This window comes from Mauremys reevesii, linkage group 4, assembly GCF_016161935.1.
Source record: "Mauremys reevesii isolate NIE-2019 linkage group 4, ASM1616193v1, whole genome shotgun sequence".
In the NCBI taxonomy this organism is placed as follows: Eukaryota; Metazoa; Chordata; order Testudines; family Geoemydidae; genus Mauremys; species Mauremys reevesii.
In genome coordinates this window covers 13,355,660-13,499,838 of record NC_052626.1, presented here as the reverse complement: position 1 = coordinate 13,499,838, position 144,179 = coordinate 13,355,660, and the positions used below count along the sequence as shown (strand labels likewise).

The window sequence follows — 144,179 nt, the reverse complement described above, 5'->3', positions numbered from 1 at the left end:
CCAATTATAAAAAAAACCCCGACACCTTGATTTAAAAAAGAGTATTAAATAGGAAACCAAAGGTCAAGTGTTAAAAATCAGATGATTAACTTTCCATTTATGTGGATTAGTGGTAAATTAGCTATTAAAAAGCATATGGTATGGTGACATTGTAATTACGGTGTAACCACACAGTATCAGAAAGTGTAATGGATTTATCATTGGTTATTGACAAAGTAAACTCTTATACACTGCTGGATCATCTTGAAGACTGGGTTGAGGTTTCTGGGACACCATAATGTTGGTCTGAAGCTTATTTTTATGCCACCAGACTTGGGGAGTTAATTTGCCCTTTCTTTTCTTTTTAAGTGGCAAAAGAAATATGCCACATGTTTCGAATGATTATCCAGCAGAACTGTAGGAATTATTATCTAGGTTACACTAATGACTAGAGACCCCCAACTGATTTTGGACCCACATTGTACTAGGCACCGTAAGATTTAGTCCCTGTCCCGAAGACTTTACAATCAAGGCGGACAAAGGATGGGCTTGATGCTAAGCACCCTGAACTTCCAATGAGCATTGAGGGCACTGGAGACATCTCAAAAACATTCATCATCTTGCTGGATCAAACCCAGTGGGCTAACTGAAAATAAATGATTTATCTGCTAGCTGCCCAACAGTTGCAGTGAAAAAATGCCACGACTTAAATATTTGCAATTCCCAAATCATGCAAAATAAAATCCAGAAACTAAGAAAACCAAGATCCACACCTGCTTTCTTTAGGATACCTGGGAAGCACATTGTGCGTCAAATTCAGATTGGCCTATTTCCACTAAATCAATGTTACTCAATGACAAATAATGCTTTGAGCAGAGTTGTCATCATGAACTAAGCTGGGAGAAATTTATAAAACTTGAAAAACAGTAGCTTTCAAAGTGTTGAATGTTCTTTCAAGTGTATGTCAGTCCTGGAAGATGGTGAAAAAACAAATCTGATGAGGGAAGGAGAGATCAGTGGCGAGAAGGAAATGTGATTTGAGGGATTGAAATAACCCTTAATATCAGCTAACGATAAATCGTGACACCGATATGGCACGCTGCTCCTTGTCATGTACAGAGCTGGCTACCAGTCAGATCAAACCCTGCCTAGGTACGCTGATGATGGGTGCTTTCCAGATAGAGTTAGGTAGACTCACAGCATAGTGGAACGTGCCCCTGTATTAAAAATGTCCCATTGTACCACAATGGTGCAACACAGTAGGCCATCTTCTCAACTGGTGTAAATCAGCATGGCACCATGTAAGTCAATGGAACTATGCCTGTTTACAGAGGACCTGGCCCTATTTTTATGTGTAAAAACCACCTGCAGTAGGTTACTTTTATTGTTGTTGACAGAGTCAGACAAACTGCTTCTAGCAGCTGTTGCGGGATGTGAAAAGAAGGCTGTCCATGTGGCTCCACTAATCTTATCTGAGAGATCTTGTGTTTGGTAGCAGTTCTTACAGATTGTCACTGGCAGGTCATTTAAGGCCTGGTGTTGTGTTATTGAAGTCAGTGGACTTAAATGGCGTAGGATCAAGCCTTTAATCCTTAGCAACAATATAATAATTGATGAGAACAATCACTGTGCACATAGTGGCACAGGTGTGCACAGCACATGACAACCCTCCCCCACTTCTCCTTCCCCCCAACCCCGCAAACTAAACAAAAACCACAGGGCTGGATTCTGCCCTCACTCACTCTCCATGCAGGCCTGCCAAAATCAGTGAGATTGAGTGAGGTCTACCTACAGGTAGTGTTTGGCCTACAGTTTAGCCCCATGGTTCGCAACCTCTTCCACGCCTTGACCCGATGACACAAATGAAAATAGTTTTGAGCAATGTGCCCACCCCTTCCCATCTAGACATAAAGCAAGGGACACCTGCTTGTGACTCCCAGTTTGGGAACCCCTTTCTAGGGATGCTTCCAATATAAACTGACCAGGCTCAGTCCATCAGTTATATAATGTGCAATGAGGTATGGAGCAGAGGGGTGTGGGCTTTATGTGGAGATTTGACGCGTGAGGATGAGGACACCTGGCACGCATGAGAAGAGAGGCATCGTGCTAAGAAAAGGAACAGAATCCAGAGCGGAAGGAGGCAACAAAAGAAAAGTGAGAACTGAGGACTGAGCTAGAGCACACACCCTAAAACGGAGGGCTGCTCATTTCAGCTCTGTTGTTTTCCTTTATCTCCCAGGCCTTCCTGCTTAAGTGGTCTTTCCCTGGTGCACACTGCCTCCTGTGGAAGGCTAGCTAATGAATGGAATTATTGCAGTTAGGCAAGGAGTCCAGCTCTCCAACTGCTTCTCCTGCTTACTGTCAGTAGCTAGATACAACTGATTGCCACCACTAAAGCAACTTAGATGGGGAATAATCTAAGGAATGACTAAAATCCAGCTCCTCAAATAGCAGAGGTGTTAGTTGTATAGTATTTATTTAGCTTCTGTTTTGCTTATGATGTGATTCGAGTGTATGAATTACTACACTGTATTGCTCGGGAATGCCAGGGCTTTTAGTCAGTTCTTCATTTTTGACCTGAGCATGCCAAGGCTGTCTCTCTTTGCTTGTGAAATAGATTGCAGTCAAGCTTGGTGCCACTCCAGTTTGACAAGCCATGTGGAATGTGACTGCTCTATTAATGCTGATCTCCACATCACAGGGGTTTGCAGACTAAAAGAGTAGTACTGGTATTTTGATGTCTCCCAATATCTACTGTTAAGAATTTAAGGACATTCAGAGCATCAGTTATCAGAGATAAGCATGTAATTTTGTTTTGTTTTTTGCATTGCTAGTCTCCTCAATCCCAATCTGCACGGATGCAGAAGTCACATTGAAGTTTATCTCCTTGTCTGTCCTCTGGTGACAAATACAACTCCTCAAGCACTATAACTGTTTTAACATGGAGTCACAGACAGTCCTCTTGGGCACTCCAGTCTATCTTGCCACCCAGGCAAGGCTACCTTTGTGATAGATGGTCCCTTACACCAAAAATCACAACAGTGTTCAGGCTTGGGGATCCCTTGCTTATGCTTAGAAATGTTGCACTCTCCAAATTCCAAGCAGCACAATGATGACAATTTCTTCTTGACAGGGATTTTTATCCCCTTCCCCTAGAGTTCAAGCTGTGATGGGACAAACCTCTTCTTCCTGGGTGGTGAGGAAAAACAATCAACAAAGTCCTTTGTCCACTGATAGTCCACAATGGTTTGACTTGTGTCTATAGGCTTTCTTTTGTTGGGCAGGAGATACCATCTCTTGTGATAAACTGCTATTTCACACGTGGTAGTGCTTCTCTCCTGACTGTGTGTGTGGGGTGGGGGTGGCGGGGTAGTGTTCCACTTCCATAGCAAACACTTTTATAGTTACAAGTACTCGAAACAATCACTCTGCATCTGACCTCTCAGTCATCATTCTCAAAGGAAACCTGCCCAACACCCTCAAAAGATGAACCTGGAAGCATAAATTCATAACTTTGCTAGACTCTAAAAATCATGGAGTAAATACAGACCCTGGATTGATGGCTTATTACAACAATCTCTAACTTACTAACAACCCCCCGTCCCCTTCTTTCCCTTTTATGACTGGAGGGGCCACTTCACTTTTTCCACATCAGTGTCCTGGTGCCAGTTAATAAATTTAGATCCTGCTGAACAAATGGAAGCACTGTGGGGCCCTCTTTTTTTATTTTTATTTATTTTATTGCACATCGCTGAGCACACTGCTGGCATTTAACAAATACAGAATAGTTTAGGTTTGAAGATAGGGCTCGAACCCGATCCCACTGAAATCAACAGCAAAGTTCCGAACGAGTTCTCTGGGATGAGGAATAATTCCCTTAATTAAGTTTGTCCTGTATGGATCTGGGGATATTTCCCAGTTCTGTCTCAGACTTTCTGTCTGCCCATGGGCAAGCCATTGGCTTGTCTACACCGCGCAGCTTTTAGCAACAAGGCTGTGGCGACACTGGGGGGTGTCCATTCTATGCATCCGATGAAGTGGGCTGTAGCCCACGAAAGCTTATGCTGAAATAAATTTGTTAGCCTCTAAGGTGCCACAAGTACTCCTGTTCTTTTTGCGGATACAGACTAACATGGCTGCTACTCTGAAAAATGTAAGATATGCAACTTCAGCTATGGGAATAGTGTAGCTGAAGTCGACGTATCTTATTTCGACTTACCTCCCGTCCTCACGGCGCAGGATCGACGGCGGCGGCTCCCCCATCGACTCCACTACCGCCGCTCACTCTGGTGGAGTTCCGGAGTCGATGGGAGCGCATTCGGACATTGATATAGCGCGTCTAGATGAGACACGCTATATTGATCCCCGATAAATCGATTGCTACCCACTGATCTGGCAGGTAGTCTGGACATACCCTAAAGGTTAGTGTATGTAGCATCACTCACATCAGGGATCCAGGTCACAACTGTCCCTTTAAAAACAAAAAACCCCACAACTCTCTACTGACATGATCCATCTTGTCCCACTGACCTTGTCTTTCTCCTCTCTTCCTGCTCCCTCCCTTTGTCTGGCAGCATCTTCCTCCCTGGCCCTTCGCAGAGTGTGGAGGTTGACTGTGCAAGAGCCCTCTCCACAGGAGCTCCTGCCCTCAGGAACGGCCTTTGTGTACATCTCTGCCCCATAGACCCTCCATCTGCTTTTCGAATCCCATCTGAAAGCATGTCCTTTCCTCGTTCCTTATGCTGGCCGAACTGAGCTCCCTCTCCACTCATTGTTCATTTTGCCTTTGTGATGGTCTCCTCTAACCCTGTAATGCAGTGTGAGATATAGTTTGTAAGAAATGTGTGGAAACTTGGAGCAGCATGAAGGCTGCTCTTAAAAAAACAACCAGACAAACAACCCCCCAGAACCCCTGATACCACCTGGAACTACTCCCAAGTGCTGACCTCTTGGTGGAGAGAGCTGGAGCACAGGCTGCTGTGGCCATACTAACTCCCAGCTTTCCCCACCGTGCCAGGAGGTGGTGTAGGAGCAGCTCTCTCCAGCTGGGGCACCGTGGATATCTTCCAGGCCTTTAATGTTAAGATACATTTTTATTTATTCATGGTGACTAACGCTTCCTATTGTACCTGTCAGAGGACTGGGCTGAGGACAGAAGCATTTATAAGGATGCCACTCTCACATGAACTCATTAATTGAGACATACTTTGAAAAGCAATTGAAGAATACATGGTCTTGGGGTTAAGACCCTGGCATTAGAAGCAGAAGATCTGAGTTCAGCACTTAGTTCTGCCCCACACTACCTGTGGGGCTTTGTACAAGTCATTTATACATTTCTCTGCCTCCAATTCCCCACCTTTAAAATGAGGATGAGGACACTTCCCCTACCTTGCCAGAGTGTTGTGGGGATACAATCATTAGTATCTGAAACCTTACAAACACTCATCAAGACGTCTATCCAGCCCTACAATAGTAAAGACAATACAGCATTGTTCAGATGCTCAAATGGAAGCCAGTTCCTAAAGTACGACGATAAAGATTAAACATTCACTCACTTTAGAGCTTTAATTACGAGCACATTTTCACTGCAAGAGGCCCACCCGGTCTTGCTCACCTCACTCAATGGAATGTTTAGGTACAGTTACAAAAAGCCCTGCACTGTCCTCAACCAGCACAGCTGAATTCATGCTGAAATGGCCTATCAGAGTGAAATGACTTAGGACCGCAGTCAGACTCGAACACAACGGGCCTGATTCCCATTTATTCTAAGGCCCCTCTGCGCTGCCAGAGTGGTGTACGTGGGTCTTATGTAACTGGGAATTCAGGCCAGTATGGGCATCCAAATCCCATTTGCCCAACCTTGTGGAAGCTAAGCAATTCCTTTATAAAAGAGATTGTATTTCAAACATCAGCATCTGGCATTATGCTGTAGCTTTAGATTTTTAGTTATTTAGATTTTTGAAGTGGTCTGATAATGGAGCTTACTAGCACTGGAACATCTTTCTGCTATTTCCATATTATATTTGAGTCTGATTTTCAAAAATGCTGCACACCCGGAGTTCAAACTGGAAGATACTAAGCGCATCTGAAAATCAGACCCAGATTTCTGCAGCAATTAAGTTTAGCGTGTCAGAGTTGAGGTTACTTTTCCTGTACTGTATCATACTAATAAAGCAACAGACGTTTGATTGATAATGATCACTTCTTAGACTGCGAAAAGCTAACAGTTGACCTTTTCTTAGCTAACTGTTTACCTCTTAAATGTACACAATAATCCAGATTTTGCTCTACTTTCATTATGTTTACTGAGTATGCACATGACATAATTTAAACAAGCTTATCTTACTCAAGGGGAAAAACATTCCTACAACAGTTTAGGTAAAACAAGCAATTATTCTGTTACTAAGTGTAATTACTGCCTAATGATTTGCGTTGATTAATAGGACAATCAACATCTGCTCCTACTAATAGGGATTAGTAAGCCCAAGCTTTTTCTTACATCAGAAGGTATGTTTTTTCCACTATAAAGATTTATTTTATTCAGGCTCATCTCCAAACAGAAACAAATCTTTGCGCTGTCTTGTCTAAGAAATGTAATAAAGAGAGGATACTATATCTTTCAAACAACACTTCCTAGAAATCTTTACATGCTCCTCCATTTATAAATATGTATTTTCACGAAGCAAAGCAAATACTTTAATTTTCAACTGTCATTAATTAAAACAGTTACCTATAACAGGAGCAGGAACTATAGCAGATCAAATTAAAATTACTGACATACAATTTTAAATTGTTTATATTTTTAATAGAAGGGTTAGAAGAAAGAACTATTTTGGAATTGACATTTGATATTACTTTACTACTAATTATTATTAGATACTTTTTCTACCTACTTAGGAAATGAGGGAATGGAATTTCTAGAGATATTTGACATTTTTCAAAAGCTCCTTTTTAGTTTCATTTTCTTCCTGTGCTACTTTGAATAATAACAAAATACAAGTCTACAAGGCTAATCATTCTTCACTGCCACTCATCTTCTATTGATCCTAAAGACTCTCAGATGGAGGGTAGTTAGATTCGAGTGCTAATCCAATCGGATAACAGACATCCCCATATGGTTAGTCACCAGCTTTGCCATAAGCCAATCAATAATCACTTTGATGAATAAAAATAAGATTTTTTTTTGTGTGTGTGTGGAAGGTTAGTGGCTGATCACTAGGACTCTGACAGAGACAATCAAAGTACTGGGCAATATCTAGATGTTATTTGTTGGACTTTTCAGTTTCTGCTGTGTCCACATGAACACTGTTCATACAACTTCTTGTGAAAAGACTTCTGACTGCCCGGGAGATTTTACAGATACAGGAACTGAGTTAGCTTGGGCCACACAGAGTCTAGCATCTTGCTTTTAAAGAAAAGGACTGAATACTTCATATAATCAGAATTGCTTAAATATTTATATGTTAAAAAAGGGAAGTGTCCCTTAGGAATCTACATAACCATAAGCCATTGAACCCAGAAAGTTTGAGATTTATTTTTGAACCTCTGGAAGATGGATGCTGCAACAATGAAGAGTTAACGCATAGTAAAGTATTCATAAAGCTCACAGATTTTTCACCTGCAGATCTGACATCCAAATGTACCATTTGAGCTGGGTCAAAACACCGAAGAGAGTCTAGGAATACTCACATTTTAAAATACATTTGCTCTAGACATGCTAATGTCCCTTTACATTTGCTTTCTGTGAGCGTTCATGTGATTTCAGTTTTGCCGCCTTGAATGTTCACAGAACGTGAACTTCAAAGTTATATGTGCAAGTCCTGTATTCACTGAAAATGTATTTCAGATTCTCCTGCATGAGAATTCATGCTGGAAATGTTTATGTGCTCATCCAATAAAAGGAACAGGAACAGAGATTGTCTCACCAATCACAGCTAACCAGCACCTCTCCAGGAGCAAAGACTGAATATCTACAGAGACCTGTCCAGGATTAGGCCATACATTAACAAAAATAAAAATAAAATTAGTATGGTAAATAATTTCAGATACTTAATAAATTCAAGGAACTCAATCTGCTTGTCCACATTCAGGCAGCAGAAAAAGAGGCTGAATTAACTGGTTGGATACATTACCTGTTACAAATTATTTGCTCAGCTTTTCATGCCATTGTTCCTTGTAGGTCTACATGTGTGTTTAGACAGATTGTCCTCTTTCATAAATCTGTGTCAGTCACAGGCTTAGGATCTTCCAATTACTTCCATACCCTTTTCCTTTTAGAATGTGGTTTAAGCAGCACAATTCCCCCTACTCCCAGTCACAAGGGTACAGTACTGGTGTTATTTCTGCATTTGAGAGTTGGAGCTGCCAGGTTATGTGGTCTCTGTGCAGGCATTTTATTAATATGTTAGATTTTCAAACCAGGACAGGTGATTTAGCCACATATCAAAGGCACATCTTAGCCTGCCACATGCTGATAGATATGGAGCTAAAACCTCTGCACTGCTTTGAGAACCTTAACCTACATAATTATTATTGGTTTCAGAGTAGCAGCCGTGTTAGTCTGAATCAGCAAAAAGAACAGGAGTACTTGTGGCACCTTAGAGACTAACAAATTTATTTGAGCATAAGCTTTTGTGGGCTACAGCCCACTTCATCGGATGCATAGACTGGAACATACAGCAAGAAGATATTTATACATACAGAGAACATGAAAAGGTGGAAGTACCTATACCAACTGTAAGAGGCTAATTAATTAAGAGAAGCTATTATCAGCAGGGGAGAAAAACTTTTGAAGTGATAATCAAGATGGCCCATTTTGGACAGTTGACACGAATAATACACATATTATTATTTATGTGTATTGTGGTAATGCCTAGGAGTCCCAACCATGGACCGGGACCCCATTGTGCTAGGGGCTGTACAAACTAAAAGAACAAAAAAGACTGCCCCTGCTCCAAAGAGCTTGAACATGTTTGCCAAGTCTCATTCACACAAGAATGGCCACACTGGTTGCATTGCAATATAGTAATAAAAGAACATTCAGAATGTGTAACCTCACATCAGCATCTACATATACTTTCCCCAAGCAAGTCTCCAAATAGAGGTTCTCAGTGTTGGAGGTACACAGATCTCTGGACACATTTGCAAAGGATTTGTGAGTGTGTATAGTTTGCAACAAGCTGCGATAATGTTTCAATATGACTCAAAAGGGAAGAGTCCCACATGATCAAACCACACTGCTCCCTGAAGCATCTAGGTGCTCCTGGTAGCTCACCCATCCAACTAATGACCATGCCTACTCGTGCTTAGGTGACAAAATCTGATAGGATCTTAGCACCAGCTGGTTACAGGTTACAAAACAAGATTCAGCTGTGGTAGCATGCATGAAACACAGCACGTTCAGCTACTGGATGAGATCTGTTCTAATAAATGTTCTTCTGCAGGCCCTACATCACTGGTTTGCAGTGAGTTAAACTTAGTATTGTTCTACTTTATTTTCTTCTTAAACCCACTTTCTGGTCAATCTTGACAGCAGTTTGAAGTGGTCTCTTGTTAACAAATGGCACAGAGGAAGGTAATTCATAGAGAAATGCTACAAGTATTAAAAGCTGTGGAACCCCCACATGACAATAGAGTTACTCTTCCATGCACCCTCTGCAACATAATGGCACAGACAAGAAGTCCCAATATTTCCTTCCTCACTTACACTCCATCTTTTACCACAGCCATTTCCTTTAACAGATCGGTGAGTGGCAGTCACTATTTACATGTTTAATATTGAAAAGCATTTCTTAATTAATTGTTCTGAAAAGGATACCTCCATGCCCCTAGGTCAAGGGAACAAGTCTCTTTTTCCCGCTAGCTGACTTTCTTCCCAATTGTCTTTTTTTCTTCCTATGAAAAAGCTAATAGAGAATGTCCTTCTATTGAAGGAGCTATTCAGAAAAGTTGACACTGCTAATCAAAATTCTCGCTTTGTCATTAAACACCACACCAAGAATAGCAATATTCACATTCAGCGTGAAGGCATAAGAACATGTACAGGTATTTAATTCAATAAGTTCCATAACAATCACTGCTTATACCTACATAAAGGAAATATTCTGTATGTGGAAAATTGGCTCATGGGGGGATAATTTAGAGGGAGTATAGAAACACAGACTGTTTGTAAACTGGAGTTGAGGAGCTGAAAAGGTAAGAATGGACCTATACATGAGGCAAGGGTATAGATCTCTGTATAGTAGTTCTACAGCAGAATACAGCCCTCCATTTTCCCATCCACTGAATAGGTGGCCAAACTTACTGACGCTCCGAGCCACATACAACAATCTTCAGAAGTTCAAGAGCTGGGCTGCATCTGCCGGGACTCGGGGCTTCAGCCCTGCAGGAGGCACCTGCCAGGGCTTCAGCCTCACTCCTGCTGAAGCTCCGAGCCCTGGCAGGTGCACCCCACAGAACTTGAAGCCCCAAGACCTCCTGCCCCATTGGGCAGAAGTCCTGAGGACCCCCTTCCTCGCTGGGCAGAAGCCCCTACCCAACCCCGCTGCAAGGCAGAGGTCCCAAGCTCCCCCCGCCTAGTCTAGTAGGTGGAGAACAGGGGTGGGGGTCTCCACGAGCTGCACTTTAATGGTAAAAGAGCCACATGTGGCTCGCGAGCCACAGTTTGGCCACTCTTGGATATGCCATCAGTCAGCTCATTTTCTTAACTAATACATGTCTACTGGAGCCATGAAGCTCATTGCTTCTGGTAGTGAGAAGGTTTGCCAATGGGAAAAACAAGTTCAAAAGATCCATTTTAAGATTCATACAGTTAATTTTCCTTCCACAGCTGAGATGTGAGAGTACATGTAGTAGGCAGTCTAGGCTGAGGAGGAATGGGAAAAAGTTGAATGGCCTACCTGATAGTCTTTCTGTTTGCCCCAAGATTTGCAGCAATCAGCTATACAAATGGGTTACACAAATTAACACATACTGTGGCATCCAGTTCTGAGAAACAGGGACGGAGCTGCAAACACTCACTGAAGCAAGTTTAAAATATAGACATACCATGCCAAGATAGATGTGGAGCACTGTAACACACACACACACACACACACACACACACACACACACACACACACACACACACACACACACACACACACACACACACACACACACACACACACACACACACACACACACACACACACACACACACACACACACACACACACGATCTGGAGGAGGGACTCAAAACATTTGTAACCACAAAATGAATACTTAACAGAGCCCCTTGCAGCTTGAAAAGAAGCCCACCAACCCACCATTTGCAGATGGTCCCTTGCATCAGGGCCGCCCAGAGGATTCCGGGGGCCCGGGGTCTTCGGCGGCGGGGTGCCCTTCTGTTCCGGGACCCTCCGCCGAAGTGCCCCGAACCCCCCGCCGCCGAATTACCGCCGAAGCGGGACCCGCCGCCGAAGCGCAGCCCGGTCTTCAGCGGTAATTCGGCGGAGGGGGGCTCCTGCCGCGGGTCTTCGGGGCACTTCGGCAGCGGGTCCGGAAGGGAAGGGCCCCCCGCCACCGAATTACCGCCGAAGACCGAGCTGCACTTTGGCGGCGGGTCCCGCTCCGTCTTCGGCGGTAATTTGCCAGCGGGGGAGTCCTTCTGCCCCGGAGCGGAAGGACCCCCCCGCCTGCGAAGACCAGAAGCGGCAGAAGCTCCTGCGCCCGCCCCGCAAGAGTTTGCCGGGCACCCGGAGTGAGTGAGGGACCCTGCTCCAGGGGCCCCGAAAAACTCTGGTGGGGGCCCCTGTGGGGCTTGGGGCCTGGGTCAAATTGCCCCTCTTGCCCCCCCATCTGGGCGGCCCTGCCTTGCATACCTAGGAACCTAAGGAAGCCTGTATACCAGGGGCAACTGTCTTCATTGCAAAGAACCAGGACTCAGCTACTGAAGTAAGGGAGATTCTTTATTAAGGCTGCTGGACCTAGACAGACCTTCTGGTTTTACCTGCTTGCTAGTTTGGGGCTGCTTATTACATTGTATCACTGCCCTATCCCAAGGTGCTGATGTTTGTCTAGAGAAAGTCATCCGAGCAGCAATAGCTAATTACATTTTCTTCCTGGCACATTATTTTTCAGGCTATTCTACCTAAAAGTTCACCTGTTCCCTAGCTTCAGTAGTTCTTCAGGCCCCACCTCCATCTGTGCTTCTGGGGGATCTTCTTTGTAAGCCAGTTCCTGTGATGTAAATTGATATGACCTCATCCTTCCCAAGTAAGAGGTTTTGGCTCATGCTCACAGGTCCAAGGCAGTTGTTGTAGCAGGGGCGACCATGCTTTTGAGGGCTAGAAAGATACAAGCAGGCCAGAGACAGATGAAATGGAGAAGGCTAAAACCAGGGCTGGCTTAACTGATTGTGGGCCCTGGTGCCTGGACCATAGCCATGCCCCCCACTCCACCCTGAGGCCCCGCCCCCAAGCGCTGCCCCAAGGCCCTGCCCCCCACTCCACCCCGAGGCCCCACCCCTGCTTGGCCTCTTCCCCCCCGAGGTCCCACTCTTCACTCGCATGGGAGGAGGGAGTGGAGAGGAGCGAGCAGCGGGTGGCGGGAGGGAGAGGAAAGAAGCGAGCAATGGCCAGGCCTCAGGGGAAAGAGGCTGAGCGAGGGCAGGGGTGGAGGCATGGTCCAGGTGCCAGGCCCCTTCTGAGTGTGGGCTCAGCGCCACGGCATCACTGGCCCCATTGTAAACCCGGTCCTGGCTAAAAACAAGCAGCTGTGATAGGCCTACCACACATCTATATTCTTATTTTGTTCCCTTTAATCTGCCAAGCTGATCTATGTGAAACTATGGACAAGCCTTGTCAGATAGCATCACCCTACATTGATTAGTAGCTGTGGCACAAAGAATTCTAGAAGAATAAGGTGAAGCCACCGAGATTTCTGAGGAGGAAGTTGCTACTACCCCATCAAAGAATAGGTCAAAGCCAGCCAAGAGGTCAGTCAACATTAGCAGCACTCCAGGCACAAAACATGGTGTGCTTGTTTACCATGCGTTTCACTATTTTTTTGCCTTAGCAGATGAAGTTCTATGTGGCCAATTAGATACGATGACAGAGTAATTCAGGGAGTGTGGCAGTGAGCAGATAGAAATGAAGCTCGAAAATGTTTCACAATCCATCACTTGCTATGCTCCAAATGAAAGGGTTCTGCAGGGTGCAGGGGCATGCTGGGTGTATTTCATATCTTCAGAGATACTTATGTCCACCAAATCTACCTACCTCAAATGTTAAGTCCTAGAACCATCACGTTTAGAAATGCTGAGTGTCCCAGGTCCAGGATGTCTCATAGAATCATAGAATATTAGGGTTGGAAGAGACCTCAGGAGGTCATCTAGTCCAACCCCGTGCTCAAAGCAGACCCAACACCAAATAATTCATCCCAGCCAGGGCTTTGTCAAGCCAGGCCTTAAAAACCTCTAAGGATGGAGATTCCACCACTTCCCTAGGTAACCCATTCCAGTGCTTCACCACCCTCCGAGTGAAATAGTGTTTCCTAATATCCAACCTAGACCTTCCCCACTGCAACTTGAGACCATAGCTCCTTGTTCTGTCATCTGGCACCACTGAGAACAGCCTAGCTCCATCCTCTTTGGATAGTTGAAGGCTGCTCTCAAATCCCCCCACTCTTCTCTCTTCAGACTAAATAAACCCAGTTCTCCCAGCCTCTCTTCATAAATCATGTGCCCCAGCCTCCTTATTATTTTTGTTGCCCTCTGCTGGACTCTCTCCAATTTGTCCACATCCTTTCTGTAGTGAAGGGTCCAAAACTGGATGTAATACTCCAGATGTGGCCTCACCTGTGCCGAATAGAGGGGAATAATCACTTCCCTTGATCAGCTGGCAATGCTCCTACTCATTCAGCCCACTATGCCATTAGTCTTCTTGGCAACAAGGGCACACGGCTGACTCATATCCAGCTTCTCGTCCACTGTAATCCCCAGGTCCTCTTCTGCAGAACTGCCACTTAGCCAGTCAGTACCCAATCTGTAGCAGTGCATGGGATTCTTCCATCCTAAGTGCAGGACTCTGCAGTCTCATGGGTGACTCAATGGCGTTCTACAGAACCATGCCAAAAAGGATTGGTTCCTGGGCCTGGTTATACAGTTAAAGCTCCACGTGTACAAGTTTTACAAATCGTAGAGTCTTACAGCCAAATTCTATTTTTAGAGATATGCAGGCACAACTCCCATTGATGTTCGTGTGTGTAGCTGAGTGAGTTTGGACACAAGTGTGAAAACGAAGACGTCATTAGATGCACCAATTGCCATCCAGTCTGCGGTGTCAGTACTTTAAACAATAGGCTGTGTCATATGATAGCGGTAAAGAATCACGTAAGGATTCACTTTCTTCAGATGCTGAACATGGAACCTGATTGGAATAAAGAAAACAATATTATCCCTAAAGGTGGACTCTCTCTGCTTCACTTAGAACCTCCATCAGCTCCTGCCTTGCCTGGCTTTCCTGCTACAAGGCTAAAGAAACAGTACACAAATCTTCACAGACTGTAAGGGCAAAGCACTTCTCTGCAGCCTACATTGCATCTCTCAATCCCTTATTTACACGTACAGACTTTATTATATATTCTGCACTCACTCCACACAAGTGGAAAAGTTCATGTATGTATCGAGAGCAGAATTGAAATATCCTAGTGCAGGCGAGAAAGGAGAAATCTTCACTCACATATCACGCACTACACTCAGAGAGAGGGGGAGATTCATTCTGCTCACATGTATTCTGGTAGTAAGGGATGTGTTCATTATATTTCCTAATTATTATATCTAATTCCTTTCTTAGGGACAGAAAATGTAGAGTTAATAAGATGTCAACAGACAAGGAGTATAAAGTAATTGCCCATTACACTATGAATGTGTGACAATCATTGGCCGGAGGAAAAGAAGTCTAATTGAATGAAAATTCTTGATGGTTTCATTATGCTTCTACTAAGAAGAGGCCATTACCCTCAATCCAAATAAAGGACTGGCGTCTCTGTGCATTTATACTGGTGCAAATTAGAGGTAGCGCCACTGAGGTTACCCTGGTGTAAAGCTGATATAAATGAGATCAGCATGAGGCACATATATGTATTGGCCAGTACAGAATGCAAACTTTTATAACCAGTGCGGCCGTGAAGGAAAGATTAAACGAAAATGAAAGCTTAGCTGAATAAAAACTAGAGTTCTAAGCAGCGCTTGTGGGAAGTGGACAGGGAATTGTAGGCAATGCAAATTAAGTGCCAGATTCTGCTCTCTAGTACACGGCTGTAAATCCAGAGTAATTCCACTGAATCCGATGCAGTTATGTATTGCGATATAGCTCTCCTCTTCCAAATCATCCGAAACACAGCTGCTAACATCACGTTCTTTGCTTGCCAAAAGGCTCACTTCACCCTCCTCTTTGAATCCCACACTGACTCCCACCGCCCGCTCTGCAGCATCACATTCAAGCTTCTTGTCCTTGTCATCAACGCCCTGCATAATTCCACACCTCTCCACTGATCTGGTGTAGTCTCTACTCATGCTGCTCCCTCACCCACTCCACTAGGGAAAGTCTCCGTGTCCCCTTTATCTGCTTCTCTCAATACTTCCCGTGCTCCCTCTTGTGTCACTACTCATGCCCTTCCTGAGCTGCTCTGCAAAGTTATCACCCTCAAGTATTTTTATTTCATTTTATTTCCTCTTCATCAACAGGCTCTCAAAGAAACCAGTTGACACACCCATCCACTTAGCAATTTTATCCTCTCAGCACACAAGAGTAAGAATTGTTGCTGCTTCATGCGATGCATTAACATCATTGAGTATTTGCATAACCTCAGTGATGTGTCCTTGGTTTTTCCTTCCCGACATTTTTTTAACCGTCTTCATGTTGTTTCTAAAATTGGTTGTACACCTTTTGGAGCGGGGATTTTAATGTTTTAGCTGTGTATGTCTTTCATCTTTATTTGGGAGGCACCTCACACAAGTTTGGGGGCCTTTATTTTAAATAGTAGTAGTAGCAGTAGAGTAATTGAAGATTAAACTTGGTCCTAAGACGGTGTATGTTAGGGAAAGCTGCTACCACCATATATTATTAAGGTTGCCCAATGCTTTATGATAAGACCCTGTCTTCAACTGCTTATAATTTTGCCAAACTTTAATTCATTGGGCTGAAATTCTCTATTCTGGATGTCTGCAGCAGGCTGAAGGTTTGGGGGTTTTGTTTGGGAAAATTTCAACCAAAACAGTTCAGCCATTTCCAAGCATGAGGTTGGGGGAAAATGGGTTGCGTTGTCCATGTTAAAAAATTCTCGAGAGCTTTGCATTTAACAGCTCTAGCTCCTCCATGCTTTAGAACAGGGACTTGAATTTGGCAAGAGGTTGCTGGCTTTTGAGTCAGGGATGGGTCTCTTGCTGGCCCCATGAGTATCTGCCCAAATGTGGCCACATCTTTGAAAAAATAGCAGTTCCCACACACAGGGCCAGCTCCAGACCCCAGCGCGCCAAGCGCGCGCTTGGGGCGGCGTCCCAGCAGGAGGGCAGCAGGCGGCTCCGGTGGACCTCCCACATGCATGCCTGCGGAAGGTCCTCTGGGACCGCGGCTCTGGTAGACCTCCCGCAGACGTGCCTAGAGCGCCTCCCACGGCGTGCCGCCCTGCTTGGGGCGGCGGAAATGCTAGAGCCGCCCCTGCCCACACACTCAGTAGAGACGTCGATTTTAGCAGCTAAAATCTCCAAAGATTTTGTCCTCACTGAGCATGCTTGAACCTCTCACATCTTCGTGTCAGTCCTGGGCATGCGACACCCCTACAGAGCATGTTCCAACCCACAGCTACAGGGCACAGAAGGACTTTCCCTATAATGACTGTGCCTGCCTAACAAGATGTTGTTAAACACTGTAAGGAACGTGACAAACATCAGAGGAAAGGAATTAGCACCTGGAATACAGATGAAGCATCTGACTGGACTCTCACATCGGTGTAAATCAGGAGTAAATCCATTTGAATTCTGTAGTCCAAACTTTCAAAGCTGGGCACCTAAAATTAGGCTCCTAAGTGTGGGATTTTCAAAAGCATCTGGCTTTTAATAGGAATTGGGTGCCTAAATCCTTTATGGGTTCTTGAAAAAATCCTCTCCACCATAATTACCTTCCTAAATTAGAAGTGGCTTGCTGCTCTCGTTGATTTCAATTTGTGAGTGCTCAGCACTTTTGAAAAAACAGGCTTTTGTGCATGTGTGTTGAGGGAGGGAGGGGCTAAATCTGGATTTAGAACCCTAATTTTAGGCACCCAGGTTTGAAAATTTTGGCCCGGGGGGGGTCACTCTGGGGTAAATGCAATCAGACTCATGCCCAAACCATGGGAAAAAAAGAAAATCAGAAAGATCTTTTCAAGCAAGGTTACATCAATTTCTGCAAAAGCTTCAAAAGATTTTTGCAAGGCAATGATTAATGATCAGTGCTGCTAGGTCTTTAGCAGATGCAAAGGGAATATTGATATAATCCTATTAATGCATTGCACTCATTATACCTACTTATGTCAATTAGCTGAGCATTTTAGCAGAAAGGTGAATTTAAGAAATACATTTTTAAAAAAGCCCATGCAGATTTCTAGTGCAAAAATCAACTCTTAACAACCCCCAAACATCAAGGTCCATTAATGAACTTAATCTGACACTAATATTGTATAATTATATTAAGATGTCACAACTAATTTAATGACATAATAGCTCCCTGCTCCATAAACAACCACAAGTTTGGTTACATTTCTAAAGAATTTCATTACTAAATAGGAAAAGGTGACTTTGCTACTTTTAGTTTTCGATCATCATCATTTTATATTGTCTGTTGTTACCATTTTTCTACTGGCTGTTTTTTTGTTCTGAAATAAAAAATTTCAAATCATTTAAGGAGCAATTGAACGTTTACACTAACAAAAGTTAGAGACCATTTCTTAGTGCACCTAAAAGAACTGTGTAAGCTTTGTCATTTTTCTTCAGGAAATGCAGTCTAGAAGCAGTTGGTAAACAGTACATGGAACCCAGTGACATACCATTTGATGTGTGAACCCTGGAAGATCAGTCAGATAACCTTGATGATGAAATGTGTACATTTTATTCTTCACCAGCTTGTATCTTGAGTAGTCACTTACATGCATGCACAGTGGGTGTAAAATGATACTATTCTGATCATTCACTTTGCAGGACTGTCTCTTACTCCATGTCAGTACAATGGGATCCTGATCTCAGCTGGAGTGTCTAAGTGCTTCTGCAATAAATATTACATTAAAAAAAAAACTACGTTAAAAGAAAATGCAGGTTGCAAAATCAAGCACTGAAATGTTAGGAAATGCCGGAGCATAGGCCGCCCGTGCAACCTTAAATCAGTCCTCAGGGCATTGGCAAAAAGTGTATTTTTCCCTAATCTCATGCTCAGAAATGCCCAAACCATTTTTGCTGAAGCTTTCCAAAACAAATCAGCCTGAGGCTGACCTCCAGCATGGAAAATTTCAGCCTTAATGGTCAGGGGTGGCTCTAGGATTTGCGCCGCCCCAAGCAGGGCAGCACGCCGTGGGGGGCGCTCTGGCGGTCGCCGGTCCCGCGGCTCCAGTGGACCTCCTGCAGACGTGCCTGCGGAGGGTCCACTGGTCCCGCGGCTCCGGTGGACCTCCCCCAGGCATGCCTGCGGATGATCTACCGGAGCCGCGGGACCAGCGGACCCTCTGCAGGCATGCCTGCGGGAGGTCCACCGGAGCTGCCTGCCGCCCTCCCGTGGGACGCCACCCCAAGCGCGCGCTTGGCACGCTGGGGTCTGGAGCCGGCCCTGTTAATGGTTAAAGTTTGGCAGAGTTATAAGCAACAGAAAACAAGGTCTTATATTTATGTAGCTGAAATGTACTGGGTGTTTTATCGGGTTCTTAAAAGTCAGCATCCTGCCTCAAAGAACCTACAGTTTAAGGTTCCAGCCCAGTGTCAGGATTTGCTACCACCCAAAAGCCCCTATTTCACTTTTATCAGTTTTCAGGACAAATTACTGTCTTGCTGGCATCTCTGTGATGGCATAGTAGCAGGTGAGCGCAGGGGTTACATCAGGTTGACACACAATGAGATTTTTAAAAACGTTCTCGCCCCGATGTGGGTTTAATAAATACTTTATCCCTGTTATTTTCATGCTGCCATTTTCACCAGAATACGTTTTTTACCTCCTATGCACTAGAGATTAAGAAAAACATTCCTAATTTTTCTGTTGCAAAATTTTCCCCCTACAGTTGTTATGCTATAAACCAAAATGATTTCTAAATGCAACCTTGAATGCCACTAGTTAATGATGGGCCCAAATCACCCCCGAATCCATAATTTATTAATATGTGATATAAAGATAACTTAAGGAAGAATTCCTGAGGTACAGAACAGCCTCCACTTTAAGTGGCTCTAGGGTAGTTCAGGAGATTAAATAGATGTCATTCTCTACAATTTATAATTCTAAGTCAAATTGGTTTGTTCAGTTAACTATGAAAAAAATACATTAAGCACTAATGACTGGCTAAGCAATTCTGAATTGGTCAGTCACAAGCATGTGAGACTGTGGCAGGAGAGGAGTTGGACAATTTTTGCTTCATTAATAATACATCTTTCTTATTCGCAATTTCTACCCCTAGTGCATTAAATTTATGTCACACCTTAAGAATTAGAGTCCCAACTTTAATGCATTCATATTTAATTGTGAGTATATATTGGTGTTCTGAAAATAAAAGGAACATTAAATACAGGAGGGCATGAGTACCAGACTACTTTACAAGCAGTACCTTATATAGAACAAATTTGACAAAGATCTACAGGAGAAGCCATTCCAGATTCTGTACTGTTCATGTGTATTTAGTGTTTGCAAAGCAGGGGAAACTACTGTTGTCTACATGACAAGTTAGTGTGTGGCAAGCCAAGGTCTGAATCTACAGAGCACCAACTTGCCCTCCAGTAACGTCCCATGTGGATGCTGCTACAGCACCGTGCGAGTCCTGAACTCTGGGACTTCAGTGTGCTCTGGCAGTATCCACACAGGGTGTTACTGCGTGGCAACCTGGTGCACTGTAGATTCAGACCCTGGCTTGTCCCACAGTAACTTGCCATGTGGACAAGCCATTAGTAACCCTATCTGTACACAACACTTTCCATCCATTGATCGCAAAGTGCTTTACTGGGTGGGTATTAGCAGCCATTTTACAGATGGGGAAACTGAGCAAGAGAAAGATCAAGTGACCTGCCCCCAACATTGCACAGGAAGTTGATCAGGAAAAGGAAGTGAGGAAGGATGCTTCAGAGATTAGGTCACGAGCTTCGGTTTTTGTCTTTGTGGGACCTTGAGTAAGTCAGTTAGTCTTTGTGTGTCTGTTCCCATCTGTACAATGGGGCTCATAGCACTGCCCTATGTCACAGGGGCGAGGTGAGGTACTCAGATAATACAATGAGAGGGGCCATATAGCTACTTAGGACAGCCAGACTCCAAGCCAGGAATTGAATGCGGGTCTTGTGGCCCAATTCGTGTCAGATCATTTCCTGGCCTGGACAAGCTTGCTCAGGAAACCATGCAAGAATTCCAGCGCTCAGTCTGATCTTGTTCTCAGTGAGACGAATGACTGAACTGCTCCCCTTTGACTTCTGTGGGACCAGGACTGGGCTTTCTGTCAGCCACAGCGGTAACCACAGGACCTGATCCTGAGCTCTTTGGTTAGGTCTCAAACTTTGGTCCTTTACTCCCAAATATTTCATGTTTTTCCAGGCCTGTGCTACATATTTTGCCAGCAAAGACAACTTGTATGCTTAGTAGATAGGCTTGGTCTATATTAATGGCCTTTATGTGGGAACAGCTACACCTTGTTGAAGATGTCTCCACAGACTGGTCTGTGAAAGTGAAAGTGCAGTTTGGTTAGAGCCACTTCTTCTCCCATCCTTAATCGTCTTTCCTCATCCTATGTTGCCTCCTCTTCTTTGCCGTCTCGTTTCATTCTCCACCTCCCTCTCCCATTCCCTGGCAGGAATGGCTACTTGCGAACCAGCTGATTCAGCAAAGGACCCGCAAAAACTAGCAACAGCTGCAATTCTAACAGTCAGCAGATTTAAACTCAAGAGAAAGCTTCCAAGAGGTGGGGTCGGGGTTGTCTGAAGACACTACAGACAACTGTGCCAGGAATATGGAATGTATCCACATGGCCTGTCTCACCCATACATGGCTGCCCCATGCACGCAAGAGGCGGGAGGTCATTTCATTTCACCGTGAGAAATAGGACTCTTCCTTGCAGTGTTAAGGCTACGTTCCCTGGCATGCAATGTCCCCCTTTCCCACCCAAAGCTAGCGCAAGTTAGCTCTGGGGCGTGGGGACGATTTGGGAGTTAGACGGGAAACCCACCCACTGTAAAACAGAGGCAGGTGCTGCTCCAACTTACAGGCTTGAATGTGGTAGGGTGACCAGATAGTAAGTGTGAAAAATCGGGACGGGAGTGGGGGTATTAGGTGCCTTATAAGAAAAAGCCCCAAATATTGGGACTGTCCCTATAAAATTGGGACATCTAGTCACCCTAAATCGTGGCCACCACCTCCTTGAGTGCCCTGCACAGTGCTCTGGGGGCATGAGATCAGTACGAATGTCAGTCCAGTGGGTCCTCCAGAAGCCTCCTCCACACCCGACTGTTGCTGTAGGCGCTGGGGTGCACAGTGGGTATGCACACTACCCTGTGTAGCTTCTCTGCTCAGTGGTTCCCTCACGCAGAGCTTTCCCCAGACCATTCCCAGCAGAATGAATTCTCCCCCCATATTCAGTGTCAGTATACATTGCACATAGTAACTGAAGAACAGCGCTTCATCTGTCTATTATCTCATGGCATAAAATATACCAACTCTTCCTATATCACAGAAGGAATAGAAGTACCTTTCCTAAGGGTCCTGGGGACTTTTCATGGCAAATCAGTCATGTAAATAGTACAGCTGTCATTAGAGGAAATTCCAAGGGAAGGAAGCATGTACAAACCACGCACTCTGATTAATGCCCCGCACTCAGAGCGATATTCTTATTCTTCTTTATACTGTATTATCGTAGCACTGAAGAGCCTTAGTCGTGAATCAGAACCCCATCGTGCTGAGTGCTGTACAAAACACAGACCAAAGCCAGTCCCTGCCCCAAGGAACTTACCACCTCAGTATAAGACAAGAGAAAAGGGAAGAATACGGGCAGACTGACAGGGAAGTGACCAGTAAAACAGTTTTGGTCAGCATGACTGGTAGTGGGCTCAGCACACCAGCAGCCTAACTCTTGTCAGGTTTTTTGTAGGCTTCACAGCAAAGGATATTCTGCTCTCAGTTATACCTGTGCAACCCCCAATGAGGCTGCACAGATGTAGCTAAAGGAAGAATATGGTTTGAGTCCTCTAGGTCACACACAATTAATTAAACTTCCAAGCATATTTGAAAACTATGCTGGTATAATACAGCAAGACATCGAACATTTACTGGAAATCTGCATGTGCACCACGTAGAAAAGAGTTTCAAATTTCCCGTCTACACCCTCATTCTAAACTAGCATGTACTATACGCCGTAGCTGTAAATGAAAGAACCGTTTTCCATGTTATAACATCGGATGATATCAGGCAGTAAGCAACATACAGTTCTCTCCATCCTTTTGAAATCCAAAAAATGTGTCTGAAAAATGCCACTTTGACTAATGCAATCACTCAGATACAGACAATACTCCACATGTGTGGCATAAATCCAGCTCAACTTTCCCAGGTGACTCCAGAGGGACTAGTCACCCCAATAAAGAGAGTAGGATCTAATACCACATACGAATGTGAAGGTATCAAAAGAGGTCTTGATTTGTTCTAAATGAACCTCTCTGAAAAACGTTTATGGATGTCATCAAGTCCATCCTCCCCTCACTCCCCCACCCCCCGGGGAATGGCAGGACCCAGTAAACCTAGACCCTCCCTGACAGGAGTTTGTCCAACTTGATCTGAGAAACCTCCAGGGATGGAGATTCCACAACCTCTCTTGGAAGCCTATTCCAGAAGTTAAGTACTCTTGTAGTTGGAAAGTTTTTCCTAATATCTAACCTAAATCTCCCTTGCTGCAGATTAAGCCAATTACTTCTTTTCCTACTTTCAGTGGCTATCAAGAGCAATCGATCACCATCCTTTTTATAAAAGCCTTTCACATATTTGAAGACTCTTAGCAGGTTCCCTGTAGGAGGGTGGTTACCCTGCTCCTCCCCTGAAGGGCTTAAAACAGCCCTGGGAGAGGGCTGTGGCAGGGTAAAGGCGGGGCTGATTGGGAAAGTAGCCACAGCTCTAGCCAGTGCAGTCAGGGCACAGCTGGCCCTTATAAGAGGGCTGTGGGCCAGAAGGACAAAGAGGACTCTCTCTCTGGCCTTTTGGAGAGAGAAGGACCTGACTGCCTGGGAAGCTGAGAAGGTGCTGTATCAACCAGGCAAGGTACTAACAAACTTCAACAGGACTTTATTTTTAAAGTGGAAACCGCTTTAACAAGCTGCTGCTGCACCCTCTGTAACTCTCACTCTGCCTCCTCAACTCCTCCCCGCTCCTTCCTGTTTCCTGTCCTTTCAGACTCCCAACAGCCAGTGCTCCCAGTTCTAATAATTACAAGCAACATCTAAACACTACATTCCCTCCTCTCTTAAGAAACTCTCCCAATTAAAATAAACATTGTTGTTCTAACCACAGGAACAAATAGGAAACAAGACACTATACTATTGGCAGAAATATTACACTGAAAACACTGTAGATACTACATAACATAGTCTCTAGTCCAGACAGGTGGTCGTCTGGGTCTGACAGGCCGTCTCTCAAGCCCCGGTTCTAATGCAATGTCTTGTTGTGTTGATATTATGGTGAAGTCATCCAATGCAGACTGGGGGTACGTCCAGACTACCCGCCGTATCGGTGGGTAGCAATCGATTTCTCGGGGATTGATATATCGTGTCTCATTTAGACGCGATATATCGATCCCCGATCGCGCTCCTGTCGACTCCGGAACTCCACCAACCCGAACGGCGGTAGCGGAGTCGACATGGGGAGCCGTGGACATCGATCCTGCGCCATGAGGACGGTAGGTAATTCGATCTAAGATACTTTGACTTCAGCTACGTTATTCACGTAGCTGAAGTTGCGTATCTTAGATCGATTTCCCCCCGTAGTGTAGACCAGCCCTAAGTGTTGGCATAATCTCCTCTTGGTGCACAGGCAAGTGCAAGATAAGAAGCATTCCATACCCGTCCATCAGAAAGTCGATAGGTGTAAGGTCCCTTCTTCTCTATGATTTTAAGAGGAGCTGTGAATTTATGGTTCCCTTTGCGTAAAATTCCAGATTTTCATATTCTAATGAAGGAACCACATTCAAACTTTGGTTCCTTAGCACCCTGCTGCTTGTCTGTGAAAGCCTTATACTTTGCTTGGTTCTGTTCAACTGTTTTTCTCACATCATCCTCGGTTGGGGCCTCAGGTAATGCCTTTAACAATCCAGCACTGTTCAGTTTAGTATTCACCTATTTCCCATGCAGTAACTCTGTGGGTGATCTTTGCATTGTGGCATGTCACGTAGCCCGGTATGCTTGCAAGAAATCAGTAGTGAAGGGTATTCACAATCGCCCTTCCAGTTTAGCCGTTTGCAAACTCTCTTTCAAACTTCTGTTAAACCGTTCGATTTCCCCATTGGCTTGAGGGTAATATAGGGATGACCTTCTGTGTAAAATGTTCCTCTCTGCTAGAAAAGTTTCAAACTCCAGTGAAGTAAATTGACGACCATTATCTGAAACCAGTTCTTTGGGGTTACCTTCCCTGCTAAAAACTGAAGAGAGGAACTTAATTACCGTAGCAGAAGAGATTTGCGATGTAACGCTACCTCAGGCCATTTACTGAAATAGTCTAGTAAAGTGATGGCATAATGACAGTCAATTGGAGCAGTATCAAAGGGTTCTACAATGTCAATCGCCACTTTTTCCCATGCAGATTCAGGAAGAGGAACAGGCTGTAATGGAGGGGTACATGCCACTGCTGTCTTATCATGCATTTGGCAAGTGACACAGGATTTTATGAGTGCTTCAGTCTGAGAGTCTATCCCTGGCCACCAATACAGATCCCATAGTCGTTTGGTTCTGACAATTCCTCAATGAGTATTGTGTGCCAGGTGTCTGAGTTTTGACAGTAATTCTTCTGGCACAAGTAGCCGGTGTGTACCTCGTAGCACACAGCCATCGAGCAAAGAAAGTTCATCCCAAACTCTAAAATAAGACAGCAAAACTGGGTCAAGGTTTTTAGGGTCCCTGGGCCATCTCTTTGTCAGAAGTTCCCATAGTTTTTGTTGAATTGGACACGCTGAACAACTGAGCAGCTTGAAATTGTTCTCTTGTAACTGCAGTAAGAGTGCTTCTAATAAGCACAACTACTACATCTTCATCCTCCGGTGGACCGTCTGGTGAAGGCAAAGGCAGGCGAGAAAGGCAATCAGCTACCACATTTTTGTTTCCAGGCTTATATTCCAGTTCATAACTGAAAGAGAGTAGTCTTGCAGACCATCTAGCCATACAATATCCTGCTCTTCCCAGTCCTTTCGTGGTGAGCAACGTCGTCAAAGGGCTGTGGTCTGGGTGCAACTTGAACGTGCGGCCACAGGTAAGTTCTCCATTTTTCAGTAGCCCAGACACAAGCAAGTGCTTCATTTTCGACTGTAGAATATTTTCTCTCCGCATTACTTAGTGTCCTTGAAGCAAATGCAACAGTCCTCTCTGTGTTGTCCTCATGAAGTTGTGTGAGGAAAGCCCCAAGTCCATAATCAGAAGCATCAGTAATTACAACTGTGGGCAATGCAGGACTGAATGGTGCAAGTACTGGACTATGTGCAATCAAGTCTTTCACTGTTTTGAAACTAGCTTGTGCATCCGTTGTCCACACTAAGGTTGAACTTCTCCTTAGTAATTCTCATAACGGTTCAATGACAGAAGCATAATTAGGAATGAATTTTACATACCAGGAGGTAAGACCCAAGAAGGAACGTAAGGTTTGCAAATCTGTTGGAAGAGGAGCATTTGAAATAGCCAGGATATGATCTGGATCAGGTTTTAGTCCAGCCTGTGAAATTGTATGCCCCAAGGAAAGGAGAGTTCAGTTTGTCTAAATTTGCATTTGGACGTATTGAGCTTGAGGCCTGCTTTGCTGATGCAGTTTAGTACAGACTGCAGGTTATTGTCATGCTCCTCAGTAGTATTTCCAAACACGATAATATCATCCAAAGAGCACTGAACTCCATGTTGATTCTTCAGAATCAATGACATCATTTTTGGAAGGCACTTGGGGCTGATACGAGACCATATGGAACATGTTTAAAATGAAATAGTCTTTCATGTGTAATAAATGTTGTGAGGTCTCTGCTGTCTTCATGCAACATAACCTGGTGATATGTGCTCGGCAAATCAAGAGTAGAAAACATCTTTGCTCCACAGAGTTCTGCAAACACTTCTTCTATGCGAGGAAGAGGACGGCTGTCAATCACAATAGCTTTATTTGGCTCCCCTAAGTCCACATAAAGGCAAATGCCTCCACCCTTCTTCTGCGTCACCACTACAGGTGAAACCTATTCTGAGGAGTTAACTTGTTCAAAAGGACATTATTGAAGAGATTTTCTAAGTTCCTCTGAAACAGCTTCCCTGACTGAAAATGGTAAGCACCATAATTTCTGTCGTACAGGCATCACATTATTCCGCATTTTAACTTTATGCAGAAACCCATAAGCACAGCCGAGTTTCTCCTCAACCTGGTGTTGGGTCCCAGCTGAAACTGGTGTGTGTACCGCAAGAGTGTTTTGCTGAGGAAGATCAATTCATCCATTAACTACCCTGAGATTTAAAGCAGCCAATAAATCTCTGCCAAGGATAGGAGTGCCTTCGTGGACAATGTAGAACTCTGCAGTTACACAGCAATCACCAAAAGTAACTATTGCTGGCAGGCAGCCACGTACTGGAATATGGTTTTTCAAATAGCACACCAACTGAAGTTTGGGTTCAGTAAGAGGCACATCTTTAAAGTAATGCAAATAGATGGAATCAGGTAGTATAGATACTGCTGAGCCAGTGTCCAACATTAGCTGAATAGAGTGTGATTTGCCTGAGGGTCTGGCGGAAATGTTTACAGTGCACTTTCTGTTCTGGAATATGTGCAGTAGTGGGTTTGTCCACGCTCAGCACAGTAACATCGGGTATTGTAACTGCAAGCACCTGTTGATTGAACTGGCTACTGCGACATACTTTAGCAAAATGCCCAATTTTTTTGCAATAATTGCACTGAGCTACTTTTGCTGGCCATCCTGTGTAGCTTGCAAGGTGTTGTGGGGATCCACAGCGAAAGCTTTTACTGTATTTTGAATTTGCTGATTCAGTGGCTTTTCATTAGTTTTCTTCCTGCAATTGTTTGTCTGCAGCGATAGTGAACTTTTCTGCAAAGGAGTCACAGCCTGGACTGTGCCTTCTGTATCCCTGCTCATTATTTTGGCTTCAGCTGTAGCTGACTCCATCTGAGTAGCAATGGTTATTGCTTTTTCTAGGGTAAGTTGTGGTTCTAGAAGTGAGCGTTCTCTTACGTGAAGCATGGTTGTTTTCTCAATGAGCTGGTCACTAATCATCTCATCTGCCATATTTCCAAAGTCACAACTTACAATCAGACTCCTCAGGGAAGCAATATACTGCATTATAGTCTCCCCTGGTTTCTGCTCACGCTGGTGAAATCTGTAGTGATTAGCTACTACATTCACTTTTGGCACAAAAAAGTTCTGTAATGCAGTGAGTGCAGTCTCATATTTATCATTTGCAAGGGGAAAAGTGTAAAATATACGCTGCCCTTCTGCTCCAAGGCAGTGGATTAGCAGAACACACTTTTTTACTTCTGAAATCTCTGTAGCACTGACTGCAAGCAGATAAGTCTCAAACATATGGATCCAGGCAGTAAAAGCAATTGGAGGCTCACCTGGGCTTTGCAGAAAGGGTGCAGGTGGGTTCAGAGGCAGACGATCCCATCTTCAGTACCAAAATGTTGTATCAACCAGGCAAGGCACTAGCAAACTTCAACAGGACTTTATTTTTAAAGTGGAAACCTCTTTACCAAGCTGCTGCTGCACCCTCTGTAACTTTCACTCTGCCTCCTCAACTCCTCCCCCCTCCTTCCTGTTTCCTGTCCTTTCAGACTCCCAACAGCCAGTGCTCCCAGTTCTAATAATTTCAAGCAACATCTAAACACCACAGAAGGGTACCTGAGGTGGAGCAGTGCTGGGGAAGGGCAGAGGGAGCTGGGGAGCTCCAGCCTAGCAAAGCCCCAGGCTGCAGGCCTAGTAAGGGCCCACAAAGGGGTACTGGGGCTGCAGGGAGGAAGCCCAGAGATAGGCAGAGGCAGCTGGTCCAACCCCCCCTTGCTGATGATGAGTGGTTTATAGATTGCAGTCCTCCCCAGGGAGCGAGGGTTAGATGGTGACTGGTAGTAGCCACTGAGACAAGGTGGGGATAGAGGGTTGGGGGTTCCCCTGGGTGGGGAGACCCAGATTGGGGGTTACCACTGGGGGCAGAACCCTGACAGAGGGGCACCGGGGTCCAGGATGGACACGGGGGCGAGCGGCGGGTGAGACCTGCAGAGGACGCTCTGGGCTGGAAGAGCTAATTCCCAGGACGACCAGCAGGAGGCGCTGTGCCGGTGAGTCATCGCCACATTCCCCCTCCATCTTTTTTTCTCAAAACTAAAGATGTCCAGTTTTAAACCTTTCCTCATAGATCAGGTTTTCCAAAGCTTTTATCATTTTTATAGCTCTCTGGACTCTAATTTGTCCACATCTTTCTTAAAGTTTGGTGTCCAGAATTGGACACAGTACTGCAACTGAGGTCTCTCCAGTGCCATGTAAAGTGGGACAATTGCTTCCCATGTCTCACCTATTACACTCCTGTTAATACACCCCAGAATGGTATTAGCTTTTTTTTTTTGGAACTGTATCACATTGTTAACTCATAATTAATTTGTAATCCACTATAACCCCCCAGATCCTTTTCAGCAGTACTACCACCTAGCCAGTTATTCTCCATTTAGTAGCTGTGCATTTGATTTTTCCTTCCTAAGTGTAGTACTTTGCACTTGTCTTTACTGAATTTGATCTTGTTGAATTCAGACCAATTCTGCAATTTGTCAAAGCCATTTTGAATTCTAATCCTGTCCTCCAAAGTGCTTTCAATTCCTCTCATCTCACTGTCATTAAATAATGGTGTGAAGAGTATGCCAAGTTAATAATGAAAATATTGAATAGTACCAGACACAGCACTGACCTGTGTGGGACCCCACTACGTATGCCCTCTCAGCTGGACAGCAAACCACTGATAACTACTCTTTGAGTATGGTCTTTCAACAAGCTGTGTACCCACCTTATAATAATTTCATCTAGACCATATTTCCCTAATTTACTTATGAAAATGTCATGTGGGACTGTGTCAAAAGCCTTACTAAAAAAATCAACATATATCACTTGTAAAGTTTCTTCTCCACCTACTAGGCCAGTAACCTTGTCAAAGGAGGGAATTAGGTTGGTTTGACATGATTTGTTATTGACGAATCCATGCTGGATATTCCTTATAAATCTATTATCCTCTAGGTGTTTACGAATTGATTGTTTAATAATTTGTTCCAGTATCTTTCTGGGTATCAAAGTTACACTGACCGATCTGTAATTCCACGGGTCCTTCTTGTTCCCTTTGTCCAGTCTTCTGGGGCCTCACTCGTCTTCCAGGAGTTCTCAAATATAACTGCTAACGGTTCCAAGATTGCTTCAGCTAGTTCCTTAAGTATCCTAGGATGAATTTCATCAGGCCCTGCTGATATGAATACATCTAACTTATTTAAATATTCTTTAACCTGTTCTCTCTCTATTTTGGCTTGTATTCCTTCCCCCTTGTTGTTAATATTAATTTTGTTGCATATCTGGTCACCATTAACCCTTTAGTGAAGACTGAAGCAAAATAGGCTTTAAATACTGTGACAAGTTCCTCCTCTACCTTGGTGGGTCCTGCGCTTATTGGCAGATTTGCTCACCTCAGTGATCTTCCCCACAGTCTGGGTCAACTCCTCCTGTGTCTGATCAGGAGTTGGGAGGTTTGGGGGGAACCCAGGCCCGCCATCTACTCCGGGTTCCAGCCCAGGGCCCTGTGGATTGCAGCTGTCTATAGTGCCTCCTGTAACAGCTGTATGACAGCTACAACTCCCTGGGCTACTTCCCCATGGCCTCCTCCAAACACCTTCTTTCTCCTCACCACAGGACCTTCCTCCTGGTGTCTGATAACACTTGTACTCCTCAGTCCTCCAGCAGCACAGCCTCTCACTCTCAGCTCCTTGCACCTCTTGCTCCCAGCTCCTCACACGCACTTCCTCTTCTCTGTCTCCCCCCTGCCCCTGGCGTGAGCTCCTTTTTAAACCCAAGTGCCCTGATTAGCCTGCCTTGATTGGCTGCAGGTGATCTAATCAGCCCGTCTGCCTTCATTGGTTCTAGCAGGTTCCTGATTACTGTAGTGCAGCCCCTGCTCTGGTCACTCAGGGAACAGAAAACTACTCATCCAGTGACCAGTATATTTGCCCTCTACCAGACTCCTGTACCCCACTGGTTTGGGTCTGTCACAATACTTAACCATTCTTGATGTCATTAGTTATTAGCAATCCTTTCCTGATAAGTAGAGGACCTACACTTGCCTTCATCTTTCTCTTGTTCCTAATGTATTTAAAGAACCTCTTCCTATTGTCTTTTATGTCCTATGCTAGCTGTATCTCATTTTGTGCTTAGCCTTTCTGATTTTGTTCCTACACATGTGCAATTCTTTTGTACTCCTCCTTAGCAATTTGTCCATGTTTCCACTTTTTTAGGATTCCTTTTTGATTGTCAGGTCATTAAAGAGCTTCTGATTGAGCCAGTTTGGCTTCTTACTATTCTTCCTATCTTTCCTTCACACTGGGATATTTTGCAGTTAGGCCTTTGTCTCATTGAGAAACTGAGTTCTCCTGAACTCTTTTATCCCTTAGATTTTTTCCCCCATTGAACCTTACCAGTTCTGAGTTTGTTAAAGTCTGTTTTTGTAAAGTCCATTGTCCTTATTCTGCTGCTTTCACTGCTTCCTTTCCTTAGAATCATGAAATCTATCATTTGATGATCACTTTCACCCAAATTGCCTTCTGCTTTCAGATTAACAACCAATTCCTCCCTGTTGGTCAGAATCAAGTCTAAAATGACTCCTCTTGCTTACATCCTCCACTCTGAAACAAAAAGTTTTCCCCAATATGTTCCAAGAACTTATTAGAAATTTTGTGTTTTTTTGTATCACTTTTCCAACTCATTTCTGGATAGTGAAAGTTCCCTATTACTACTAGGTCTTGTGTTTTGGATATTTCTGTTATTTGTTCTAGAAATGCCTCATCCACCTCCTCTTCCTCATGTGGTGATCTATAGTAGACTCATACCATCACCTCACCCCATCTTTACCCAGAGACTTTCTACCAGTCGGAACAGGTGTATATAATGTTGATGTATAATGCAACTCCTTCTCCCTTTTTACCATGCCTGTTCTTCCTGAACAAGCCAGTATTCCAGTTATGGGACTTATCCCACCAAGTCTCTGTGATGCTATTTAAGTCATAATTTAGCATATGTACTAATATTTCCATTTATTCTTGTTTATGCCCCATATTCCTTGCATTTGTGTACAGACATCTTAAATGATGAGCAGATTCCCCCACTGATTTCCCTGTTGTTGGTCCATGGGTGCTTTGCACATCTTGGCCAACCAAGTTCTTACCCCTCAAATTACACTGCTTGCGTAACACTAGCTTGGCATGCCCATCTCAGCATACTGCTGCCCTCTGCTGGCATTCTATATTATTGCCCACTCTCCATACCTTAACGCTTCCAGACAGATTTGGTGAGCTTTCTTCATTACGTACCTGTGTTGGGAAGCTCAGGATTGCACCTATTATTGCCAAAAATGATGCTATGAATTTTAGTCCCTATGCTGCACATTCCGGAGGACACTGGTACAGACAAAGAGCTTGAGATGTTGAGGACTGTAGATGCAATAAGAGACCACTCTTTACACTACGCTTTTCCGAGTGGCTGTACCTGTTCTCATGGAAGCTGGCATATGGAGGTATAATTTACAGCTCCTTACACCACAGAGGCCCTTGCACTGGAGGGGAGATTCACCAGCAGGAAGGGAAAGCAGTGGTCCCACCACCTTTTCTCTGTTGGGGTTCTCTGGAGGACAAAAGGTTCATTCTTGCCAGGAGCTCCCTACGAATTCCCCCACTGAGACTGGAGAGAAGAACTGAATTAGCAAATCCCCATGCCATACTGATCATGACCTCTATCTGCCATGCTGACCACAGAGTGGGTCACAGATGATTTCCATTGGCAACCTTGCCAGCCCTGCCTCACAGGACTTTGATCTACCCAGGCTGAATCCAGGCCAATAGCCAGAATTGTAAAAATTTGATAATACGAAGGAGAGTTTTGCATTGTAAGTCCTCTGTTGGAAACAGCTACATGTTGTCCTTTTCTTTGAATTCTTTGCGTCAAATCAGTGCTTAATTTGTCACGAAAGAGGTGCTGGGGTTCAAGAAATTCGATACTAGGGCTCAAGCAATTTTTTTACATCCATAACTGATGCAGCAAGCCTAGAGGTGCCGGGGGTCTGAATTGCCAGGCCCAGAGGTGCCGGGGCTCTGAAGTGCCAGGCCCAGAGGTGCTGGGGCTCAGCCCTGGCACAAATTAAGCACTGGGTCAAATTCCCTGGTGGTGAAAGTGGGCAATATTCAGCTCCAGTCATTGGAATGGCATCCCTTTACACCAGGGAATTTGGCCCTTTGTGGGTTTTTTGTTTTAAGTTACCCCCTACTTTTCAGATAAAGTATTACACTTACACACTCATACACATGAGATTCAGGCCTTGCTACAAGCATGAACAATAAATAAGAGCATCATTGTTGTTTTAACCCATCCAAACCAGTGAACTCAATTTCCCAATAACATACATACAACTGTCTCAATAAAATTTAGGGTACTGCATCTCTTTCCTCAATGACCAAACCTGAAAGAAAGACAAAGTGTATTTTCATGTAATTTAATAAAGAGGAAACATGCTTCAATAATAATCGGTATGTCTGCTAAATACATTATATTTTGCATCAATGGCTAAACACAAACTGGAATAAGACAAAAAACATTTTTCCCTGGGTGACTGAAGAACATAAGCCAGTAATGCAATTCTTAAATGCAAATCCATACGCAAAATATCATGGAGTTACAGAATCATAAATCTAATATGGTTGATCTGAGCATGAAAAAGTATTTTCTTGGAAATAATCACAGCAAGAACCATTGTTCAGTTTACAGCTACCACTGGGAATCTAGATCAGATTCAATCCTTGACTTCCAGTCATTTAAGAGAGACAGTTACGAAGGAAATCTGTTTTGCAAAGTATATTAGTGGAAGCACTTGGAAAGTCACCAACCCTAAACGGTTAAAAGCAATTGCATTTTAATTAAGTTGCACCAGAACAAACAGGCCATGGAAATAATGGCAAATGGACAAATGTTTCATTGAGCATTACGATTAACAAAGAACATATCTTCTGAAACAGCCCTTAAGAGCCATATAATGGCAGAGCAGACATGAGACATTGCGCTGCATAATATTTCAACTCATATAAGCCAAGCCAAGCACAAAAATTAAATAGTTCTCTCTCAGTTTAAGATTAAATAATGGTAATTTGGCCATCTGAAGCACAGTAAAAGGGAAACAAATGGATACATGGTATTAACAGAGTTAATTATAGATGCAGATTAAAAGGCAAGACTGAGTAGTGGAAGAAAAGGAAAGAGTAACCTCCGGCACAGAGATACTGACATGCAGCAGTTGTCAGTCACCTAGCAACAAGTTTCCTATCCCTGCTGTGCTCTTTAATTCAGCAAATCTGCTCAGGATGTTGGGCTGTTCTCCTGACAAAACGCATTATGTAGTAGACTGAAGGATACAAAAATCCACTGTACACAACACTCTGCTCCCTATTGACCACTGATCCTTTCTCTCAACCCACAAAAGAGGCTTGCATAATGCTCTGAAAAGAGGAAAGTCTCAGCAGAGAAAACATTTGCTTGTAATTGAGATTGACTACATAATGGAAATGATGTTCTTTTTTAAATTTGGCTTGTTGAGGCCACACTGTTTGTCTCCTGGCACTCAAAACACATCCCTGCTGGGAAAAGGGGCAAACATTGTAAAAACTCAAACCAGTGGGGCTTTTTCTTTTCACTGAAAACACAAACACATACACACACTTTGTAACTAAATGGGCACGTCCATTTCCTAAGAACTTAAACAAGGGGGTGGGGGTGGGGGTGGGGGTGGGGAGGCAGCAGCAAAAAGGAAAATTACCCTACTTTCTGCAGCAAATTGGTTGGCTTGCTTAAGGACAAAACCATAATGCAGGCAACATATTTTGTAATTGGTTTGGATAACTAATGAGCACTTGTGGCTGAGAAAGTGTCTTGTTTTATTCCTGTGTATCCTCAGCCACACTGCTACAAGTTACAGGTGATATCCCATGACTCCCCCGTGTACATCTGTATTAGAGTTAGTTTGGGGCTTTGGAGTATTGGCTATGTGAATGGGGGGACTAAACTGGGAGCTGTTTTTCAAAGACCGTAGCCTTGATCTAGTGATCTACAGTCAGTGGCGGAGGTCTGGCTGGTCTCTCCTCTAGAGGAAACTTATAGAGATGTTGATATTGCCCCTATGAGAGTTACAGTAGTTACTGAAACCGCACTCCAGGAAGGGAACAGACCGGACACAACAAATAGAACTGCAAGAAGGTTTTTTATTATGACATTTTAGAAAATGGTAGAGCTTACACTGTTGATTTTAGGAGCAAGTTGGGGGTGGAGGGAAACACAGGAGATCATGAAGCAAGATTATGGCTCCTTGATGCCTATAGAAAAAACTCACTGGAAGGGAATAAGCCCTCACAAGAACTAAGGGCTTGAGCCAAAGCTCGTTACTTAGACTGTAAGTTCTATGGAGCAGGGACTGTCATCATTCTGCGTTTTTACAGCACATTGCACAATGGGATTTTGGTCTATTAGTAGGGTTCCAAGGTAGTGTGGTGATACTAGGAATGATAAATAGTAATTAAATCTTCCCATGGACTTCAGTTGTCTTTGGATGAGGTCCTAAGAGTCAAACTCATGTCTCATGTAACTCCGTCTAAATCAGGGGAGCTGCCACAGCAGAGATGAATTTGGCCCAGTCTGTGGAATTTGACTAATTAACAATTGTGAGATAGGGGCACAATATCTGTGAGGATTTGAGCACCGAGGACAAAAATTAGTTAGTTTGGTGCCAGGGCATGGTATGGCTAGGTATAATGGGATGAAGTTAAAGGAAAGTTTAGGTAGAACACTTAAGAAAAGTTTTTTATGCAGAGTTCTCTGGGATTGTGAAATAGCAACCCATCACTTGGGATGTATAAATCAACCCTTAACTATGATGAGTAGTACCACATTGCATGAGCAGCCACTGATATCCAGTGGGACTGGGGAGCATGGGGATCAGAATCCAACTGTGTTTCAAAAGCATATTCTCTATACACAAAAAGATGGGCCTGTGTACACAAAGGAAGTGTATGCTTATAATTTCTCTCCAAAACAGCTGCACAAGAGAGAAGAAACATTGCTCCACAAAAGAGCTCCCATTCAGATTACAGAATAACTAAGCCTTAGTATTTATGCAGCAGAATCATACAAGGAATTTATGTGCAAATGGACGATTGGCAGCAAACTTCTAAATGACAATCAGAGCCAAATAAGTACCCACACAGCCCAGATATTGCCACGTGGGCATCCATCCTACAAACACCTCTATCTACATGTCTAGATAACTCAGCTGCTCCATCACTGTCATGTCTGATCATGCCCCAATCTTTAATACATACATACCCCCATGAGGGAGGCAAGGCCTCTTATTCCCCTTTGACGGATGGGAAACTGAGGTACCAACAGGCAAAGCGATTTATCTATGATCAAACAGGGACTCAAACCTGAAATCCTAGGTGAGGTAAGGACACTAGCTACTAGACTATCCCTTCACTCTAACTTTAGTCTTGTAAGCCATCCCATTATACTCAGTGAGACCACTCACTCATTTTCCCAGTATCGTTGACAAAGCAGATGATTCACACATCCAGGCAGTCCACCTCCATAGGCCCATGTAAATATGTTTTACACTAGTAAAACACACTTCACTCAAATTGTGCTTCATGTTCTGATTTTGTCTTCTGAGCTCAGGCTGGTAGCATTTGACGTGGAGAGAGCTGACGCAGGTTCTCACCAAGAATCATTTGTTGCGATAGGTTCTTTTTCTGTGCTTCATTAATAATTATGGAGTATGGATCATTTCTAGTTTATTCTCTTGCCTAGAGAGCACACGTTTATACTTTCTATTTCATCTTGACATTGTTTGTCTAGTTTTACTTTCATTTAGTGTATTGCAGATCGAGCTGTATGCTTTATTTCCCTAATTTTAATAACTAATGTGCAAGTATTCTGTCATGGATGATTTTTGTTGGATTTAATGCAAGTAGCATTAAGTCTGATATTTGGCATAACATGTGTCATTCAAAAAATGAAGTTTCAAGGGTTGTGAAGATCTGCTATGAAGGGAGATTGGGAATTATACAAACCTGCCATTTGCCTACAATTATGAAAATGTAGTTTTCTTGATTTATCTAGAATTATGAAAATCTAAAGCATTTCAAATGCTGTATCTTTAAAATAATTACTTCTTCTTTTAAAAAAATTCAAATGATTTTCATCCTTATTTTAAAGAAAGCCAAAATAGGTTTTCAACCAGCAATATGGCCTGAATGTAAAGAAGAACGTCAACCAATGAGTACAAATTTCCATGAGATCGCTACATAGTCGTATGAAAACATCACGGGACTTTACACAGCATCACTAAAAGGATGAAATGACTTGGCAATATAGAAAGATCCCAACAGCTTGAAACTATGTAGGACTTAGGGCAGGGCAGGAGAATGTGATGGATGAAATAACACAAAAACATGAGGCCAGTAAAGAACTGGTCAAATGGATCTTAGTATTCTACAGGAATTATCTAAGTGTCCAAACCACTATAGCTTACTGACGTTTTTTTAGCCATCATCATGTAGAATGCTGTCAAATATGTTGTAAGGGAGATAAACAGTAGAGTTTATAATAGCCACTATGCATGTTTTCGGTTGTAACACTTGGATTTGAAAAAGGGACAGTTAAAATAGAATTACTCTAGTAAATAGAGAATTGTGGGCTCAAGCGTAAAATAAATACATCAACTGAGATTTTCCTGTTGATATTTTAAACTTTTGCTCATGAAAGTTTTAATCAATTAAAATGTATTATCCACCCTCTTAACTTTCCCAGAGAGGATTACCTGACATTTACTATTCACCAATTTTGCTGAAAAGGTTAATAGTTCACAGGCTGAAGTTAGAAGTAAACAGAATTGATCAGTCCTAATGCCTTTGGCTTGAAATACAAGGGCTTTGTGTTGACAACCTAGGGGATGTAATGAGTCTCTAGTACATTTTTAAGGCTTGTTTCATTTTGCTCTGTGAATAGGGAGAGTAAAATTATAGTCTATAGGTGTTTTCCATGGTTCTTTCATAAGCAGGCCTCCTGACACCAATTAAAGAGATTATGTCATCAACTGAAAAGAAAGCTATAACGTTGTATGGTAACGCTGTGATTACTAGAGACAGGGTCACTGGGCCCAATAGAACAGTGGATGACCTTGGTGAAATTAACTTCAGAGCTCAATTCCTAATTAACTGTTTTCAATGAAAGAATGTGCAATTTCAGACTAGTGGTCAAAATAGTCACTTTTTTCTGTACAAGGAGTTTGCCATCAGAAGTTAGTCTCCAATAGTCTTGAAGTTGAGAATAAGGTTGAGGTCTTATGAACATTGTGCCTTTAGCTTTATAAGGTCAACTATCGTTTCTCAAGATTTTACTTTATATTGGGTCCAATCCAGTATTTACTTGCTTGAATAATATTCACTCAGTGTAAGGATTACTGGCATGAGTAAGAGATGCAGTACTGAGCCCAGCTGCAGGAAGGATAAAATTGCAAAACAAAAATCTTACCGTTGTTACTACTAAGTGTTGTCCCATATGAATGTTTAAGTAGTTTCATAAAATACTTTCCTACTGAATTGCAACCTGCAGGAAAGTTCGATCGTGTTATTCATAGAGCATTTTTTTAAGGCAGAGTCTGAAATGGAAAAGGGCAAACATTTTTAACCAGTGCTACTACACCGTCATCCTCATGTAAAGACGAAGAGCAGGTGCTCAGCTGGTGGAAGTTGTCATAGCGCCATCGACTTCATCTGCCGCACATCACATGCTTGTGTTTTATTGCAGAAAATTGCTCTCAGATACAAATGCAAGTTACACTAGAATTTGGGTAGCAATGCCTGAAACTCACCATGAATGTAATGCACATTTCCTAGCATCTGTGATTGTCTGTATCTCAGTTACATTTACACACACACATGCTGGAGAAAAAAAATCCATGATTTAAAAAATGTTTTAAAGCCAACATTGATCAGCAGGTAATCCTTTTGTCATTTCTCTAGAGCAGAGGAAACTGAGCTGCAAACTATTACTACTCTTTGCTCATGCAAGTAATTCTACTGAGATCAGTAGTCCAGCTCCAGAGGCCCTTACTTATTCATTACTTTGGCAAACCACTTTCTAAGTCACTGTAAGCCAATGGGGTTTATCTGAGCATGGACTAAGTAAAACCTGTATGAGGGCCTCAATATTGACCCCAATCCATCTACACATATGAGTTAACACTAGCAGCATGGGGATGAGTTTGCAGAATCCCATTTTGCTTTTAGGGGTTATTGAAAATCTTTTGGGACATTAATACATTCAAATTTAGTCATCTTCAAAGGTAATAGGCCTAACAGTTGAAATGTATACCCAACTTTAAGACCCATATATATAGCTAGGGTGGGGTAAAGAAATGGAAGAAAGAGGAAGTCAATAGTAATGAATATAAATCAGAACCTAGGAAATGTAGAAATTTAATAAGGGAAGAAAAACGACACAATGAAAAATCTATGACCACCGGAGTTAAGCATAATAAGGAGCTGGGATTTTTTTTAAAAAGTATTTTAGGAATAAAAGAATCTTAACAATAGTGGTCGATTACTAGGCAGAAGTGGTAGAATTATCAATAATAATGCAGAAAAGGCAGAAGTGATCAAATATTTCTATTTTGTATATGAGAAAAATCAGATGTGGGCATATCACATGATAACACTCTTTCCATTCCACTGGTATCTAAGAAGGATGTTAAACAGCAGCTACTAAAGTTAGACATTAAGTCAGCAGGTCCAGATAATTTGCATCCATGAGTTTTCAAAGAGCTGAGTGGGGAACTTGTGGGACTCAATGTTGATTTTCAGTAAATCTTGGAACGCTGGGGAAGCTCCAGGAGACTGCAAGACAGCTAATGTTGTGCCAATATTTAAAAAGGGTAAATGAGATTACCTGTCAGTCTGATATCGATTGAGGGCAGGATAATGGAGCGACTGATATGGGAGTCTTAATAAAGAATTAAAAGACAGTAATATAATTAATGCCAATCAGCATCGGTTTATGGAAAGTAGATCCTGTCAAACTAACCTGATATATTTTTGATGAGCTTGCAAGTTTAGCTGATAAACATAATAGGGTTGCTGTAATATATAGACTTCTGAAAGGCATTTGACTTGGTATGACACAACATTTTGATTACAAATCTAGAACAATATAAAATTGACATGGCACACGTTAAATCGATTAAAAACTGGTGAAGTGATAGGTCTCTTGTAATTGTAAATGGGGAATCATCATAGACTAGATGTATTTCTAGCAGGGTTGGGGAGGGATTGGTTCTTGACCTTACACAATTTAACATTTTTATTAATAGCCTGGAAGAAAACATAAAATCACCACTGCTAAAGTTGGCAGATGTCACAAAAATTGGAGTGGTGAGGACAGGTCACTGGTACAGAGAGATTTGGGTCACTTGCTAAGCTGGGCACAAGCAAACAAGGTGTTTTAATATGGCTAAATGTGTACATCTAGGATGAAAGAATGTACCCATACTTACGGTGGGGACTCTAACCTGGGAAGGACTGAAAAAGATTTGGGGGGCATGGTGGATAATCAGCTGAACATGAGCCCCTGGTGTGACGCTGTGACCAAAAGGGCTAACCTGATCCTTGGATGCATAAACAGGGGAATCTTGAGTAGAAGTAGAGAGGTTTTTTTACCTCTGTATTTGGCACTGGTGCAATCACTGTTGGAAGCATGTGTCCAGTTCTGATGTCCACAGTTCAAGAAGAATGTTGATAAATTGGAGAGGGTTCAGAGAAGAGCCATGAGAATGATTAAGAGATTAGAAGACATGGCTTAGTGATTGAGGTCAAGTCTATCTATTAAGCTTACCAGAGAGAAGGTTACAGGGTGACTTGATTACAGTCTATAAGTACCTACATGGGGAACAAATATTCAACAAGGGGCTCTTTGGCCTAGCAGAGAAAGGCATAAGAATCCAATGGCTGGAAGCCACATTCAGACTGGAAATAAGGTGTATGTTTTTTAACAGTGATTGTAATTAACCGTTGGATCAATTTACCAAGGGTTGTGGTGGATGCTCCATCACTGGCCATTTTTACATCAAGATTAGATGTTTTTCTTAAAACTCTGCTCTAGGAATTATTTTGGGGAGGTTCCATGGCCTGTGTTATACAGGAGGTGAGACCAGATGATCACAAAGGGACCATTGTGATCATCTGGTCTCACCTCCTGTATAACACAGGCCATGGAATCTATGAATAAAGGGAATCTATGAATAAAGGGGTCTGAGTTTAAATGAAAATCAGGCCCTATGCATGGAACAAAGCATGAACAAGGTGCTGAAAACTCTAGTGGCATTGACTTCCGCTGGACTATTTGCATGAGTAAGGAGCACCCAACAGAACAAGTATATACAGGGGAAGGCCTAACATTTTCTAAATTGGATTGTAATGCTTGGTGGTGATAGTAGTGCAGGTATCGCACCACTCATTTCTAGCAAAGATAGGCAAGAGACATGGCAAAGCCATCTAGAGGTAAGATTCACCATTGCATTGCACGTCGGGTAGTCACTAGTCAGACGTGTTTGTGCAAAGTCAGTGTGAACTACTACCAGACCAGAATGGTAGCCTTTTACATAGGGTGACTAGATGTACCATTTGTTGGGACTTTTTCTTATATAGGCGACTATTACTCCCCACTCCCTGTCCTGTTTATTTCACAGTTGCTATCTGGTCACCCTACTTTTACAGCCATTGTGTGCAGGTGGGAGTGACCACACTAGATGCAAGGAGGGTGGAGAATTGAGCCCTATCTTTTATATTTGTATTTGTTTGTTTTCTCTCTGTGTGTCTCTCCCTCTCTGTAAATCTACATATTGCTGTCTTGGCTGTGAGAGAGACTGTATGATAATTACTTATTTGTGTTTCAGCAGCACCTAGAGGCCACGACTGAGACTGGGGTCAAAGATATTTTAAAATGCTCAAAATCAAAATGAAACACTTTGTTTTGGGTCAAACAAATGTTTCATTCAACTCAAGGGGATTTTTTTCTTTAACATCTACATTGGCCAAAAATTTCAATAAAGAAATAAACCAGTTTTCTTTTTGGCCCAACCTAAAACAATTTTTTTTTGACTTTTTGAAGTTGCCAATGAACAAAAAAATCCATAATTTGCCCATTATTGGCATGGTCATGCCCTCTCCTGCCCACAGCTCAGTGTATCCTGGTTGTGCGGGAGGAGGAACTCACTGCACCTTTTTACCACAAGTGTGGACTGATTTAACAAAGCCAGCCACAGCTGAGGTTATGTTCCCCTTTGCTAAACACACTTAACAGAAACAGGTCAGCATTTTGTGGGTGACTTTCTCTTCAGCAACCAGTTCTGTGTTAGAGCCTCAAACTCACACCTATCCGTCAGATAAGACCTAAAATGGAACCCTTGACTTGTAGTCGACAAAGGATCATGAGGTGCTCCTAACAGGATTGTGATACTAAGGCATATCTAACACAACAATGAGTCTCAGAGCTAGGGTTGCCAACTTTCTAATCACACAAAACCAAACACCCCTACCCGGCCCATTCTCTGAGGCCCTGCCAATGCCCCGCCCCATCTCTGGGGCCCTGCCCCTGCTCAATCCATCCCCTCTCTCTCTGTCGCTCACTATTCCCCACCCTCACTCACTTTCACTGGCTGGGGCAGGCGGTTGGGGGTATGGGCTCTAAGCTGGGGGTTCAGGCTCTGGGGTGGGGCCAGAGACGAGGGGTTTGGAGTGCAGGAGGGGGCTCTGGGCTGGGGTAGGGGGTTGGACTGCAGGGGGGTGAAGGCTCCAGACGGGGGTGCGGGTTCTCGGGTGGGGCTGGGGATGAGGGGTTTGGGGTGTGGGAGGGGACTCTGGTCTGGGACAGGGAGTTGGGGGGGGGTAAGGGCCCCGGCTGGGGCCAGGGATGAGGGGTTGGGAGTGCAGGGCAGGGCTCTGGGCTGGGCCAGGGGGTGGGAGTATATGTGTGGTATCCTGGCAGCACTTACTGTAGCTCTGAGGAAGCAGCTGCCACATCTCTGTGGCCTCTAGGTGCATGGGCATCCAGGCGGCTCTGCGCAGTGTGTGCTGCCTTTGAGCCCACAGGCACACCCTCCCCGTCCCCCCCGCAGCTCCCATTGGTCACAGTTCCCAGCCAATGGGAGTTGCAGAGCTGGTACTCGGGACGGGGGCAGCACGCAGAGCCTCCCAGTCCCTGGCTGCTCCAGTGCCTAGGGGCCGCAGGGACCTGGCGTCCGCTTCCGGGAGCAGCGCAGAGCCAGGGCAGGTAGGGAGCCTGACCTAGCCCTGGGCCTCACTGTGCCACTGACCAGACTTTTAATGGTCCAAAACCAGATGCCTGGCAACCCTACTCAGAGCCCAGGTCAATTGACTCAGACTCTCGCTGTGGGGCTAAAAAGAGCTGCATAGACATCCAGGCTCTTGGACGACAGGGCTAAGACCTTTAGCCAGTGGTGAGCTGGAGCCGGTTCACACTGGTTTGCAAGAACCGGTTGTTAAATTTAGAAGCCGGTGTAGAACCAGTTGCTAAAGGGGTGGCCTGGCTTCCCCAGGGGGCAATGTAAAGGGCCTGGGGCTCCCAGCAGGGGCTGGAGCCCCAGGCCCCTTTAAATTGCCACCAGAGCCCCACTGCTGGAGCCCTGGGGTAGGGCTGCAGGGCTCTGGGGGCTATTTTAAAAGTCTGGGGCTCCGGTGCTTCTACTGCCCCAGCCCTTTAAATAGCCACCAGAGCCCCACTGCCACTACTCCAGGGCTCCGGTGGCTATTTAAAGGACTGGGGAGGTAGAAGCAGGGGAGCTGCGGGCCCTTTAAATAGCCCCCAGAGCTATTTAAAGGGCCGGGGGTCCAGCCTTCTCTGCCGTCCCAGTCCTTTAAATAGCCCCTGGAGCCCCGGGCTGCTGCTGCTACCCCAGTGGGGGAGGGGTGGAGGAGAAACTTGCGGGTTCTGAGGGGGGCAGTCAAGGGCAGGACGTGGGTTGCGGTCGGATGGGTGTGGGGAGTCAGGCACATGGGGCTTGTACTGTACTCACCACGTGGTTCCCTACTGGGTCTTCGGCGGCACTTTGGTGATGGGGGGAGGTGGGGAGTTCACTCAGTTCGAGTGAAGAACCTGCCACTGAAATGCTGCCAAAAACCCGGAATGAGTGAAGGCCCTCCCCCCTCCCCCGCAGCCAAAGTGCCGCCAAGGTCATGGTAGGGAACCGGTTCTTAGGATTTTGGGAGCTCATCACTGCCTTTAGCCCCATAGCACAAGGCTGAGTCAGTTTACTTGGGTGCTGACACTCACTGCCACAGGATGTTTTTTTCCCTGTGCAGGCATCCCCCAAGGTATTTGACACACCTGAGCAGCTACCATGATAATGTTACACTAGCACTTTTCATCAACCCGAAGCTGGGAATGGGTGACATGGGATGGATCACTTGACGATTACCTATTCTGTTCATTCCCTCTGGGGCCCCTGGCACTGGCCACTGTCACAAGACAGGATACTGGGCTAGATGGACCTTTGATCTGACCCAGTATGGCCGTTCTTATGTTCACCATCCTCATAGCACTTCACAAAGGAGGCAAATATCATTGATCGGCCTCTCCCTTTTACAGAGAGAGATGGAGGCACAGAGAGAAGTGACTTGTTTGAAAATCAAACAGCTAACACTAGCAGACCAAGGACTAGAATCCCAGTTTAAAGTCCCAGCCCAACAGCCAAGCCACTGGGCCACAGTACAGCCTCATAACTAAAGAGATCTGTGAGATCCTACTGTCAGCTAGACCTCTACTAAGCAAACAAATAAAAATACATGGTTTATCTAACAAAACAGTTAAAGAAACTGGTTAATTTTTTAAAGCCTCCATGTAGTTTAATTGATTTAGTTTACTAAAGATAAAAATGTACTGCTTAGATTTGGCAGGATCGTAGTCAAACAAGCCATAGAGCCAGATACCGCCACCCTTACTCGGGTATGCCAAATAAGTAGCTTTTCAAAATGCTTTCCCCCTGTTAATGAATGGCACCGGAATGGTTAGTAAACTCACAGCAAGGTACATGTAATGAAAAGCCATCAGGACATTCTGCTTCCTGAAAGCAATGTATTCTTTACTTCTTGTTTGTAGAGGATGGAAAGAAAAAGATTTCGCTCCATTTGTGGACCACCCATGAAACTCTGTTTTGTCCCTTCATTCTGACACGGTAGAGAAAAGAGATACTTGTTGCCCATAGCAGTTCCTTGAGCCCCAGTGCACTTTCCTCCCCAGACAGTAAGGGGGTTTGGAAGCTAATTGTATTAACACCCTGACAGAGTAAAAGCAGGTGTTGCAACACCTGCATTTTCTAAAGCTCAGTTTCATTAAGACCCTGTTCATTTGCTCAGCGGCAGAGCTTGCACTCCATGCTAAGGTAGCGTTTAGGGGGTTGGGTGCTGTGTGTATCCATTTAATTGGGGAGGTTAATAAACTGCACCACGAGAGTACTGGAAATCTGCTGCTACAGCTCAATCTGACAAGGTGCTGAAAACTCTGGCCTGATCCAGTGAAACTAACGAAACTTAAAGCACAGGGGCAGTCCCACTGCAATCAATAAGACTTACTTACATGATTAACTTTAAGTGCAGCTTAAATGCTTCACTGGATCACCTCAGAGGGCTCAGCACCTTGCCAGATTGAGCCCCACATACTTTCAGTGAGGACCAGAATCTGTAGCATTCAAGCCAGCCAGGGTTTGGCCATTGACTTCAATGGGAAAATCAGATCTGGAGTGAATACAGGTAGTTTTTACTACATAAATGCTAAGGTAGCTAGTTGCAAAAAAATGTAACACTAGCAATGTGGAGAGGCAGGCAGGCGTCCTGGCACCAGAGAATCAGTGCCTTATACTTGGCAAGCTTCTACAAACAGAAAGCTGATTGCAGACTATGAGGCCTGAAATGGATTATCCAGAGCTATGGCCCGATCCTCCCATGTGAGCAGTGTCATTGAGACCCATGGCAGTGCTTGCACAAGTAAGGATTACTGACACAAAGTAAGGGTTGCAGGATCAGGCCCATAAGGAATAAAATGAGAACAAAGCGGATACAGAACAACATGCGGCCAGATCTTCTCTGGTGCAGCTCCATTGTTGTATACACCAGCTGGGCATTTGGCCTAGGAGGTTATGTCTTCCCTGAAGTCTACCATGCAAACTTGGTGCACCTGTCCATGTGATGCCTACTAGTTACCTGTAAAATGAGTATATCATTCATGTTGCTCTCAGGGATCTCAAAGGGCTATCGACAAACAAAACATGGCTACTACGGCTGGTCCTTATCACAGTGACACAGGACATGGTAATTCTACACCTGGTGTGAGGCATCCACCTCCATTCTGGCCCTGTACTCCGCGTAAAAGGGCTGGAACAGTAAAGAGTCCCATAAGCCCTTTTTACAGCGGGTAGGATTCCCCTGGACCAGGCATGGTGAAAAGCAGCCATACGCCTGCCGTCCAAGTGCCCCCTTGCAAGCCATGCTGCAGGGGACATGCCTGAGGAGGGAGGGACATGTTGATGGCAAGCTCACCGCCCTGTGGCCATTAGGGCAGCCCAGACAGGTTGCCAAAACGTTCACAGGCCCCCAGAGGTGTTCAAGTTATGCCAGATGCTGCTCCAGAAGATGCAAAGGTTGTTTAATGTCACCATATAAGAACAAAAGAACGGCCATTCTGGGTCAGACCAAAGGTCCATCTAGCCCAGTATCCTGTCTTCTGACAGTGGCCAATGCCAGGTGCCCCAGAGGGAATGAACAGAACAGGTCATCAGAAAGTGATCCGTCCCCCGTCTTCAATATCCCCACCCTGCCTCTGCGTGGGCTGAGTTCTGTGCTCAGCCTCTTAACGTCCAGGTCCAAACCTCACTCCTTGTGTGTAAAATTGACATTTCACAAGAGATCAGAGATTTTCCTCCCCACTTGTTCATTGTTAGTAATCATGCTGGTATCAGTCTCATTCTTCACTTTGGGCCTGATCATATGCCTTGATCTGTGCCCATGATGCCATATGGTTTCATTCCAACTCACTACATCTTTCTGCCCAGTCTTGCAAGTTTCCAAGTGCCCTCAGCTCCCAGTGACAGTGGTGGGACTAGGGGAGTCCTGCTGCCATGCAAAAGGTGCCTACGCAGCTTCTCAGACTGAGCCCTACTGTGGGAGAATGGAATAGCTATAACGGGAGCAAATATATTTGTCCCTTGTTGCACAACCTGAGGAAAGACCAGGAGGCAGATCCTCAGCTGGTATCAATTATAGCTGCATTGACTTCACTTTGTACCAGCTGAAGATCTGCCCCCAGTTCCCACTTTATACAATTCCTATGGGACCAGGGGGACAAACTTACTGGGAATCGAGTCATTTATGCACATATACAAATCCTACCAGCATGTTGTACTTATATGAACAACATGTAAGTGAGAGAGCACCATTCAGAGCACGCACTGTTTGTCTGTCTTGCCTGGTTAGGCCCTGGTCCTGCATTATGCACCTGTGCATCATGCTATGCAATGCAGGAAATTGACCCCTAAGATTGTAAGCTCTTCAGGGCACTGACTATCTCTTACAATCTGTTTGTCTACCACCTAGCACAATAGGGCCCTGATTCTATTACACTGTAATAGAAACAAAACAAAGAGGATCACTTGGGGGAAGGGAATATCTACTTAAGTCAGAACAAGACCTCAATTCTTCTCTTGCTCCTGCACTTAGCAATAGCTTAGCTGAGGGTACAGGGGATCCAATGAAAGATTTTATAAGGACGTCCACCATAAATTCTGCAATGTTTCCAAGGCAGAAAGCTGTCAAATCTGCCTAAATCAGTATTAGGTACCTGAAAGGAAACTAATGGTACTGCCGGAGTTCCGGGAGCTTCCTCTCCCACCAAACCAGCGTTATCCATTTGTTGTTAGAGACCACATCCATGTTGTTTTAATTTCACTCTTTCCCTTTCACCAGATTCCCCATCACTCTTACCTGCTGATTGCCCATGGCCCCCCAGGCTCCTCTGTATAGACCAGGTACATATTTGTTTGCTCTTTTGGCTTTTATTTTTGAAGTCTGTCTTGTACACTGCAAGGGGCTCCTCTTCTGTTGTTACTTTCAGAGGCTGTCTCCTCTCCCAGCCGCAAGCGGTGCAGATTGCCTGCGGAGGAAAGCTGTTTTATTATTAATAGCGAGTTAAAGATTTAAAGCAGCTTCTCAACAGCGCAGGAAAGTATTGGAGAGCTTTTAAAAAAAGTCCATGCAGCAAGTAGGCTTTTTAGCTATTTTTGCAGAGTGTCTAGTTTTGAAAGTGGGGGTGGAACACTTGCTCTGCAGCAGTGACTGAAACCAAATAATTTCCCTTCAGTTGTGGGCTTTAATAGACATTTCACAACTTGATCTTTCCTGTTCCTGTCTCTCGTCTATATAGCCCCAGAGGCCCATGCCATGTTTGGGTGCTGATCCCATGAATTACAAATAAAAAATACAGACAGTCCTTTGCTTGTTTTATCTCCACTGCAACCCACCTCCTCCTCAACAGCCTTAGCAAAAGAGGGGAAAAAAGATGCCTGGAAGGTTAACAGCTTTGGAGGCGAGACAGTCCCAAATCAAAGGACCCTTCTCAGGAAATGACCCATCAGCAGCTTCATCTTATTTATACTGTGAGCGCACAAAGCAGATAAATCAGCATGGTAGCAGCTTAGCGATGGAAAAAAAATCCAGCCTGTATAAAAGCGGCTGTGATCCACTCTAGTTAGTGCAGTTGAATCAGAGCTATTTAAGTCCTGATTGGCACCAACTAAATCAGCAGGAGTAGGCCCAGGCAGGTAAGTGAAGACCTGTCAAACCTATGGAGGTCAGGCTGGATTGGATGACAGAACCCTGGGGGCTCTAGACATTTACTAGCAGAGTTATTGCTATGTAGGGCATTAATTGCCAGTCTAACATTGATATGATGCTTAAATTATGAGAGAGACTGGGGTCCTTCAGAGCTTGGAGCTTTTGGTCATGACTCCTACTTATGGGTCTATTCTCCCTCAGTGCATGTGTAAATAGATAATATACTCCTGAGGGAATTCTGCACCAAAAAAATAAAAAGTCTGCGCACAATATTCTAAAATTATGCAAAGTTTTGCACATTTTATTTGTCAATAGATAAACATGGAAGCTCCAACATGGCAGTGGGGAGCACAGGCCACTGGCTGCATGGAGGTATGAAATCACCCTGCAGGCACCCCCCTCCCCAGGACGTGGACTCACTGATGAGGCTGCACCCGACCCTGACACAGCACAAGGGCCAGGCCTGCCCCAGAAAGACCCCGGGGCCCTGCTCTGCTGCACTAGGCATGGGCAGGCAGGCTCATCCCAGCAGGAGCCATGTGTGGAGGAGCTCCAGGTGTGGGGTAAGGGGGTTCTGTGTGGGGGCAATCTGGGTGCAGGTGGCTCAGTGGGGGATCTGGATGTACAGAAGCTTGTTGGGAGGGGTTCCAGGTGCAGGAGCAATGGAACTCTGCAGGGGGGTCCAGGTGAAGGTGGCTGGAGCTCAGCAGAGGGGGTCTGGGGATGGGGCTTGGCAGGGCAGGTCTGGGTGTGGTGGACTCAGAAGTGGGGGAGGTCCGGTAGCTGGGGAAGTAGGGCTTGGTGGGGTGGGGGTCCAGGTGCAGCTGATTGGGGCTCAGTGGGGTGGGGGTCTGGGTGCGAGGGACTTGTTGGGGTGGTCCAGGTGCTTGTCGGGATGGAGGTTCAATGGGCTTTCTTAATGGGAGCGCCCCAGCTACTGCTGCTGCCAAGGGGACGCCGCATGCTCGGCTCCTGCTTCCCCCGCATTTCCCCAGTCCCCTTCTCTTCCCCATCCCATCGTACTGTCTCCTGCCCCATGCCCTCCCCTTTCCTCTCCTCACTGTCCCCTGCCCCATCTGCCTCCCCTCACTCCCACATCCCCCTGCCCTATCTCACCCCCTTCCTTTCCCCTACCGTCCCACCCCATCCCTATTTCCCTTGCACCACGCCGGTCCCTTTACACTGCCCCACCCAGTGGGTATTCACTGTTGTACAGAAAACAGGATGGCTCCCAGCACACAGAAGGGGGGCACAACTGGCACTAGGACCATGAGGCGGCATCCAGCTGTGAAGCCAAGCAGCACTCTCCTTCAGCCGGGCAGCTCGGCACTTGCAGAAATGGGAGGGGGCAGTGGCCTCTGTTTGAGGTCATTTTCTGTGGGGAAGCAAATAAATTGTGCAGAGGGACATTAATTCTGCACACGCGCAGTGGCTCAGAATTCCCCCAGGAGTAATAATAGTACTGAATGATATTACACATTGCACGATTTGCGAAATAGTATGTGATCACCTAATTAAAGACTGTAGCATGCTTGTAATGGATATATGCAACAATCTATGCTGCTTTGCAATCTGCTCTCCTGGGATCACTTCATAGTCTTTTTTCTTTTTTTTTTTTAAGATCCCTTCCTCTTGCCAGGAAGTAATCTGGGACATGTTGGCACTGCTCTGGTCTATAATTAAGTGCTCCTTCTTTAGAAAGTACCTATTGGCAACAATCAGACCATGGGCTCTGGCTCTTTAAGATATCCTATCCAGCTTCATTTCTGGTTCCAAAACCTCATCCTTGGTGCCAATCATTGTAACCCTCACTGTGTTCTCCCACCTCTGTCGAGAGTGGTTCTGGCAGTCAGGTACTCAGACTGCAGTACGTCACTTATAACTCTGTGCAGCACCAGCTGGAATTCCTCCTGCGCCTCAAATCATGCAACCAACCTGCAGCACGTGCAGGCATATAACATGAAATATTTCTTCTCTACTCAGTGTGATTGTAACTTTCAGCAGCCACTTGCTCTTCCTTTGTGTGTTCACTACCTTCTCCTGCAGGTATTTCTGCTACAATTATTCCTACTCTAGTCCTCCTTGCTACTCAGCTATGATAATGTAACTCTTCGATGTTTGTGGATTCCAACCCCTTCCATTTTGTCTCTTGTATGCTGGAAACATGCACTCTCCTTTTCAACATCTCAGCTACTTCTTTTGATTTTTCCAATCATTGGTCCCACATTCAGAAAAATCATGCAGTTCTTGGGTTTTCTTGTTTGGCCACACCCACTCGGAATGCGGTAGCCTTTTCCCATTTTCCACAGCTGTTGCACGTCATTTCTGGGGAATGCCTTAGTATTGTACTGATATGCTCCTTGATTACGAAGACCCATAGAGTATGTGTGATTGGCACAATTTTTACAAACCAGCTGGGCAGGCCAGACATTCTTGGTTTGAAACTGGAGTCCCTTCTCCTAGGTGGATGGTCTGCCACAGTTGCAATCTGGTTCTAGGGGACATGATACCTGCCCCACTTTCTGTTAAGAACATCTGTGTCATGGTTCTGGGGTGTCACCTCTTACCACCCTGCAACCCTGACTGTCTTACAATGCTTTTCTACTGTAACTCCTTGCCTGGGACATTCATAGTCAGCAACAAATATGCAAGTCACACCCTGAGTGTCTGTGTGCTGAACAACCCTCGTTCAGCAGCACTGACTCTGGCAGCCTGTCTACACTCTGGCTTCCACCAGCCTTGATTGCAACCAGCAAAGTGATCCCAACACACTCCCCATGCCAAATTTTCCCAAAACCGTGTGCTCTATAATGTCCAGCCATCTCCAGGACAGTTCAGAGAAATAATAAGGTTCATTTGTTTCTCTAAAGACACAAAACCACATCACAGTTTATTAACTTACTGGGGGTAAATACACCCTTCCATTTAAACACAGCAGTGAGTTGATTTCTAGTAAAAATAAAACAAATTTATTAACAATAGGACATAGATTAAGTGATGCCAAGTAAAAGGAATAAAAGTAGAGATTGTTACAAGCAAATAAAATTAAAAACACCCATCTAAAAGTTTAACACAATCTGGCAAGGTGCAGACTTTGTTCAAGATGGGTTCTCTCACTGGTCATTCTTTTCCCCAGCCATGGCTGACTCTCTCTCAGTCAGGACCTTCCACAAAAGTACAAGGTGCTGCTGCCCTTGTCTTCCTAGGTGAAGGATCTTTGCCTAAGCTGATTTCTCACCTATATTCAGCTCCCTGAGACTTCACCTGCACCTCCTCTTGGTTGAAGGACGCATATTGCTCAGCTTCAAAGAGCTTTGTTCCCTCGTATCTGTCTTGCGATGGATGCCAAAGATGGATTCTGTCCTTGCTTATATCGTCCAAAGTTCAATGGCCTTTGTTCAAGAGTCAGGATGACCTCATGCTGCTTTCCCCTCCCTGTGGGCTTCCTATGCCCCTGCTGATTTCTATGTAAATGGAGCTCCCATTATTTCTGGTCACACCTTGGTTAATGTCATTGGAGACAGGTAGATATCTGTCTGCCCTCCTGTCTGGGAGGAACCTGTTTCTCCCTGTTTGGGCACAGACTTTAAATCATAGGTATCCATTTTCTTCACAAAGTGTTAATACATACATTTCACAATTATACTAATCAGCAGTGTGTCACAGGTTTTCAGCAAATACCTCACTCCATACACTTTTTTAATATGGTAATATTGTATACAATCAGTTGATTCAATTGCTTATCACCTAAGGTTCAGCTCCTCCCTTCCCCATCTTTATATGCCAGTTAACCTTTGCAATGTAGTCTTTGAAAAGTAAAACCCAGATCAAACATCTCTCTCTCCTGCTGTCTGCATATGCCATGTTGCCTCCTTCCCAACTCATGAGCTTGATAGCTTGGTTACCTATGTAACCGTTCTGCCAGGTGTAGTCAGCAGCAGCAAAGGCCGGGTTTGGTATCTAGTGGTTCCTCTTAGGACAGTACAGAACCACAGGGCCATAACTAGGGTGGGGCGAGAGGGGCAGCCACCCAGTGTGCAAAGTCAGTGGGGATGCAGGATTGGGCCCAGCAGCACCAGCCAGAGCCCAGGGTGCTCAGCACCCCCAGGTCCAACAGGATCTTGGACCCAGTGAAGTGGCTGGAACAGGCTCCCTGGGCACTAGGACCACCGCAGTGGTGGTGGCTGCGGCAGGCAGGCGGGGCTCTGAGTTCTGGCTTGGTGGGAAGGCAGAAGCAGGATGGCAGGCTGCCTGGCTGGTTGCCGGACTGGAGGTAGGAGATTGGCTGCACCGAGTGCCTGGGGTGAGGGGGAGAAGCTGAGACCTCACTCGGGGCTACAATCTGCTACCTGCTGTTCACAGAAGGGCAAAGGGGGGCAAATTAGAGGGGGGTGGGCAGGGTCTGAGCAGAAGGTGGAAACTGACTGGCGCGGGGGTCAAACAGCTGAAGGCAGGGGCAGAGAGGGGCCTAGGCACAAAATCAGGGATGGGAGTGGGAGGTAGGAGCCAGGGTTAAGCCCAGACTAGGGGCATGCACAGGAATAAAAAACTGATGGCTTTTGAAGGGGCACGTTCTGTGCCCGCATCGTGGCCCTGAGGATATCAATCCCATCCCTGTGGCCCCAGGGCCAGAGGAGTTCTGTGCCCCCGCCAGCTATGGGGGGGCACTTCTTGACCCCCCCCTTGTGCATGCCACTGCCCGGGGTGAAGTGCTGGCAGAGGGCACAGGGAGTGGCAGAGGGGTAATAGTTACTCTGATGGGATGAGCCACCTGCAGTGTTTGCAAAAATAAGGTGTGGGGCAGAGGGGCTTTTTCATTTTCCCTGTCACAGGGTCACAGCACACGCATCCCTGGGCTGTGTCCTCAAAGGCACAGGGCATCCCAAGGCCTAGGCACAGCAGTTCCTCTCTGTCTGATATAGCGTATTGAGGAGGTACAGGAGACTAGATTCAGTGAAATATTTTACATACACCCCCCAAAAAACTGTGAGTTTTAATGTTTGAGTCCCTTATCGGTCTATATTTCTGTATAAAGTCTTCTGCCAGTTCACAAATTTATCTTTGCTGCTGCTGATTCTCTGACTTGCCATCCCTTCCTGCTAATCCATTTTAAATATAGTTTTGCTCCTTCAAATTGTTTACCTCACAAGGCTTATTTTGTACAAAGATTATTACAACAGTGTATAGGATGTGAATACAGGCCTGCTTAGGATCACAACCTCAGTCACAAGAAGGCAAGAAGGAGTTTAGCTGCCACAGGTGATATATTGTGCTGGCCACATGAGGCATTTTCTAGGGAGTGAGAGCTCATCCTCAAACCCACCTAGGCCAGGAAAACTCCAGGAAAATTTAAGAATTATCAAGCAAAGACTTCAGGAGGAGATGGAGCATGAACCAAGCAACAATCAGTTCAGGTTTATGCCAGGAAAGTCAGCAATGGATGCCATGTTTGCGGCCCAAATAGTGCAGAAGAAATGCAAGGAATTGCATTTAGAGTTTGTGGATTTAAAGAAGGCTTATGACAGAGTTCCCAGACAATTGTTGTGGTGGTGCTTGGAGCCATGCAAGCTACTGGAGATGTATGTTCAGATTATCATGGACATGACTGAGGGTAGCACAAAGGTAGTGAGAAGCTGCTGTGGCTATAGTCAGTCATTCGTTGTCTATAGCAGGGGTTGGCAACCTTTCAGAAGTGCTGTGCCGAGTCTTCATTTAGTCACTCTAATTTGAGGTTTCGCATGCCAGTAATATATTTTAACGTTTTTAGAAGGTGTCTTTCTATAAGTCTATAATATATAACTAAACTATTGTTGTATGTAAAGAAAATAAGGTTTTTAAAATGTTTAAGAAATTTCATTTAAAATTAAATTAAAATGCAGAGTCCCCCAGACTGTTGGCCAGGACCCAGGCAGTGTGAGTGCCACTGAAAATCAGCTCGCATGCTGCCTTCGGCAGTGTGCCATAGGTTGCCTACCCCTGGTCTATAGTCACGGGGTAGGTCTACCTCAAGGATCAGCCTTAAGACCATTCCTATTTGTGATAGTAATGAACACCTTGATGCAGCAGATTAGGTTAGAGGCTCCATGGGTCATGCTTTTCACCAATGACATTACGTTGTGCCATGAAGGTAAATATGAACTGGAAAGGGATCTAGAGTGATGGAGGGCTGCATTAGAAGAAAATGGCTTACAAATCAGCTGACAAAAGACAATGCATGTGAGGCTTCATTGAGAGGGACAAGAAGAAGTCAGTAGAACTAGATGGGATTAGAGTTAAAGTCTGTGCAAATATCTCAATTCAGTGTTGAGCCATGATAGGCATGTGGATTCAGATGTTTGGAGCTGCAGGAAGAGTGCTTGGCATAAATGGAGAGAATTCCTGTTAACTCTCTGAAATAATCATCTGCCAAGTAAACTAAGAGTAAAGAGTATAAGAGCGCGATTAGGGCAACCATGATTTATGGGTAAGAATGCAGGCCAATGAGGAGGAGAGAAGAACTAATTTATACCGCGGAAATGAGAATGATCAGGTGGACGCTGGTAAGACAAGAGCAGATAGGCTACACAGTGAAATGTTTTGAGCTATGGTGCACTTAGCCCCTCCAATCACAGAAAAGCTAAGGGAGTATCGACTGAGATGGCTAGGTCACATGAGACAAGGTGAGGGATATGTTAGCCAGAGAATACAAGAACCAGTAGTCAGGGGACAAAGACCACGAGGAAGACCTAGAAAGAGGTGGTTGGAGATGGGGAACGAGGACATAAAGAAGGTTGGTGTCAGTTTGGAAGATGTACTTGACACGAGCACTTGGAGATGAAGAACAAGACTCTAATTGACGGACAAGGTGAAGGCGAAGCAGCAGCAACTGCATGATGTGTACGCAAAGGAGGGCAGAGCTGAAGTGCGGGCTGCAACCTTACCTTGGTCATTTCCTAATTTTTCATTGCTGAAGCACGTAACCTCCAAACTCATTCAGCAAAACCTCATTCCTCAAACTTAGCATTTTTCACACCCTCAGTGTTTCCATTCATTCCAATAGGTAAATTGTAGTAGATTCATGTGGTTATTTATTCATTTTTATTATGCACACAGGAATCAGAGAAAGACATGCATAATAAATAATATATGGAGATATACCTATCTCATAGAACTGGAAGGGACCCTGAAAGGTCATGGAGTCCAGTGCCCTGCCTTCACTAGCAGGACCAAGTACTGATTTTGCCCCAGATCCTTAAGTGGCCCCTCAAGGACTGAACTCACAACCCTGGGTTTAGGGGGGACCCCAATGCTCAAACCACTGAGCTATCCCTCCCCCCCAAACATGCTGCCAACAGTTGTAGTCTGCTCTTTGTAAAAAAGCCTGCCTTCAGCATAGTACCCTGAGGTAATTTTTCACTCAGCTTCACTGTGTTATTTTATTGTACATCAGCTTATTCCTAACAAAAGGTGCTGGAGCCCCCTAGTGTTTGGTTTTGAGGTTTGCCAAGATCCCTTTATTAAATGCTGTTACACTGAGCATGCATACCAATCCCAATTTCACTCACATAAAGCTGATAGTTCCAGTAGCACTGGATTTCATAGGATATCCAGCTCCTTTGCAAAAAGTTTAAATTAATATTCAACAAGAAAAAATAAAGCTCTGAAATATGGTCCATCTATTAAATCATGAATTTAACAGCAGTGTTACCAATTCTTCGTTTATCATAGTACAAAGCAGGCCTACACCAATCATAATGACAAAGAAGGGCACTGTTTTACTTACAAAAATCTGTTTAGAGGACAATATTAACCAAATTATATATATATATATATATAAAAGAGAAAATGTGGCTAAAAGGATTTGTTATTTCTATATTTCAAGTCTTTGTAGTTGAGGAAGCCAATCTTCATCCATACCTGCTATGCAGAGCTGTTTGACAGGATCAAGTTCCACTTAGTAATTCAGGCAAAACCTGGAATATTTTGAGTCATCACATATTGTAGGGCTGCACACAATGTTTGGGAGAGAAAGATGTTGATTCCTGTGACTCTCTCATTGAATTTTAACCCAATTCACATCAGTTTAATTTTTTTTACCAAGACTTTTCATTATTTTTGCCTTGCCATCATTTTTGCTATTGCACTTGGCTGACGATTTAAACGTTAGTAGGAGTGTTTGCTAAGACAAAAGGCAACTGAAAAAAAAATCGCCTCCTTCCGCTCTTAGGAAAAACTGAAAAATTGATTGTGAAACCAACAAATGTTGCTTTTCACAAATTGAGTAAAAATGAACTTGCCTCCTTATCCCTCCCATTTTGTTTTCATCCCGTCCTCATGGACACATCTGATAGAGTTCAATAAGGATTAAAACAAGAGGGCTCTACAGGCATTTTAAAGGGCTCTGTGAAATTCTAAAAACCTATCAAATTTCATTTAAAATGTTACCTTTTCTATAAGTTGTTTAAAACTCTCCTATAGGATTTAATATCCTTGCTGTGGAATTCTATAGGTTGTCTATAAAAAAAATCTAGTAAGATTATAATTCTCTATTACATTCTAGAGGAGTGTTCCATTTAGGGGTTATTATATTATTGTTTATCAAGCCCTCTAAGTGCACATGGTACTTTACAAACATGTGAAAGGACAAGGTCCTTGCCCTGAAACGCTTACTATCTAACTCAAAGAGACACGATCTGTGGGAGAGCATTATATAGAAGATGAACATGGGGAGATACTGTCCCTGGGGAAATCAGCGTCAGAAGGTTGTACAAGAATACCGTGTTTTCATGAGGAATTTGAAGGTGGGACAAGGAAGGCATATCACAAACATGGGATCTGATCCTCCAAGTGGAGGAGCTCCATCCTGGGCACCCTCAGCTCCCAGCTGGACGCTTTGCTGGACTAGCCTCATGAAGCGAGAGGCTTTCCCAAGGGCATGAGACCTCTGACAGAAGGAGCAGGCGCCAAGCAATGCAAAATCACTAGTGGCCTAAATAGAAGTCAGGGGTTGTGCATGTCACCATGGGGCTCAGGCCTTAGCACTGCACATTACCCTGCTCCCTTTCTTCAGACTCAAGTCCGAAGATCATATCGTTCTACCTAAAAAAATAGAATCCTGGACCAAGATTTGCTGAAGTGATCACAGATTTTAGGGTGCACAGACTTAGGAAACCTTCAGGAATTGCTAAGATTCCCCCCCCCCCCTCAGAAAATCAGACCTCTTTAAAGTGTCTCAGTTTAGCTGCCCGAGAAGTTGAGACACCCTGAATCATTAGTTCCTTTTGAAAATCTTGGCCATAGTAATATAATAATGGGTGACATTTTCCCTCTCTTGGTTTTGCTTCCTGGTTATTACCATATGCACAAGATTGTGCTTTCATTGAAACAATGCATTTTCTCTAGGCATAGTTAAATATAAAATCCAGGGAAGAATTATTGCTGCGTGTTTTAGCATGAAAGTAACAGCTGGGAGAAATAACTTTTAGGCATTTCAGTTTTCACAGTCCTGATTGCACGGCACCTCAGATGCTCAAAAATGTAGTGCAATTGCCTATCACAACAGCTCAGCTGAAATGGAAATAACTGATGCTGATAGTACCTCCCACTGCGCCAGAATTCCTAATACCGCATGAAACAGTCCAGTGCATGAGACATGGAGGTCTAACAAAGCAAAGAAGGAAAAGTATGACAGAAAACACTGCTGTAATGGGACTTGCTGCTTTGAATAAAGTAGCATGTCTGATGTACCATGATCTCTTTACTGGATGCATCTGCCCTATTTACAACTCTTTATTTTATATATTGCACTTATTACAATTCAAGACAAGCTAACACTACCAGATTACAATACATTTCCATTTACCCTATAAAAAATAAACATGGGAACTTTGTACCCTGGTGGAGACCTGCCAAGTCTCATGCCAGTTATTAGCAAGCCTTGCTACAATGTTAACATCATTTACCTCTTAGGTGCATCCTTAGAATTAACATATTCTCAACAAGCCCAGGGTCAGCTCATAATTGCCTGTCTTGTGTAAAAACACTAGCAGCCTTGGCAAGAGGTAATATCCAGGGTAGTTAGAGTAATCGTTGTACTTTGCCACCAATTTGTAATATAAAAGATTGCATTCATAAAGTTAGAGAGACAAAGAGGGTGAGGTAATATCTTTTATTGGACCAGCTTCTGTTGGAAGAGACAAGCTTTTGACCTACATAGAGCTCGAAAGCTTTGTTTTTCACCAAGAGCAGTTGGTTCAATAAGAGATATTACTTCACCCACCTTGTCACTCTAATATCCTGGAACCAACACGGCTACAACACTGCCTACCTGCACTGGTGTAATTCAGTGGTGTATATGAAGATAATGGAGCTATGCACACTTACACCACCTGAGGATTTGACACTTTAAATTTTGTTTTAGATCTTGGGGACCTGATTCTGCACTCACACTAGTTTTTGGCTTATGTAACTCTGGTCACCTCAGCTGGGCTACTCTTATATCAGAGGTGAGATTAGAAAGAGGCCTAAGTCCTAAGGACTGCTTCAAATGTCCTTCAGTGCACCCCAAAACGTGTTAAACCATACAAAAAAGGAAAGTACTGGCACCTGAAAGGTTAAATACCGCGGTGCATGGAAAAAAGCCTCTGTAAAATACAGTGCTATTAATTGCTACGTTCCCACCTTTCACCCCAATGTAACTAGGCAAAGGCCAACACGCCAAGTCACCATAAAGGTGCATCCATGCTTGTGTGAGTGGTCACTGGTGTGACATCAGTGCTCTGTTCCTCCTACGCCCTCAGAAGCCAGTGCCTGGCTGTAACAGTGTCCAAGTTCCCTGACACCCACATCTGATAGCTAAGATGCAGCTTCTCCTCTCACTTGTTGCTGAAGGTGCTGGTGGCCCCAGCTACCTACTCTACCTTCTTCCCTCACTGAGTCCTGGGAGAAGTTTGCAATGTCTAGCTAACCGAAGAATTAAACTATGTATAAGGCCACTGCTGCCATGAGCCCAGGCTCCTTGTTCTCCAATGACCACATGTGCCCCGGTACCGTCCAGGCCAGTCTCCTCCCCTTTACCATCTCCACTGAACCCATCATTGATGCTCCCTTTCTCTACATCCCCTCCAGATTTCAGGTGTGATTCACTTTGCAAGTGCCACTCAATAGACCAATAAGAATCTCCACATTGCTGTCAACACCATCAGTCATGTCATCCTTCTCAAGTGTCTTGAAGGTACCAAATAGGGCAGCCGTCTCTAGGGAAGTTAAGCCTCAGACACTCTCTGGGCCAATTCTCCCCAATCCATGGCAACACCTGCCAGGAGGAGGAAGAAAAACCTCCATGAGGATCCATTGCATCTCTCTTGCTCCACGGAACCTGCAGATAGTACTCCTTCGGGCAGGGCTAAAGTAAGGCATAGACACTATAGGTTCATGCTTAGGGCCCCAACTCCTAGGTCATACGATTACACAAAAATTGAGCTTTCATTTAAAGAAAAAGTGCAAATCTCTAACCCACATACTTAAGAAGAAAATCTGCAAAACATGACCCAAACATCATCGATGCTACATTTTCCTGAGTCTGCAGACAGCCTGAAACAATAGCCCTGTGGAGTGTGATCTTCCCTAGGTATCTCAGTGGGGTGTTGTTGCATCTTTTGCTCTTTTTACAACAAAAAGATGAAGTCACACTGACCCAGCTGGGTCCCAAATTACCATGTTTACTAAATATACACAAACACGCAAAGCCAACTATGTACATACTATGGCAGCTTCTAAAATATGGGAGACAGTGAACACCACTAGAGGGTTCATAAGCTACTTAAAGGAAATCCAAGATCTACTGTTCGGGTGGGGATATCCTGCACTAACTACACCCCAACAGTATGTGTGGCAGAAGGAGAAGAGTGTGGAGCCAACCCACTTGCCTAGGAACTCCAAAGCCAGGGTGTAATCACTAGGGGCCCTTTGTTGCAATCCCTACCTTTCTAGGCATGGGGAAGGAGAAGAGCCCAGCTGATGTTCCTGAGTGAATGGGGCGCCATCCTGCCTCTGGGAAAAGAGGAGACCATGAGATGGGATGAGCCATGATGCAGAAGCAGGGTCACAGGCTGAATCGGGCCCTGCCTTTGGGCCTTCTTTCAATGTACTGTAAGAAACTGAGCTGTTTACAGAGGGTATAAAAGGGGGCAGAAACTTTCTTATTGATGAAGATGTGCGAGAAGGAAAGAAACCAGCTCACCTTCAGATCCCAGGTTGAATATGCAGGATGGGTAGGAAAACCCCCCACCTCTTTACTTGCAAATGAGGCACATTTGACAGCAATCATCATGTCCAGCGTTTGAAGATAAGGAGCCAGTCAGAGCAGACTGTGCTGGCAGGACAGGTGGTGATATGGGAGAAGGAAGAACCCAGCTTGACTCTCAGATCCCAGATCAGTGGGATTGGGCTTTTTTTTTTAAAAAAGCATCTTTTCTTATGTATAAACCAAGCAGATACAACATCCAAAGGACAAAGTCTCAATAAACATGGACACCGCCCCCCCTCCACTGCCTGGTTTGTACAGACTTGCTTTTTGGGCTAGAATACAGCTGTATCTGCTTCTCACCATCTCCACAATGTGCCACATTTCATCCCTACCTGATGAAAGTGTGAGTCATGCCCAAAGGGGTAAATCTTTCCTTCACCCAATTATATTGAAGTGAGCCTGAGGCAGAAGCCAAGATTTGAGCATTATTAAGACCATAGTGTGGGATTTTCAAAAGCACCAAAGTGAATTAGGTGCACAAGTCCCAGTCTCACTCTGAGATCTCTGATCCTAGCTCTTTTGGCAACTTAGGGTACGTCTACACTACCCGCTGGATAGGCGGGTAGTGATCAATCTATCAGGGATCGATTTATCGTGTCTAGTGTAGACACGATAAAATTGATCCCCGATAGCTCTGCCGTTGACTCCGGAACTCCACCACGGCACTAGGCGGAAGCGAAGTCAATGGGGGAGCAGCAGCAGTCAACTCGCCGCTGTCCTCACGGCCAGGTAAATCAACCTAAGATATGCTGACTTCAGCTACGCTATTCATGTAGCTGAAGTTGTGTATCTTAGGTCAACACCCTACCCCCAGTGTAGACCTAGCCTTAGAAAAGCCTACGCCAAGACTCTTAACAATCCTTAAGAACAACAGAATGTTGGGAATCATTAAGAAAGGGATAGATAATAAGACAGAAAATATCATGTTGCCTCTATATAAATCCATGGCATGCCCACATCTTGACTACTGTGTGAAGATGTGGTCACCCCATCTCAAAAAAGATATATTGGACTTGGAAAAGGTACAGGAAAGGACAACAAAAATGATTAAGGATGTGGAACAGCTTCCATATGAGAAGAGATTAATAAGACTGGGACATTTCAGCTTGGAAAAGAGACGACTAAGGGGGGACGTGATCTAGGTCTATAAAATCATCACTGGTGTGAAGAAAGTAAACAAAGAAGTGTTATTTACTCCTTCTCATAACCCAAGAACTAGGGGTCACCAACTGAAATTAATAGGCAGAAGGTTTAAAACAAACACAATTAAGTATTTCTTCACACAATGCACAGTCAACCTGTAGAACTCTTTGCCAGAGGATGTTGTGAAGGCCAAGACTATAACAGGGTTCAAAAAAGAACTAGATAAATTCCTGGAGGATAGATCCATCAATGGCTATTAGCCAGGATGGGCAGGGATGGTGTCCCTAGCTTCTGTTTCCCAGAAGCTAGGAATGAGCGACAGGGGATGGATCACTTGATGATTACCTATTCTGTTCTTTCCCTGTGGGTCACCTGGCATTGGCCACTGTCAGAAGACAGGATACTGGGCTAGATGGATCTTTGGTCTGACCCAGTATGGCCGTTCTTATGTTCTTCAAGTCTGATTCTGTACGCTTCTAATATCTTCTTGAAAGATGCTGCATGCCTTCAACACCCCTGGAGGCCTCGCACCTCTCAGGAGGCTCCCAGCACCCGGCAGGATCAGAACCTTAATTCTGTGAATGCGGGAATGTTTTCTCTGCTGGTTTTTATTAGCAAGTGTTGAAGCCAGGGAATCAGTTTCATGCCCATTGCTCCCACCACAAGGCAGGCTCTACCCATTAGGCCATCTTCAGGAGAGGAGAGAGCTGCCTCTGGAGCTCAAACTAGGCCATTACATTCCTGGTTAGCCCTAGCCCTCTGTTCACTAACAGGAAGGAAGCACTTGGCACATGATGGGTTCAGTGAATAGAAAATCTGCGGCGTGTCCTTTAGTGCAGTACATTTAAATTCTGCAAATGCGGGAGTATAAACCAGGCGATAAACTTTTGTGAATCAGACCATGATTCATGATTAATTTATCACCCTGATCTAAATACATCAGGAAAAATAATGTAAATGTAATGTAAAGTAATGTAATTTCTCCTTACCTCTGCATGGGCCCTGCTGCTGACGGCTGAAGTGTAAACTGAACTAGAGCATATAAAAAAGATGATTTCCCAGCAAAAGCCTCTGTTTAGTGTTTCCTGTGCATTACATGTTCTTCTTGCCTCGTGGATGTATATATTCTAAACCATAGTTCTGCTGTCCACAGAAATGTCCTCAGCATATTTATACTTTCAAATCTATGCCTGAGCATGAACATGGGGAATAAATAGTAATGAAGGTCCTGAAGTAAATACCAATGTTGGAATTTCATCTTGGAATCCTGCTGACATTTACAAATGTCTATAGCTTTCATGGTTCAGGACATCAGCAGAACGTACTGAGTCGGTTAAACTCTGGCAGGTCATTATAGGTACATTTTAAAAAATAAGGTGCATGGATTTCAGGAAAATGTTTATTAGGTAAGGTTAAGATATGAGGTCAGTTGTTTGTCTGAGTTCTGCATAAGAAAAAGAGAAATAAAGAAAGAAGATTACAGTTTCAAGTACTAAAAACACCATTTTTCATATAACTCAAAGTAGGCAAAGCCTGAAAGTTCCCAAACTTTCAAAATATTATTAAATATCATTTGTCTTACAGTTGCCCTAAAGCGATTCGATGTAGGTGCTGTCCATACAGGCACTGAGACACAGCCCCTGCCCCAAAAAACTTCAGCTCTAACTAGACAATAAGACAGACAAGGAGTAGGAGAAAATAAATACTATTGTCCTCATTTTTCACAAGACAAGATAGGAAATCTATGGCAGAGCCAGGAATTTAACCTAGCTCTCCTGAGCTCCAGTCCAGTGCATTAACCATGAGATCAGCCTTCCTTCACTTTGGGGACAAGGCCAAATTTGGGAAATCTCAGTGCCACTTTTAAGGGACATAATAAGTGACTAAAAGAAGGGGGAGAGGAGGGGTGGAATGGAAGAGAACCTCAATCTCAGCTATAGTGCAGCTATTGTGATACTATAATGCTGTCTGGGCCACAGTCTTACTGCTTTGCCCGTGTCAGTGGCTAAATTGTATGCAAAAAGGCATATGCCATCGTGCACGTACCTGGTGGCTGATAAGCAGCAGAACCCCAGCATACAATGCTGCGTAAGAGGCAGGGGAGGACTATTGGTACACACGGAGAGAAGTGGAGGACTCCGGAATGAGAGGACTTTGCTGCCTGTACTGTAGGGCAAGAGACTCTGCCTTCTCCTATGTATGCCTTCAAAGTTATTCCCCAGCCAGCCACCACCATCACCTCTGCTGGCAGATCAGCGACTTGCTGCCTTAACAGGTGCTTGAAACAGCAGGTGACTGGAACGCTTGTCTCCCCCTTCCGCCCTTCCCCAGCCAAGCCCCCTTTTTCCTGTGGCCCCAGAGCAGCAGAAGTCAGTCAGAGTTGCGACCCTTTGCTCCCTCTTTCCTGAGGAATCTGAGGAAGGACCACATGGTTGCAGCCCCTAACCGCCACTACTGTGTAGTATGAATTTTATATGCTCTCCCGGTAATGTGAGGGCTAAAGTTTGCCCTTCTAAGTGGTTATACGTCCACACGCCTCAAGGAGCTTCATCCATACGTAGCAGGGCAGGGGTGGGGGGGGGGGTTCTGAATGAGTTGTGCAGTTAAAAAAAAATCCATATGCAGAGCATGAGACATGACTGCAGTGAAGCTGTGGCCTAGTTGGCCATGGTATACAGTGGGTGGGTGTCTCTGCCATGTTGTGCAGGCATTTTGCATGGAAAGGGGCATTCATTAGTACAGGTTCGGATCTGAGCCTGGTTCTTAATGATCTTGTGCTTCAGGGTGCAAATCAATCTCTATCAGAGACCACAATGAGACCTATAGGGGGGGAAGCTTAGCCCACATCTTCCTACTGAGGGGTTCTTACCTCTTCCTCTGGAGCATCTGGTACCAGCCACCATCAAGGGCAAGATACAGGACTCAATGGACCGTGAGTCTGATCCAGTCTGGCAATTCCGATATTCCTATCCGAGCACTGGTTGGTGGCCTAAATGAAATGAGTTTCTGGTTTAGCCCACCTGTCTTTATCAAAACTAGCATCCTTTTGTCAGGCTCGGCAGAGGTGCTAGAAACGTAGTGGATTTGGCAACTGAACGACCCTTTCGCCTTATAGGCAGCCCCCTCAGAACAGATCTGAGGCATATTGGTGAGCTGTGAACTGCGTCCATTCAAGATTCCCTGGCACATTTCTTCAGCGTCAGGATTTGTCTTGGTGTTCCCGGGCTAATGTGTTTTTTGCCCTCCATTGTGAGCCCAACAGGTGACACCAAGGGGCATCTGCAGTTCACTGGGATTGCAGGTAAGGTGTGAATAATTTAATACTTACAGTGCAGTAGTGTACAAAGGTTCCATTCAGGATTAAGGCGCTAGGTGCTGTACAAATAGATAGGTAGATGCAGTCCCTGCCATGAAGTTCCTACAATCTAATTTAAAACCAGGTACAAGAAGTGAGGGTAACAAACAAAAGGAAGAGGGGAGGATAGAAAGGATGGATGAGGGTAGCAGTAATAAGATCATGCAATGACATGAGCTAGCTACGTGCCCTGAGAGTCTTGGATGAAAAATGCTATCTAAATGCTGCTGGTGTGCAAAGACCACAGCGGATCATGCTGTCCATATTGTCTCATAGTTTCCTTGTACTTCCCCCAGCAGCCTGAATTCATCCGTTGTTTCTTGTCTTACACATAGATTGTAAGGTCTTTGGGGCAGGGACTGTCTCTGTGTTCATACAGCACTGTGGGGGGCTGGCCCACAAGTAGGGCTCCTAAGCGCTACACTCATGTAAATACATGAATCAATATTACTATGCAAATCAGACAGCTGGAAACATTTACTTATGGCCCCAAACAGCCTAAATATTTTATAAACGTCTTTGTGTGAATTCTCCAAATTAGTGTTCTCTTGAATGTCATTGGTTATACTATTATCTTGCTACCTCTAAATGGTTTCTTGAGCTATTCTTCCGCTACAATGGATAAAAACTGCCAGTTTCTTAGCAAGGGAGGGTGGGGGAAGCTCATAGGTAACAACATATATAACATCCTTTTTGCACTAAAAAAAATATTTTGATTCTCCAGAGATGAGGTTCTTTAAAGGTCATATTTTGATATAATCTTTTCCCCCCAGTTGTTGTTAAAAAAGATCAGTAGTATTGACCTTGACAACAGTGCCTCAGAGGTTTAGTGACAATCTATTCTGTATCAATGAGCACACAAAGCCGCTTTTATGGGCTGGGGCGCTCTCGGTGCATTTGATAGCAGGCAGATCGGCTTTTCTTGACAAGACCCCAAGTAAAAAGATTTAATGTATCCATCTCAATGTGAATTGGATCGTACCCTACTGACATTAGATCCCCAGCCCCAGGGAAAACCATGGTAGGTGCTGTGTGTCTGCATTAGCCTGACTTAATGGCTGCACAAAGAAACAAAGCATGACAAGAACTAAATTATATCGTGGCGGTAGAATTGTCAGTCTCTCACCAACCTGTCTCGATTCCCACACTTATTAACCATTTCAAGCAATAAAACATACAATTTAGGGATGGGATTTTTTAATTTCAGTTCTATTGTGGGCTGCAAAGGTGGATCACATATAATGGCTAAATTAATTATTAGCTCCTGATGTGAATCAGATACACATTCCATTTTTGTTCTCCTTTTACATAGGAAGTCAAAAGATGCGTTAAAGATGTGTGCCAGTTCATCAGCTGGTGTAAAACAGGGTAGCTCTGCTGATTTCAATTTACACCACCTGAGAATCTGGCCCTGTGATTCTTTTATACCTGCTGTATAAAAAATTCTATCAGCCTTCATTATACTGCAAAATAAACTAGATCATCTTGGAATTTATTTTTCTAATGGAAATAATTTTGAAAAACAAAACAAAGAAAATCCTCAAGAAGTCAGTTTAAAAACATAGAGTGAAACCTGGGACCCAGTGAAGTCAGTGGGAATTTGCCATTGACTTCAGCGTTTCACTCACCATCTTAACTTACAACCAATTTTTACTGTTACCCTGATTTTTTTCTTGAGTTACAGTGATTTTTTTTTTTTAAACAACAGGAAAAATAACCAACTCGTGGGAGGGAGGAGGGTTGAGTGAAAAGTAAAACCTCTATTTCGGAGTTTAAATTTCCCAGGTTTAATCAGTTATAATTGCTTTTTGCAAATGATTACCTTTACGATGGGCTGAGTTGCCACCTGTGCTCAGCATTGCCTCTTCAGTGCATGTTCTGATGTGTTGTTCATTCCAGAGTCTGGAAACACCAGCAGGACAGCCCTTCATATAGGCACACTACTTGTTGGAGTAGCAAGATGCTGCAGAGCTCCCTGAACCAAAGTATGGCAGCTGCTCTATGCCATGGAGTTATTAGAGCCTTGGTCATTCTCCAGTCACTTTGCACCACTCCACTACTGCAAAGTGGCCCTCGGCCTAGCATATCTAGCTTCTAGCTGATCTCTCTCTTGCACTGAAGGATACTCAGGTCAGGTGGCACAGAAACATGGTATCAGGTCTTCTGCTCCTGCTCTCCCACCTGCCACCCTAGGGGGCATAACTGGGGAGACGGGGTGAGGCTGAAGTTCCCCTGTAACCCACAGTCGCCATATATGTCACCAGGGGTTGTTTGCAACTGGTGTAGTTTAGCGCACCCTTCGGTGGGGTTGGCTCATTGCAGAGTGGTCCCAGGACTGAGGGGGCATGAAGGGCATCTACATTCCTTCCATCTTAGCTGTGATTAATGTTGCTAGGCCATAGCTGAGGTTCTGGGCCAATTTGTGACATTTCATAATATGCCTGAACTAGTCAACACAGTCAACCTGTGGAACTCTTTGCCAGAGGATGTTGTGAAGGCCAAGACTATAACAGGGTTCAAAAAAGAACTAGATAAATTCATGGATGATAGGTCCATCAATGGCTATTAGCCAGGATGGGCAGGGATGGTGTCCCTAGCCTCTGTTTGCCAGAAGCTGGGAAGGGCCAACAGGGGATGGATCACTTGGTGATTACCTGTTCTGTTCATTCCCTCTGAAGCACCCGGCATTCACCAATGTCAAAAGACAGGATACTGGGTTAGATGGACCTTTGGTCTGACCCAGTCTGGCCATTCTTATGTTAACTAGCCTTCTGCAGAAATGTGGATGGGAATCAGCTTTACTCCACATATCAAATATTAACATTCATGAGGTTGTACTCACAACACATTCCTAAAAACACTCCCAATTCACTATGTCTCTTTTTCATTAACATTATCGTGGTTATTCTTCTGCAACATCGATTGGTACATTTTTATGTAAAGTATACACCATTTTTTAAACTGATCTGCTTTTGTCACTCTCTGCTCTCTGCTGTAGCTGTATGAGCAAGCGAACGTAACTACAAAAGTTTTTTTTCTCCTGCTGATGATAGCCCACCTTAACCAATTAGTCTCGTTAGAGTTGGTATGGTAACACCCATTTTTCATGTTCTCTGTGTATATCTATATCTATCTATCTATCTTCCTACCGTATTTTCCACTCCATGCATCTGACGAAGTGGGCTTTAGCCCATGAAAGCTTATGCTCAAATAAATTTGTTAGTCTCTAAGGTGCCACAAGTACTCGTAATTTGAAAGGTGATCACTATTTTATGGCTTCAATCCAGCAATAATCATGAAAAACAGGTAAACCGAATGAAGCAAGATTTAAGTCAAGGACCACCACCATAGCTCATCACATTAGTGACTGCAACACAGTAGATGCTGTTTTCAGAAATCCCAGCTCAAATGGCTTGTAGTACATTAAAATTCCTAGGTCAATCAGTCAAGGGGTTTTGCTTTGCAGTTCACAGATGAGTTTGAGAAACAAAGGACCAGGTTGCTCAAAATAAGCCTCCGTGGGGTTTCATTCCTCACACAGCCCCTGCCACCAGGTGTTGATCTGGGAACCAGGACAAAGAATGTAAAGGAAAGAAGAATGAGGAAGAAAAGGAAAAGATTAATCGTTCCATCAAATTTAGGCTCCTGAGCAGCACATTTGTTCCTCCAGCATCAAAAGTTCTTCCATTGCAATTCAGAACAATCACCTGGCATTTTGGTTGCCTTCAGCCTTTTCCCCCATTTTGAGCATGTAATTATTCACACCAGGTGCATCGCTTCCACCCATCCCTTAGGACTTTACCATTCACAAGCACATGAATTGTAATTTGCCAGCCTTCACTAAAGTTCCTTTGTAAAAGTCTCCTACCCTGGGTGTAATGTTACACTGACAAGGCGCTCAGGACAATGAAAAGGGAAATAGAATTTACCCAGCTAACAAAGCGTATTAGTGCTCCCTGCTCCAAACCCCAGGTGACTGTACAGAATTGATTGCAGGGTCTCCGGTGACAGAAGGCTTGTGTCATATTAAAAACATGAATGTGGCAGCAGCAGTAGAAAACAAATACACACGGCGGTGGCCAATTGCTGTAATTGTAGTGTTTTGTGTAGCTATTTTTTGCTAAATGCAACTGGTGTCATTTAAAGTTGAAATCAATGAAAGAAATTAGCCAGCAGGCTCCTTAATGCCAATGGCATGTATTCAACTGGATTAGCATTTTCCAAAAAAGAAAGATCTCCAGACCTGCTTTATTTAGATTATATGGGCCTGTTCTTCTTTGGTATAGAGCACCCACAACTCCCACTGACTTCACCAGGACTAGTGCCCCCTCAGCACCAGTCAGGATCAGGCACTGATGTGACAGCATCACAAGAATGGGAATCTCTTGGCACTGGTTATACATCTGGTGAGCTGTGTAACCAGTGCTTCCCAGGCTGGCTGGAGTCATCTCATTGTGCTGCCCCTGTCTGTTTTATTGCTTCCATTTGGGGGCAGGCACCATCTCTTTGCTCTGTGTTTGGACAGTGGCTCAGACAGTGGGCACCCCATCCATCCCCAACCTAGACACATTGGAGGATTGGGCCAAAAGAAATATGATGAGGTTCAACAAGGACAAGTGCAGAGTCCTGCACCTAGGACAGAAGAATCCCATGCACTGCTACAGGCTGGGGACTGACTGGCTAAGCAGCAGTTCTGCAGAAAAGGACCTGGGGATTAGCTAATGGCATATTGGGCTGCATTAGTAGGTGCATTGCCAGCTGACCGAGGGAAGTGATTATTCCCCTCTACTTGGCTCTGGTGAGGCCACATCTGGAGTATTGCATCCAGTTTTGGGCCCCCCACTGCAGAAAGGATGTGGAAAAATTGGAGATAGTCCAGCGGAAGGCAACAAAAATGATCAGGGCTGGGGCACATGACTTACGAGGAGAAGCTGAGGGAACTGGGGTTATTTAGTCTGCAGAAGAGAAGAGTGAGGGGGGATTTGATAGCAGCCTTCAGTTACCTGAAGGGGGTATCCAAAGAGGATGGAGCTAGGCCAAGGGTGGGAAAACTTTTTGGGCTGAGGACCACATCAGGGTTCTGAAACTGTATGAAGGGCAGGTGTCGTGTATTAACTTGCTCCCCATAGGAATGTGCTACTTATGGTGTATTACTTATAGCTACCAGTCCTGGTGCTCTGTGAGTAGCACATTCCTACAGGGAGCAATTTAATACACTACACCCAGTGGCTCTTGCAGCAGTGCTGCCCGGCAGGAGCTCGCAATCCCGCCACCCAGAGTGCTGGCAGCATGGCGAGCTGAGGGTGCCGTGGAGGGGAAACAGCAGGGGAGAGGCTGGGGGCTAGCCTCCCCAGCCGGGAGCTCAAGAGCCAGGAAGGACGGTCCTGCGGGCCGGATATGGCCCGTGGGCTGTAGTCTGCCCACCTCTGAGCTAGGCTGTTCTCAGTGGTAGCAGATGACAGAACAAGGAGCAATGGTCTCAAGTTGCAGTGTGGGAGGTCTAGGTTGAATATGAGGAAACACTATTTCACTAAGAGGGTGGTGAAGCACTGGAATGGGTTACCTAGGGAGGTGGTGGAATCTCCTGCCTTAGAGGTTTTTAAGGTCAGGCTTGACAAAGCCCTGGCTGGGATGATTTAGTTGGGGATTGGTCCTGCTTTGAGCAGGGGGTTGGACTAGATGACCTCCTGAGGTCTCTTCCAACCCTGATATTCTATGATTCTATATTCTATTGTAATGCAAATAAAGAACGACACTGATAACAAGGAGGAGGTGAGAGTTGGGGTTATTCCAGTTCCCAGTTCCCATCTTTGATTTGTTCTGATGCATTGGCAAGTCACAGGCCACGCGTGCATTAAGGAATCATCTAAGAAGATAAGAGAGACAATTAAGACAATGGTTGTTTTTTTCTCTTTGCTGAGAAAGGTAACACATACACTAAGTAAAAATAACCATAGCTGTTAGAGATGAAAAATACCATGCTAGGGCATTCAGGGTTGGCTTCCTGCAGTACTTGCTACTGCATTGTCCTGGATTTGAACATCTCAAGCAATGGGGTTTCTGCCACTTCCCTTGGGAGAATATTCCATTTCTTAATTAATACGCCGCACTGCCATCAGGGAGTGTTTTGGTGAGATTCAGCCTGCATGTTCCCTCTTGAAAATTTCAGCTCTTTGATCCTAGTCAGACCTCTAAATGGGAAAGGGTAAAATATGGAGAGGGGCAGAACAAAGAGAAGGATGCCTGGCCGTGCATGAGCTTCCTGGGGCTATGGTATGAGTTCTTTTACACCTGGTTTCTAGGATTCCCTGGAAGACAGCGGGAAGGAAAGCTCAGACAGAGCGGCTCACGTCACATCTTTATTCATGTATCTTTTCCCCACCCCCATTGAATCCCTCACACCTTTAGCATGAAGGTTAAGCTTACCCTCACCTTCAAGGCTCTTCGCAAATGGCTTTGACCCAACTCTGATCATTCTGCCTATTGCCCCCTCACCCCCTGCCAATGATTAGTGTAATTGCCTAAGGGATTTAGGAGCTGAGCCGAAGTGCTAATTTCAAAAGTGATGTAGGCCTGTTCTATCCTACAAAGTTAGGCTGATGTAAACTGCCTTGCGTCAATCTAGTTGTGCACGGGGCTCCACTTAAAGTCATCTCCCACTGATGTAAGTGCACCGTTACAGCGACATAGTAACATCACCTCCCCGAGCGGCGTTGAGCACAATCAGTGTATGAAGGTCAACACGGAACAAATGTAGATGGAACGGGGAATGGGGGCAGGGGTTAGGTAGGCGTGGGAGTCCCAGGGGGGGCTGTCAGGGGGCAAGGGTGTGGATAGGGGTCAGGGCAGCCAGGGAGCAGGGGGGGATTGAATAGGGGGTGGGGTCCCGGGGGTGGTTGGGGGGGGATCCCCAGAGGGGGCAGTCAGGGGACAAGGAGCAGGGGATTTGGATGGGTTTGCGGTTCTGAGGGGGGCAGTCAGGGGAGGGAGCGGATAGGGGCGGGGCCCAGGCTGTTTGGGGAGGCACAGATTTCCCTGCCGGGTCCTCCAAACAGTTTTGCAACCCCAATGTGGCCCTTGGGCCAAAAAGCTTGCCCACCCCTGGCTTAGATTGTCAACACTGCAGCACTGACTGTCTTTATTTTGGGTTGTGTACAGGACCGGGCACACGCTGGATGCTTCACAAATGAGGCTAAGTTTACATTGGTGCCATTTATCCACCATGAACATTCACTCTGTTGAAAAGTAATTAGACAGGAGTAGAGATAAAACTAGATTTGATTTTACAGAAAGTCTTGCAAGGGAGTATCCTTGCAGGGGAAAGAATATAGTGGTCAGATGTTATACAGTGTATTTCTCTGACTGAGAGCAGAGTGAGTATGCCATACAGCCAATGAAATGGAGGACGAGAAATCAGCTAAGGTCATCAGAGAATTATTTTCTTTTGAAATGTCAGTAATCTTACTCAGCCGAAGGAGGAATGCACTGTAAAGGCATACAGTCAATTTGAAAGCTAGCCAATTAAAAAATATCCAGGATAGCACCTGCCTCTGAGTCCTCTGCCAATTTTTGTGGTTTTACAGCCCCCCATCTCCCTATTTTTAAATGAATTTTCTCTCCCCTTTCTCTGTGAAGTACTCACATAAAGAACAGGGGAAACTGACTCTAGTACTGCATAATGGAAACAGTAAAACTGACTATGTACAAAGTACTGCCCGGTGTAAAAACATAGATAAATGCATTTTCCTCTGATCTCTTCCAATTACAGAATCATAGAATATCAGGGTTGGATGGGACCTCAGGAGGTCATCTAGTCCTACCCCCTGCTCAAAGCAGGACCAATCCCCAACTAAATCATCCCAGCCAGGGCTTTGTCAAGCCTGACCTTAAAAACCACTAAGGAAGAATTGTGGGTGTCATTTCTAAAACCAGTATCAGAGGGGTAGCCATGTTAGTCTGGATCTGTAAAAGCAGCAAAGAGTCCCGTGGCACCTTATAGACTAACAGACGTATTGGAGCATGAGCTTTCGTGGGTGAATACCCACTTCGTCAGACGTCTGACGACAGGATACTGAACCGGATGGACCAATGGTCTGATCTAGTATGGCAAATCTTAAACTTCTGTGCAGCAACTTGCCAAGGAAATATACAGACCTTATTTCTGGGGTATATTATCCATCAAACAGCAACGTTTAGACTGAATATTACATCTAGTTCAGATGATGAATATGATGATGCTGAAGATTTTTATGTTAAAGTTCATTATGATATCCAATTAAAACCAGACCCCTCTCTCTCTGTCATTTGCTGCTCAGTGCCTTCTGAGATAGGTGTGCACACTGATTGTACATGTAGCATGCTCATCCAGAAAAGCCACTTTTCACTTTCCTGACTTATAACCAAAAGGCCCAACCTCTGGGGTGACAGCCTTCTAGACTCAAATAACCTGAAATTTGCTTTAAAAATATTGCTTGGAGCCTGATCCAGGAGGAAAACAAATGGCATGAGTTCCACCTCCAGTTTCCTCTGCTTCTGGGGGGTGGGGGAGGAAGTGGGTACATGTATTTCATACAGAGACATTACATCATTTAAAAAATATTTTCCATATGCATAGGCTGTAACTTATCACTGTCAAATTAATTTCTATACAAATCCACACACAGAAGTCCTCTATGTAAACCATGCCACTTACACAGCAGTAGGTTAGATCACATTTTGTAAGGTGTGAGAAGTTTGGCTTCCTGTGTGGCGCAAGAAAGGGTCTCCCCCTCCTTAAACCTGCAGCTGTCAGCACAGAGCGCAGGACACCTGGAGGAGACCACAGCCATCTGTGCAGAGGCGCTTTGCACTCACTGAGACTATTGTTAGTGGCTGGATTCCAGATGTGCTGTCATTTTAGTATGGTATTTATTATTACTCCAAGCCTTTTAGGAAGCAATTCCCTATCTGGGCTATGAAGAGAGGGAAACTTCTCTTCTAGGGCATGTGAAATAACAATTCCAGCAACATTATTTGACAGCTACTAGAATATATGTTTCTTGCAGGGACAAGACTTTTTAAACTGTTAAGAAATGTAACACAATGTTTAAAAGGCAAAAGTCCTGCTTTCTTCCAAATAGCTCTCATACCATGGATGTTGGAAACTGGCCTACCAGGAAAATTGTAGCTCACTTTAACACTAACCCACCAGATGGTTTTTGCTTGTTTGTTTTTAAATGTCTTGTTCCCCAGGCCATTCTACAAACATTCTCTCAGCTGTTTTTCTCATTCTTCACCAGCTTCTTCCCCAGCAGCAGAGGAGAGCAGAGCAGGGCAGAGAGAAACACAGCTCTGGAGTTAGCCTTCGTAGCTGTTTCAAGTTCACAGACAAACCTGAGAACAATCCCTTAAGGGAAGCTATTGCATAAGTCTCAAATCTGGTCTCTGTCTATCTTAGGTACATATATGCCCCCCCTTTACCAAGCTATGAATGCCAGGGCTTTGGAGCGGAGCCTGGAGCTGGAGAGCGGAGCAGTGGAGCTGCAGGTTTTTGCTTGGAGCTGGAGCACAGCTCCAAAGCCCTGATGAATGCCTCACAATTTTTAACATATTTATCCCCACAACATGCCACATGAAATGCTATTATCCCTATTTAACAGATGAGGAACTGAGGCACAGAGAGGCTAAGTGACTTGCCCAAGGTCACACAGGAAGTCAGTGTCAGAGCCAGAATTTGATCCCAGGTCTTCTAAGTCACAGGCTAGGGCCCTTAACATTGAACCATCTTTACTCTCTTGGCAAATGCCAACTTTGCTTAGTGTAGGAATTTTCCCCTGTGATTCTAATAAAAGATTGTTAACTTGTTTTATGATGAAATGAGGCTGTGGGGAAAGGGCCTCCTTCCTGGAGTTCATTTGATAAGAGCCTGACCAGACCTAGCTAATGTCCACTTTTTCTTTCTTATTAAGAAAACCTAATATGTCTGAACTTCACCCAGCAAAATCCTGGTTTGGAACATGCTGGAGATGCAAGGGATGTGATTCTGATCAGGTCAGATGGAATCAACTTCCAGGTTCATTAGAATATCATTAGTGTCAGAGGCCTTGCTCAGCTAATAAGCTAAAAAGCAACCACTCCAAGTCAGGGCTTTCCAGAAATACTGGGTGTACTGAATGCTAAACTGCAATATACTGTTCTGCCATTAGATGATGCTGTGCATAACACACCTTATTTAAGCTAACCCCAGCCAGACTTGGCAATACCTTAAAGGATCTTATGAAAGACAGATCTCTGGTGTACCTCTCTGACAAGGAGGCTCTGTAGCCAGTCAATACCTGGTACAGGAGCCTGATCTGCTAGTAGCAGCTCCTGCAACCTACTGTGTACAAGGTGTACATTACACTGTGGCAGAAGTAAACTAATGCTAGAGGAGAGCAGAAACAGAAGGAAAACAGCAACAAAGGTTGCAGACAGAAGGAACAAAGCAACAAAGGATTGATCTCACCAACATGCCACTCTTCAATGCCCCAGAGAACTTCAGCTTTTACTAACCTTCACTATGGTCAGATCGGAAGCAGTATTTTGTAAGATTTCAAATTGCTACAAAACTCCATAAGGAAACTGGAGATAGTCAGGTATCATCTTCAATTTAAGCTCTGGGGAAGCAGGCAGAGTATATCTTAAATCCTTTGACTTTACTGAAAATAATCACGAATATGACTATGAAATGGTTCTGGCAATGCTTGATGCATACTTCATACCTCAGAGAAATGTTGTTTGTGAAAGAGCATGTTTTCACCAGAGAATTCAGGAACCAAGAGAAAATGTTGAATGTTTTATAAGTGCTTTGCATAAATTGGCTGAAAATTTGTGATTTTGGGACTGCCGAACAAAAATATCAAAAAAAGGCAGGTTATTGGGTTTAACAGACAAGAAACTCTCACAGCACCTACAATTAAAAACACACTTAACGCTATGCACAGCTATTCCAATAGCAAAGCAGTATGAGTCAGTAAAACACCAAAACCTAGAACAACTTGCAAACTGGGAAAACCTGAAACTAGAAGCTGTGAACAGATGCAGCCTGAGTACTAGAAGTCATTACCATAAAAGCCTTGAGGCTATGAAGAAATTCCAGGAAAACCATGAAGCCTTTTAGAATAAATGTACAAGATGTGGAAAATTTCATAGTTAGACATGTGTGTCTAGCTCAGGGGTCGGCCACCAAAGGTGGCACGCAAGCCGATTTTTAATGGCACGCTGAGGTCCCAGCCACCGGCCCCACTCAGCCCGCCGCCAGCCTGGGTGAACGGAACCGCAGGCTGGCAGTGGGCTGAGCAGCCCGGCGGCTGAGACCCTGGCTGGCAAGGGGCCAGCAGCCGGAACCGAAACCCAGAGCCGGCGGATACTGCAGGGCCAGCGCCAGCGTTTTTGCCGACCAGAACAGAAAAAAAAATTTAAAAAGCTGTGATCGCGATCTGCGGCAGCTCTACCGCTGCCACTTCAGTCTTCAGTGGCTGGTCCTTCCCTGGGACCCGCCGCTGAAGAGCCGGACATGCCCCCCTCTCCATTGGGCACTCCCCTGGTCTTCTGCCACAGCCCTCCATTTGCCTGCAGATGCAGTGCCCCCACACAGCTGGCCCACAGCTCTCTTGGCAGAAACAGGAACAGCATGGGACAGGGACCCATCCACCATCCAGGTAACCCAGCTGCAACCGGGACTGTCCCAGGCCAGCCCCAAGTCCCCTCCCCCCAGGACTTCCCCCTACAGCCCCCAACCTCCTGCCCTAAACCCCTCACACCACCCAACCCTGACTCCTACACCCCCCATGCTCCTAGCCCTGACTCCTGCACCATCCACATCCCCACCCCCTGCCCTGATCCCCCCGCATCCCAACCCCCTGCTCTGAGTGCTCCCCCACACACATCCCAGCCCCTGAGCTCCTCCCCCCCGAGGGGGGTTGTAACACGACAGTACCTGTAAGAAATTTAAGTTACTTTTACCCCTGCCGGAACCCCAGACCAGCAGTGGACTGAGCGGGGCCAGTGGCAGGCTGGGAGGCTCAGCCCGCTGCCAGTCTGCGGTTCTGGCCACCAGCCCCCCTGCCAGCCAGTGTCCAGACTTTCAGCCCCGCTCAGTCCACTGCTGGCCTGGGGTACCGGCAGCCGGCCTGGGGCTCTGCTCCTGGCCTCAAACACTCCCTGCTGTAGCGCACATTGGAAAACTCAGCAAGGAAAAGGATCACACTAAACTGATAAGATCAGCATTTTAATTTTATTTTAAATGAAGCTTCTTAAATATTTTAAAAACCTTATTTACTTTAAATACAACAATAGTTTATTTATATAATATAGACTTATAGAGAGAGACCTTCTAAAACGTTAAAATGTATTGCCGGCAGGCAAAACCTTAAATTAGAGTGAATAAATGAAGACTCGGCACAGCACTTCTGAAAGGTTGCCGACCCCTGGTCTAGCTAAATGTGAGATATGTAATAAATGCACAAACTATGGACATTTTGCAGCTATTTGCTGCACTCGGGCACAGAGAGAGCTAACTAATATTACAGACAATCAAGAGCCATTGTTTCTCGCATCTATCACGTGACAGATCCTGCCTGGGGAGTGAAACTGAATATTCATAGAAAGATTATTGGCTTTAAAATTGACTCAGGAGCTGACATCACAGTCATCTCAGAAGGCATTTACAATAACCATCAATGCTGCCCAGAGCTGATATCATCTGATACAGCTCTGACTAGCTCTGGAAGTATTCTGAATTGCATGGGCCATTCACCCCAGAAAACTTACAAAGACAAAAACTTTGCATTCAGAGTGCATGTGATCAAAGGATCAAAGACCAACAACCTTCTCAGCTGCAGCATGGCAGCCATGATGAACCTAGTGAAAAAGATGGAAGAACTCAAAGGAGTATTTGATGATATTGGACTTTTGAAAGGAGATCCAGTTCAAGTAAACTTTAGAGACAATGCTGAACCATATAGGGTACAAACACCTCTACCATACAGATCTTGGATGTGACTAGCTGCAGATTTATGTGAATTCAGAGGACATCATTCCCTGGTGATTGTGGACTGTTTTTCCCGATATATAGAAATAATGTACTTGAAAGACATTACGTTGCAATGTTACAGAAATATTCAAGTGCACTTTTGCTCATTTCTGTATCCCAGAACAACTAATGATGGACAATGGACCACAATTCACTGCAGCAGAATTTAAAACACTCCCGGTGAAATATGTTTATCGTATTACTAGCAGCCATATTACCCACAATGCGAATGGAGATAGCCAAGAAAAATCCTACAGCAAGAAGATCAATGCCTTGCTCTTCAGAGTTACAGACCAGTGTAAATCCTGATAGAAAGACAACTCAGAACTATCATTCCAATTTTGGAAAAAAAAATATCTTCAAAGTGGCCAGATATGAAGATAATAACCAACTCGGATAAAAAGGCAAAAAGAGCTTACAAATGCTTTTATAAAAGACTTCACTCAAAGAACTACTGGGTCAAGAGCCTTATGACTCATGTTTGCATCAAACTGGATGGAGAAAAAGGATGGACAACGCTAGATGTCGTAAAGAAAAAGAATTCAGCACCCAGATCATATGGGATTGGGACCGACAGTGGAGAGTTGAACAGAAACTGGTGACAGTTTGTTTCTCAGAAAGAACAATCAACAGAGCAAACTCTACAGATGGTGGATGCAGAATAAGACGACGGCTTCCCAAAGATTCCAAGCCATCCAGAAACAGTCGTTGCAACTAATGGACAGCCAGATGACTAAGTTGTTTATGCTTCCAGGTCATGTAATTAGAAAATCTGTACAATTCAGAGACACTTGACAGACTGGTCTGCACTGAACTTTAAAGACAGTGTAATAGTGTCAATTTTGTAAATAGTAGGAGTGTAGGCCTTAAAGGGGGAGGTATAATGGAATGCTAAACTGTATTATACTATTCAGCCACTAGGTGGAGCTGTGTGTAACACACCTTCCTTAGGCTAACCTCAGCCAGATTAAAGGATATGATGGAAGACACATCTCTGGTGTATGTCTCTGAGGAGGCTGCTATGTAGCCAGTCCATATCTGGTACAGGAGTCTGACCTGCTAGTACCAATGCTGCAACCTACCTAACGAGGTGTACATGACACTGGGTTCCTTTTCTAAAGGTGTATCCGTTTCCTTCTGCTGGAAAAGATTAAAAATTACGTCCTTTTAAGCGCCAAGCTGGAACACGTGCTTCCATGATCAAGATATTAGACAATTGGATGCTACAGTATATTCGTGGTTCAGAATGGAACTTTAGGAAGAAATCATGAGCCACTAAAGCTTAGAGTAGCAGTGTCAGAGAAGGACCAGTGAAAGCAACATGAGCCATTGGACAAGAGCCTAAAAGGAATAGCAAGCCCCCAGATAACAAGCTATTTTTCATTGCATCTATCGGGCTGGTTTCTAAAATGACCAACAGCCAGTGTCATTAGTCAATTTTCAAGGTTTCAACAACTGCCTATGATACAGACCCTCCAGAAGAGAGGTAAGCACAATGCTTGGTAGCTATGCTGATTCCCAGAGTTTTCATAGTGAGAATAACATAGTTCAGTGCAGAAGAGAGCTAGTTCCACTTTAAAGTGTGGTGTCACTCTGATAAACAAGTCTAGAAATGGTGTGATGGGGTTCAGTGCGATTGGGGTTGCACAAGTGCAACTGAGGGCAGATTCTGGTCCGTGGAACCTTTGTTACTTGCAGTGATGCAAAAGCAGGAAAGAATCCAGTGCTGACTCTCAGATTCCCAAGTTGAGGTGACAAGACTGGCCGTTAGGAAACAGCATCCTTTTTTGTGTAACTGAGCTAATGTGATGCAGAAGCAGTAGCAGAGGCAGAAACATGGAACTCATCACTGCTTTTTATTATTATTTATTTATTTATTATTAATAGGAAACCAAGTCACTTTTCAGAGTGGATCCACGCTTTAAATGCTTTATGGAATGTCAGTAAGGGTCTCCAGCCTCCCTGTCTCACCAGCTGATTGCCAGGTTGATTGATTACTGACTAATATTGTACCCTCACAGATCTTTCCTTATCTAATTTCTATTAGGATTCCCTTGTCCAACCTTCTCCAAGTACAAAACAGCGCCTCCATTATGGACTTCGGTTTTGTCTACCCAATTTTTAATGATTCAAGTGATGAGGCTTGCAGCATGTCCTGAGGTAGAGCAGCCCACAGATTGTCGAGTCTGACAGACTCTCTAATCACTCTTAAGTTTTTCCTGATATTCAGCCTCAAATTGCTTTTGCTCAATTTCACTTCATTGCTCTCGAGGCCTGTCTACACTAGAGAAGGGCACCACTCAGGGGGAAATAGTTTTCAGATCCGTTTGTGCCTGCAGCAGTTCAGGGCGTCTGCACCGACCAGCCTGGTTTGTGTAAACTGATGCACTGAAGTTGCTCACAGCACTCCCTCGAACATGCGCATTTTGGTTCTTGTCCCCTCGCTGGAGCAAGCTCCTAAAGGCAGGTGCATACTCGAAAGAATGTTACACTTTTTACATATGTGCAACATACATGAACCTCCCAGGAGCACATATGTGCTCCTGCTAACATTATGTATTATTTCCCAGTGGTTTATTTCAGCGACTGATGACCCTGGCAGAAAACATGATGTCTCTGCATATTCAGACCACAGTTGCACTAGCTTTCGTGTTTCCCTGCTATTTTATATTCCCAGCTTAGCTTTGCAATCATCCAGAAGGAATTTCATCCTACTTCAGTAGCATCTTGATCTTCGAGACCACTTGCTTCTGTCCTCACTGGTATTCCATCTGGCAACAATTCCCCCTTGGTAAGAGAAGATACATAAGAGATGTGCAGAGAGTGAGTCTGGTTGTTGAGCTTGTGCGCTTGCAGCAGAAGTTCTACAGGAGGCATGGCACAGAAGACAGTCCAGGTGGGGAAGGGATGCCCTGGTGGCTGTACACCACCTTTGCACCTTGCAGATTGTGGACTTCTCAGATTTACAGGAGCCCTTACTGGGCTGGCTGGAGGCAACAGCCCAGTCCATTATCTCGTAGTGCCATGCCCCCAAGCCATCCCTTCCAATCCCCATGGCCAGGCTTGCAAGGACAGCATAAAGCTGAGCCAGGGGAATTCTCCTTCTGTCCACTGTACAGCCCATGAGCCATCTAGAGCAGCTAATCGAGGTCTGACGGGATGCAGAATATGACCTTCAGTTTTTTCTAGTCCCCACCAACCAATAGGGTTTCTGCCCATTGAAGGAAATCTAAATCTGTGTTGGAGCAGACTGGCATGTCTGACTCGACAAGGCAGGGTTCTGGAGGCCCAAACTGGCAGAGAAAACGAGCTCAGAGGTAGTCTCAGCCCATCAGGTGATAGTCCCAAGGGGGTCTCTGTGAACCAACCCATCACAAGTTCCCTTTCGCATTATTTGTTGTAATCTCTGGCTGTTAAATCTAAATTAGATTGCAAAAAAGCTCTGGGTTGGGCCCTTCCATTTTTGTATGTCTGTAAAGCACTAAGCAAACCCATGGCCTTATATAAACATTTTATCAACAGGAGTATGTAGAATTAAAATGGAATATTTAAATCTTAGAGTCTATGCAACAGTATAATGAACAAATACGCTCTTGAGGTGTTGGAAGGGGGAAATATGTTAAACTGTACAGCATGTCCTTTTATCATAGTAAGAGGCAAAGAGCTCTATTTAGGACATTTCAGTTCTGTCGCTAATAGAAACAAAGGGTCAGATCATTGGTTCCTCTATCAGTAAGTCATTGCCCTAAATGCAAAGTCAAATCACACAAAGGCATCAAATTACCTCTCTGGGCTGCCAAATTTCTTCAGGCCTGTGACTCAGGTAAGCGATATGCCAGGTCTGACCGTGGAAGTGCAGGACTCGTGGACTGAATGTGTGGAATCTACCATGAAATCATATACAAAATAAATCAGATCTATACAGCAGTCTAACCACTTGCAAAAGGACAAGGCACTGCAGAGCTCTCTCAAAATATTGGGATGGCAGGGGGAGAGAGATAATTCAGGTCAGAGCACACAATCTACAAATCCTTGGAATGCCTGAGGGTGTGGAAGGCAATGACCTCAGACTGCTTTGAAAATTGATTAAAGAAGCCCTACAGCTGATCACAGTCAATGACCCTATCTATTTGTATCAAACAGACAACAGCCAAACCTTCTCTGATTGAGTTGGTAATTGTAAAGATTTCTGTCCTGAGATCTCTTGTGGTGGCCAGCAAGAAGGAGGTCCAATGGAACCTGTACCACCCAGTAAACTATTCTTCCTCAGATCAGGCACAGAAATGAAAAGATGAGCTTTGTTCTCTTCAAGGGCTGACTGTCATAAGATCAGCCTAAAGATGATGCTTTTTTAAAATTTATTTCCAGCTGTGTGATAGATCACACTATAAAAGACAAGGCATGTCTTACAAGACAACCGCTTACTGAAATATATGGCAAAATAGACAGCTGGCCTAAAGAGTTGGACTGCATGGTATCTTTTATCTTAAGGTCTTCTTTGGCTAGAAGTACAAGGGATAAAACCACAAACTAGTAATTGTGAAATGCAATGAATATTTATTTTCTTTTTCAGACCAAGGATCCAATTAGCCTTATAGTCAATGTCTCCTTTTTGCTGTTGTGTGTATGTACCTTTAAAAACAAGCACCTTAAATAGATATGTATCTAGTTCAGTTAAAGATTTTATGGTTAGAATACATGTGGCATAACCACAGCATGCGAACAAAGTTATTTGCTCATTTCAAATGATGGTTTCTCCAGGTGTTCAATGAGGAAGAGAACCACCAAATGTTATGGAGTCTAATTTTGATGGCAAAGGAGATGTTGGGAAAGGACTTTGATTTGTCTGCGATGTGTCATTCTCCAATACCTCTCACCCTACCTTAATACATACATTAATTAAGACTCACAACACCTTGGCAGACATAAGTATTATCCCTAGTACTTTACAAATAGGGAAAAACACCACCAGCCAGAGTTGTTTGAGACAACAAATCCAACCAGAGTAACAGACTCAGAAGAACTCCCAAGGACTTACCTCCCAGTCATTTGCTGAGTTTGCTAGCTCTGTGAGACTGTGTAACACTAAACTATGATAGGTGAGACTAGCATTTTAGGTTCTATGATATCAAAGTGCTATGGTTTTTCTAGGATTGAAACATGCAAAAAATATTGTTTCTTTTAAAAAGTCACTCATGGTAAAGATGAAAGAATGGGTAATAATGCAGGAAGCTGCTAAAGGCTTTCAAACATTTAGGAACTTCTATCATAAAGACTATATTCACAACTTTGCTCAAAAATTATACAACAAACCAGTGCTTAGTTTTTTGAACTGCCGTGTTTTCCAGACAATAATGCAAAGCTATTTTAAAGGAAGAGACTCTCATTTACAAATAATTGAGTTAAAATATGTTGGGAAGGATTTTTTTGGTTGGGGAGGTTGTATGAATATGAGGGGGGAGTACTGGGACTCAACGAAGAAGAAATATTAGGTTTCTGATCACACCCTAAAATTGCCCAACATGTGGTCAAGTGACGTTTAGGACTTGTCTATATGGCCCTGCAGTTTGGACTACAGGGGTGTGAATAGCACTGCAGACTAGTGTGCTGCGCTTTAACTCCCCCACGTGGACGCTGCAGGCATGAAATGAAAGGTTCCTAGTTTGCACTAACACAGCCTTGTAGACATAGCCATAGCAGGGACCTTAAAGACTCGTAGCCAACTTGAAAATGAGATCATTTAAAAAAAATAGTCAAAATTAGTCCCAGGAAGGAGAAGTTAGTTGCCTGTACAATAACTTGAGTTCTTTGAGATGTTTTGTCCCTAAGGGTGCTCCACCATAGGATGCACGTGTACCTTTGCACTCTAAACTGGAGACTGTAAAAGCAGTGTCATGGGCGCATGCTTGCATAGAGCAGCATCTAATGCTCCCATACAAGGGCACCTAAGGAGGCGCAGACTCAACCGCAAAACCAGAGACTCCATGACAGAGAGAAAGGAAGGTAGGAGGTAGAGCACCCCAGAGGGACAAAGCATAAAATCATAGACTCATAGAATTGTAGGACTGGAAGGGACCTCGAGAAGTCATCTAGTCAAGTCCCCTGCACTCATGGCAGGGCTAAGTATTATCTAGACCATCCCTGACAGGTATTCGTCTCACTTGCTCTTAAAAATCTTCAATGATGGAGATCTCAAAGAACTCACATTACTGTACAGTAAGTAACCTCTCCTTCCTTTATGTCCCTATAGATGCTCCAACATAGGAGAAGCCCAGGCAATATCAAAGTGGAAGTGGGTACTAATGAGGCAGATCCAAGATAGTTCAGAGGACTGCATCACCAAAGGCAGTATCAGCCCTGGAAGCAGGTCAGATGGCAAAATGCTTGGCAAACATGTGAACAGAGGACCAAGTTACTGAGCTGAAGATTTATGCTCTGGGAACAACCTGCAGGAGGGCTACAGAAATGGACTGTGCCCTAATAGACTGTGCTGTCACCCCATGAGAGAGCTGTATCCCAGCAGCTTCATAACAGGTCAAAATACAACCGGAAACCTACTGGGACAGTCTTTGCATGGAAACTAGCTCTTTCTTCATCCTTTATACCAATGATACAAACCATCTGGGAGAGACCCTAAAGGTCTTAGTTCTGTCAAGGTAGAAAGCAAGTGTCTGCCTGGCATCTAGCATGTGGAGGATCATAAACTCATAGACTTTAAGGCCAGAAAGTACCTGATGTCACTTCCTGCACATCACAAGACACAGAACCTTACCCACTTCTGCTATAGGTCCATAATGTCTGGATGAGTTACTGAAGTCCTCAAATTATGATTTAAAGACTTCAAGTTGCAGAGAAACCACCATTTACTCTAGCTCAAACTAGCAAGTGACCCATGCTCTATGGTGCAAAGGCAGGTGAAAAAAACCCCAGAGTCTCTGCCAATCTGACTGGGGGAGGGGGGGGATTGCCATATTTGCGGGGTGGGAAGGAATCAGTTAGACCAAGAGCATGTGGGCACGACCCACCAGCCAGACACCAGGGAAAGAATTCTCTGTAGTAACTCAGAACCCTCCCCACCTAGTGTCCCATCACCAGCTCTTGGAGATATTTGCTAATAGCAGCTGCGGACGGGTTATATACCATTGTAGGCAATCTCAGTATACAATCCCCTCCATAAATTTATCAAACTCAGTCTTGAAACAGGTTTTTGCCCCCACTATTCCCCTTGGAAGGCTATTCCAGAACTTCACTCCTCTGATGGTTTGTCTAATTTCAAGCCTAAATTTATTGCTGGCCATTTTATTATATCCATTTGTTCTTGTGCAAAAATGGGCCCTTAAATAACTCCTCTCCCTCCCTGGTATTTAACCTCTGATGTATTTATAGAGAGCAATCACATCTCTCCTCACGCTTTGTTTTGTTCGGCTAAACAAGCCAAGCTCTTTAAGTCTCTTCAAGCAAGGCAGGGTCTCCATTCTTCTGATCATTCTAGTAGCCTTTCCCTGCACTTGTTCCAGTTTGACTTCATCTTTCTTAAACACGGGGGACCAGAATTGCATATACTATTCCAGATGAGGTCTCACCAGTGTCTTGTAGAATGGTGGTAACACTTCCCTATCTTTATTGGAAATACCTCTCCTGATGCATCCTAGGATTGCATTAGCCTTTTTTAAAGCTGCATCACATTAGTGGCTCATAGTCATCCTGTCATCAACCAAAACACCGATGTCTTTGTCCTCCTCTGTCACTTCCAATTGGTAAGTCCCCAGTTTACTGCAAAAAATCTTGTTTTGTGAGATCCCTTTGCAATGCTTTGCAGTTTGCTTTGGACTTAACTATCTTGAGTAATTTTGTATTTTCTTCAAACTTTGCCACCTCACTGTTCACCCTTTTTTTCCAGATCATTACAGGGTGGATCTTCTGGCATTGGTACCTGTATCAAGGGCTGGGGGATCTGATCTTGGGCTGATGCTGGAGCGTTCAGGCTGCAGCTGTCAGAGCAGTACAGGGAAAGGGGCTTTTACAGAGCTCCTTAGGGGAGGGACAACAGAAATCTAGAGGTGATGGAGAGCTATGGTAGCCTGTGTCAGTGCTGGTGCCTAGAACAGGGACTGCTGCAGAGCTGGAAAGACTGCACACAGCACTGGAAAGTCAGTGGGACAATATCTCTGAGCTCAGAGTGCTGTAGTTTTGAAGACAATGAAACCGGCATGTGAGTAGAAGTCCTTGGTACCTCTTGGTAGGTGCTTCCCTGTGTTGCCTGCTAGAGGATACTGATGCCTTGGTACCAATTTCAGCCAGGGCCTCAGCAGTGCCCTTTGAGGGACACAAGATCTCCTGGGAGTCTCATTTATGGGAAGACTTATCCCTTTTCTCCGATTTTCTAGTAGGAGAAGGCGGCTTCTCTGATATCTTCATCTCCAGAGCGGCTGCCGGAGTCCCAGCAGTCACTGGAGCAGCCAGAGATGTTGAGGCTGATGTATGAGTAGCAGAGAGAGGGTGGTGGACCCTGCTGGAGCTAGGGAGTGTTCAGCTTAGCCTCTCCATCCTTTTGAGACCTGCATGAGGTTTGAGGGCAGACCTTACACTTCCACGAGATGTGGGTGTCTCCAAGACATCAGAGACAGCTATGGGAAAAGACCTGTGGCAGGTCAGGCAGGGCTTGAACCCAGGGTTTTCAGCACAACATGCCAAAGCCCTAAAATAAGGCACCCAGAACCTCCCTTTCAAAGCACAAATGTGGTGAAATTAAGAAAAACAAATAATGAAATAAAAACTTAAGAAAATTAAAAAAAAATAAGATTTACACATGGGAAAAGGTGAGAAGCGGAGAACCACAGAATCCAAAAATGCTGGTGGTTGAGAAGGAACTGAGTGGTGATGGGTCCACACCTCCTTCTATACCCTCATATAGGAGTGCAAGAAGCTGCTCTGCATAGGTGTAGGCCTGTGGACGCTGCTTTTACAGGCTCTGGCCAAGAGTGCACGGGCCTGAACACATCCTACTATGGAGAACCCATAGGGACATATACTGGAATAACGACACTTGCTTTGTGGCCTCCAGCCCATGAACATACAATCACATTTTTCTATTGTTTATCTGCCCTGTTCTTTTGGGGAGGAAAGGCCTATAGAAACAATAGGGGGAACGGATTATGGCAAAAACTGAAAATTTATACACAAGCTTAATTTTAAGCACGTGAGAAGTCCCACAGATGTCAATTGGACAAATCACATGCTTATAATTAAGCATGTGCACTTTTTGTAGCACTGGAGCCTAATGTGTGGAAACAGTGAAAATGTCAAATGCTCAAAGTAAACAAATCTATAGAAAAATATTCCTTCAGTTGTAATCTTAGATTATATTTGTAATAGTGAGTAAAACATTTTCAGCTCAAAGTGTGATTTTCAAGATGACTCTGTTCCTTTAAATTTTTCACACAAGAGTAACCTACCTCATCTTTAGTAGGTCTTATTAATGATAAGGGGACACAATGGAGGAAATGTTACTTCTTTAAGGGATTATTTAATTTCTGCTGGGCTTTTACAAAAATCACTGCAGTTGAATTTCAAGTAATCTACACAAACTAGAAAATACACAAAATGTGATTAAGAAAAAACATGGAGATGAGACCAAGTCCAAACACTTAATTTTCAAAGAGAGTCTAGGGCTCCCCGTGATAGAAATGTAGGTACATAAAAATAGTCAATATTTCTATTTTTTTCAGGCCCACATTTTAAAGCTATTTAGGTGCTGCTGTGTCTGCCCATCAAATGTTGATGGAATTGAGACTCCTACGTGCCTAAATGCTTTTGGAAAATGAGATTTAGGATCCTAAATCAGTCAAGCATGGGGAAGTGGATTGCAACCCCACCTAAATACCTTTAAAATGTGAGTCTAAGTGACTGTATTTGTGCAAGATAAATGCCACACTGCTGTATATTAGGGACTGTGCAAAAGTGAAATACTGCCCTATAACCAGCCACTAATGACTGTGTAAAAAAAAAAAAAAGTATTTCCAATTCAGAAGAGATCATTGTTCTTGCCAAGAACAATAGTTATGGCTGCTGGTGGTGAGCCAGTAATGAATCTTGAAATAAAGGGAAGGGTTAAAAACCTGGAGGTCCTTATTTTGGCACCAACATCTCCAGTCACAGCTTTGGTGAGACAAGACTTCCTTAGAGTGCAGCCTAGAAAGGGTCCATAGCATAAAGGCAGAGAGAGACACGTTTGAACATCTGTATAACCTCCACTGCTAAAGAAGAGAGGGGATACTTATAGCCACTTATTCTTTAGTTAAAAATCCCCAACATTCATTGATTTATATATATATTCTAGCAAACTTCTAGAACTCTCGATTGGTCAAGTCCTGATGTGTTGACTCAAAACAAAGCTTTACCGTGTTTGCTACCCTTAAAACCTATACAATTTGAATGCATAGCATAAAGCTGTTCTTAAAAATAAGGGTATAAACAAACAGAAGAGTGGCCCATTCTTCAGGAAGGAAAACCTATCGTTCTTGCAAAAGCTCTGTGATTCATGAGTTATCAGTAGGGACAGTGGACATTTGTGGAGAATTTTGCCAAGTTCTGGCAAGTCTTCCTCCTGATTTCAGTAAAGATTTTGGGACGTCTTCAAGAAAAATCAACACTTTTAATACAAATAAATTCACTCAAACGTGAATTCTAATAAAATGATTTTTAGTAAGCTCCTGATTCTGCAAACAAATGTGAGCTGTCCCATTGAGTTTATCCAACTCCCAGTTGCTCACATGCATAAGTGTTTGCAGCATTGTAGCCTAAGTTATGTATATAAGTAGTTTTAAAAAAAAAATGTCAGTCTTAAGAAAATTCCTGTAATTCCCCCATATCTTCCAGCTTTACTATAGACTAATCTCACATATGCTAATATTTTCATCCCGTGTCAAGGCAATTAAATATTTGACAGAACATTTAACCATTTGCATCTTTTAAATTAGCCTACGTAAATGCCTTTTCAATTGAATCCACCCATACTGGACAATGCACATCAGCTGAATGTTTCCAATAAAATGATCAGCAGTAAAAGAAGTGAAGCTGCCATTCAGATCAATATTATGCTTCAAGAATTAATACACTCCTTTGAGGTGCTACCCAGATATTGTTTCAGTAGTTCTACAGTCTGAGGAAGAACACAGTGATTCAATGTCATTCAGAAAGATCTTCCCAACAAAAAAGGCCATAAACAAAACAACAAAAAGTAGAAACTAGTAAAAGTGTTTTTTCCTCCCCCCCCCCCCGCCTTCACTTTAATGCACAAAGGGAGCTTGACCATCACACCCTCACCCTATAAAATAATTTTTAAAATCTGCTTAGAAATAATATTTGGTTGTTTTGCTAGACAACTCAGTTGTCTTAGCTGGGAACAGAGAGCATTCTCAACCCTTAACAGGGGCGTGTTGAATCTTTAAGGAAGACAGCTTTGATCCCAGGCATTTGAGTTAATCAGAAGATAACAAATCAGACATCCATCATTTAATCTGTTTGAATTTATATGGGACTGGATGTTAGAATCCTACCAGTTCTCCACTTGTTCATAAATACTTCCAGGGAAGACACCACCTGAATTGTTAATGTAAGAAACAAGTGGTTTTTTTTAAATCATAAAGCATCAAAGTAGGTGAAACTCATTTTCCCCCTTTCCAGGTCATCTCTAAATTCTTAAGGCATTGAATTAGGGTTCAGGCTATTTAGGTTTAACTCCTCGGTAACCTCAGCCAAGTCACAATTTCTCTGCGCCTCAGGTCCCCATTCTACTTCCTTTCACTCTGTCTTGTTGATTTAGACCTCGGTGTCTGCAAAGATTTACACACATGCCTAAAACTCAGCACAGGCCTAAATATTTACAGAATCAGGGCATTAGACTGCAAGCTCTGTCAGGCAAGGACTCTCTCTCACTCTGAGTATGTACAGAACCAACCAAAATGGGTCCCTAATCTCAGTTGGAGCCTCTAAATCAAGGGTAGTCAATAAGTGGACTGCAGACCAAGTTCAAGCTGCCAGATGCTTTTGAACAGATCCTGAAATCTTATTTATTTACTACTTACCATTATTATTTTCTCTGAAGTCTGGACCTTGATCAAGAAATCTGAATCTTGACAAAAAATTGATTGCCTCTGCTCTAAGTCCTATTGCAATAACAGGACACTTAAATTCATGCTAAAATGCAGCAGAATTTCCATGCCACACATTTCCTAATTATCAGGGTTGGGAGTTTCAGAAGAGCCTGAGGGAGTCAGGCATCCAAACCCAAAGGCTCTTTTGAAAATCCACGTATTCTTATTTTGAGTCAACACTAAAGTCATAGTCAAGTACAAATTGTTTTACCCTAAAACAACTGTACACAGGGCGAGAAAAAACAATAAACTGGGGGTCAGTATTTGTTTTAGTATCAACGAGTAAGCAAAAAAATGCCCAATATTCTATTTTAATAAAATAGACTTGAATTGTAACATTTAATTGAGGTCTCATGCAGGCTTTTCTAATTTAGTAACAAAAAAATACAGACGTGAGGAGGTTTTATACCATACCAGTCAAATACACACACATTATGTAATTGCCTGTTTATTTAGTGGCACCATTTAGAAATATTTCTAATGTTCATCCCCCAACTACAATTCTCCACCATTAATAAGCTTAATGCAATTTGTTCAACCGACTCAAAAAAAAATACAATCTCGAAGTTAGAAACTAAATTCACACATTTTCTTTGGGACCAGGAATCTGTACATAGTACAAAATATACATTTATTGAACTTTCTGTAAACAGTTTGAACTGCGTAAAACTGTAAATAGTGGGTGAATTACTGGATAATTTATTATATATTGTAATACATTTTACTTAAGGAAAATAGTTTTGCTCTTGTATATTACTCTGTTAAATTTATAAATTTCATAATGAGGCTGTGTATTCTGCAAACATGCTTTTCAAGCTTAAATCTCTCCATTCACAACACACATTTATACAGGTTATCAATGAAAAAGTTACACTTCCACAAAATATATATATATATATGTATATAAAGAGTAGATTGAGCTTTCTAAAAAGACAGGCACAGCACGTCACTACAAATGAAATTTTGTTTTATGATACAATGTGGATTCACTTGTGTAAGGAGGATGGGGAAAAAACTCTTTAATTCAATGTTTCTACATGGCCTTAGCACCAAGACAGATGCAAAAACCTCTGGTCTAAATGATTTATCAGCCAGCCAGTTCAAGAAACCAGACTAAAGACTTCACCCTCTTGAAAATAAATTGCATTCAGTTTGCCCTAGATAAGGGAACCCACATTTTTGGAGAAGGCCATCTCTCGCATTAACCCTTTGGCACTGGTGGTTGGGATTTCCAGGCACTGAACTACCGGGCATTTTGCACTATTAGCCATTTGCTTGATTTAGCACTTACAGTAAGCACTAGATTCCTGGCACCAAAAAGTTAAAGTGGGTCATCAACAGATCAGGTTAATAAATCCAAATTGGTACCCAAGGTCATAATGAACCCCCATACAAGCAATGAAACGTATCCTAGGAAATCCTGACTCCCAGAATCAAGTGGTTACGCTGTGGTGGTAAATACTTGCCACCAAGATGTGTGGTGACATTTCATTTACAGCAACACTAGATGTACTGCTGTCTCTATCGTAAATGATGATTTTCCAGTTTAATATTCTGTAAGTTCCAAATGGCAGCAGACTGAATCTTGTCAGCAAGAATGCTAATTTCCTTATAACAGTTTCTCTCAGTATCAGAGCATTCAGTGGGTCCATTACTGGACACAGAAATTGTGTTAACTCCAACTCCCACCACATAAGAAACTGGTTCAGATATTGTAGGGCTGGAGTAACCAAATCCCTCCCAGAAATTTACACACCTGGTTTCACCCCTTCTCCAAGCTTTTGATGAAAAGCTGCATAATAAATAGAGAAGAAATTTCTTAAAACTGCTTGTTGGATGCTTTAAAGAAAAATAGCTGAATTAGAAGTTTGAAAGTTATATAATAAGAAATCGCTGTCCTTAATTTTCTATGAAAACATCTTATTTTAACACCATCATCTTTGTTCCCTTTAAAAGAACACTCAGGCTATTTAGACTTTAAAATGTTTTTCAAAACCAAAAATGAATAAAATTACCTTTTTGTTGTTGTTTAATTCCAGTGAAAATAGAACAGTTGAGGCTCCAATGCCACAAAGGCACGCACACACTTAAGTTTATATGCTGCAATTATAGTTCAGCTTCAACGGGACTACTAGCAGGCCTAAAGGTCAATATTGTACATGCACAAATCTTTGCAGGATTGGTGCCATAGCATTTAAACTTTCCTTTGCTGTTTCTGCAAGTGAAATATTGCAGTATAGTGCTAGTGCCGGAGAACCAGAAAGTGAAAATTAAATGACTACTCTATTTTCATTGTACAAACTGAGTTGAAATGCAAAAAGTAAAGTCAGCATTAGTTGTGAAATTGAGATCTTCGGGTTTAAATTTAATCTACAACTTCTGACAGGTTACAAAATGTAACATGATTTTTAACCTGGCAATGTTCCTTTAAATTAAATGGGAAGCCTTGTAATTTTCTTTAAATCATGCTTCTGCTCTGAAAAGTGATTGCATTCAGTTGACCTGCTCCCTGTGTATATACAGAGTCCTATTTATTTGTTGACTACAGTTAAAAACAAAAACCACCCTACTCCTGTTAGCTCTTTAAGCCCAATAGCTATGAAGAGCGAGTTGACTTGTAGTCTGGCTTGTGCATAATCAACAGAGTTGAGAACTAAAGATCCAGTCCTATTAAAAAAAAGCTTAGTATTCAGCATAGTGTTTGCTAGCATGAATAGTACTGGTCAGTTGTAGGGGGTAAGCACTATGGCCCATATTTTTAAAGATACTTAGGCACCTAAAAATGCAGATAGGCATCTAACTCCTACTGATTTCAAGGGGAGTTAGGCACTTAGGTGCTTTTGAAAATCCCACTAGGCAACTAAGTAATTTTAAAAACTCTGACATCTAGTAGTGCTTGAAGGATTAGGCCCAAAGTTCTGAAGGCAGAATCTTTATTGTTGAGGAGGAATGGCACAGAAAGAACCCAGCTTGACTTTCAGATTCAGGGACTTTAAGAATTTGCAAGAGTAGAACTCAAAAACATTTTTACTTGTAAACTGAATGGATATGATCTTCAGATGTGATGATAGAGATAAATCAATATTAGTATCACAATTTTTTTAAAGCAACTTTTCAGAGCAGAACCATATTTTAATGTGAATTACTGACCTCATGTCCCCATAAAAGAAAAATTATATAAATCCAACCTCCTTAAACATTAAGGTTGAGAGAAACTAATGAACATGAGAAAAACAGGATGAGTCCTTTAGGTTGGGTTAGTAAGGGTCTTGAAACAATGACCACATATGAAGAATAAACAATTTATGGGGCATTAAAAGTGTACTGCAAAGCTAAAACAAAAATTAAGTTAAACCCAGAAATATGCTGGAGACCTCCCCCAATAACAGATTGTGAACTCCTTCATCAGATAATTACATTTAGTTTTAGTTTAATTTTCCCCATTCTAGCTTTAATGCAAGTCATATCGCAAATATTTGTCAAGCTCCAATATACTCAGTGCTACTCAGAGGAAAGAGAAAAAATGGACCCTGCTCTCAAGTTTATAATCTAAGTAGACAAAAAGAGGTGATCAGAAGATCACAGGGCAGTGCAATTTTTTGTTTATTTTTCAGGAATCAGTTGACCAGGTTGATAGACTTTGCTGAAAAAGTGTGCTTTTGACGTGGGACAGTACAAGCACAGCACCCTTGACACATCACAAAAAAAGGGGGCATTCAGGCATGTCCAGTGAACCTGAGTGCCAGGGACAGGGAGGGGAATTTTTTTTTTTTTAAATTACTACTATGGCTTCTTACAAGAGTTGCTATGACAGCAACTGCCATGGCACAGCGCACTGACAATATAGCAAAGCAATTTCATTTAAGTAGACTTAAGCAGTCCTGCAATGAACCACAGCAGGTATATTCCTGTGCCTCCACAGAGACCCACTGACTTCAGTTCATATCAGTTCAGGGGACCAATCATGCAGTTTATTGCAAGGTCTGATTTCTGAGTTGAATTCTTCTGTAGTCTGGTCAGCACATACTTCTAAGCTTCACTCAATTTCCATGTTGGCTTTGCAGTTCACATAAAAGAGATGGCCTTCATTTTGCTCAGCACAGCATTCAGAAAATTCACACGGTATGAGCATTTCTCACAACACCAATTTATTTTTGAAGGGTTGAGAGTCCATCTAATCAAAAGTGACCTAATTTGAGCCAACAGTATAAAGACCAAACAATCATTTATGAACATGTACTTTCAGACACTAACAAGGAGCTACAATGGAGGCTAAAAACATCATTTTCACATCTAATGAAGTGAAGCCTGGCAGCAAATTGGACCACTCCATTACACTAAATTTGTCAACTGCAGGTCTCTTTACCTACATATGTGCTGCCAGTTTCTATTTCCCATGAAGCAACTAATCAGCAAATATTTATAGTAAAAAGTTTTATAATACTCAGCTGCCTATTATACATCATGCTCTAAATTAAAGGTTTAAACTTCCACACCAATTCAGAGTATTCAAACATATCAAACTAATTGAACATAGTGTTATCTAATTTGAAAAAAAAACATGTTAGTCTAAAGGTTCTTAAGGTAAGAAGCATTTGTCAGCATGAATGAATGCTGATATATTTGGGAATAAAGTTCAATTACAACTGATACTTCTGAGTCACAAGATGGTGGCAGCCATCTTCTCAGGCCTTCAGGAGAGGAATTATGCCTTCATGTTTGTACAGAGCTACCAGAAGCAAAATAATCGGATTTTTTTTAGTGTGACACTCCCGTGTAAGGCTAAAGAAACTTCTATTCAATAGTTGTTTAACAAAAAATGAATGTTTAATACTAAAGCAAAATGCTTATATTTTAAATCAATTCCATAAGGAAATATGCAAAGACTGTTACACTCCCTTACAAGGAGCTGCCAAAGGATTTAGCCCTAAAATATTTTTTTTAAATGATTAACAGCGGTGTTCAGCCAAAATGTTGCCTTGTTGTCCATCCTATTCATAATTAACAGTCAAAAGTTTAGGTTAAGATGGCACTAGCAGAAGGAAAATAACAATTGCAATAAATGCCATATTCCTTATTTCAGTTTGTTGAATTACCTTATGAATTTTCAAATTCTTGGACTGAGCAAAATGACCAGTAAATTTTTTAATTCATATTTTAACCTATGCAATTGAGGATGCATTAACTTTGCAGTAGATAGTTCTGATGTTCAAAAGTCAGTCAATATCCATAACTACAAGATGTTAAGTGCTGTAGGTTAGAAAAATAATCATCAAGAGAGTGTTGTAGTTACTGAACTACTGGTTAATATTCTTCAGAGATCTTGCTGTAATGGTCACCTGTCCTGGGTTTACCCCAATTCAGCACACTATAAAGACATGCAGATGAAATTCTTTTCTCTGATTCTGACTTCTGCCGAAGGATGAAATTGAATGATAGCAAAGTGACAAGCTCTCTATAGTGCTACTGATGGACTAGCACCACAGCAAGCCAACTGTAAAGAACCTAGATTTTCAATTTACAATGCAGGACAAGAGTCCTGCACTCAGACTTTTCAGGACTCTGTATGAATGCAGGAGTCTCCCATGCACTGTAAATTGCAAACCTAGTGCCCCATTTATTAAAAATGCAATTGAATTTAATAAGTTTGACACTGGTTTTAAAAGTTAATACATTTTAAAATTCTACCTTGAATAAAATACCTCCCCAAAGCTGAATTAGCTAGAGTAGTTTAAGATTATTTGAAACGGTGTTATCTATAAAGCAGTACAATATTTTCCCAAAATGATCAGTGAAACATTTAATCTGACTATAACAATATTCACAGAAACTGAAACCAGTGAAGCTGTCAAATATAAAGAAAAACACAGAAACTTGCATGGCATATGAAGCAAAAATAGCGTTACAAAATGTCATTTCTTTTTAAAAACAAGCAAATTGGGACCATCCTATTTGAACATCTATTCAAAATACATTTTTGAACAGCACATTGTTTGCATTTTTGTCACACAGGAATCTTTTCCCGAGGGAAATAAATAGCACACAATACTTCAAAAGTTCTGCTGCCTTGCCCCTGAGGTGCTAATGTTTTTAGCATTAAAAAAAAGTTTAACTGGTGCAAAAAGGAAATGCACAAAGGTGCAAAAGTGCCTTTAAGATTTTTTTTTTTTTTTTTGCAGATCCATGAAAAGACCAGCTAGTCCTTTGCAAGAATGTTTTAATGTACTTAATACATGTATTTTGTAATCAAAATCTGTACCTAGAATGGCAGTGTTTATGCACATATATTAGACTCAGTGCTCTGACCACACAAAAGTGCTGAACGTAAGGCAGAAAAAGGAAGGATTGCAATAGACATTCCTCCTTTACCTCCAAACCTAGTTACAGCACTGGTAGCAATAGCAGAAGAATTATGTTTATATTTTTAGGAAGAGGGTCTCAGATGAAAATGCTTTTAGTACACAGCATGTCATTATGACACATTTTAAGTGATTATATTTGAAGTATGGCTTTCCACCACAATTTTGCTTGTGATTTTTTAAGATTTTAGGTCTCAAAGTTTCCACAGTCCAGTTCAAGGTTTTGCAGTTTCGAGAACTAAACTTTAGTCTATGTAGAAAAGTAAAGAACAGAACTTTATCTGCCTAATCCTAAAAATAAGTTTAGCTTTCTGTACTAGCATACTGTGTAGTATTAAATACATTTGTTAATTAGGTGCTTGCGAAGCTATAACTTATGACATTATTATAGTTTTGCACTCTACAACAAAATTAGACATTTTAAGCATTTATTTGTAGGTAGGTAAGGAATTGGTTCTTTAACCAAAAATTGCTATAAATTTATAAATACAAATAGTGCTTATGGTTTCTTCATTCATGCTTGAACAGATTACAAACTAAATACAATGAAGTTACGTTTAAGCACCCCACAGAAACAAGAGGGATAAAAGAAAGATTTTGCTGGTATATACTATACTTAATTCTGAGACACTATAAGTTACTTTTTCACTGTTCAAAGTTCCCTAACTCTGCATTAGTTTTAAGGCTATATATACAAATATGTATATTTCAAAGTTAGGGAAAAGACAAATATAGCAAAACGCATTGTACTACATTTTCCTATCAAAAAGTAATTTTACACCAAGTTTTGATTTTTTTTGTTTAGTTGTGGTAAGTGTTACAAGCTACTTATATTTCACTGATTTTCCTTTTGGGGACTCTGCCTACTGAATGATTAAAGTAAACTACATATTAATAACAAACACAATATCCTCAACCTAAGAAGACAAGAATACAAGGTGCACAAAACAGTAGTTTTGCAAACACGACTGATTTGAAAACTTACTTTTTGTATGTTCAATGGGAGAAAGTTAAGCTTAAGTCAATTTAGTTTATGTTTATTACCCTTAAAATTTTTAAATTAGAATTTAATTTTAATGACCAACAGTTACATATTGTCAACATGCTATATTTCAAATCACAAATACTGTTTAACCACTAGTTTCTCATTCTAAATAAGTGGGTCAATTAAAAACACACATACCATAAAATGTTAAGATTGTCAGGCTTTGACAAATGTATTTTCATTAAACAGTAGGCAAATTCAAACTGATGCTCATCTCAGTGAAAAATGAAAAGCCTGAAATAAATCCATGTAAAATAGAGTAACAGATTAAACCCACTACATCCTCCAGTGTCTGTCTATGCCTTGGGCAACGGTCAAAGTTCTCCCCATTTTAAAAATGGGCTACCAATTATTTAAAAATATTTTTCCACATGTGAAATCTCATTTACAATGGCACAGAATTTCAAAAGGCAGGAAAAAAAAGAGGAATTACACATATATGATTAAATTTCTGGTTTGTTAAATCAAGCTTTATTGATAAAATGGAATTCAGAATATTTTACTTGGAACAGCAGCAGACTCAGCCAATCAGGATAGTAAAAATGCTGCAGACTCCTACTGTATGTAGAAAGTTGCTCCCTCTTGCTCAACTGATTAGTAATTTAGGATAAGGGTTTGTAAAAAAGAGGTGCAAAGAATCAAGGCATTCTAACCTCAAAACTGGTATACTTATGATTGCGCTGTATTATACAGCATGATCCTGCTTCCATTGAAGTCACAGCTGAAACCCTCATTGATTTCAAGTGGCAGCAGGACTGGGACCATAGTAAATAGCAACAGAAAACATAAAAAATAGGTTTGTTGGAGAACGAGCAGTATGGTAGTTATTTTTCCCACTGCCAAGCAAATTCATACACTACAGTTGGGATAAATTGCCCGAATGTTCTGCTTTATATAAAATAAAAAGTAATCTTACAGTTTTGTGCACCTCTTGAGCATCTAGCTGGCTAGGCTGCTGCTCCTTGCAATCCAAAACCACAACATAAATTTAAAGGGCTATATATTTGTTGCATCACACAACAAGCCAAACATTTCTTCTAACCTTTATAGTGATTTAAAGCAGTTCATAATTAAATATGAGCATTTTGTACAAGGACAATTGCACTTTACATAAACAAAATCATACAACATAAATTGCTGGAGTCTGATTTACAACATGAATTATGGTTTGAAATCACGTTTACAGAAGTCTGTTTTACAAAAAAAACATCAGTTCCTGGGCTAGATGTCGTACTGCTGTAGTTTTCTGGTGTAGTCACTCTCACCAACACATCATAATCCCTTCTTTAAATAAGGTTGAAGATGGACGTTAAGAAGGGTCACTGAGGTTGGGCCGCACTTTCAACTGGAGGATGAATGTAAGTTCCACAGCTAGATGGGCAGTTTTACCACATATCATCAGTTGATGCAGAGTCCTTAATAGAGAAAAAAGAAGGAACCCTTTAAAGTCTGGAGTGCCCAAAATTACAGCAGTTTCTGGATAATCCAGACTGAAAAGGGTAAAAATATGGATAATTGTAGGAGTCTTTTTTTCCCTTTAATGAAGGGTTTCATACTATATACTTGTAAAACACTATTCCTAACAACATGCAAAAATGTATATTCATTAAACTATTTTAATTCAGTAAATATTAGCTAGCACTAAAGCAGGTTTTTAACACCTGGGCTAACGTGTAATATACTTTAATGTTTTCTAAACATTTAAAGCTGCTCTAAATAATTGTTAACGTCAAAACCAGCACATTCAAAAACATTACCAGTAGAACCTAAAAAAAGACAGTACACTAACTGTATCTATTTGGACAATTTCTTGCAGGTGTGCTAGGTTCACAGGGAGCATGTTTCCAGTTATTCTTAATTATGTTATACCTACTCTGACTGCCTTCTCAACTCGAGTAGCCAACTTTCTGATTGCACAAAACTGAACACCTTTGCCCCGCCCCTTCTCCAAGGCCCCACCTTTCACTCACTTTCACTGAGCTGGGGAAGGCGTGCGGGAGGAGGTGAGGGCTCCAGCTGGGGGTGCGGGCTGGGGATGAGGGGTTCAGAGTTAAGAAGAGGGCTCTGGGCTAGGGCTAAGGGGTTTGGGGATGTGGGAGCGGGCTCTGGTCTGGGACAGGAGATAGGGGTGCGGGCTCTGGGGTGGCACCAGGGATGAGGAGGGGTTTGGAACGCAGGAGTGGGCACTGGGCAGGGGCAGGGGGTTGGGGCATGGGCTCCGGGAAGGAGTTTGGATGCAGGAGGGGGCTCAGGGATGGAGTTGGGGTGTGGGAGGGGATATGGGGTGCAGGGCCCAAGGGGTTCTGACCTGGGGCAGGGGTGCGGGTGGGGGTTCAAGCTCCAGCCGGGTGGCGTTTACCTCAGGTGGCTCCCAGTCAGTGACGCAGCAGGGCTACGGCCAGCTACCTGCCTGCCCTGGCTCTGCGCAGCTGCTGGAAGCATCCAGCATGTCTGGCTCCTAGGTGCAGTAGCGGCCAGAATGCTCTGCACGGTGCCTGCGCCTGCAGGCACCACCTTTGCAGCTCCCATTGGCCGCAATTCCCGGCCATTGGGAGCTGTGGAGCCGGCAGGGGCAGGGACAGCATGCGGAGATTCCCTGATCTCACTGGTGTCTAGGGGCTGCAGGGACATGCTGGTTGCTTCCAGGAGCTGCACGGAGCCAGGGCAGGCAGGGAGCCTTCCTTAGCCCCACTGCACTGCCGATCGGAATTTTAGCGGCACTGTCAGCAGTGCTGACTGGAGCCACCAGGGTCCCTTTTCGACTGGGTGTTCCGGTCAAAAACCAGACGCCTGGCAACCCTATTCTCAACCCTCTTGCTGTAAAGAAGGCTTAGAATCCAAGTCACACCACATACTGAGAGTTAAGATTAAATTTAAAAGAAATTTAAACATGTTAAGATTTGGAAAATACACACAGGGCACCCAAAGCAACCTAAATTCTCCTCTTGTAATGACACGAGGGGAAAATATTTAAAAAACTATCATTAAAAATCATTTTGCCGAAACCATAAACCCTAAAATGGCCATATGGTATCACTACAGGGAAGAGTTAAGGTTGTTTGGGTGTCTTAATTGTAAATTTCTATATTTTAATATGTTTAGATTTGTTTTAAGCGTAGCCTTAACTCTGAATTATCTGAATTTGCAATACTTGGTTCTTGGATAATTACAACATCCCTATAATACGCTTTTATCTTCAAGTTATTAAACTATCAGCCTTAACTCCATTTTAACATAGTTTTGTGCGTCTTGGAATGTCCTTATCATAAATTATGCTTAATCAGCTCTTCTCTTTCCCTCCTTATACTTATTTTTTCATCCTCTTTCCCCTCTGCACAAAGAATTTAACAGAAAAAAGTTGAATGAGGAATACTGGACTGCCCATCAGTTTTACTGATCAGAAGTTGTCAGCAAGATTGTGTTTACACAGTCAGAGGCATCACTTTAAGAGGAAAGAGGCGTCTGTTTAAAGTATGTCTGAGCAATGCCATCTCTTGCTACTTTAGATTGGTGGAGCTGATGTGGAGCCCTGTACTCCTTATTCAGCTGTTAAGTAGAATTTAATAGGATTTTCTCTTTTTGCAGGACCGGAGAGAGAATAGTAGTCATGAGAATTAAAATGAATTATTCACTTTTAAAAAAATTATGATTTGTAAAAGTAATGTCTAAGCCTTCCTATGGGACTACAAGTAGTAGAAGGCAGAAGCTAGAAAGGACTAGGATAGGCAGGGTGAGAATCTGAGGTGACCATGTTTGTCAGAGCACATGGATAAAGAATTAAGTCAGCACCAAGTCAAAGTGCAGAAATTTACTTATTGACAACATACTATGCAAATTCCTGTACTCTATTAGATTTGCCTACTGTACATTTGCAGAAGAGTTATATAATGAATGACTGCATATCATCCTTATGCAGGGATAATTCCATTTTACTTATAGATATGGGTCAATTTCTTAGAAATGAGGAGACAAGAATAGAAGAGGATTGCTGTAAACTAGCAAATAAAGCTTAAAAACAACTGTGTGGCTTCTGTTACACCAAAGCATTTGCAAACTGCATTTCACTTATATAAATTTTTTGTTAATTAAAAAAATCATATTAACGGTATTAGTTGATAGAGACATTAAAAAGTAATTGCTTTCTTTCTGAGACACAGTACTCCCAAGAATTTAAAGCTGTTGCCACAAAGTGGTTCAGTTGTAAATGGAGTTACTGTTCCCATTTTATTATTGAATTTTCACTATGAAAAAATATATTAGGGAAGTTACAGCATAATATAATCCAATGATCAGAAAATTATGTTAACTGAACTAGAATTGTAAATATGCTAATCATAGCAACTACTGTATTAAACTACTAAGCACCCAGCAGAAAGTTACAAGAAAAACACTTTGGCCTGTAATTCGGGGAATTAAAATTTCACAAAAATGATATCTTAATGAAAAATATTTTAACACCGATTTCCCACTCTCTCTGTGGTATCAGGGATGAGCCAAATAAAATTAGATATCTCAAAACAAGACAATATATCTGCTACTAGTGGTGGGATCTGGCACCAGATGTGTGGAAATGAGGAGACAGAATACAATCAGACTTTCAAGTCTTGAACTGATAGAGGATAAGAACAAATGAGAGTTCTGAAGGTGCAGATGAGGGAAAGGTGGGGAAGAGAACTCACAGGGCACAGTCTACAGACCACACTTTTGGAAAAAATCCCTCCCCCTTCAAAGAGCTGTAGTAGGGGCTGCACAAACAGGCTGAAAGATTTCAAAGGGTAGGACGGAAATGATGGGAGAATGAAAGTACTTACAGCATCATCATTTCTATAGGGGTTCAGTCTGTTATAAACAGCTTCAATCACACTCCGTCTAAACCAAAGTAGAAAACAAAATGTTAAGGATTTTTTTAAATGAAGTCAGACATTTCCTAAATGCAGTCATGACGTACTAAAATGCAAAACCTTAAAAATGGTAAAAAGATTCAAAATGTATAGAACTTCAGTTTTTTTGCAAATAAAGCTGCCATGTTTCCATATAATTTATGCAGTGCTCTCTTTTGGATTCAGGAAGAGATAGTTTAAAAAGGTAAACACTCCTAAGGGTTTTGCCAACAAAATGGAAAATTACATATTTGCATGAGAGACTTTTCAATTAGACTGTCTGCTCCTGATATACTGACAGGGGCATGCCCACATTTTGTCTCTGAAGTAATAAGACAAGGAGGTTACAGAATGATGAGCAGTATAAACAATATGCATGTGTGTGCTTGCAGGATATGGTGGCAGTAAATAACACACCATTGATGTACAAAGAATTTTTTTTCCACGAGAGAACACTGTATTTGTATTTTCTGAATACAATTTTTAGTATGCCCCTTAATGAAAGCTCTGCATTCTTAGTTTGATTTAAGTTAGTTTCAATTATAAATCTTGTTAGGTTATTTCTTTCTTTCTTTTTTTTTTTTATAGAGCAGTAGCAGCTTCCTATTACATGCCCAATTTTCAACTCCCTTTTACAATTATCTCCAAAAGAAACCAATCTCAACTTAAAACAGAAATTTTGTATAGTATATCTCACCCTGTAACAGAGATATATTCCTGGGGAATTTGGAAAAATCAGCAAATGAGTTTATAGTGTGTTGAAAATGTACCTTTTGTTCATGTCTGAATTTTTAAATTTTTATAATCTCTGACAAAACAGCTTGGCTTTGGTACTCCTCCTCTCCCCTTTTTTGTGCCTTGCTGATTGCACTTAGGGGGTGGATGAGGAGTAGAGGATTAATTACAAAGATATATAATAAAACATAAAAATAGCTTGTGATCCCTGTTTACCCAACTGTAGGGGAAGAGATTAACAAGGGGTTCGTTAGAGCAACAATACTAAAAAACAGTGGAATGCTAAGGGAAAGAGGAAGCACTTGCCTTCCTCAGCAAGCATGATATAACGGAGAAAATGAAGGTCTAGTACAGTTAAGAGATTTGTAAAGGCTTTTCTCCTGGATGATAGGGTTTTTTGGGGAGAGGGGTGAGTGGGGGATGGGGGACATAGTTGAAGAATGCCTCGGTTCTTACTCTATACAATAGGGTCAGGTGGAGAAGTGCTCTGCACACATGTTCATGCCTTAAAGTGGCAGAGTGTCATCCTCCCCCTTGTCTTTCTGTTAGTCATGATTGCAGACTGAGCTACACTCATAATGAGCTGTTTTAATTTTTTCCCCCCAATACTTATAAATATAAACTGACCTATTACTGACTCCAGGCATATGTTCAGGGATAGTGTAGGAAATACAGGAAAATGTAAAGGGGTCAGTATCCTGGAGGGGCCATGTTGGTAGCATGTTAGCAAGGGTGTGGGCTGGGCTGGTTTGTCTAGTTTTGGAATGAGGGACTTTGGGTGAGGAATAAGCATGCAGATCCATGATAGGCAGAGAACAGCAAAACAGACAAAGGAATGAGGAAGATCCTAATCAGCACATGCACTTCCAAGAATCACCTAGTAACTTGTGGGCAGCATAAACAAGGCAGGGATTGATTATATGGCCATGAGTAACAATCTGGATCTATCACCTGCTCATTTCCAGACATCCTAATGTCTAGAGTTCCAAAAGGTGTACAATTTTTGAAGAGAAAGTAATACTGTTTGAGGGTATTGCTGGACTCCACTGAAAAAATTTCAGCCTTGGTTTTTTAAACCAAATTTTTTGCTTCCAATTTTAATAATTAACTTCAGCATGATAAAAACATCCCAATAATAATGCTGTCTCTGTGAAAAGATTCTCAAAGAGAAAGCAGCTAGCTATGCAATGTCAGAAACCTGAAATTTAATCAGTAAAATATTCTACATTACTCACATTCTAAAAAAGCGTTTTATAACTAAAATAATTGAGAAAATAATTTCCTTTAACAGAACATGGTAGTACAACAAACCAAACACCACCAAGGACTTTTTCAGAACCCCATCATTTTGACATCTAGTAAATTTTTATTTAAAAAAAAGTGTTTTATAAGTAGTTTCAAGTACTACCACTGTCCTTGATTTCCCTTGAAAAACGTGTGGGTCTACCATAACATTTCTCTTTTTTTTTTAAATGTCTTTTCCTCCCCCCTACTCCTTTGCTGTTCCAGATAAACAAGGAAAACAGCAAAGCTGACTATCAAAAAGTGATATTCCATGCACAAACTGAAAAACAGACCCCACTCTAATCTTTCAGACATAATTATCTCAGGTGTTACAAGTAGACAATTTTCAGATAAATGTGATTTTCAAATTGACAGCACCCCTTTGAGTTACAGTAAGGCCCAGTTCAGTAACTTAATTAAGCACACATTTAAAAGTTAAAGGTTTCAGAGGGGTAGCTGTGTTAGTCTGTATCAGCAAAAACAATGAGGAGTCCTTCTGGTACCTTAGAGACTAACAAATATATTTGGGCATAAGCTTTTGTGGGCCAGAACCCACTTCATCAGATGCATGGAGTGAAAAATACAGTAGGCAGGTATAAATATACTGCACATGAAAAGATGGGAGTTGCCTTACCAAGTGGGGGGTCAGTGCTATCGAGGCCAATTCAATCAGGGTGGATGTGGCCCATTCTTAACAGTTGACAAGAAGGGGTGAGTATCAACAGAGGGAAAATTACTTTTTGTAGTGACCCAGCCATGCCCAGTCTTTATTCAGGCCTAAATTGGTGTCAAGTTTGCAAATTAATTCCAGCTCTGCAGTTTCTCGTTGAAGTCTGTTTTTGAAGTGTTTTTGTTGAAGAATGGCCACTTAAGTCTGTTATTGAGTGTCCAATGAGACTGAAGTGTTCTCCTATTGGTTTTTGAATGTTACAATTCTTGATGTCTGATTTTTGTCCATTTATTCTTTTGCATAGACTGTCCGGTTAGGCCACTGTACTTGGCAGAGGGGCATTGCTGGCACATGATAGCATATATCACATTGGTAGATGTGCAGGTGAACAAGCCCCTGATGGTGTGGCTGATGTGGTTAGGTCCTATAATGGGTGTCCCTTGAATAGATATGTGGACAGAGTTGGCAACAGGGTTTGTTGTAGGGATTGGTTCCTGGGTCAGACATCATGAACTGATGGTAAGGCAACTCCCACCTTTTCATGTGCTGTATATTATACCTGCCTACTGTATTTTTCACTCCATGCGTCTGATGAAGTGGGTTATAGCCCATGAAAGCTTATGCCTAAATAAATTTCTTAGTCTCTAAGGTGCCACAAGGACTCCTCGTTGTTTTTATTTAAAAGTTAAAAACAAACATTCTTAAATCCCCATTGACTTCACTGCGATTTGAGCCGATTCTTTAAGTGCTGTCCCTGAACAGGGAATGGTTTCTTGAATCTGGGCCTAAGCTGCTATTGCATTTGTTCATTAACTAGCTAAATGCCTGCATCTCAGAGTAAACAAATCAGTGTATTCTCAGTTACACAGTTGATTTCAGGTATTGCAGATATTTCTTTAAAACAAGACCAATGAGCCATAACAATTGGTTTGCAAAATGATCACACACAAACACGCACAAGAGAATCCTGAAGTTAGAAACACCAACATGGGATGGGAGTAAAATAAGTCAATTTTTAGTCTCAACACTTACAGTCTACCTTAAAATTAGTTGCAGTCTAGATTATTTAAATCAACCAGGTAGTGCAATTGGGTAACATATACTGTGTCCTATAAACAGATTAGTAACAAACAGAACAGATACAACATCTTAGGATGATGTAGCTCTGCTGCAACACAGGTAACTGTCTCCCATAAAAAGGTGTCTGTTTTCACTACTTTCACTAGCACCATAAAAATATTCTTAAGTCAGGTGCAGCAGGATAGACTTGCTCACAAGCCCAATAGAAGAAAAAAACAGCTAGAAAGATGAGTCAAAAGAATGAAACACATTCCAATTCAATGTTGCAATATTTAGATTTGCCAAATGTACTAACAATACCTCAGACTCAATGATGCCTCAAAGAAAATTAAATATATTCTAAAAATAGATCCCATTCTGACATCTCATACTGCCTGCTCAGTTTTCCTTTTTTTAAACACTGACACATTAGCATGAAAACAAGGTTTTTATTTCTTTAGAAGTTCATTCACTCTGGAGTCTAGCTGTTTATTGCTCACTGGAAGTCATAACTCTGACATCACAAACAGATAATTTACCATAAAGACAGCTAAAAGAAAACTATCATGCTTAAGCAAACACCACACTATGAAAATGATAAAATTTGAAATAGATGATTTATAATGTATTCATATTAAATACATTTTAAATAGAAAAATATTGGTTCGTGAGCAATCTATACTAAAATTGCTTGATTTACTGAACAGAGGAGCTTGAGATTTGAATTCTTTGACAGTTTAATGCTAATGTATTAAACTAGTAAGTCTGTTTCAGACTATTTCTTCAAGACAACAAATCAAAATGAATTTGTATAAAAAGTTTTAAATTCAATCCCTTGCTTAGCCAGGGTGAGGCAGTAATTTCCTTTAAAGGGATAATTAGCTAAACAGCTCATTTATAATTCTAAAAAAAGAGGTATACATTTAACAAAAAAGCAAAAGCAAAGAAAACTGCCAAGTGAAGCATTAAATGCACTGAGTAATCGCTGTTTGTTAACTAAGTACATAAACTACTTTTCAAAATGAGCCATTATATGCATTACATTTCCCTTGCATCTTAAAAAGTAAAAGCAGTAAACATTTTAAAGTTACAATTAACAGAGGAGGCCACCCTTAAAAGCAGTCCATTCTTTCTACAACTGTAGTTTGACGTTCATATATTTTTAATTTTAGAAACTATCATCCACAGTCAACCACGGTTTTGTTAAAGGATTTCTTTCCAAACTTAAAGCAGATCAAAATGCGAAAGATATTAGTTGAGAATGGATGATGCCCTTTTGCTCCCCATAAACCTTATTTCAATCTATTTATTTTTAAGAGTGGCCTTACAAAAAGTCTCTGTTAATTTAGACCAAAAGCACATTTACACTAACGTAGACTCACTTGCTTGCCAATTCACCCCCTGGCGGGAGGTTTGGGATGCTCTCAGTTGCTAACGTACGCATCACGTGGACTAAGTCTGGTACTCCTTCACCCTGCTTCTTTATGATCTCTGGGAATCAGAAGTACTTTTTTTGTAAGTGCAGTCCAAATTTAACTTGAAAAGATTGAAACACTCAGTTTTATCAAAAAGCAGTATAACATTTTAAAAGACAGCATTTACCATGTTGGACACCGTCTGTAATCTTTGGTGCCATAACAAAAAAGCCAGTGTACCTGTAAAAAGCTATTGGATATTTGACAAAAAAATACCAACTACGATCTGTTCTTCACATAGTTCTATACTTCCAAAATCTTAATCATTTTGATTAGTATATTACACAACAAAGGGTATCTTAACAGGTAAACAAACTAGGTAGTTCTAAATAGGCTTCACTAGAACATAATTATTGTATTTTGCCAATGAAACATCCTGTGAAAAAGCCAGGTTTTAATGTAAATTTTTTATATGAATTGATGTTAAAAGGTTATTGCCATGGTAGAAAATATAATATTTGGAGGAAACAAGAAGTTAGGTGTTTTGTTTATAATATGCTTTATATAGTTATACCAGATTGCACAATATTAACATAAAAACATAAAAAGTCATTATGCATAAACTGACAAGAGCCAAGAATGTCAGACTTAAGATACGACTTCGTCCTTAACTCACCAAAAGGATATTTCAACAGCAGGTGATTTTACATACAACAAACCCAATCCACCTCTTCATCATGTAAGCAAAAGAATCTCTGAAGTAGCCACCGCAAAGTGTGCAAAGAATAAAGTTACAGATAGCTAAACTTCTAAGCCTCATCTTCTGAAGTGTTGAACACTCACATCTGAAGCTGAATTTAAGTTAGTTAATCATCTGGGGAGGGGGGGAAAATCAGACTTCTTCCAGTTTTGTGAAATTCATTAAAATTTTTTACAAGGTAATTGAGAATTGTCTACTATCCCATGACATTTAAATTTATATAAATTTCTCAATACACTAGAAACTCCTTCAAAAGACATCATTTAAGAAGGATATTTTATTAAATAATCAGCTTGGAGTTGTTGATCTCCAAGTGGATGTCATGGCATGTGTACAATAATGTGCATGTACAGTTAAATATTCTTTATGTAGTAAAATCTTTCCAAAATTTATTTGAAAAAAAGTAGTTTGAACACGGAGAACCCACTTCCAATTTAAATATTTTGACAATTTATCTTTTTATCCCAAATTCTGAAAAAATAATCAAGATGTACAATATACTATTTTAAACTCATATTGGTGAGTTAACGGCACACTAAAGTGTCTAAAATCAGTATACTTTCCTTTTAAATAAAGAAATAGTACAAATTCATGAACTGATTTGTGTGCACGGAACAGGTTTTCTGGGCTGCAACCTTCTATGCAAAAAGTTTTAGCCCAATTTGCAGCCAGATTCTATGCAAGTAATAGACACTGGAATGCCCTTACTTGGGCCTGGTCTACACTGGGCGGGGGTGGGGTGGGGTGTCGATGTAAGATACGCAACTTCAGCTACTGGAATAGCGTAGCTGAAGTCAACATATCTTATTTCGACTTACCTCCCGTCCTCACGGCGCGGGAACGATGGCCACGGCTCCCCCGTCGACTCCGCTACTGCCGCTCGCCCTGGTGGAGTTCCGGAGTCGACGGGAGCGCAACCGGGAATCGATATTTTGTGCCTAGACGAGACAATATATCGATCCCCGATAGATCGATCGCTACCTGCCAATCCGGCGGGTAGTCTGGACGTACCCTTGCAGTAGAATAACCAAATGTCAAAATTTGCAGCACAAAGTATTAGCTGTTTAGTTCTACATTTTAAGTAGGAAAGAAATCCACGTAACATTACACATTAGGCAAACATCTCAAAACTCAAATGTGCCACTTTCTCAAGAACTATGGCCAAACTTCATATTTTACCATCTAGCATTTAGTAAAAAGAATTCTAACACTCTTAAATCTGAATAAAAAGCAAAGATCTCAGATTTGGTTCGCCAAGTTCCTTTATTGTGTAATCTTCAACATCTAGTATATTCTACATCATTCTAAAGCTAAAGTTCTGCTGTACAAAAATAAAGGGATTTATAGTTTGCCTAAACTACACAGTTTCACAACCTAAAGCTGCAGTACATTTAACATACAGTCACCACTAAATGAATACATTTATACTCGGCGAGAACTATAGATACAGTCTGAAATAACACTGATGACAACAAATGGAACCAATCCATTGCTTTTTTTTTTTTAAATAAGTATTAAATTCTCTTTTGTTTCAATGCATCTTGCATCCATTTCTCTTTAACCTACTTTGAAACTTCTCAATGTTTTCACCATTTAAGACAGTGGGAAAAATGTACTTACACTAAAAATAAAGAATTCAAAATGTATCTTATTTCCTGTTTTGAATGGAAATTTCATATAAAATTCTTAAAAATCTAACATTTCAGGTTTTGCTGAAAAATGGCCAGTTAATTTAAAACTATCCAGTTCAATTAATTCCGTGGATTACATGTATCTAATAACCAGATTTGTTATTGTGTTAAGTATGTATATGCTACAAAATTTGTTTTAAACAATGGGGCAAAGAGTTTAAGGAATGTTAATTTAAAAAAGAGTCAAACCAGCTCAGTAACTGGAGTAATAGTGCAACTAGAGTAATACATCTGGGAATGATTGATTAATCTTTTCCAGCCAGCAAGTCTTCAAAATCTTTTAGAAGCAACACTGATTTATTGGAAAGGGATGGCATGAAGATGTTTGGCCACTCACACTTCACCTCCTGTTAGACATTTTCAGCTCAAAATGTGCGCCACAGAAGTTTCCAACATTGATGCAAGAATGTAGGCTAAAGGAGTGAAGGATAGTCTGGTATAAGGGGGAAGAGTAGAAACCTGTATCAGCCAGGTTTTTTTATTCCCTTTTGTTGTTCAAGATGGCCATCAATACATGGCCTTCTTTACAGCACTAACTACAACAAACTTTAAGACGAAAATATTAAAATAAGATTTTACTGCACATTATGGGATGAAAAATGCTTTTACGTAACAGATCAACAAGAAAATGAGGTTAAATTATATTTTAATATACATTACTTGGACTATGTTTGCTGATCAAACTGCCTATTTTGTTATATAACTGCTATGTACTGCAGTGCTCATTCACAAAATTTCCATTTTATTGGATTTTAATTTTCTAATTTAGACATTACAGACGTAAAAACCACTTTCAGAATTTCTTTACATTTACCAATTTCTTCAACTGAAATTGTAGCTTTTAAAATTTTAAACACTGCATTATTACTAAGGCATTTCAAGATAACAGTAGTAAGATTATTCAGCACAGTGTTGAAAGTTCCAGCAATGGCCATATTAGCCCCACCTCAGTAGACAATACTGTATATTAAGTTTCCAGCATGAAACAATACTATTTTAATTGCATAAATATGGTTAAGTTTAATGTAATAAAGTGACATTGTGGCTTGAGTTTCCCTTTCTCACATATAGTCCCAAAAATTTCACTCATGCTAGTGAAGGCTGTAAGTTCAGAAATTATGTAATGTTATAAACTGCTATAAGGTTGCATTTTTTGCTTATAATAAAAAGTGTAAATACTATTTCTGTGTGCATTATCAAAGGGAAAAAATGTTTACGTCCAAGAAAAATAACTTTAAAACAAAGTGTGGACTCTAAAGGGGTAGCAGCAATATATTTTTCTAAATGTGTCCACTGAATTAGGATTAAAGTGCTTTATATCATGTAAATTTCCCCCATTCACACAAAAATGAAGTTTCACTTGTCCCTGAAATATGTTATTTCTAAAAACGCAAGAAACTCAGCAACCAAACAAATGCATTGTTCCCTACACCAGTGGTTCTCAAAGTCAGAGCGCCGCTTGTTCAGGGAAAGCCCCTGGTGGGCCGGGCCGGGCCAGTTTGTTTACCTGCCACGTCTGCAGGTTCGGCCGATCATGGCTCCCACTGGCCGCGGTTCGCTGCTCCAGGCCAATGGGGGCTGTGGGAAGTGGCTCGGGCCAAGGGATGTGCTGGCCGCCGCTTCCCGCAGCTGGCATTGGTCTGGAGCGGTGAACCACGGCCAGTGGGAGCCACGATCGGCCGAACCTGCAGAAGCGGCAGGTAAACAAACCAGCCCGGCCCGCCAGTGGCTTTCCCTGAACAAGCTGCGGATCGGCTTTGAGAACCACTGCCCTACACCATAACCTTATGCAGTTCTAATACTTAGGATCTTCATTCAGCAATATCTGGACATGATGTTCCCATTTCATCTACTGTAGTACACATAGGCCAATGGGGTCAGTTAACAGAGATGCAACCTTAACTCTAAGACCATGGTATATTCAAGTTAAGTCAAATCTCCAAGATTTTTAATAGTTAAAAGGGAAAAAGTTCATGAGGCATTTATATAATTCATCAGTCATTGATATGACAAACCCTAAGAGCTGTGCATATCATGCCAATGCATGTTATTAGGGACTCTTACCCTGGATATTAGTAACATGATATATTCATAATAACCAATTAAAATCTAGATCCTCAATATGTTTCCATTTGAAAAATATTAATTTCATCTATGTACTAAACTGCATGTATACAGTAAGTGTTTTAGATATTTAGGAAATTTAATATTTAGGAGATCTGAGCAAATCAGGGGTAGCTGCTTCTTAAATCCCAGTCTCTGCTTCAGTTTTTAATACCCAAAGGCACTACAGTCCAGGTAAAACATAATTTAGTATTTTTGTAAAGTCAACACGTTTCTAGCTATACGGCACAAAGTGCCTGAAACAGTTCCACTTCTGTTTCCCTTTTAAAATTTAAAAAACACAAATGTAAATATAAATTGCTTTTTAAAAAGTTACTGGCAGGATGGTACGTTATATGCCTGGCTTCAGTTCAGTATGAATGTTTAAGGTTTAGCTATAACAGAAATGTTGATAGGCTTTTACTCTTAAATATCATATTAGCAAGTGCTATTATGTTAACAATAACATTGCTGTGACCCTTAAATCATCATACAATATACTTATTAGGGCCATGTAATTGAACATAGCTTTACAGAAAAATGGCACTCGAATTACCATCTTCAAAAATATGCTGCCAGATTTCATTCAAATGCACATGCCAGGAATCAGAATTTACTGGTCTGAAGTTAGTGACGCCAATGGAGTCATCAAAAACTTTGAGTACAAGTAGATTACTTTCCTCTGCCATCCTAAATAGAATCTCCAGGGCCATAAGCTTCTGCAGTTTCTGTTTTAGAAGCATTTTGTCATGACATACAGCATACATCCAACAGAATACAGGAGTGCCTTTTTCAGAGATGTACATGTAGGCTACATCTACACCTGGAGCTAGAGGTGTGATTCCCAACTCATGTAGACACACTCGTATTCGCTCAAAAAATAGTAATGTTGCCACAGTGGCAAGGGCAGCAGTGAGCACGAGCAAAGGATATTCATCCTGCCTATGTATCTCAGGGTCCAGGAGCGTTTGTACTCCGCGTACCTAGCCTATGCCACTGTCCGATGCAGCCCATACTACCATGGCTACACTACTATTTTTAGAGCACTATCTCAATGAGAGCTAGTACGAGTACGTCTATGCAAGCTAGGAATCACACCTCCTAGCTCCAAGTGCAGACAGCCTAAACGTCCAATGGCACTTAAAGGTTTAATAAAAAAAACCTACATGTGTTAGAGTTTAGTTGTTTGGGGGATTGCTTAGAAACAAAGCTACTTATTTTTTTTTAAATGATCCACCTTCTACTCTGCTTTCCAGGTACTTGTCCAACTCTGCCTCTCTCTTCACCGCCTCTGGCAATACCTTTGGTGCATTTGGAAAACAGATCAAAATCACACTCATGTTGTCTCGACTTCCCTGGTAGGGAGAAAAAAAAACAAAAACAGTTGAGACAATATCCTGTATCCAATGAATACTACATACTCTGATTTAATTCCACATCCATATCAAAGCAGTTTATAATTATTTAAAATAATTAAAATAAACATTTAATTTAATTTAAAATAATTAAAAAAAATAAAATATTTAAAATAAATTGCTAATCATGTGAAATTAGAACACTTTCTTCCATCATACCATTAAATAAAAAATTGTATCATTTGCAAATAACACTGTTCAAGAAGTCTGCATGTGGAGTATCATTCAGTACAAACAAGCTTTTAAATATACTTTAACTTTTTTCTTCACGATTGATGTTTACAATGAGCCTATAGTTGATGACTCCCATCTTGCTGAATGCTGAAATTATTTGCAAAACTAACAACATGGGAGATTTATTATTGAAATTTATAAAACCTGTTTCCATCCTGCTTAAATATTAATATTGTTTGGAGGGAAAGGTTACATTAATTGTAGGTATATTAAAATGCTTAAATAGGAACATTTAAGATATCTGAAGCCAGTTATAAAGAAAAATAAAAAACCCAACTTAGACAACTAAAAATATTGCTAATGTCAAATGTGCATTTTCCGTAAATGACAGTTTCCTACAGCTGGCCTAAGGGCCAATCATTAAGTAGTAGTATATGTAACATACACATTTTCATTTGCACATGAGAAATATTTCTCACTATGTAAACTTTTAGAATAAAAGTGAGCAAAATAAGCACAACTTTAATAAAATACTTGATGGCAGTACTGTACAACCACGCCTTGCAGAAAAAAAGTACTAAATATTGATTCAAATGATTTTCCAACTGTTCAAGGCCCTATTCTGCAAACACTTACATAGATGCTGAACTTTAAACACAAGTAGTCCTACTGAAGCCAATGAGACTACTCATGTGAATAATGGTAAGCATGGATGCAAGTATTTGCAAGATTGGTGCTTAAACCATGCAGCTATTAAAAGGCAGGATTATCCTGTGGTATTTACATTTTCCAGACTAGCGCAGCTGAAATTATAAATGAAAAATTGGCAGTGAATGAAGTTCAACTTTTTAAAATGATAGAAAATATTTATGCAATGTTGTTGTAGCAACGTTTGTCCCAGGATATTGGAGAGACAAGGTGGGTGAGGTAATATCTTTTATTGGACCTACTTCTGCTGGTGAGAGATACCAAAAGAAGAGCTCCACAGAACTCCAGTATCTCTCACCAACAGAAGTTGGTCCAATAAAAGATATTACCTCACCCACTTGTCTCTAGAAAACTATTACATAGTTAACAGGGTCATTGTTTCACACTTCTTTAGAGAAATGGTGCCAATACTAATGATGTTATCTTGCCTTTATTTACAGCTTACATATCAAAGCTCAGTTTTATAAATAGGATTAAATGCTTGTCTAGGGAAAGTTAAAACAAACTATGAAATTTTAACAATGTTCAGTCTGTCCTATTGAGCAACAGAACCACCTTTCATTTTGTTTATAGAAACATGCAAATTCGGACTCATTGCATATAAAAACAATAACAAACTCTGTATTGGTTAAGTAAAAATTGTGCCTGTCTTCTTGAGCAGATATAATTAGTTGGACTCTCGGACATCAAAAAGCTATACAAAATAATTTGCAAGTAATTGTATAATAAAATATTTTTTATGCAGAAGTAAAATTATATAAGGAACAATTTAAAAAAATCAGACCAAAGATTTCAGTAGTTAATTGAAGTTCTTAATTTTAGAAATCAAAATTCAGTCATTTTGCAATGGTTTTGGCATGATTCAGACAAAAATGCTACATTTCTCAATGACAGAAGAGGAAAAAATAAAATTGTTTATGCCCTTTATTTACTTTTTTGTAAGGTATAGAAGCAGCTTATACATTTTTTCCATTTCCGTTCTTTAATCTTAGAAATAGATCATTTCTCCTCAGCTACTAAATTTTCCACTCACCACCAATTCTCAAGTAATTCAGCCTCTATGCGAAACGTGATACAAGACCTGATATTTCTATCAAATGTTTTAAAATCCATTTTTATTACATTGTGAAACAGCAAAAAGGGACTGTTTTATTTCCCTTGGTCATTGTTTAAAAGTGCCAACTGATTTGCAATAGATCACAACATATTTTTACATGATTTAAACTCCTAACCAAATAAGGAGACCCATTATCGAAGCTCACGTGCCCTTATTATTTGCTGTTCCTAGTTATATCCCCAATGGCATTCTAGTAAGTGGCATCATATAGTTATTGTTACAAAATTGTACAGAAACTCAACTTCAGCTGCTCTATAGATCTGAACTGAAATTTATCTTCATCTTGTTGACAACAGAAAAACTCCTATTACTGTACTGAAAACATAATAGGTTTCTCCTCTTAAAATTCTGGCTACCTTGTACAAGCAGGTGTCGACTATCTCATTGCAAACTTTCTCAAGGTCATCAGTGACTTCAAGTCTGGATCTTACAAAGTCACAGAGCTCTTCATTTCCCATAACATCCCAGATACCATCACAAGCCAGTATGATAAACTGATCATCTTCTTCTGATCTCTCAATTTCATAAACTTCAGGCTCAGGTGAGACAAGCTGCTCTGTAGGGCCTTTCCCATGGACACATTTGTAATCAAAGTCCCCAAGAGCTCTAGACACAGCAAGAGAGCCATTCACACGTTGAATCATTACAGAACCACCTGCATTCTGTATACGCTCTTTCTCCAGTGGATTACTTGGTTTGTGATCTTGTGTGAAGAAGTGAACCTTCCTGTTTCTACAAAGTAAACCTCTTGAGTCTCCACAGTTGATGAAGTAAGTGTGTTGAGGAGAAATCATGACACCCACCGCTGTTGACCCGCTTCTATCTGCACCATGTTTCTTCTCAGAGATTACTCTCATATGTTCATCAATTTGCAGAAAACCTGTTCTGATTCCACTCTTTACACTTTCCACAGAGGGTGGTCCATCGGACCCTTTAAAATCCTGGTTGCTTGTGATGTGATCTAATAAATGCTCACAGCAGTATTTGGCAACCTGGGATCCAGCATGCCCATCATATACCGCAAAAAATGACCATCCATCAAGTCCATTTGGCAAACCAATAACAGCTGTATGTGCATCCTCCATCTCAACTCGCCAACCTTGCATACTACTTAGCCCATAACGTAGCCCATTACCCTGCCCTTGGGCATTATGCTTCTCCATCTTTGGCTTGTCTAAAAATGCTCCCATGATGACTTGTTCCTTCAGTTCTAAGGAAAAAAGAATATTATTGTTAAGCTATTTCTACAAAACAAGTAACCATTTAAACATGTTACCAGAAACTATTAAATATAGAAAATGTTACTTAAATAATATTAAGGTAAGACACAAATGAAGATGGGAAATTAAAATTGATGGCTAACTTTTGGTCCTTAATTCAATATTTTACATCATAATGAGTTAACTAAAATGTCAGTCTTAACTCTGAACTGCCTTATTTTGCATTTGTTGTTGATTTAAGTAAGGACCTCACTACTAATTGAGTGTACTCTGTATGTTTTTGTAAATATTTAAGCTGTAACCATGCACGAAGAAGGGTTTACACTAGTTTAGCGTCTGTGGTTTTCATCAAAACACTTGTAGTGAAAATAAGTACGACAAAAACCACCATTCAAACTACTTTAACTAGCATAGACATCTTAGACTTTTGGTTAGTTTTTACAGCAACTAACTTCTCAGATGTCTATTTTATGGTCCAGATGCGTTTAAAACGTCAAACTTTCTGTGTGCTTATACTTCAAGGAGGAAAACTACCTTTGACATGTTTGCAGAAATCTGTTTGGAAATAAAATTACAAGCATTAGAAATTCACATTTCATATATGCAGTAAGCACATTTTATTTTAATATTTTCTTTATTCACTCTTATGTGGGCGCAGAGAACCAAGCATATATTTGTGCCCAAAAAACACTATTATGCTTTTAAATAGTGTAAATCAACTGGTCTATCTTGACTGCTCTGTACTCTCACACTCTAGCCATTCGTCTTGCCCTTTTAATCCCTACCAGTTTATCTACGTAGTCATTAAATCACCCAAATCAGCTCAAATTTTACATGCTCTGAAGTTTTCCACCATTTGGACTGTGCAACCTGTCGTGATGCAACACAAGATAAAGAAAAGCTGGAAAAATCCTATTCCACCTAATGATTGATACGCTAAGCATAAAATTGACTAGGAAAGAGTCCCCAACTTCAGGGTGCCCAGGTCCAAACGAGGCTGCTATTCTGACAGAACATTTCATTTATGTGTGTTGCTTTTCAAGGGGTAAACATGCATATAAAGGAACTGGTCCACATTGTCTTAAAGATGACAGCAACACTTTATTCCAGCAGAACATTAAATATCTCTAAGGAACAAATTAATCCTGGTAGCTTTCCAGATAATTTCTACCTCCACCCCCACCCCTTTGGAAGCGAAACATGCATACTCTAGCACACACAGCCCAAGAAGAAAAAGGGATAAACAGTGAAGTAGTAAAATTTACAGACGATACAAAATTGCTCAAGATAAGTCCAAAGCAAACTGTGAAGAGTTACAAAGGGATCTCACAAAACTGGGAGTCTGGGCAACAAAATAGGAGATGAAATTCAATGTTGATCAATTCAAAGTAATGCACATAATCCAAACTATACATACAAAATACAAATGGGCTCTAAATTAGCTGGTATCACTCAAGAAAGATCTTGAAGTCACTGTGCGTAGTTCTCTGAAAACGTCCACTCAATGTGCAATAGCAGTCAAAAAAGCTAACAATGCTAGGAACCGCCAGGAAAGAGATAGATAACATGACAGAAAATATCATAATGCTACTTTATAAATCCATGGTACACTCTGAATACTATGTGCAGTTCTGGTCACCCATCTCAAAAAAGATATTAAAATGGGAAAAGGTACAGAAGGGCAGCAAAAATTATTAAGGGTATGGAACAGCTTCAATATTAGGAGAGATTAAAAAGACTGGGACTTTTCAGCTGGGAAAGGGACACCTAAGGGGAAAATATAATAGAGGTCTATAAAATCATGAATGGTGTGGAGAAAATGAATAAGGAAGTGTTATTTACTCCTTCACATGAACACAAGAACCAGGGGTCACCCAATGAAATTAATAGGCAGCAGGTTCAAAACAAACAGAAGGATGTACTTCTTCACATAATGCAATGTCAACCTGTGGAACTAATTTCCAGGGGATGTTGTGATGGTCAAAAACATAACGAGGTTCAAAAAGAATTAGATAAGTTCATGGAGGGTAGGTCCATCAATGCCCTGGGTGTCCTTAGCCTCCAACTGTCAGAAGCTGGGACTGGATGACAGGAGACGGATCACTCGATGATTGCCTGTTCAAGTTCATTCCCTCTGAAGCACCTGGCATTGGCCATTGTTGGAAGACAAGATGCTTGGCTAGATGGACCACTGGTCTGACCCAGTATGGCTATTCTTATGTTCTTAGAGTATTTACATTTGATCTGAAAGTGACAGTATATTCAAATATATGTATATGCTGCCTACGAACAAAATCCTGTATATAGCCATATCTACACTACAGAATTAAGTTGATTTAAATTACAATGACAATCATAAACCACTGTAATTACATTGCTTGTGCATATTCATACAATGATCCTTGTGTCAGCGCAGCGCATCCACAGTTGGTGCTCTAGCACCAACAGATGGAGCAGTGCGCACTGTGGGTAGCAATCCACGGTGAAAATCACCACCTTCTCCTGCTAGGAGTTCTGGGAAGGGATCACAGTGCACCATGAGGGCAGGATCATTGCCCCATGATGCAGTTTTTTCTGTCTCATAATTCCCAGGGCTTCTGACTAGGTTACGTGCTGTTTTTCAACTGCTCCCATAAACTTTGCACCCGTCATCTCTGCCTGAAAGCATGGATCCTGCACTGCTCACCAGTCTTGTGATGAACGTTATGAATGCAACGTGCCTCATCCTGCAGTATTTCATGAAGCAGCATGTTTTTGGCACCATACCAGAGCGGTGGTTTGCCTCCCTTGCTGTCTGGTACACCTGCCTCAGCTCCTTGATCTTCGCATGGCACTGACGCGTATCCTTTTTGTGCCCCTACTCATCCATGCCACGAGCCTGGATGAGAATCTGCTCATAGGTGTCAAAGTTCCTACAGCTGGATCAGAGCTTTGACTGCACAGCCTCCTCTCCCCACAGACCCAACAGATCCAGCAACTCCGGTGCACTTCCTGCAGGAGTGCGCTTGATGCAGAAAGCAAGCATTATCAGCTAGGAAGATGCAAGGTGAGCTGTCCACACCGAGCAAACAGGAAGTGGAAATTTCAAAAATTCCTGGGGCTTTAAAGGGTGTATACCTGTGTACCTGCAGCAGAGTAGAAACCGCTTACCAGTAGTCACGATAGGCATTGTGGGACACATTCTGGAGGCTACTTAGGGCAACATAAGCAAGCGCACAATCTATACTGACACTGTGTTTCTCTAACTTTGTTGCAAAAATCTCTATGCTGCTTGTTAGGTGGTTTTATTAGGTCAGCATAGCAGAATTAAATCAGCAGGAGAAGCATTATTGAGTGTACACCTCCCCAGTTTTGTCGACAAAAACTGTGTAGTGTAGACAAGGCATATGTATATGCATTTGTAAAAATATACGGTACATTTATTTGGAGCTGCAGTGGCCAAAGTGCACATTTGTTCTACATTATTTAATATAAGAAATATAGCTAAAATTATATTACCACAATATTCTGGATTTGAACAAATTAATTAAAAAAATTATTCCCATAGCAACTGTAGCTAAGGCATGCACAATGTATATACTGTTATCTAAATCTTATAAGCATATACAAAATATTACACATATGAAAAGGGTCATGACAATTGCTATAGAGTATACCATCTTGACAATGGATCTCTCTCTCCAGCGTATCATCCCACTGAAATCATCCCACTGAAGTCGTATACTGACCTAAACCCCACTCATTTATACAGTATTACAATAATTCAAAAATAGAATTATTTCCTAGAAAACTACAGCTCATTTATTCCACTATAACATTCCTTGAATGTTTCGGAATGAACTTCAATAGTATAAAAAGTATTAACAATGGAATTTAATTAATTCAATAATTTCAAGACTTGAAAATCTGAGTATAAAATAAGAATTTGGCAGAGTAATTTCATGTTTTGTAAAGTATTTCTTACCTCTTGCTACTGTGTAAACCATTTGCACAAAAAGGAAAAGTGAACATACAGAGAATACAGTAAAACTGACTATACACAAAGTGCTTGTCAAATGCAAACTACACAAACTAGATTTTTTCCTCTAATCTTTAAATTACAAGGGTTTTAGGAGTTAACTTTTAACAGAAATAGAAACAAAATATTCAGACAGAGGTGTGCTTTTTAAGTTGGTGTTTCCCTTTTCATTGAGGTTTTTGTATACATTTTTTAAAGGACAATATCTTTGACTACGAGACCTTTTATTAAGACAGACTGACCACATACAACTTTAGCAATCCTCAATGGAAAACTGTTCAGTTAATTTTTGGAGTAATCTATCTACCCCCACTCCAGTCAAGTTAGTTTCATCACCAATATGAGGGTAGGTCAAAGCTCTTATTATCTTGTCTAGACTAGAATTTAAAGGTGAGATGTTTGCATATGTTAATTAATATATTTTTAAAATCTAATGTAGCAGTAAATATAATCAGACTGGAGGATAACCACAATGTGATTGTGGAACTCATCCTAGGAAATTTAGTTATTCAGAGCCTACAGCAGGGGTGGACAAACTACGGCCCGTGAGACTGTCCTGCCCGGCCCCCGAGCTCCTCTGAAGAGAGCATTAGATGAAGGCATATATGGTTTATCATGTTTTTGTGAAAGTATGATTAATGACAATGTCACTCTACATAAAATTTTAGTCAACAGGGAAGTTCTTCACTTCTGCTCCAAGCTGGCTTAAAAAAATATAGATTTGCACCTAGGAAACTTTCACCTAGGAGCAAGGTGCTAAGCTTTCAGTTTCTGCAGAATTTCAGCTTTCATTTAAAAAATAAATTTCTGCAAATAAATTTCTTGCAAAAATAGCTTTAGATTCAGCTAAAGCACTGTCTTTCTGAGTCTGCGAACAAAGCTACAGTGCCTCTGCTGACATTCCTAGTTTTCCCACACAGTGCAGTAGGCTGAAATATACAGGACTCTGGTCAGTATGACTACTGGTACTCAAAACCTTGTAGGAAAACAGTAAAACAACAAATCATGTTAGTTTAATTTGATTGATTTAGGATATCTTATGACTAGCAACAAAGGCAGACGAGCTACGTATGGAGAGCTAACAGAGAAGAGGACAACAATCCAAAAAGGTGACATCATAAAAAAGATTAAAAGGCTTTTTTTTTTGGTGGGGTGGGGCAGTGTTGGGGTGCTAACAAAGAAAACTGCGATTTTCTCACCAGAATATTGCCCACACTTTATTGTTTCCACCTCCCGATATCATTTCCCAGCATATCCCACTAATCATTCAAATATCAGTCTCTAGCCAGTAAGTCCCTGGTACATCTTTCACTCATTCATAGAGTTCTAAGGGCTTACCTTAACATAGAAGTTTCACTGGTTTAACTAAATTGGTATAAAAATCACATCTTTAATTAGACTGGTATAACTTTCTATGTAGATCCAATAACCTAAGTGAGATCACGAGTCCTTTACGCAACAACATAGCTGTGACAGAAGCCTGAGCCAGACTTGCGCAGTAACAGAGGATCTTAGAGATGTATGTCCCTGTAGATGCTCCACTTCAGGTGTCTGTGCCTCCTGGCACCGATCAGAGATTTATGGCAGCAGTGTCCACACAAGTCGGGTGTGCACAATAGGCATCTCGTGGTGCCGTTGGTGCCACGTCTAGCATGTGCACGACCCGAGTCCTCCAGCTCCTTCTCTACCGCAGACTCCTAGTGGTAAAGTCCGAAGTAGAGGGGAGGGGGGCAGGTAGTGGAGCACATACAGGGACACACATCTCGAAGAACCTCAGTTATTGCACATGGTGAGTAACCTTCTCTTCTTCGAGTGCAGTCTCTGTGGGTGCTCCATGTCAGATTCATTTGCATAGAGGTAAGTACGGTTAGGCCAACTATGGTGTCAGCTGCGGAGTCTTGAGTGACTGCACAGTGCTCAGTGAATGTGTGGACAGAGGCCCAAGTGGCTGCCCTACAAATCTCTAATATCGGAAAATCGTTGAGGAACACTATCGAGATAGAAACAGATCATGCGGAATGCGCTCTGATATGCGTAGGAGGGTCAGCATTCCAAATACGATAGCACTGTTGAATGCATGTGGAGATCCATTTAGACAATCTCCGAGTGGATATTGCGCAGCCTTTTGAATACTTGGTAATAGAAATAAAAAGTCTAGGGGATTTCCCGAAAGGTTTGGTCCTTTCCAGGTAAAACGTTAACGCCCACCTAACATCCAAAGTATGTAAAACAGCCTCCGTTGGAGTGCCGTAAGGCCTGGGATAGAACATGGGAAGATGGACTGGTTGGTTCATATCATAGCTTGATGTTATCTTCGGTAGGAATTTTGGGTGAGGACGTAGCATGACCTTGTCTTTGAAGAATATTGTGTAGGGAGCATCGGCCATGAGCGCCCCAAACTCACTCATCCGTCTGGCAGAAGTAACGGAAACCAGAAAGACCACTTTCATGGATAAATGCAGCAGGGAACAGGAGGCTACGGCCACGTCTACACTACCCACCAGCGGGTAGTAATCGATCTATCAGGGATCAATTTATTGCGTCTCGTCTAGACACGATACATTGATCCCCAAATCGACGCCCATACTCCACCTCGGCAGGAGGAGTAAGCGGAGTCGACGGGGGAGCTGCGGTGGTCAACTTGCTGCCGTGAGGATGGCCAGGTAAGTTGAACTAAGATACTTCGACTTCAGCTATGCAAATAGTGTAGCTGAAGTTGCATATCTTAGATCGATCCCCCCCCCTCAGTGTAGACCAGCCCTTAGGGTTCAAATGGTGGTGTGGTGAGGCATTTCAACACCAGATTGAGTTCCCAGGCTGGGGTAGGTTGGCGAACGTCTGGGTAAACGTTCTGGAGACCTGGGAGGAAGCATTTAGTATTTGGGTGCGCAAAATTGATTTCCCATCAATCTCATGATAGAATGCAGTAATGGCCACAAGATGGACTTTGATCAAGCTCATTGCTAAACCAAAGCATTTCAGCTCCAGTAGGTATTCCAACACTACTAGTAGTGGTGCTGTGGAGGCAGTCAAGTGTTTTTCTTGATACCGGGAGGAGAATCTCTTTCATTTTTGAAGGCAAGTATTGCCTGTGGTCACCTTCTTGCTGTTTAGTTACATGGTTAACATGTTCTGAGCAGGCTAGTTTGCCATTATGGAACCATGCAGATTCAGCAGAACATTTGTGGTTCATTATGGATGCAAACAAGTCAATGCAGGGAGTGCCCCACGGCAGAAAATGGAGAGCAAGACTCTCTCATTCCTTTCCCTTTTATGGTCTTAAGAGAAGTACCTACTTAGCGTGTTCACCATCGCATTCTGACACCTGGGAAAGTAGGAGGCCAAAATATTTATGCTGTGGTGTATGCACGAGTGCCAGAATTTCATGGCTTTGGCACACAGTGAGTTAGATCGAGCCCCCCCATGTCCACTGACTTAAAACATGTGGGCAATGTTGTCAGTCATCATGTGAATGAATTTGTTCTTTATGTGAGATAGGAAGTGTCTGCAGGCATTGTGGACCTGCGTGTAGCTCTAATAGATTTATATGTAGCTGAGTCTCCACAAGAGACCATTTACCTTGAACCGTGTGCTGATGTATGTGGGCACCCCAGCCAATCAGCAAGGCGTCTGTCATGATTACTACTGATGGGGGTTCTTGTTGGAATGGATTGCCCAGGCATATATTTTCTGGTCTTGTCCACCGATGTAGAGTGTCCAGGACACAGGGTGGTACTGTAAGTCGTTTGTGAAGGCTGTGCTTGCTGGATATGTAAACCGAGCTCTACCAGCCCAGTAGGCAGCGCATATGTAGTCTTGTGTGTCGTACTACAAATGTTGTGGCTGTCATGTGTCCTAGCAGTTGCAGGACAGTTTGAGCCAGTATTTGAGAGCTAAAAAAACAGGAGTACTTGTGGCACCTTAGAGGCTAACAAATTTATTTGAGCATAAGCAGCTGACTGACTCTTACCTCTGAGAGAAGATTGGTCAGAGTTGTGAATCTGTTCAGGGGCAGTGATGCCTTGGCTTCTATGGCATTGAGATGTGCCCCGATGAAGTCCAGTTGTTGGACAGGGATTAGAGCGGATTTTTGTTCATTTATCTGTAGTCCTAGATCCCTGAATAGTGTGACCATTTGTACTAAGTCCAGCGCTTCTTGTTGAATTGGGCCTTTGAGAAGGCAATCATCCAGGTAAGGGAAAATCATTATTCCGTTTGCACAGATGTGCCGCTATCACCGCTAGGGTTTTGGAGAAAATTCTTGGTGCAGTGGATAGGTCAAATGGTAGTACTCTGTACTGGAAGCATTTATGTCCTACTGTGAAACGCAGGAATTTCCTGTGAGCCAGGTGTATGGTAATATGAAAATAAGCATCTTGTAGGTCGAGGACTGAAAACCAGTCCCCCTTTTCCAGCGCTGGAAGTATCGTGCCCAGTGTCAACATTTTGAACTTTTGAGTGTGTATGAACTAGTTGAGTTTCATGAGATCCAGGACAGGTCTCCATCCCCCATTCTTCTTCTGGATCAAGTAGTGGGAGTAGAACCCCTTTCCCGTTTTGCAAAAGTACTCATTCCATGGCACCAAGTTGTAGAAGATATTATGACAAGAAGTTGATCAGGTGCTCATGAGAAGCGTCCCTGAAGAGGGACTGGGGTGGGAGGGGGAGGGAGGGTTGGTAGGTGGTCAGGAGGTAAAGGGGATGGTATATCCCGATCATACGATCTCCAACATCCATTGATCCATTGTTATTGAAGCTCAGATGTGGTAGAATGGGTGAAGGCCATGTCCAAAGCATGGGGACAGATTGGGTGAAAGCGCTGCCTGGTGAGGGAGGTCATCCAAAATTTCAGAATTGTGGCTTGAGCGGAGCCAATTGAGAAGTCAACAGTTGAACTTGAAATGCTCTCTGTCACTGTGACCGTTGGTGATGTTTTTGGTTCTCATATTCCACTGTTGTTGCTGTCGGTTGGAAGAGGAATCCCTGTTCTTCTGATATGGCTGGTTTAATCTTCTCTTTGCAAGTGGAGTGTAGAACCCCAAAGTGCAGTGTGGCTCGAGAATCCTTCATTAAGTGGAGGACCTCGTGTGTCTTGTCGAAAATAGCTTTTCTTGGTCTAAAGGTAGGGCCTCGATCTTGGATTGCAGTGCTTTATGTATGCTAGAGGATTGTAACCAGGATGCCCAGTGCATAACTAAGGCTGTAACCATGATTCTGGCTGCCGTGTGCATGATGCCCAAAGACACTTGGAGGGCTGTTTTAGCTACAAGTTGACCCTCGTTTACAATAGCCTGGAATTGTGATTGTCTCTCCTCGGGGAACTGCACTGTCAATGAGTTGAGTTTCTCATAATTATATTTGGCCAGCAAGGCTGAATAGTTAGTGACTCAGAATTGTAATGTCACCAAGGACTGAATTTTTCATCCGAAGAGGTTGAGCCTCATGTTGTCTTGCGGGGTCGAAACTGTAGTTGTTTGTCACGTTGGTTAGCAGTGGTGATCACCAAAGAGTTGAGAGGCGGGTGTGAGAAGAGGAAGTCCACCCCTTTGGCAGGGATATAATACTTTCTATCGGCCTTTTTGCATGTTAGCGGAATTCAGGCTGGTGTCTGTCAGACTGTCTCAGCTAGTTCCAAGATCACACCATTGATGGGCAGGGGAATTTTGGAAGTAGATGCAAGTTATAAGATTTGTACAAGCTTGTGCTGGTTTATCTGCACTGTTCCTAGAACTGTTTGAAGTCATCCGCTGAGGTAGGTGACAGTGGCATGATTGCCTCATCCGGGGAGGAGGAAGTATTATGAGCAGGAGATGTTGCTTCCTGATCAGTGGCTGTTTGTGTCTCATCCCCAACATCCTGAGCCTCCGTTGGCTGCAGAGTGGGAGACATGGGATTAGACCTCAGCTCACCTCTATGAGCCATGGGTGGCCTGGTGTGGGGTCCCCGGTCAATTGCCCAGAGTTCCCAATATGCCCCATTGCATTGGGAAGGCCATTGGTGGATACATCTATGGTGGAGCATATCACGGTTGAGCTGGCTGGTTATAAGAGTATTTAGGACCTATCTGGCTCCAGGGTGGTCGGTCTGTCTTTCAGTGATGAGTGGTGCGGCGAGAAAGTGCATGGTTCCTGCACATCATCATCGGATGAGCGTACTGCGCCATGAGAAGTATGGAAATCTGCTCTATAACTTACAGGAGAGCCCTCAGTACCAAGAAGTGGGGACTGCAGTGCCGCTGACACAGCCAAGCCTCTCTGTTGCGGTAGATTCTATGTCAGTTCTGATGTCGGTGCCATCAAGATGTGGCATTGATTTAGTCAGCACGGTCAGTGCCAACTTGGTTTTCTCAGCTGATGCCAGTGCCGGGGTGGAGGCATGGTGCTTGAGGAGATGCTCAGTACCGGGTCCCTTACGGGTGAATTCAGTGCCTTGGAGGAGGTATGTTGCCATCTGTGCCTTGACTCTATCTCCTTCACTCAGGACTCAGCAGTGCCAGAGGTGCCCAGAGTGTTATAGGGCTCACCCGAGCATGTGTTGGCATCAGAGGTAGCGACCTGCAGGAAACAGCGTATGTTTGTTTCTGCAGTGCTTTCTGTGCCCTCTTCCTCATCTTTTAGAGGAAGGCAGGTCTCCTGTCTCTGCATGTCGGGTGCCCAGAGAGGAGGTCCATTGGTCTGGCTCTTGTTGGAGAGATTTCTCCATCAGTATCATTTTCAAGTGAAGATCTCAGTAACACCAGGCTCTCGCTTTCAGATTACTGCAATGGGTGCATTTATGCAAAATATGCATCTCCCCAAGACATTGGACACACACAGAGTGTCTGTCAGAAATGGGCATTACTTTGCAACAAGAGTTGCATCACTTAAAGCCTGGGGAACCAGGCATCTCTGACAGTTAACCAACCACGGCGCAGGGAGGGTAAACTGGAGAAGTAAACTTCCCCCCCACTAAAATCATCACTAACACTAACTAAAACTAATTAGAACTTTTAACTATTTAAACTACTATTTAAAAAAAAAAAAAAAAAGGTTTGGCAAGAGTAACAAGTGCTGCCCCGAGTTCCGTCTGCAGCAGAGAACAGCTGAGAAGGAACTGGAGGGTTTGGGTTGTGTGCGCTAGACGTGGCACCAATGGCACTGCGAGATGCCTACTGCGCATGTGAGACCTGCGCGGACCCCTGCCACCATAAATTTCCAATCGATGGCACCAGGACACACAGACACCTGCTACAGGGGCAGCACTCAAAGAAGAATTTAAATATCTTTGCAATATGCTTTATTGAAAAAAAAATTCCTACACAGGATAGATTGATTTAAATCAAAATAATGTCTATAAGTCATTTTAATCATGATTGAAGTAGGTCAGCAGGAAATCTTTATTTAAATAATCAGTTTTAATCATGTTTTGCTTTTGTACTTATTGGTTATTTTCCTAAAGAAAACTTGATTCTCATTAGTTGGTAACCATTAAAACATATTGATTTGCAACTAAATATAACATTAAACATTAAATTTGGTGCTACTTTTTTTGCTAACCAGGAGGATACACAATGTCTATACACATTTATTTAAGGAATTATATAGCTTAATTTACATTTATTCAGAGTCTTGATTTTTACATTTTTTATGTTACAAAATGGTGAATGATGTATTTATTATTACATAATGATTAATCTTAACTTATGACTATTGTGTGTCAAACTATTCATAAATCCAAATTCAATTAAAAATTCAAACATAGTATTTAATTTTTTGTATTAAATTACAATTTTGTATTAAATAGATCTTAACATGATGAATACATAAAAAAAGTTTATCAAAACATTATGCATTTAGAACTGTTTTATTAAACAAAGGAAGCATTATCTGCAGACAGTGAATTGAACGGATTGTTTCTGGTCACCATGTCATTCAAGTTTGCAGAACTAGTAGATTTCACCCTCACACCTCCTTTTATTCATAGATTAGAAGAAAACAAGCTTTCCTGCTTTTTCAACCCCAAATTGATTTTTCAACGTTGAATAGACTAATCATTGAATACAATGGAATGAAGTAAATATTCTCTCTGCACCCGTGGAAGTGGCTACTGCTGTCTAAAGCTGATTTAGCGCTTGCAAAAAACATTTATTGATTATTTTTTTCGTATTTAACTTAAATGACAAATATATTATATTAAGGCCTAAAGTGCTTATAAGTTGTCAATTTCAATTTTAAAATTATTTATTTTTACATAAACCTGTATTTAATATAAATTTTAAAAATACAGGGGCTGAGGGCTTACATAAAAAAATATTTTTAATCCACCCGAATCTTTAAAAAGAAAAAAAATACAAGAAGGCTTCCATCTGCCAAAGTGCTAAGCAAAAGCATAGTATGGCTTACTTCAAAGTTCAAAACATGACTCAATTCAGTCAAGTTCCAGAGAAAGAGGACCCTCCTTTCTCTTCAGACACCTTCCTAAATGTGATTCCTCCCTGACTCTCCACACCACAATGCTCTTATATAGCTGCTTGCAGGATTATTTCTCCACCCTTGACCCAGCCTTGCTACCCTGCACTGACAGCCAGAAAATGCAGTCCTCTGACAGGTTTCAGTGGTAGCCATGTTAGTCTGTATCAGCAAAAAAAATAATAAAAAAAAACATCAAGGAGTCCGTGTGAGTCACTGAGTATTAACCTCTTCCCTGCCTACTTCAAGATGCTCAACACATCCCACCATAGTATCCAAAATTGCTAATGAAGATAATTAGGAAAGAAGTAGTGCACTTTGGTTATGTAGATCAGGACTCTTCTAATGTCCAATTTGTTTTGGCAAGCTTTGAACACAAGGAAGATGCCACTGCCTTGACACCAATGGAAATGTGAAACATGCACAATTTTTCCTTGGAAGCTATTTAGTTCCAAAACATTTCTTTGCAATGTTCTTGCTACATAAATACTGTATTTATTGACAAAGAGGATAAATTGATAATATATTGTCATAAACAGATGACAGACTCAAAAATGTGTATTTTGCAAGTGTCTATAGAACGAAGTTCTAATTCTAACTAGGATGGGGCTTCCCTTATCACAATCTCAGCCTTCTTCATGAAGAAGCTTCCTGCAGAAATGGAGGCCTGTCTCATGTTAGTCATTCCAGGAAGGATTTGAGGTGCTTTATACAAAATATAACAATTATGGGCAACATTTTGACAAAGACCTGAACTGCATGAATATGCTGGTCTTCTCCAAGGCAGAAGATGAAGCTATTGTGCTCATCCATGAGACATGACTGAAGTACTGAGTTTCCTTCCTTCCTTCATAAAAGTCAACTGAGAAGACAATATCCTACAACTGAAAAGGTGTACAAAATTCAAGTTGCAATGTGCAGGCAGCACACGGAACTGCAGAGAATATTACAAAAGGCTGGAAAAGCCAGCAAAATATCTAACAAGCCATGATGCCAACCAGCGAGGTGACGACCTAAAGCAGAATGCAATGGTGCCGCACAAAATAAACTGGCACAGAAAAACAGGTTGTTACTAATTTGGACCATGGACAGCCATGGACACCTCAGAAGAATTCATAAAATTCCTTTGCCCCATCATATGTTCCCCTAAAATCTTGCCAGTCAAGCAAACAGCAAAGTTCTATTGCCTCTTGATCCACAAGAAAAGAAACTGATTGTATCGCTCTTTGTTCTATCAGTTGATATAGGGGTTACATATGAAGCCATGAGGCATTCTTATAAATTCTACTGAGTATCCCTTACTGATTTATATCCATGTATTCCTGTCAGAGAAGGCCCATTTGTTTGAAGAAATTCAGTCACAGGCTGAGAGTTTAAGTCATGTCCAAAGAAAACCTGAAACTCCTATCTGGTTGTCTAAACAGGAAATTGTATTTAATTAGTCTTTTTAAACATTGAGTGCTGTTCCTCTCTCTAGGACAAGCTTATCATCTGAGCTGCACTTAAGTTCCAGGTGCTGACTGACATCTCTGACTCAATGCTTAAACTCAAACTGCCCTCATGCCAGTTTCCTTGAAAATTTCACCAAGTGGAATTATGCCCAGTGTTGGAGTGTGCATACATGATTGGTCCTATCGTCTCTACCCTGAACAGTAGTATGTGCTGCAAATTACTTATATAAGCCAGAGCATATATCCCACAAAGTAACAAGTGGGACAAGCAAATCATTTGTTTCTTCTACTTTTCTGTGACATTTACAAGGAAACAAACAAGGAACTGGTTTTCCTTTTCAGCATCAGCTTGGCTATGATGACCAGTCAGTGTGTAAACAGGTGATCACGTAGCAATAGTCTTTCCTTTCTACTGATATTCAAAACAGCAAGAACTTTGTGATAATGCCCCTCTAATAGGGAAAGAGATTAATTGCTGGAACCAGAAGGATCTGTGGCAGGAAGAATGGGAAGAGGTGGGAAGATGGACAGGAAAGCAGAGGAATGAAGAAAGTGCAGTGGGAGAAACAAAGGTCATAGGAATCAGGGTTAGGCACGGAAAGAGCATGATCAAGAACAGGAAAGTGAATAAAGGATAGGGAAAACCAAAAAGGCAATAGAAACAGGAATTGAGAAAGGACAGAATTCATTACCTGAAGAGGTAAGCTTAGGATTACTACACTGAAAGAAAAGGGTATAAAAACACATGAAATACTTCCTGATCCATCTAAATCATAAGAAAATATTTTCTTTTCTTTCCGTGCCCTCCAACTGAGCAAGTTATTTTGTTTCACACAGTAATTAACAAGTGCATGTGGCTATTTACCTAACAGTGTGAAGATTCAAATATCACAGGGTACCAGAGTAGGGAGCTCTAGATCATCATTCCTTTGATAAAAATTAATTCTGAGCTCAGATCGATAGTATGGACCACGGGATATTTTCTTGTCTGGTCTGGTCAAAGGACCCCTCCCCCACCTTCTGCTCCAGAGGTGACCTTTGAGGGAGATTTGATAGTCACGCTATTAGGAGATGAACTGTTTTTTATCTTAATTGCTTTTCTGTGCAAGTAGCTCTTTTCTACTTGTTTTGGTTATAGGAGCCACAAAAGAATGGTCTGATCCTCTGAAATCTTAGGAATCTCTTCTAGGGTTTAGAGAATGACAGACATTTTTAGTAAAAATCACAGAAGAAAATTTCAATTTCTTCCTCCAAAAAAACCTTGTTTTTATTAATTGAGTTGAATTTGTTGCAAGTGGTGATTTATTTTCCATATAAACAAATGCTGCTTCTACATTAATGCACAGATCAGCACTCAATGAAAAAATACAGCTGATCTGACTTTCTTAAAAGTCGCCTTAGACATGGAAATCTGTAATACATCCTGTCAGAGTTGTGTTACCTGAGCAAAGCAAGTAGTTATTGCAGCATTTTGAAGACAGGATGATGTAATCTCAATAATCTCAACACCACCTTGTGAAGTTCGTTCATTTTACTAGCTGTTCAATAGCAGAAAGTTACTGTCTCCTTCTGGGATCACTATAACCTTGGTCAGACAAGCAACTGCTCTGTTGACTTTAGGAGAGGATATTATTAGTTACTATTTGTATCTCTGTAGTACCTTGGAGACCTAGTCATGAACCAGGACCCCATTTTGTTAGGTGCGGTACAAACAGAACAAAATTACAAGAGAACAGACAGACAGATAGGGGTAATATAAGGAAACAATGAGACAATACTGGGCCGCATGATTGTCAGTGGTTTTGGCACACCAGCAGCCTAACTCTTGACAAATTTTGTAGGCATCACAGAAAAGGAGAGTTTTAAGGAGGGTTTTGAAGCATGATGAGGTTGCTTTGTGGATGTTTACAGTGGGCAGGTTGGGAGAAAGCATGAAAGTACTTGTTGCACACTGGTTAAAATTTCAAACATTACCAAACTGACTTGTCTTACTTTATAATGCTGCATCACTTTGCTGGTTAGTTTCCTTCATTTATCTTTTTCTTACTCTTTCAAAAATATTAAAAGTTGAAATGAAGAATACACCCTTCTTAGATGTAGATATGGGAATAATTAGAAGCATTATGGTAGCACCTTCTGAATAACCAAAATCAGGGCCCTATTATCCTAGGCATTGTAGTAAAAGACAGAACATGCCATAAAGAGCTTACGATCTAAAGTAGACAAGACAGATAGCATTTGGGAGAAAGGAAATATTCTCATTTTACAGATGGAAAATGAGGTATAGCCAGATTAAGACCAACTCTACTCTACAAACTTTTTCAGCATAGCTATGTTGGTCAGAGGTGTGAAAAGGAATGATCCCTGATCGATAAAGCCATGCCAGCAAAAGCCCTTAGTGAAGAGGGAGGATGGGGTGGTACAGAATGAGCTATACCAGCACAAGAGCAGTTTTGCCACAATAAACTGCATCCATACTACAAGCTCTTTGATGGAATAGTATACAGGCAAAGTGCTCTTACTGTAGACCTGGCCAAAGTGATTTGTCCAAAGCCCCGCATGAAGCCTGTGACAAAGCCCAAGAATTGACCATAGATACCGCATCCTAACCAGAAGATAATTCTTCTTCTGTTTATGTGTCTTCCATCCCTGCAGTGCTAGCTTCTTGAATTTCAACAGTAAGTACTGAGTCAAAAGACTATTAAGGAAACAATATCTTGGTTTTCCTTGTTGGAAATGGCAGATTTCAGTTCTTCAGCCACCTTCTTAAAGACCACTCCACCCTGACTCTTCCATTTTCATTTTAAAACAGTAGAAACTGTTTGCTTTTATTATTTTTTTTCTTTTAAAGCTCTGTTTTTCACACAAACCTTATTCAGAAGAAGGAAGCATGCAGTCTCCCCTCCTCCCCAAGCAAAGCAATTATAAGTGATGAAAAAAGTTTCACACTCCACAGATCTGTTCCCTGTGCACATTCAGAGTCTACGTGCTTACTTTGCTGACAACAACAAGTTTAGTCTACTTTTTATTCTATGGGAAAGTGAGCTGGATTCTTTTCTAGCTCATTCAGAGTTGTTAGCCAAGTTCTAATTCAAAGTAGTTTTATTATCGGTGCACAAGCCAGAAGTACATAGATTGATTTTCAGATCCTTGGCTAGGTTTGCAGCACAGGCAGTTAGAAAAAAACATTTTTATTTATTTATGAACTTATCTAATTTGATACAGAATTAACTGAGAGAAACATAGGGTCCAACATGTATTTTTATAGAGCCTCTTTTCAAAATATAACTGTAGTTTAATTTCCTGGCTGATATACAAAAGAATTTTCCTATGGACCTTTTTAGGGATCTAGCTCCTGCTGACCTGTGCTCCTCAACATTTCAGTTAAATAGTCTTAAGTTACACTGGCATTTGAAGTAAGACACTATTTGCGGGAGAAATAGCCTCGGAGTTGGGTACACTTGGAAGTTAAGAATGCTAAGAGTAATAATACAGCCTCCATTAGAGAACTTTACCTTAAAGAAGGTTAAACAATACTCCCAGTCGCTCATTTATTGGTGGAGGTTCAGAAATTTGCCATGTTGTTGGTCCCAGTTACAATATGACATGGCTAAAATATGGCTGGTTTTAGCACGGATGTGAACAAACAGTAACCTTAATGGGTTCTACTATCTTGCAATACAAAAGCTTTCTGGACTGTAGCGTACCTTCTGTGAAATAAGTGGTTTGTTGCACGGTTTAAATGATGCTTTCATTCAATTTTCCCTTGTCCTCACTGTTTAAAGAAAAGTTAGGGTGGGTAATCTCTTGGTATGGGCCCAAGCACCTGGTGCCAACAGAACTTATTTATATGGTACTTATTTATGATATTCATCTGCATAGTATGAAAGTGCCTCAAATACTGATGAAGCACGTTTCCAGCAAAAAGTAGCCTCAGAACACTACCCATATAATGTAGTATGACTCAAGAGATACAATCTGTAAGAACTCTAATCTGCTGAATTTACTGTTTTTATCTGTGCCAAGTTCTAACAATGGGTCTATCAGACTACACCTCTACCCATTCTGCTAATGGTGCCAGCCTCTCCACCCCAATCGTCTATTTCTTTACAACCACATCAAGGGTTACATGTGAAAAACCCTTCCTCAGCTGCTGACTCTCTTAACTCTTTCAGAAGTCCCACATCTTCCTTGATGCTTACAAAAAAACAATTAAGTCATCTATTATTTCTCACTAACCTTATGACTGTCCTCTCCCTTTTATGTTGCAGGAAGGAGCAAAATATTGGGTGGAAAGGATGTAAGTTCAGTAGCAGAGAAGCTGTATGTGGGGAGTAGATGGGGTAGGCAGGAGATGTAGTGTGACTAGCCTAAACAAAACAAAAAAATGCAACAAATATGTGCCTATTACCACTGATAACTTTTCTTGGAGGCTATATCCCTTTCCTTTGTCTTTCATCTGTCTTTTTAATGTAATTTTTTTTGCAAAGGTAATTGGCATATGCAATAAAATGTGATCAAATCATACTATAACACCACATCGAACAGTTGCACAATTGTGTTACACATGTGTAAGTAAACATTGCAGCAATGACAATCAGTTGACAGTTTGTCAGGTTTCAATTATAAGCTAACCACCTCACCCCCAACTTCTGGGGGAACTGCAAATAGAGCCTAAGAAGTCTTTTGAACCAAAAATGTCTCAGAACAAGAAGGAATTCTGAAATAAAATATAGGGTAAAAAATATTTTGTTTGAAGTACAATTCGCTGTGCCCTCTGAAATCTCATCTGTGGATTATAAATCTATTTCTTCTTGCAGATATTTAAAAAGGTATAACCACAGTGGTTCTCAGTTGACTAAATATACATCCCTAGTATTATTAAGCGATGTAATTCAGTCTACCTTTGTCCTACTTTTTCAAAATTAAAAGTATGGACAATGACCAGAGGGACTGATTTCTTTATACATGGGTCGGAACTTCCTCCTCAATCAAGTTGTGTATATTATGAACGAACTTCTCATTCACATACCAGATGAACCCCTTCACACAGATCAGCATGTTTATAGGGTACAGGACCCCAAGAAGGTGCCACCAAGAGGAGAAACAGCATCTGAGAGGGATAACCTACAAGATGATCATGCATGGGGGGTAGGGAGGCCAGAGAATATCCCACATATGAGTTGTGTATAGACAACATTCAACACTCCCCACCCCGCAATTATTGATTAGTAACTACTCTTGTTGGTGGCCTTATCAGTTTCTGAAGAATTTAATCTTTCATTATAATGAAAACTATTTCTACCCTTTATGGCTGCAAAGATCACCTGAATCTGACAGATGTAATGCTATCTTCCATATTCCTCAGAGATAGATTGAAACATCACCAGGTGTGAACTGTGCTCTATTACTTTCAGTAGCATATTGACAATGAGGCCAAATGAAGAAAGTTCAGTTGTCAACATTTAACTCTTTCACTAACAGAATTAACAGTTATTTTGGGATTATAATCAGAATTAGAGGATAGTGCAACCACTGCCTCCTCCCCCTTCCACAATTTGATCCAGACTTCTATATGAGTATAACGTTTTCTGCTTTCAGGTAGCTTTTCCTGAAGCAGTAACAACTGCTTTGATTATTTTATATATAAATGTTTACAGTAATTATTCCGTAATAGGGATTGGTTCATTTGGCCTAATGTTAGTGCAATAAAGAACACTGCATAGCTGAACGGTGGCATTTTCAGTAAGTGATAATGTTGACGGGACTCCCCTTTGGTTTCTGTCCAGTTCCAGGTTCGGACCTCTGAAGTTGAACCATTAGGAAGGTGGCAGTGGGATAAAAATCGGGAAGACTGGACTCACAGAGAAGCCCCATTCCCACTTGAAAAAACTGATTAAGTATTTAACTTAAATATCACCATTTAGGGCTTGTTTTTGAAGTCTCAAGCTTACAAACACTTCCACAGGTGAGCTGAAGTTACAGTACAACTTCAGAGTTAGGAACACCAGAGTTACTAACTGACCAGTCAACCACACACTTCATTTGGAACCGGAAGTATGCAGTCAGGCAGCAGCAGAGATATTTAAAAAAAAAAAAAAAGTGTACACTACTGTGTTAAACATAAACTACTATATAAATAAAGAGAAAGCATTATTTTTCTTCTGCATAGTAAAGTTTCAAAGTTGTATTAAGTCAATGTTCAATTGTAAACTTTTGAAAGAACCACCATAATATTTTGTTCAGAATTACGGACAACCTCCATTCCCAAGGGGTTCATAACTCTGAGGTTCTACTGTACTTTCATAGCAAAGCCTAAGGATTTTCAATTCATAACCTTGCTTTTTAACCTTCAAACACATATTTGGAGCAGTAGAGCATACTGTTTTACTATGACATATCCTTACGGCACTGAATATGTCATCAATGAGCCACAGATCTTGGGAAAGCCTTACTGGCAAACTTCTGAGACGTAACAATCTTGATGTAAAAAACTAACAAATTAGTGTTACATTCTCTTTTTAAAGGTGACCTATAGAAGGAAAATAATTGGATATGTGCCCTTTTTTGCTTTGTTATAATGTCTAAAGAAGGCTTTCATTATATTCTTTCTGCTTGTTTTTTACATTAGAAATTCAGGGCATGTCTAACCTGGAAGACAACATAAGAACTAGGAGTGAAAGTTCAGCAACTGAGAGGTGAAGACTGTTTAAATGCAATGACTAATCTTTTGGAGAAATTTTAGAATTATTTTTGGACTGTATACTATTTGGGGCAGAGATTCTTCCAACTGGACAGTACAGTTGTCCAATAGCACTTCTCACCCTTCCCTGCATTCTGGTTCCCCAGCATTTTAACTGTTCTTGCTAGTCTTATGATTTCAAGAATTTACCCCCTTATCTTGAATGCTTATGAAATCCCCTCCTATACCACAACATTACTCAGAGAAGCCATGGAAAGAATCTCCCTATGCAGCTGTGACACGCGTTGTCTAGGTATCATGAAATACAGCAACACTTGTTGGACTGCATTTCATGGACCTACAGCCCAATAAACATTCTCAGTCCACCAACATCCTTTCAGGCACCTCTACCCTGATATAACGCTGTCCTAGGGAGACAAAAAATCTTACCGCATTATAGGTGAAACCGCGTTATATCGAACTTGCTTTGATCCGCTGGAGCAGGCAGCCCTGCCCCCCCGAGCGCTGCTTTACCGTGTTATATCCGAATTTGTGTTATATCGGAGTAGAAGTGTACTACATTTACAGAGGCATTACACTTTGTACACTGGAATTACTACAGTGATGGGCACTTTACTGAAGGGACAGTCAACTTAAACTTGACAGAAGTGAGATTTTTTACACCTAATATTATTATATCTGAAGGATAGAGGAAAAACATTTTTAAAAATGTGAAGATGTGATCATAAAACCACAAAAATCTGCAAGAGAACTGAAGGACTTTTACATACAAAAAATAAACCAGCTTTCAAGTTTACCTTCTCCATTTACAGCACTGATATGATGATTTCAGTAAACCCAGGACTAAATTTGCCAGGGCCGCACAACATGGCAGGAGCTGCACAAGCTTCCCTACACAGCTCTGCCAAAGCACTACCATCTTGACCTAAGGCATCTTTGTTATTCAAGTGATTGGTCTCTATAAAACAGCAACTCATGCCAAAGTGAACATTTTTAAGATGTGGATCAACAGGATCAAGGATGGAACTAAACTTATTCTCATTTGTGACCCAAATAGCATTTGATCCCAGATTTCCACAAATAAAAACCTAGGGCAGTAAACCACTGAATTAAACAGTCAGATTCATTTTATGAAAAGAATGAACATTTGTTACAAATACTGTCTAGTCAGTTGCAATAAGACTGTACTTCCCAAGATGTTAGAAGGCACTTAAAATGTCATAAAATAATTAAATAAAAGTTATGGACACACCTTTGTTTTACCCAAATCTTACACAATTTTTGCTGAGCTGATAAACTCAAAAAATCTTATGACATTAGAATAGGCTTGATTTTGACATTGACAATAGTGCAAAATAATTAATCATGGTTATTATAATTACATAAAGTTTATATTTAATTCATCTTTGGGAAGCAGATGCTTAATAATCTGAATTCCACTAAAATGGCAAAGTGTAATAAGATCTCCCTTTTATTGACAGCTGCAGTCTAAAACATATAAAGTTGCATAAGTTTACAAATTAAACCACACCCAACTGAAATCTTTAAGAAGTATTTTGGGGCCATTAAAGTATTTTGGGGTATTAAAAGGCTGGTCTCAGCAAGAACGTGACTCAGTTTAACTGTGTTTAAACTATACTCTAGGTAAGAAACAACCAGCCTGATTTCACAGGGGGGAAAAACATTGTATAATATACCGCTTGTAATGGAATTTGCATCAAACTATCAAGTGAATGCCTGTTCAGACATGTTAACTTCAACCAACTCTCACCAATCCTGTGATATCTCCATCCTCCTCTGAGTTTTTCACTGAAATATCTCTACAAACCTTGCCATAGAAAGCTCAGTAAATACTTATGTTTTCCATATATTCACTTTTTAAAAAAGAATAAAAGCACTGAATACTGACCATGAAAAGCTAAGATTTACCAGATAGGCTTAGTCCTCTGGAAAGTAGTTATTAGCAAGAGTTAGGCCTTGTCTACATTAGAAAGGGTTTGCCAGTATAGCTGTATATACCAGAAGCATCTTATACCAGCAAAAGTGTTCCCCAACAAAATAAGTTATACTAAGAAAAGGACTTTTTTTTCCTAGTCTAACTGCATCTACCTTGGGGCTTTTGCCAGCACAACTGTGTTGGCTAAGGGTATGATTTTTTCCAGTCCACTAGCTATGCCAGCAAAACTGAGTGTACACTAGGACTTGGATACAAGGGGGCAGGTGAGAGGAGACCCCATAAAGCGAGAGAGATTCAGGGGCAAAACACTTGCGAGATGCCCAATCCCTACTGCAGGGAACGATGCTGGAATTTCTACCAAAATGTTTTTCTTCTTCAGCGGTTCCATTGTTACGGATACTGACAGGAAGAATCGAATACTAAATATGATGCTCCTATTCCCCCTCATCCCAACTGCTGGAAGGGAACAGGAGCTTAAAGAAGGGTCTCTGGTACATCACATCTACCCCAACCCCAATTTTCTCACTCTTCTTTCCTCTGAATAACTCCAGTTCTTGCCTCTCCTGCTGTCCACAGCTTCCCAAGCAGGAGGAGGAATGTGAAACTGACACAGAAAGAACTGTGTGAAACTGACAATTCTTGATAGTTGCTTCCCACAGGTTTCAACAGCAGTGAAACTTGTTAGTTTCACATTACTAAGGCTTGGCAAAGCCCGGAGCAGCAGCAGCAGCACAGGCACTGAAACAATTTTTCTGAAGACCCAAAAAAATACTGCACTGGTCCACATTTGGAAGGCCCTCTCTCACAGGCATAAGATATAAAACATTATTTTATAAATGGAAGCTTAAATTCTGAAAACATTGATGACTTAGGCCCCACACATGCCAGGGAAATCTTTCTCCTCATCACTCGTGAATGGCATGTGGAGCTTGAAGCCTTACTGCCCTGAATGTCTTTCCTTTTAAGATAGGCATCTGCTTCAAAGATTAACTTCTTTGTATGAAATACTGAGCCCTAAACCGTAATGTTATCTCAATAGTGATTCTCAACAAGCAACAGGCTTTCTAACTTGTCAAAGGACACACCAACCCTAAAACTAGTCCCTCATAAGCAAGACAGCAAAGTTGAAGGACCCTTATTGTTCACCAGTATGTATGTCAAAGAAATGCTTATCAAATCAGTTCTTTCAAAACTATTAATTTGCAGCACATCCTAAACACATCTCCAGCTAGTACAGTTCATGTTAGTTGCAGGAAAAAAAATTCTCAGCCCACATCTCTGACATTTAAAAAACCAAAACCAGCCAAGATTACCAAGTACGTCAATGGGCAACAGTTTTACAAGGGGCCTAAACTCTCCCACCCACTCTTAACATGGGAAATAAGACAGCACATGCTTCATCTATGTAACCTTTGCTTTGGTTCTCAAAATTGTTTTTAAAGCCCTTAATATGTAATTCAAACTTGAAATGTGTTTCAATGGTTCGCCTAGGGAAGCGAGCATGGAGGAGGCGGCTGCTATAAAAATAAGAAATCACTATCTGGGAGTGTTTGTGAAGCGACCCTTGGTGGGGTGGGGTGTTTTATAAATAGATGTGTTTCTTAATGGTGCCCTGCCCCAAGTGCTTTGGCGGCGGCGTGTGTGGGGGGTGTTTATAAGCATTATTAATGGAGCTCGGCTGGCTGGGAGCGCTCCTGGATTGTTACTCGCAGCAGGCCCGGGGCCGCTCTCGCGCAGGGGAGCGGAAGGGGGGGGGGCTGTCACCCCGCTATTCCCCACTCCGCAATGCGGGGCTGGACCCCTGGGGACAAGCCCCTGGTCACCTTCAGCCCCTTGAGTGCAGCATCCCAGGCAGGGACAGACTCGCTCGCAGAGACCGCCTCGGTGCTGGCTGCTGCCCGGGATGGCAGGTCCGGAGGGAGGGGGGGTCACACTCCCCCTCCCGCCTCTCTCCGTAACCCCGCGCGCGGGCCGCCCCCGCTTGTTTACAGGCCCCGGGGCCCAGGCGGCGGCGCGGCCCTCAGCGCCCTAGCGTACTCCGCCCCGCCGCCTCCCGCTCGGCCCGCCTGGCCCGCCTCCCCACTCGAGCCCCGCACTGCGCAGCGGCACTTACTTACCCCGCGGCGGCGGCCAAAGGCACCGGCTCTCCGGGGAGCGGAGGGAGGGCAGGGCCGCGCTCTGCGCGCCGAGGGGCCGGGGTGAGGATCCGCGGCGGGGCTGGGCCGGCGGGCCGGCGGCCTCGCTTCAGTTCATTCACAGGCAGCTGCGGAGAGCGGCTCTCTGGCCAGGGGGAACCAAGAGCTCATCCCCCCCTCGTCCTCCTCCCGCCCCCACCCCGCTCGCTCTCGCCCTGCCTCGAGCCCAGCGCCGCCCGCCGCCGACTCGCGCAGCGCCACAGACCCCGCTCCCCTCCCTGAGCGGCACACGCGCGCTCCCGAGCCGCCGCGCGCTCTCTCTCTCCTTCCACCCCGCTGTGTGCGGCGCGCGCGCTCCCTGCCGTCCCTTCGCGCGCGCGCGCGCGCGCTCCCTTCCTCCTCTCTCAAGCAGGGGCCCAGGACAGCTGCGACGACTGCTGGTACAGCCGCCGCCTCCGGCGCAGCGTAAAGAGCCCGGATGTTGGTTGAGCTCGGAAAACTGCAAGGGGGGGAGGGGGAGCAGACTGTTGAGCTATTACATCACCTCCCGGCTCCCTACTGCGCATGTGCTGCCCGGGGTTCTGGCGGGGAGGTGGTGTGTGTGAGAGAGAGAGAGACGCTGAGGGGGATGGGCGGTATAACCGCCCCGCTCACTGGGGGGAGAGACAGCAACACTATCCTGTGTGTGGCACCGAGCCAGGACACAACCCCCCCGCCTCGCTCTCAGGCGGGAAATGGGGGAGAGATACCGTACAGGGACTCCCCGCCCCGCGCGCGCACACACACACTCTCTGCCCCCCAAGGGGATCGGTGACCTATGCTGCTGTGTGGTGTAGAGGGGATCTAACCAGCGCAGCCTGATATGATCAAGAGACTCGCCTGCTCCGAGGCCGTGGCTGGGGACTGAGCGTAACATGCACGAGGAAACCGTTTCTCAGTCCCCAGAGGGGAAAAGAGACTGTACCACACAGCAAAATATACTCCCTGCTCAATACATACGCCATCCCCACAGGGGAGGTGCTCTGTAACATACACAAAAATCCTACAGGCACCCACACGCACGCACACCATTCCCAATAACAACTCCTGTACACAAGCACAGCTTCCCCCTCCCCCACACCGCTCACAGTAACATCTCTCTGACATAAAATATACAACCCCCCCTCCCCCGAACAGGGCTAACAAACTAATAGGGTCTCAGGTGGCCCTACCCCCGAGGCTCATGTGAGAGATGTCAGAATTGCAGGGAGGAGCTTAAAAGGAAAAAATCCAGCTCCCAACTAGTGAGGAGAGTAGGTCCTGAGTTCATCCAGTTGTACTTTGTCTCTGACTCAGCCCACAGCTGAGGACTTCACCATGAATATTTGCAGCATTGATGGGACCCCGACCCAGCTAGACTTCCTGGACATGGCAGGGCAGGGGGAGTTTGGGGGTCTGCAGGAGCAGTACATATGCCTAGGGAAGGGTTCCTGCTCATTTATGCCATCAGTGAGATAAGCAAATTCCACACCCAAACCCTGCAGATCCAAGACCAGGATTAGTTTCCCATGATCCTTGTGGGCAACGAGGCCAACCAGAACCTACAGCAGCAGGTGCCCAAAGAGGAGGCATTGGCCTTCGACCAGGAGAATTGCATCCCCCCACACAGAGGGTACTGCCTCAACATGGATGAGTACTTCCACAAGGTCATCAGAGCCCTCTGGAGGTTCCAGGGGCTGGAGAACCCCCCTATCCACACAGTGCACCCCTCCAAATAGAGTCTGAGAGCTGCCCCTGCTGCGTTCTGTATGGAGGGGGGTCCTCCTCCCCCACAACCTCTTCACCCCAACACTGGGGAGGAAGAGGGATTCTCCTGGTGGCTGGGGGGCCAATGGGAGAGGGGTGAAATATTCTATAGCTGTGTGTATATATCTACAGATAGCTATATTATGGGGAGGCAGATGATGGGAGCACAGGTAATATTTTGGGATGAATCAAGGCAAGGATTCCTCAGGCAATTGATGCACAGCAACCCTGGAGGGAGGCTGAATCAACTGAACCAACTTGTATTGGAACTGCACCTTTTCCTTAGCTAGGGAACCTAGTTAGACCCACAGCTTTACAGAAGTATTCTCAGGGAAGATAGGGAAGCATTCTGGAAGGGGTGGACTATCTGGGCTCAGCCAGAGGGATTGGACTGGTGTGTTGAAACACTTGGTCACTGCAGAGCAGAGGCCTAAAGGAGTGCTG

At 42.4% G+C, this 144,179-nt stretch overlaps 1 protein-coding gene and 1 pseudogene across 2 annotated transcripts; one reads left to right on the top strand and one right to left on the bottom strand.

Annotated features, from left to right (window-relative positions):
* Positions 1-96,804: 96,804 nt before the first annotated feature.
* Positions 96,805-142,462, bottom strand: PPM1A (protein phosphatase, Mg2+/Mn2+ dependent 1A). 2 transcript variants are annotated; one of them, XM_039535435.1, is made up of 6 exons: positions 141,933-142,462; positions 116,376-117,229; positions 113,843-113,960; positions 108,019-108,127; positions 102,820-102,877; positions 96,805-99,423 (listed from the first exon to the last, which is right to left on the bottom strand). In XM_039535435.1, exons 2-6 carry the CDS (start codon positions 117,207-117,209, stop codon positions 99,394-99,396), a joined length of 1,149 nt encoding a protein of 382 aa, XP_039391369.1. In that variant the 5' UTR covers positions 117,210-117,229; positions 141,933-142,462; the 3' UTR covers positions 96,805-99,393. The 2 variants fall into 2 exon arrangements, with proteins under 2 accessions (XP_039391369.1, XP_039391370.1); XM_039535436.1 differs by lacking the exon at positions 141,933-142,462 and adding an exon at positions 117,692-117,794.
* Positions 141,601-143,835, top strand: LOC120403100 (annotated as a pseudogene).
* Positions 143,836-144,179: the final 344 nt, after the last annotated feature.

Bases quoted from the DNA above. Each gene is read 5' to 3' on its own strand.
- PPM1A (XM_039535435.1), bottom strand. From the start codon at position 117,209: ATGGGAGCATTTTTAGACAAGCCAAAGATGGAGAAGCATAATGCCCAA. The intron at 113,961-116,375 runs GTAGCCAGAATT...TCTCCCTACCAG, and splicing joins TCGACACCTGCTTGTACAAG to GGAAGTCGAGACAACATGAG. The intron at 99,424-102,819 runs GTAAGTACTTTC...TTCTCTATTAAG, and splicing joins CCTATAGAAATGATGATGCT to GACTCTGCATCAACTGATGA.